The following is a 144,179-nucleotide window of genomic DNA, read 5'->3' on the forward strand; positions in this document are numbered from 1 at the left end:
CTGCAATGTAAAACGACTTGCTGTCCATATGTTCAGTCTTTGGAGTTTTTTTAAGCGCGTCAGGTTTCCTCAGACATGAAGCGGCTGACAGTGACCGGTCCATTATATGGCGCCTGCTGCTTGGATGCCGCTTACTAGTTGTGACCGGCCATTATATGGCGCCTGCTGCTTGGATGCCGCTTACTAGTTGTGACCGGCCATTATATGGCGCCTGCTGCTTGGATGCCGCTTACTAGTTGTGACCGGCCATTATATGGCGCCTGCTGCTTGGATGCCGCTTACTAGTTGTGACCGGTCCATTATATGGCGGCTGCTGCTTGGATGCCGCTTACTAGTTGTGACCGGTCCATTATATGGCGCCTGCTGCTTGGATGCCGCTTACTACTTCATTTAAAAAAATAAGTAAAATCCAGTAGCTAAAAGATGTTGGAAAAAACAACCAAAAAGCCACAGCAAAAAAAATAAATATTTGCTTCAGGATAAAATGATGACTGTCCTAAAGTGTTTTCTGTCTGAATAATTCCGGGGGTTCACAGACATCTACAAGACGTGTGCACATGCCCTGATAGAGCCCAGAGCCTTCAGATAGTAGTTAAGACCTCCATACACATTAACCTAAAGTTGTCTAAACCCGCCAATATCGACAGGTTCTGCTGATAGCCCAATGTGTATAGGGGCTCTCAATTCTGATTGTCAGGGGAATAAGGATCCAGCATGTCCAATTACGGAGTGTAGATCCTATTATCCTCTAAATGATAAGCTGCTGTCGGAGATGTCCAGCAGCGGCTCTAATAAAGAACACAGAAACAATTGGCAGAATGAGTGCTCCTGTATATGGGAGAGCCGAGCAAGATAGCTGCCGGCCTAAAAATCAGACTATAGTGTATGGGGGCTTTAGTCTATTACTTATTCGGCTGACAGACATGCAGATAGCTGTATTTTTAGTCCAGCACGCTGACCCTATGTTTTAGGATCAAGACTGATAAGGTAAAGATTACAACAGCCACATGACTATCACCAGAACCACCATCAGTACAGTAATACATAACTAAAACCACACTACATACTATAATACGTAACCAAAACCACAGTTAGTACAGTAATACATCAACAGAACTACTGTCAATACAGTAATATCATCAAAACCACCCTAAACACAATAACACATCACCAAACCCACCCTGAAGACAATACATCGCCAAAACCACCATCAGTACATGAATACAATGCCAAATTCACACAGCAATCAAGTGCAGTGTCAGGTTAGACCCATATACATCTATGTATTGCATTAACGTACAACTCTCAGTATGTCCTTAACAATGGTAAGGAGATGCTGGTAGTTGTTACCAGCCATCATTAGACTGTGGACCATATAAGAACCACAATACTGATTAGTCCCAGGCAGTAGACTTAACTTTTGGACGAGATCTTATAGGTTTAGGTCCATTAATTCTGAGGAGATTAGTAGGGCAGAGGTGGGCTCAGTAGGGAGAAGGGGCATCATGGGGTGGGACTTGAGACCCCCACCAATTGCTCAAAAGACCTCTTAAGTGCACAGCTCAGGAGACAGGACTATGAAATTTTACTCCCGGAATCCATTCTGTCTGCATGTTCTGGTTCTGGGAAACACTCGGGGCCACGGTAGTCGGACCCCCAGCGATTGGAAAGTTATTCCCCATCCCAAGGATAGGGGGCAAGTTCCCAATGTGAGAAAACCCCTTTAAAAGCAGCATTCACACTGCAGCCAAAGATGGGAACCTGATTTATCTAAACAGTGTCCATCACCCGATGCACGACAAAAAACTTTCATTCGTCAGGTGAGATGATTTTTAAGCTGACTTAAAGGGAATCTGTCACCCCAAAATGACACCTAGACTGCGGAAATATTTATATGGGGGACATGATCTGTGGAGAAATAATCCCACCCATATAGAGTTCAGCTTAAAAGGAACTGGTCACGACCTTTAATATTAAACTGCTCCATTGTCTTGTTAGTCAGAAAATGTGCATCACTTAACGTTGCGTCACTAACAAGAGGGGGGGCAGTTTAAAATTGAAAAAGGGTGTAACAGGTTCCCTTTAATGTTCACTGAAAAAGCCACATTTGATATGAAAATGAGGACATTTCTGCGCGGCCTAAGCCTGGGTGCACAATTACCACCTAATATAGGAAAATACTAGCCAGGCCTGTGTCTTGATTAATAGTGATCCATTGGTGAGAGTGAGCACCGTAACACCAGATCTCCTGTCTGCACCACACCCAACACTGCGGCACACTCCAAGCGTCAGTGCGGGTGTGCACACAACACAGGAGGAGCACAGCGGCACACACCAAGCGTCAGTGCATGTGTGCATCCAACACAGGAGGAGCACAGCGGCACACGCCAAGCGTCAGTGCATGTGTGCATCCAACACAGGAGGAGCACAGCGGCACACGCCAAGCGTCAGTGCATGTGTGCATCCAACACAGGAGGAGCACAGCGGCACACGCCAAGCGTCAGTGCATGTGTGCATCCAACACAGGAGGAGCACAGCGGCACACTCCAAGCGTCAGTGCATGTGTGCATCCAACACAGGAGGAGCACAGCGGCACACTCCAAGCGTCAGTGCATGTGTGCATCCAACACAGGAGGAGCACAGTGAGGAGGGGCACACGGCGCTGTGATGTGCTGTCTGCTCACTTCAACAACCTTCCTCATTGAATCGGCAGTCAAATACAGGCAGCAACCAGGTGTCAGAACGTACCTGCATCACATTGCATGCACACCCACGCGGACACTGGAGTCACATTGCAGGCGCACCCACGCAGACACTGCAGTCACATTGCAGGCGCACCCACTGCAGTCACATTGCAGGCGCACCCACGCGGACACTGGAGTCACATTGCAGGCGCACCCACGCGGACACTGGAGTCACATTGCAGGCGCACCCACGCGGACACTGGAGTCACATTGCAGGCGCACCCACGCGGACACTGCAGTCACATTGCAGGCGCACCCACGCGGACACTGCAGTCACATTGCAGGCGCACCCACGCGGACACTGCAGTCACATTGCAGGCGCACCCACGCGGACACTGCAGTCACATTGCAGGCGCACCCACGCGGACACTGCAGTCACATTGCAGGCGCACCCACGCGGACACTGCAGTCACATTGCAGGCGCACCCACGCGGACACTGCAGTCACATTGCAGGCGCACCCACGCGGACACTGCAGTCACATTGCGTGCGCACACACACTGACACTTGGAGTGCTACTCTGCTCCTCCAGTGTCAGGACACGTGCAGAAATGCTAAGTGATTTTAAACAGCACTGACTCTCACCTATGGGCGAGGGACTGTCTTTAATATGCAAATAGGACGGTGCACATCTGCACCAAGACATCGGCCGCACCAGGGGGGACAGAACAGTTTGCATATATATAATATTAAGGTAAAACTGTACATGCCAGAGTGACGTCCCCTGTATAAATGTGTCTGCAGATTAATTGCCATTTTGGGAGTAAAAGTAAAATGTCATCGCTCTTAGCAACACTTTGTCCAGCGTCTCCCAAGACTCCCCTCTTGTTTGGTTTGCTGCAGCACATACTGCAATGGTGCCCGTATAGGGAATCTGTCACCAGGTTTTGCTCCCCCATCTGAGAGCAGCATAATGTAGAGACAGAGCCCCTGATTCCAGCAATGTGTCACTTACTGAGCTGTTTGCTGTCGTTTTCTCTGCTGCAGATCTCGCAGTTATACAGAGCTCATGAATATGCTGGACTACCTGCAGCACACCAAGTAGTCCTGTAATGATAACTACTGCTGATTAAACAGTGATGTTATCAAAACTACACTAAGCAGCCCAGTAAGTGACAACACTGGAATCAGGATCTCTGCCCCTACATTATGCTGCTCTCAAATTAGGTGGCAAAAATCTGGTGACAGACTCATAATTCTCCTCACTAAAGAGTAACCACCCTAAGTAAGCCCAAGGCTGTGCCCAAGAATAAATAATTGCCCATCACTGAGCTCACAGCACAAAGAATGACCCCACACCGTGTCACTTACAGCATACAGCCTCCACATTCTCTCCTATAACATTCCCACTACACTGCCCCCTCACATGAAAACCCCACTGTCCTCCCCACTGAATTATACCCTCCAGACCTTCCTCACTTATGAACTATGACCTCCACTGTCCCCACCTCTCCATGCATCCCCCACTTCACTGCCCCCATCATGCTGTCCCCACTCTATAATGAGCCTTATGCTTCGCATTCTGTATACCCAGCCCTTCCAGGCTCCTAACTGAGCGCTCCCCATGCTGCCCCTTCTCCATATCAAGACCCCCCATACCAAGCCCACCATGGTTCCCCTTCCATACCGAGCCCCCCATGCTTTCCCATTCTCCATACCATGCCTCCCCCCGTGCTACCCCATTCTCCATACCATGCCCCCCCCCGTGCTACCCCATTCTCCATACCATGCCCCCCCCATGCTACCCCATTCTCCATACCATGCCCCCCCCATGCTACCCCATTCTCCATACCATGCCCCCCCCATGCTACCCCATTCTCCATACCATGCCCCCCCCATGCTACCCCATTCTCCATACCATGCCCCCCCCCCATGCTACCCCATTCTCCATACCATGCCCCCCCCATGCTACCCCATTCTCCATACCATGCCCCCCCCCATGCTACCCCATTCTCCATACCATGCCCCCCCCCATGCTACCCCATTCTCCATACCATGCCCCCCCCCATGCTACCCCATTCTCCATACCATGCCCCCCCCATGCTACCCCATTCTCCATACCATGCCCCCCCCCCATGCTACCCCATTCTCCATACCATGCCCCCCCCCCATGCTACCCCATTCTCCATACCATGCCTCTCATTCTCCATACTGTAACTCCCATTTGCTATACTGTCCACCACCCTCCCTCATTTTCCCATTCTCCTCCATCCCCCATGCTGCGCCCCCACATCATGCTCCATCCCCATGTTGCGCCCCCCCATCCTCCATGTTGCGCCCCCACATCATGCTTCATCCCCCCCATCCTCCATGCTGCGCCCCCACATCATGCTTCATCGCCCCCATCCTCCATGCTGCGCCCCCACATCATGCTTCATCCCCCCCATCCTCCATGCTGCGCCCCCACATCATGCTTCATCCCCCCCATCCTCCATGTTGCGCCCCACATCATGCTTCATCCCCCCCATCCTCCATGTTGCGCCCCCACATCCTCCATGTTGCGCCCCCACATCATGCGGCATCCCCCCCATCCTCCACGCTGCGCCCCCACATCATGTTCCATCCCCCATGTTGCGCCCCCATATCATGCGGCATCCCCCCCCAGCCTCCATGTTGCACCCCCACATCATGCTGCATCCCCCCCATCCTCCATGTTGCGCCCCCACATCATGTTCCATCCCCACATCCTCCATGTTGCGCCCCCACATCATGCTGCTTCCCCCCCCATCCTCCATGTTGCACCCCCACATCATGCTGCATCCCCCCCCCATCCTCCATGTTGCGCCCCCACATCATGCTGCATCCCCCCCCCCATCCTCCATGTTGCGCCCCCACATCATGTTCCATCCCCCCCATCCTCCATGTTGCGCCCCCATATCATGTTCCATTCCCCCATCCTCCATGTTGCGCCCCCACATCATGTTCCATCCCCACATCCTCCATGTTGCGCCCCCACATCATGCTGCTTCCCCCCCCATCCTCCATGTTGCACCCCCACATCATGCTGCATCCCCCCCCATCCTCCATGTTGCGCCCCCACATCATGCTGCATCCCCCCCCATCCTCCTTGTTGCGCCCCCACATCATGTTCCATCCCCCCCATCCTCCATGTTGCGCCCCCATATCATGTTCCATCCCCCCATCCTCCATGTTGCGCCCCCATATCATGTTCCATTCCCCCATCCTCCATGTTGCGCCCCCATATCATGTTCCATCCCCCATCCTCCATGTTGCGCCCCCATATCATGCGGCATCCCCCCCCAGCCTCCATGTTGCACCCCCACATCATGCTGCATCCCCTCCATCCTCCATGTTGCGCCCCCACATCATGCTGCATCCCCCCCATCCTCCATGTTGCGCCCCCATATCATGTTCCATCCCCCCATCCTCCATGTTGCGCCCCCATATGTTCCATCCCCCCATCCTCCATGTTGCGCCCCCATATCATGTTCCATCCCCCCATCCTCCATGTTGCGCCCCCATATCATGTTCCATCCCCCCATCCTCCATGTTGCGCCCCCATATCATGTTCCATCCCCCCATCCTTCATGTTGCGCCCCCATATCATGTTCCATCCCCCCATCCTCCATGTTGCGCCCCCATATCATGTTCCATCCCCCCATCCTCCATGTTGCGCCCCCATATCATGTTCCATCCCCCATCCTCCATGTTGCGCCCCCATATCGTGTGGCATCCCCCCCCAGCCTCCATGTTGCACCCCCACATCATGCTGCATCCCCCCCCATCCTCCATGTTGCGCCCCCACATCATGTTCCATCCCCACATCCTCCATGTTGCACCCCCACATCATGCTGCATCCCCCCCCATCCTCCATGTTGCACCCCCACATCATGCTGCATCCCATCCTCCATGTTGCGCCCCCATATCATGCTGCTTCCCCCCCCATCCTCCATGTTGCACCCCCACATCATGCTGCATCCCCCCCCATCCTCCATGTTGCGCCCCCACATCATGCTGCATCCCCCCCCATCCTCCATGTTGCGCCCCCACATCATGTTCCATCCCCCCATCCTCCATGTTGCGCCCCCATATCATGTTCCATCCCCCCATCCTCCATGTTGCGCCCCCATATCATGTTCCATTCCCCCATCCTCCATGTTGCGCCCCCACATCATGTTCCATCCCCACATCCTCCATGTTGCGCCCCCACATCATGCTGCTTCCCCCCCATCCTCCATGTTGCACCCCCACATCATGCTGCATCCCCCCCCATCCTCCATGTTGCGCCCCCACATCATGCTGCATCCCCCCCCATCCTCCATGTTGCGCCCCCACATCATGTTCCATCCCCCCCATCCTCCATGTTGCGCCCCCATATCATGTTCCATCCCCCCATCCTCCATGTTGCGCCCCCATATCATGTTCCATTCCCCCATCCTCCATGTTGCGCCCCCATATCATGTTCCATCCCCCATCCTCCATGTTGCGCCCCCATATCATGCGGCATCCCCCCCCCAGCCTCCATGTTGCACCCCCACATCATGCTGCATCCCCTCCATCCTCCATGTTGCGCCCCCACATCATGCTGCATCCCCCCCATCCTCCATGTTGCGCCCCCATATCATGTTCCATCCCCCCATCCTCCATGTTGCGCCCCCATATGTTCCATCCCCCCATCCTCCATGTTGCGCCCCCATATCATGTTCCATCCCCCCATCCTCCATGTTGCGCCCCCATATCATGTTCCATCCCCCCATCCTCCATGTTGCGCCCCCATATCATGTTCCATCCCCCCATCCTTCATGTTGCGCCCCCATATCATGTTCCATCCCCCCATCCTCCATGTTGCGCCCCCATATCATGTTCCATCCCCCCATCCTCCATGTTGCGCCCCCATATCATGTTCCATCCCCCATCCTCCATGTTGCGCCCCCATATCATGTGGCATCCCCCCCCAGCCTCCATGTTGCACCCCCACATCATGCTGCATCCCCCCCCATCCTCCATGTTGCGCCCCCACATCATGTTCCATCCCCACATCCTCCATGTTGCACCCCCACATCATGCTGCATCCCCCCCCATCCTCCATGTTGCACCCCCACATCATGCTGCATCCCATCCTCCATGTTGCGCCCCCATATCATGTTCCATCCCCTCATCCTCCATGTTGCGCCCCCATATCATGTTCCATCCCCCCATCCTCCATGTTGCGCCCCCATATCATGTTCCATCCCCCCCATCCTCCATGTTGCGCCCCCATATCATGTTCCATCCCCCCCATCCTCCATGTTGCGCCCCCATATCATGTTCCATCCCCCCCATCCTCCATGTTGCGCCCCCATATCATGTTCCATCCCCCCCATCCTCCATGTTGCGCCCCCATATCATGTTTCATCCTCCATGTTGCGCCCCCATATCATGTTCCATCCCCCCATCCTCCATGTTGCGCCCCCATATCATGTTCCATCCCCCCATCCTCCATGTTGCGCCCCCCCCGGGTTGCTTGTTCGGCGCTGTCTTCGGCTGTAAAGCGTTTACCTGCTCCAGGCTGCATCTCCCGTTCTCCACGGTGGCGGTGGCGGCGGCGGCATCTGACATCTTGCTCGGCGGCGGTTCCATCTCCGGCGGCGGCTCCATCTCCGGCGGCGGCTCCATCTCCGGCGGCGGCTCCATCTCCGGCGGCGGCTCCAGTCCTCCTCTGCGCGGCCTCACGCTCCTGTGACCTCTGCACAGTGAGCGCACGGCAGCATGTCGGGGCGGGGAGCTGATTACAGCTCCTCTGACCCCGGAAGTAAGTGCCGGCACGCTCACAGTGTCATTTATATTCGCGTGTTATAGACGCGACTATAAATGACTGTGCGCTCCCTCCCTCCTCCAAAAAGGCGCCGGATTTAATAAAGAGTTTGGAGGAGGGAGGAAGATTTAAAAAAATTTTTTTTTTTTTTTTTTTTAAAATTTTGTTTTGGGCGCCGCCCCCCTGGAAGGCGCCGCCCTAGGCACGTGCCCTCAAGTGCCTAATGGCAAATACGGCCCTGGCCACAGGGGCTCTCACAAAAACTAAAAACCACAAGTCAGCATTGGCACGAATGGATTTTGCTGGATGCACAGTGCCTAAAATCTAGTCTTCTTTCCATAGCACACATCAATCAGAAAAAAAAAGAGGCTGACCAGCATCCATGTGACCTTTCAACATAGATGTAGAGTTCTGCGGTCCGGAAACTGTGGGTGAGGGACTGAATCCGGATGCCCCGGCATGTTACATGAAATACCTGGTCCTGGCTGAGTGTGTGGACTTTCGCATTGTGGGCTGGGAACCCATGTAGGCCGCATACTGCTGCTGGTGTTGGCTAGCCAGGACTGGATGACGACTCACACTCGCAAGGAAATAAACAGATCACTGTAAACAACAACTCTTTACTGTACGGTTTCACTTTCTCCCACAACTTCACGTGCCAGATAGCGGGCACATATCTTCAAGCATGTTACAGTTTTGCACAACAATATCAGACACAGTTCAAATTGCCTCTGGGTTGCTTCAGATCTAACTGGTCCAGTATGTCCCAGCATAACCCAGTCCAGCGTTACAGTCTACACCGCGAAGGTCACCTTCTATTCCGTTGGTCACACATCCAGTCGCCTTAGGGGTTCCATCATGACCGGAGTAAAGCTTTGCACTCCCAGAAATTTAGCGGAAAACCACTCGGTTGGTTGACCACGTTCACATACTAGTTAAGGTTAACCCGGTGCCTTGATGGTTAAGGTGCCTTGCCACCAGAGTCCTGTGCCAGTAGGGATATCCCAGTACCTTGATAATTAAAGGAACCTGAGTGGTAGGATTATGTACTTATACCGCCCCGTGGCCTCGGCTGCGACCGCCGAGGCACTCGGGTCCGGGCTCGTGTGTGTCGGTGGCTCGACCGCCTCCGGACCCGGGGGTCACGTCGCTCTGGAAGGATGTTTGGCGCTATGCACGGGGGAATGCGGGTGTTTGGTTTTGGGACAATTGTTCGTGACGCCACCCACGGGTTGTGGTGATGGTGGACACCACTGCTGCGGTGAAGGTACGGGGACTCCCGGGAGCAGTGTAGTGGTGCAGCTAGATGTTCACCCCTCCGTGGGTAGGGGATATGGTCCCGGGGCCCGGTTGTGCGAGGGCCGGGATGCAGGGCGCAGGGCTGCATTACGGCGCGGTGTCGGATGGCACTGGTGTACTCACGATTAAACCACACAGAGTCACTGGTACACCAAACGGAGGTATGAACGGGGCCCGTAGCCGATTGCAGCTTCCTAGTCGGGTTAGCAATGTCCGCCTTTCTCCTGCACCTGTGTTTGTAGTGTGACCACTGTGCCTGGGCACTGGTAGTCCGCTCCCCGGCATGTATGTGTCGTAGGAGCCCCTTTTGCCCGCAGGCGCTGGCCCTTGGATCTCTGGCCTCTGACGGTGGCTACTATCCGGACGGGTTGGGCTGTTGCCTTCAATCGGGACTTTGGTGGGAATGAACCCCTGAGGTCCAGACCGCAATCAGTTAATTCGACTATGGTGGTGGCGTATAGCTTAGTTCGGGGTCTGAGTACTCTGCCTGGTGCTGCGGTATCCTGTTGGCTCACCGGTTCGGTTCCGGCGGGCCACTACACTGTCCCGGTCCCTTACGGTTCCACCGGTCGTAGTCCCGGTCTCCTGCAGGCGGTCACTGCCGTCTGCCTGCCTGATCTGTGGTCCTAGGCTCCAGCCCTGGCCCCAAGCAGAACTGTACTCCACTACTCTCCACTCCGCTGTACTGAACTGAACTCCTTTCTGTTTTCCTGCCTCAGGCCAGCAGACTCATCGGGGGCGTGTCTTTCCGCCTGACTCCGCCCACCTGGTGTGCCTGTCTGACTCTGAGGGAGGCAATCAGGTCTTTGTGGTTGACTCGTGGTACCTTTCTAGTGTGGGGGTGTATGTGGTGAGTGTAGTGACCTGTGACCCCTGGGGTCCAGGGCGTCACATACTCCCAATTCTTTTGTCTGAGGTTACTCCATTCGATGATCTGTCTATAGTTTCAACACTGTCCACACCCTGTGTCTCTAACAACACTCAAGATTCATGCTATCTTGCCTTCTGTCTCCTCCTTTCTCCTTTGTTGCCACAAACCACCCACTGTTTGCGACCTTCAAGACTGACTGACTACACATCCGTCACTTTCGCTCACTAGGTCTTCATTGACTCTTCTAGAATTAACCGTCACTTTCCCTTTCAGCTGACCCCTCCCAGGGTGGGCTAGTCCCAACAGTTAACTACTTCTGCCTCTGCTGTCTGTTGTATTGTAGAACTTCCTTACAAAACATCCCAAGTTAACATTACATTCCTACATATAACACTGTTATATATCATACCATATATCACATTACATTACAATTCACCTAACACAATATTTATAAAAGACCCAAGACATTATTCACATCACAATACAATGACGCGTTTGGTGTGTTCAGGGGTAGGAACGCAACAACCAAAGTACACCACTCTTAGGCTCCTTCACACGTCTGTATCTCCGGTACGTGTTTGCTCTGTTTCCTCAAGTGCCGGAGACATGGGCACACGTAGAGCCATTAAAATCAATGGGTATGCGCTCACGTGCGTGTTTTGCCATGGACCGTGTGGAGCATACGTGTGCCCGTGTGCTCCACACGCAGACATGTCCGTTTTTCTCCGCCATCACGGGCTTCACATGGACTGCACACGGACCGCACGGATGTGATCCTTGTGACACGCACCAGAGAAAACACACGTGTCTGTGAATTAAAAAGAATTTCTATACTCACTGCTGTCTCTGCCGCTGCTGGTGTGAAGGTCCAGGCTATGAATCAATTGTGCAAAATAATAAGATTTTCTGTCTCTGTATAACCATTGCGTAAATGCTATCATGTATACTAGGGTGCACATCTTCCGGAATGTATTATTGAAACTAATCATGCTAAGCTGAACAAAGCAGACATTCAGGAGGCTATCGTCAGTAAAGGCCGTCGTCTCACTAAGCGACATCGCTGCTGAGTCACAGTTTTTGTGACGCAACAGCGATCTTGCTAGCGATGTCGCTGTGTGTGACATCCAGCAACGACCTGGCCCCTGCTGTGAGGTCGCCGGTCATTGCTGAATGTCCTGGACCATTTTCTTCAAAGGCGATGTCCTGCTGGGCAGGACGCATCGCTATGTTTGACACTGTGTGACAGGGTCCCAATAACAGCAGAGATTGTAATACAGGTCGCTACTGCGACCTGTATCGTTACTGAGTCGTTGGTAAGATCTGACTGTGTGACATCTCACCAGCGACCTCCCAGCGACGTACCAGCGATCATTATAAGGTCGAATCATTTTCGAGATCGCTGGCAAGTCGATAAATGTGACGGGGGCTTAACAAGCTGCTGACATACGCATATAGACTTTGCTTATCTCCAGATGCTTTATCAAGGACAGTGTGGTCATGTAAGAAGCTGTAGCCAAATAAGGCTGGGTTCACACATAGCGACAGCGACATCGCTGTTACGTCACCATTTTCTGTGACGTAACAGCGACCTTGTAAGTCGCTGTTATGATCGCTGCTTAGCTGTCAAACACAGCAGACGCAGCAGCGATCATAACGTCGCTACATGTGCAGAGAGCAGGGAGCCGCGCACACTGCTTAGCGCTGGCTCCTTGCTCTCCTAGCTACAGTACACATCGGGTTAATTAACCCGATGTGTACTGCAGCTACATGTCACAGTGCAGAGAGCAGGGAGCCGCGCACACTGCTTAGCGCTGGCTCCTTGCTCTCCTAGCTACAGTACACATTGGGTTAATTACCCGATGTGTACTGCAGCTACATGTGCACAGAGCAGGAGCCGACACTAGCAGCAAGAGCGGCGGAGGCTGGTAACGAAGGTAAATATCGGGTAACCAGGGAAAGGTCTTCCCTTGGTTACCCGATGTTTACAGTGGTTACAGCTTTCCGCAGCTGCCAGACTCCGACTCCTGCTCCCTGCTCGCTTCATTTCGTCAAACTCTCTCTCTGTCACACACAGCGATGTGTGCTTCACAGCGGGAGAGCGACGACGAAAAAATGAAGCAGGACATTCAGCAACAAGCAACGACCTCACAGCAGGGGCCAGCTCGTTGCTGGATGTCACACACAGCGACAGCGATGGGACGTCGCTGCAACGTCACAGAAAATGGTGACGTAGCAGCGACGTCGTTGTCGTCGTCGCTGTGTGACACCACCTTAAGGGAGTAAGTGAATCAAGTTAGATAATTGGTCAACAGTTGTACATTCAGTACAGCTGTTGACCAATTATCTAACTTGAATTGTATAACTGTGATTGTTTTACAATATACAGGTTAGAAGACCATTGAGCTTCTCCCGGAAATACATACGTCTCTGTGTGGTCATTTTTCCTCATATATACATCTGCGCAGATCTAATCTGGAATCCTCCTCCGAGACCCTGAGAGACCCCCTAGAGGTCTCCCCCATCACTGGCACTTGCTTCCGACCCCCGCTTATTATGCTCATCGCATATTTACTCCACTGCAGGCTGGAAGCAGCAGCAGTGGGGAATCGGCAGGACCGGAGACCTTAGATCAGCACCACTGACAGCAACGCCAGGGACAGGTGAGCAGAAAGTTCCTGTTCTCCGTGTGTTATCATGGATAGCACATGGAGATCACGGATAGCACATGGAGAACACACGTGTGCCATAAACACGGCCCATGGAGGGCAATACACACCTTTGACATGTCCGTGAAAAACGTGCCTGATTTTCACGGACGTGTGAAAGAGGCCTTACACAGACAGGAGCTTCAGCAGCCACATGTTCTGGAATGTCACTGCAGGATTCCAGGCAACGAAACCACAGTGGAGGCAAAGGGTATATCACGACCCAATTACTTCAGGGTTTGATAAGTATTTTATCATGGATTACATGCATGAAATGTGCTAACATTTCATATTTCAAAAATGTGTACAGAGATGAGATTTGGTGTCCTGTTCATCTGCCCTGGAAAAAAATAAGAATTTCATCTTGCAGATTCCGCAATGAAGAATCGACAGATTAGCGCGCAGTGTTAAAATTAGACTAATTTTAGGACAGATTCATGGGCATATCTGAGGCATATCCACAACAGACTCAGATTTCTAAAGGGAAAACACCAAAGATTTTCCATAAAGGAAAACGGGGGGGGGAGGGAGAGACAACACAAAAATAAGAGAGAACAGTGCAAATACTGTTTGTGGCCATGGCCTAAAACCCTCTGTTTTAGGCCATGGCCACAAGAGCATATACAGTGCCTACAAGTAGTATTCAACCCCCTGCAGATTTAGCAGGTTTACACATTCGGAATTAACTTGGCATTGTGACATTGTACTGTAGATCAGCCTGGAAGTGTGAAATGCACTGCAACTAAAAAGAATGTTATTTCTTTTTTTTTTTTTTTTTTAAATTGTGAAAAGTTCATTCAGAGGGTCATTTATTATTCAACCCCTCAAACCACCAGAATTCTATTTGGTTCACCTAAAGTATTAAGAAGTATTTCAGGCACAAAGAACAATGAACTTCACATGTTTCGATTAATTATCTATTTTTCCAGCCTTTTATGACTAATTAAGACCCTCCCCAAACTTGTGAACAGCACTCAAACTTGGTCAACATGGAAAAGACAAAGAAGCATTCCAAGGCCATCAGAGACAAGATCGTGGAGGGTCACATGGCTGGCAAGGGGTATAAAACCCTTTCCAAGGAGTTGGGCCCACCTGTCTCCACTGTTGGGAGCATCATCCGGAAGTGGAAGGCTTATGGAACTACTGTTAGCCTTCCACAGCCTGGACAGCCTTTGAAAGTTTCCACCCGTGCCGAGGCCAGGCTTGTCCGAAGAGTCAAGGCTAACCCAAGGACAGCAAGGAAGGAGCTCCGGGAAGATCTCATGGCAGTGGGGACATTGGTTTCAGTCAATACCATAAGTAACGTACTCCACCGCAATGGTCTCCGTTCCAGACGAGCACTTAAGGTACCTTTACTTTCAAAGCGTCATGTCAAGGCTCGTCTACAGTTTGCTCATGATCACTTGGAGGACTCTGAGACAGACTGGTTCAAGGTTCTCTGGTCTGATGAGACCAAGATCGAGATCTTTGGTGCCAACCACACACATGACGTTTGGAGACTGGATGGCACTGCATACGACCCCAAGAATACTATCCCCACAGTCAAGCATGGTGGTGGCAGCATCATGCTGTGGGGCTGTTTCTCAGCCAAGGGGCCTGGTCATCTGGTCCGCATCCATGGGAAGATGGATAGCACGGCCTACCTGGAGATTTTGGCCAAGAACCTCCGCTCCTCCATCAAGGATCTTAAGATGGGTCGTCATTTCATCTTCCAACAAGACAACGACCCAAAGCACACAGCCAAGAAAACCAAGGCCTGGTTCAAGAGGGAAAAAATCAAGGTGTTGCAGTGGCCTAGCCAGTCTCCTGACCTTAACCCAATTGAAAACTTGTGGAAGGAGCTCAAGATTAAAGTCCACATGAGACACCCAAAGAACCTAGATAACTTGGAGAAGATCTGCATGGAGGAGTGGGCCAAGATAACTCCAGAGACCTGTGCCGGCCTGATCAGGTCTTATAAAAGACGATTATTAGCTGTAATTGCAAACAAGGGTTATTCCACAAAATATTAAACCTAGGGGTTGAATAATAATTGACCCACACTTTTATGTTGAAAATTTATTAAAATTTAACTGAGCAACATAACTTGTTGGTTTGTAAGATTTATGCATCTGTTAATAAATCCTTCTCTTGTTTGAAGTTTGCAGGCTCTAACTTATTTGCATCTTATCAAACCTGCTAAATCTGCAGGGGGTTGAATACTACTTGTAGGCACTGTAGCATCTAATGCATGAGAATAGGATGGATTATACTAATGAGCGTGAGCCGAGTGTCATTCACTGTAATTTGATTGTCAAGCAAGCGAAATTCGGAGCACAGGTGAGGAAAAGATGCAGTGCTTAATTTCTCCATCTTCTCTATTGCCTGTCTTGGCGTATATCACACTGCACTCAGATGACATCCAAGTGCAGTCTGAGGTTTCACACGCACCGAAACACTTGTATGAATGCGCGTGAACCGAGACATGCTGCTAATCATAGCATGCTTTTATTTTTTCCTCAGTCTGAATAGATATGAGGAAAAAATTGCAGATCTGACCTGCATCATTGACTAACATTGGTTGGAGTGCAATGCAGTATTTTCTTGCATTTGACTTGTCTGATTCATGTGCTCATGTGACCCCGGACTAAGGCGGGCTTTACACGTTGCGACATCGCTTCCGAACTATCGTCGGGGTCGCGTCGTTAGTGCCGCACATCCGGCACCGGCAGCGACATCGCAACGTGTAAATCCTAGGTGCAACAATAAACGATCGCGAAAGCGTCGAAAATCGGTGATCTGTGTAGCGTCGTTCATTTCTATAAAGTCGGTTCGACCGCAGGTACGATGTTGTTTGTTATTCCTGCAGCTCCACACATCGCTGTGTGTAAACCCGCAGGAGCGACAAACATCTCCTTACCTGCGTCCCGACGGCAATGCGAAAGGAAAGAGGTGGGCGGGATGTTATGTCCCGCTCATCTCTGCCCCTCCGCTTCTATTGGCCGGCTGATTAGTGACGTCGCTGTGATGCCGACCGCACCTCCCCCTTGAAGGAGGGATAGTTCGGAAGTCACAGCGACGTCCCAGGACAGGTGAGTCCATGTGAAGCTGCCGTAGTGATAATGTTTGCTACGGCAGCAATCACCACATATCGCATGTGCGACGGGGGCGGGTGCTATCGCGCTCGGCATCGCTAGCCGAAGCCAGCGATGTTGCAACGTGTAAAGTACCCCTAACAGTCAACACATCCCTAGCAGCAGGAATGTAATTTTTTATCAGACTTCACGTAGCAATCTAGCCAGGAGAGAAGGCTATTATCAGGAGAATATAAATAGATACAAAACTCTCATAAATAAAATCCTTTTGCGGGTATACAGTCTTAGTATTGTGTCAGAAAGAAGGGAATTTTGTTTACTTACCGTAAATTCCTTTTCTTCTAGCTCCAATTGGGAGACCCAGACAATGACGGTGTATAGCTACTGCCTCCGGAGGCCACACAAAGTATTACACTTAAAAGTGTAAGGCCCCTCCCCTTCTGGCTATACACCCCCCCGTGGGATCACGGGCTCCTCAGTTTTAGTGCAAAAGCAAGAAGGAGGAAAGCCAATAACTGTTTTAAATACAAATTCAACCCGAGAAACAGCCTCGGAGAACTGAACTGTTCAACATGAACAACATGTGCACCCGAAAAAAACGAACTTCCTAAGAAAACAGGGCGGGTGCTAGGTCTCCCAATTGGAGCTAGAAGAAAAGGAATTTACGGTAAGTAAACAAAATTCCCTTCTTCTTTGTCGCTCCTAATTGGGAGACCCAGACAATTGGGACGTCCAAAAGCAGTCCCTGGGTGGGTAAAAAAATACCTCGTGATAGGGCCGTCAAACAGCCCTTTCCTACAGGTGAGCCACCGCCGCCTGAAGGACTTGTCTACCTAGGCCGGCATCCGCGTAGGTATGCACCTGATAATGCCTGGTAAAAGTGTGCAGACTCGACCAGGTAGCCGCCTGGCACACCTGCTGAGCCGTAGCCTGGTGCCGTAATGCCCAGGACGCACCCACGGCTCTGATAGAATGGGCCTTCAGTCCTGATGGAATCGGAAGCCCAGCCGAACGGTAGGTGTGAAGAATTGGTTCCTTGATCCACCGCGCAAGGGTGGATTTGGAAGCTTGCGACCCTTTACGCTGACCAGCGACAAGGACAAAGAGTGCATCCGAGCGGCGCAGAGACGCTGTGCGGGAAATGTAGATCCTGAGTGCTCTCACCAGATCCAATAAATGCAAACCCTTTTCAAATTGGTGAACTGGATGCGGACACAAAGACGGTAAAGTGATATCTTGATTGAGATGAAAGGAAGATACCACCTTGGGAAGAAATTCTGGAATTGGACGCAGAACTACCTTGTCCTGGTGAAACACCAGGAATGGAGATCTGCATGATAACGCCGCCAGCTCGGACACTCTCCGAAGAGACGTGACCGCCACTAGAAAGGCCACTTTCTGTGAAAGACGAGAAAGGGAAACCTCCTTCATAGGCTCGAAAGGCGGCTTCTGGAGAGCAATTAGAACCTTGTTCAGGTCCCAGGACTCCAACGGCCGCTTGTAAGGGGGGACGATATGACAAACCCCTTGCAGGAACGTGCATACCTGAGGAAGTCGCGCCAGGCGTTTCTGAAAAAATACGGATAGCGCGGAGACTTGACCTTTAAGGGAGCCAAGCGACAAACCTTTTTCCAACCCAGACTGCAGGAAGGAAAGAAAAGTAGGCAATGCAAAAGGCCAGGGAGAAACTCCCTGAGCAGAGCACCAAGATAGGAATATCCTCCACGTCCTGTGGTAGATCTTGGCGGAGGATGGCTTCCTAGCCTGTCTCATGGTGGCAACCACTTCATGAGATAAACCTGAGGCCGCTAGGATCCAGGACTCAATGGCCACACAGTCAGGTTCAGGGCCGCAGAATTCAGATGGAAAAATGGCCCTTGAGACAGCAAGTCTGGACGGTCTGGTAGTGCCCACGGATGGCCTACCGTGAGGTGCCACAGATCCGGGTACCACGACCTCCTTGGCCAGTCTGGAGCGACGAGAATGGCGCGGCGGCAGTCGGACCTGATTTTGCGGAGCACTCTGGGCAACAATGCCAGAGGTGGGAACACATACGGTAGCCGGAACTGCGACCAATCTTGAACTATGGCGTCTGCCGCCAGAGCTCGGTGATCGTGAGACCGTGCCATGAAAACCGGGACTTTGTTGTTGTGCCGTGACGCCATCAGGTCGACGTCCGGCATCCCCCAGCGGCGACAGATCTCCTGAAACACGTCCGGGTGAAGGGACCATTCCCCTGCGTCCATGCCCTGGCGACTGAGAAAGTCTGCTTCCCAGTTTTCTACGCCTGGGATGTGAACTGCGGATATGGTGGATGCCGTGTCTTCCACCCACGTCAGAATCCGCCGGACTTCCTGGAAGGCTTGCCGACTGCGTGTTCCCCCTTGGTGGTTGATGTATGCCACCGCTGTGGAGTTGTCCGACTGAATTCGGATCTGCTTGCCTTCCAGCCACTGTTGGAAGGCTTGTAGGGCAAGATAGACTGCTCTGATTTCCAGAACATTGATCTGAAGGGTGGACTCTTTCCGAGTCCACGTACCTTGAGCCCTGTGGTGGAGAAACACTGCTCCCCACCCTGATAGACTTGCATCTGTCGTGACCACCGCCCAGGATGGGGGTAGGAACGACTTTCCTTTTGACAATGAGGTGGGAAGAAGCCACCACCGGAGAGATTCCTTGGCTGCCTGAGAGAGGGAGACCTCCCTGTCGAGGGACGTCGACTTCCCGTCCCATTGGCGGAGAATGTCCCATTGTAATGGACGCAGATGAAACTGCGCAAAAGGAACTGCTTCCATTGCTGCTACCATCTTCCTTAGGAAGTGCATGAGGCGCCTCAAGGGGTGCGACTGGCCCTGCAGGAGAGATTGCACCCCTGTCTGTAGCGAGCACTGTTTGTCCAGTGGAAGTTTCACTATCGCTGAGAGAGTATGAAACTCCATGCCAAGATATATTAGTGATTGGGTCGGGGTTAGATTTGACTTTGAAAAGTTGATGATCCACCCGAAACTCTGGAGAGTCTTCAGTGCCACGTTCAGGCTGTGTTGGCATGCCTCTTGATAGGGTGCCTTGATAAGTAGATCGTCTAAATACGGAATCACAGAGTGACCTTGCGAGTGCAGGACTGCTACTACTGCTGCCATGACCTTGGTGAAGACCCGAGGGGCTGTCGCCAGCCCGAAAGGTAGAGCTACGAACTGCAGGTGTTCGCTTCCTATAACGAAGCTTAGAAAACGCTGATGCTCTGGCGCAATCGGCACGTGGAGATAAGCATCCTTGATGTCTATTGATGCTAGGAAATCTCCTTGAGACATTGAGGCGATAACGGAGCGGAGAGATTCCATCCGGAACCTCCTGGTTTTTACGTGTTTGTTGAGCAGCTTTAGATCCAGGACGGGACGGAACGACCCGTCTTTCTTTGGCACCACAAACAAATTGGAGTAAAAACCGTGGCCTTGTTCCTGAAGAGGAACGGAAGTCACCACTCCTTCCGCCTTTAGAGCGGACACCGCTTGCAGCAGAGCATCGGCTCGGTCGGGCGGTGGAGAAGTTCTGAAGAAACGAGTTGGAGGACGAGAGCTGAACTCTATCCTGTACCCGTGAGACAGAATGTCTCTCACCCAACGGTCTTTGACCTGTGACAGCCAAATGTCGCCAAAGCGGGAGAGCCTGCCACCGACCGAGGATGCGGAGAGAGGAGACTGAAAGTCATGAGGAAGCCGTCTTGGTAACGGTTCTTCCGGCTGGCTTTTTTGGGCGTGATTGAGTCCGCCAAGAATCTGAGCTCCTCTGATCCTTTTGAGTCCTTTTGGACGAGTAGAATTGGGACCTGCCTGAGCCTCGAAAGGACCGAAAACCAGACTGTCCCCTCCTCTGTTGGGGTTTGTTTTGTCTGGGTTGCGGTAAGGATGAGTCCTTACCCTTGGAGTGTTTAATGATTTCATCCAAACGCTCACCAAACAATCGGTCACGAGAAAAAGGCAAACTGGTTAAGCACTTCTTGGAAGAAGAATCTGCCTTCCATTCTCTCAACCACAGGGCTCTGCGTAAAACCACGGAGTTGGCTGACGCCACCGCCGTACGGCTCGTAGAGTCTAGGACAGCATTAATCGCGTAAGACGCGAATGCAGACATTTGAGAGGTCAATGGTGCCACCTGCGGAGCAGATGTACGTGTGACCGTGTCGACCTGTGTAAGGCCAGCTGAAATAGCTTGGAGTGCCCATACGGCTACGAATGCTGGCGCCAACGACGCTCCAATAGCTTCATAGATGGATTTTAACCAGAGCTCCATCTGTCTGTCAGTGGCATCTTTAAGTGCCGCCCCATCTTCCACTGCAACTAGAGATCTGGCTGCAAGCCTGGAGATTGGAGGGTCCACCTTGGGACACTGTGTCCAGCCCTTGACCACGTCAGGGGGAAAAGGATAGCGCGTATCTTTAAGCCGTTTGGAGAAACGCTTATCTGGATAAGCGTGGTGTTTCTGGATTGCGTCTCTAAAGTCAGAGTGGTCCAGAAAAGTGCTTAATTTACGCTTGGGATACCTGAAATGGAATTTCTCCTGCTGTGAAGCTGCCTCCTCCGCAGGAGGAGCTGGTGGAGAAATATCTAACATCTTATTGATGGACGCTATAAGATCATTCACTATGGCGTCACCATCCGGGGTATCTAGATTGAGAGCGGCCCCAGTATCAGAATCCTGATCAGTTACATCCGCCTCATCACACAGAGAGTCGTCCCGCTGGGACCCTGACCAGTGTGATGAAGTTGAGGGTCGCTCATAGCGAGCCCGCTTAGGTTGTCTGGGACTGTCGTCCGAGTCAGAGCCGTCACCCTGGGGTGCATGTGACACCCCCGGAGCTAGGAAGTGTTCCAGCTGAGGGGGACCAGGGGGCAATGAATCAACAGTGCCCATGGTCTGAGTTACTGGTCTAGACTGCAATGTTTCAAGAATTTTAGACATAGTCATAGACAATCTGTCAGCAAAAGCTGCAAACTCCGTCCCTGTCACCTGGACAGCATTCACAGGTGGTTCTCCCTGGGTCACCTCTAGCAGAGGCCCCGGCTGAGCAATTGCCACAGGGGCCGAGCACTGCACACAATGGGGGTCAGTGGAACCTGCCGGTAGAGCAGCCCCACATGCGGTACAGGCAGCATATAAAGTCCGTGCCTTGGCACTTTTGCTTTTTGCGGACGACATGCTGTTGTCTCCTTGAGAAATCTAAGGAGGGTATATAGCAGAAATCACCAGCGACCGTACAGTGTAAAGTATTGCCAGCACAAAATACAAAGTACACTATGGCACAAGTGGGGGAGAGCCCTTGAGGGCTGCTTACCGCCCGCTGAAAAGCGGGTGTGAGGTCGTAGAATCCCTTGTCTGGGTCTCCCAGCCTCCCCTCTGCAGCTCAGCGTGCAGGCAGGAATGGCTGCCGGCGTCCTGTGAAGAGGGGCGGACCGTGGGCGTGCCACAAACAAAAGTGCGGGAAACTGCGTCCCACTGTGCCTAGTGTAAGGGCTGGAGTATGTAAAACAGACTCCAGCTCTTAGCGCTGCTGGTCTGTACAGCGTCCCGCCCTCCTCCTGACTGGCAGGTCTGGGGGCGGGAACGATACGAACTAGGCCGCAAAAGCCGGGGACTGTAGTAATCTAGCGCGGCCGTCATATATGCACGGCCAGCGCGGAAGTCCCCGGCGCACCACAAATCCCAGCCGCGACGCAGTAAACACTGACCCCAGCGGCCGGATCGGCCGATCGTACTAAGTCTCCTCACTCAGCAGAGCTGTAGTGAGTAACGGCACAAGCGCAACAGCGCTGTTTACCCCGGCGCACTAACACACCCAGCAATGCTGCAGTGTGCGTGCGGTAAGCACGGGGACACGGAGTACCTTAATGAAGCAGGGTCCTGTCCCTGAGGAAACTCCGCTCCGTATCCAGCAGGTCCTCCAGGGGCTGTGGATGGAGCACGGTCTCAGTGCCCGGAGACCGGTAAAGTCCCACTTCACCCAGAGCCCTAATGGGGATGGGGAAGGAATCAGCATGTGGGCTCCAGCCTCCGTACCCGCAATGGGTACCTCAACCTTAACAAACACCGCCGACCGCAAGTGGGGTGAGAAGGGAGCATGCTGGGGGCCCCCGTATGGGCCCTCTTTTCTTCCATCCGACATAGTCAGCAGCTGCTGCTGACTAAACAGTGGAGCTATGCGTGGATGTCTGACCTCCTTCGCACAAAGCATAAAACTGAGGAGCCCGTGATCCCACGGGGGGGTGTATAGCCAGAAGGGGAGGGGCCTTACACTTTTAAGTGTAATACTTTGTGTGGCCTCCGGAGGCAGTAGCTATACACCCAATTGTCTGGGTCTCCCAATTAGGAGCGACAAAGAAATACCTACTTCTTTTCAACAACATATTAAAATTTCTCTTTATTCATATCCATTAAAAAATTCCTCAAACCAAGACAAACAACAACAATACATATAAAGTGAACGTATAAGGGGGTGTCTAAATCACTTTACTTCAGACAGTTGAGAGGTGGAAGGTAGAGGAAATATAATACTCTTAGAAAAAGCATTAATACCCTGTTTTTCCAAAAATAAGCCCTCCCCTAAAAATAAGCCCTAACTTGATTTTTAGTGATTTTTGGAGTAGGTTTCAAATATAAGCCCTACTCCAAAAATAAGCCCTGGTTAGTCAGTGCCTTCAGCTCTATGTTATGTCACGTGATTCTAGGTTATGTCATTAACATCATGGAGACATAACCTAATGCTGGAGGCATTGGAATAGGCAGCATGTAGCTCCCAAATCATCATGCCACGTACTCCCACCATGGCAGGGTAAAATCTGCTCATCCGCTCCCGAGTGCCGCCTTCTAAGTTTTGTCACCTGATTCCCGCCTCCTGGCCGCTACTGCCCTATGATTTTTGCTTGGTTGCTGCTTCTGAGTTCTGCCTCCCAAATACTGCCTCCTGGGTCCCGCCTCTTGGCCGTTACTGCTCTATGGTTTGGGCTTTGCTACCAATCCAGGGTCTCACCTCCTGCTTTCCGAGTGCCGCATCTTGAATCCCGCCTCCCGGCCAGCCCTGCTCGCTCCCATAGCATCAGCCATGTGTGACTTCAACAACCACCATTGCAGAGTCCCGCTCAAGACTCCTGCATTCTGCCCCCTCCCGGCCGGATAGGGAAGAAAGGATCCACTGCCACACAAAGTGTTTTGAAAGTGCCAAAGAGTGTTACCATAAGAGACACTGACACTGCACAAGCAATTGTGAATGTAAGTTAGGGTTATGGTTACTAACCCTAAAGCTGGCCAACTTTCAAGGTAAATTGAAGGTGTATATCCAGTGTTACCTTGAAGGCGTTTGGCTGACAGGTACGGTATCTCGCCCATGCAACACACACACACACACACACACACGGTATGGCTGATCTTTTTTGTGTTCTCTATTGGGAGGGGAGGGATAAGCCACAGCTGTGGTGGCTTATCTCTCCCAAAACAAGGGAATCACTCATTCATGGAAATAATAAGCCCTCTCCCAAAAATAAGCCCTAGCCCTCTTTTGGAAATTAAAATAATATAAGACCCTGTCCTATTTTTGGAAAAACACGGTACTAGAGGGGGACAAATAGAAATGTGATCATGTCCTTAATCTCACCCTCACAAGGACTTCCCCTGCCTGTCAATGGAGTGCATCCTTACTTATCTGATGCCCCCATTCCTCGGCGGCTAGCCCTTGTGTATCCCTTCTCTTTCCCTCTCAGACAATAATCAAAAAAGTCTCTATAGTGAAAAGACCACCCAAATCTCTGGCACCTAGTACATATAGTACATACACATTAACAGTAATTCCCAGTGTGGGCTATCCCTCAATCATCTCACTCCTGCCTGGCAATGGAGTACACCCTTATTTTTCTGGTGCCCCCATTCCTCGGCGGCTGGCCCTAAACAAACCCTTATAGTCCTGGTTATAGAACACCAGAAAATGGTCAATAAGGATTATTTTTCAATTTTTTACAGTAAAGTTTTACACTTATCGGGAAATTCCGAGGTGCCTAGCGAATATTCAAATTTTCATACCATGTATTCCTTAAGGTCTGATCTCAACGCGTTTCACTCCATATAAATGACCAACAGAGCTCATCAGGAGATTTTTCCTTTTTCAAAATGGCATAATAGCCTTAGATGTTGTGGTCTCCAGATATCAGAGCGGTGTGTCACCAACATCTAAGGCTATTATGCCATTTTGAAAAAGGAAAATCTCCTTATGAGCTCCGTTGGTCATTTATATGGAGTGAAACGCGTTGAGATTAGACCTTAAGGTGAGATTAAGGACATGATCACATTTCTATTTGTCCCCCTCTAGTATTAATGCTTTTTCTAAGAGTATTATATTTCCTCTACCTTCTCACCTCTCAACTGTCTGAAGTAAAGTGATTTAGACACCCCCTTATACATTCCCATTATATGTATTGTTGTTGTTTGTCTTGGTTTGAGACATTTTTTAATGGATATGAATAAAGAGAAATTTTAAAATGTTATTGAAAAGAAGTAGGTATTTTCTGACACAATATAAATAGATACACCCAGGATGTGATATGACAGAGACAATGAGCAAGTGAGAACACCTGACAATCTGCAAACCAAAAATATAGAAGTGAAGGTAAAAGACCATCAGCACTCAGATATGGAATGGACTGACCAGCATGTGGCTCAGCAGGAAAGGAAACTGGCCATGCAGTACAAGATCAAGTCCCAAACATGAGGCACGACAGATCCAGACAACAGCGATGCGGCAGTGCTCATCTGGTGTTCTTGTGAGAAGCACAAAACTTTATAGTAACAAGATATAAATCCAGCTGCTGCTGCTCCACAGGCTGGAAGCCTAACTTAGAAATCGGTTGAAGTAGATGCCGGTGTGCTGCGCTGCTGGTCATTATGAAAAAAAGATATTCAAAGAATCCAGGGTATAGAGAACGATAGTGGTATAGTACCTATAACTTCTTCATCAGGAAAACCACAAAAAGTCACTTTCTGTGGTTTCTCCTGATGAAGAAGTTGTAGATACCTTGAAACGCGTTGAGAATAAAAACTATCATTTTTATACCCTGAATTCTTTGGATATCCTTTATTCTATAATGACCAGCAGCGCAGCACACCCGCATCTTCTATTCCTGAAAGATGTTGCATAGACAAATCTGTGAACTTTGCCCAATGTAGTTGTAAACATAATGGCCATATCAGGAAATAAATAATTTTCAATTGGCCATAAATTCTCTAAGAACAGATTAACTTTTTTCAGTGTACGCAAAAAATTGCTGTGTCCTAATTTATTTTTAAGCTGGAGGAGCTTGGACAGATTATTGTAATAATCATCTTCACTTCTCATAGTAAATCCTGCTGATGTGTCATCTTTATATTGAGCTATAGACATATATCACTTGCAACAAAGTAGATCAGCGCTTGCTAGCAATGGTGCAGCTATGTCCAAAACACATCCGTTTTTGTTTGTATGGCGTTACCTCCTGGCCTCTGAATGGCCGGCGGCTGCCATTGGGAAGGCTCTGCAGAGAGTTCCTGTGCTCAGCGAGGGAAATCAAAAATCTGAAAGAAAGCTTAGATGGCTGCGGCCTCTGGCATAGGGCTGCAATCGTCAGGGGGCCTGCGGGCCGCAAGAAGCAGGAAAGAGGACACCGAGGGAACGGAGGACAGGTGATAATAATCTTTTTTTTGTGTGTGTGTGTATATATATGTGCAAACAGAATAATGCGGCATAAATAGGGGACAATACTACAGGATGGGACATTGCTTAAAGACAAGGATAAGGATGGGCAAAAGAATGGGCACATTACTACAGAGGACAAGGATGAGCACATTACTACAGGATGGGGACAAGGATTGGTACATTACTACTGGATGGGATATTGCTAAAAGAAGGGGACAAGTATAGACACAACAATGGCACATTACTACCAAGGACAAGAATGGGCACATTACTATGGGGGACAATATGGACACATTACTACAGGGGACAAGGCTAGGCACATTACTACAGAGGACAAGAATGGACACAAGAATGGGCAGATTACTACAGGGGACAAGATGGGCACAATACTAGAGGGGACACAGATGGGCACATTACTATTGGGGACATGATGGGCCCATTACTACATGAAACAATAAGGCACATTACTACAGGGGACAAGGCTGGGCACATTACTACAGGGGACAAGAATGGACACAAGGATGGGCACATTACTACAGGGGACAAGATGGGCTCATTACAAAAAGAGACAAGGATGGGCACAATATTACAGGGGACAAGGATGGGCACATTACTACAGGGGACAAGGATGGGCACATTACTGACTGCTGGGGGGAGGGGGAGAGGAGATAATAAGTATCTTCTGAGTCCTGGTTAATATAATGCACCAGTTATCTTCTAGTGATAGGGTTTTATTTGTTATATAGCCTTGAGGATGGAGATAGTGACTCAAAACATTCCCACGTCTTGTAGTGTCAGGGTTCTTATCATTATATAGCCTTCAAAATAAAGGTGATAAATCAGACGCTGCAGCGTCTTGTAATAGCAAGGTTCTGATAGTTGTACAGCCTTGCAATTGGAGAAGGTTCACATAACGCACCGCATCTTGGAATGGCAGGGTTTTTTATATTTTTGTAGTGCCCCTGAGACTGGTCGCTACAGGGTATATCATTATATCCTTCCCGGGCAGGAAGAGGTTAACCCGGTAAATTTACACACCCCATATACAGTTAGGTCCAGAAATATTTGGACAGTGACACAATTTTCGCGAGTTGGGCTCTGCATGCCACCACATTGGATTTGAAATTAAACCTCTACAACAGAATTCAAGTGCAGATTGTAACGTTTAATTTGAAGGTTTGAACAAAAATATCTGATAGAAATTGTAGGAATTGTACACATTCCTTTACAAACACTCCACATTTTAGGAGGTCAAAAGTAATTGGACAAATAAACCAAACCCAAACAAAATATTTTTATTTTCAATATTTTGTTGCGAATCCTTTGGAGGCAATCACTGCCTTAAGTCTGGAACCCATGGACATCACCAAACGCTGGGTTTCCTCCTTCTTAATGCTTTGCCAGGAGTTTACATCCGCAGCCTTCAGGTCTTGCTTGTTTGTGGGTCTTTCCGTCTTAAGTCTGGATTTGAGCAAGTGAAATGCATGCTCAATTGGGTTAAGATCTGGTGATTGACTTGGCCATTGCAGAATGTTCCACTTTTTTGCACTCATGAACTCCTGGGTAGCTTTGGCTGTATGCTTGGGGTCATTGTCCATCTGTACTATGAAGCGCCGTCCGATCAACTTTGCGGCATTTGGCTGAATCTGGGCTGAAAGTATATCCCGGTACACTTCAGAATTCATCCGGCTACTCTTGTCTGCTGTTATGTCACCAATAAACACAAGTGACCCAGTGCCATTGAAAGCCATGCATGCCCATGCCATCACGTTGCCTCCACCATGTTTTACAGAGGATGTGGTGTGCCTTGGATCATGTGCCGTTCCCTTTCTTCTCCAAACTTTTTTCTTCCCATCATTCTGGTACAGGTTGATCTTTGTCTCATCTGTCCATAGAATACTTTTCCAGAACTGAGCTGGCTTCATGAGGTGTTTTTCAGCAAATTTAACTCTGGCCTGTCTATTTTTGGAATTGATGAATGGTTTGCATCTAGATGTGAACCCTTTGTATTTACTTTCATGGAGTCTTCTCTTTACTGTTGACTTAGAGACAGATACACCTACTTCACTGAGAGTGTTCTGGACTTCAGTTGATGTTGTGAACGGGTTCTTCTTCACCAAAGAAAGTATGCGGCGATCATCCACCACTGTTGTCATCCGTGGACGCCCAGGCCTTTTTGAGTTCTCAAGCTCACCAGTCAATTCCTTTTTTCTCAGAATGTACCCGACTGTTGATTTTGCTACTCCAAGCATGTCTGCTATCTCTCTGATGGATTTTTTCTTTTTTTTCAGCCTCAGGATGTTCTGCTTCACCTCAATTGAGAGTTCCTTAGACCGCATGTTGTCTGGTCACAGCAACAGCTTCCAAATGCAAAACCACACACCTGTAATCAACCCCAGACCTTTTAACTACTTCATTGATTACAGGTTAACGAGGGAGACGCCTTCAGAGTTAATTGCAGCCCTTAGAGTCTCTTGTCCAATTACTTTTGGTCCCTTGAAAAAGAGGAGGCTATGCATTACAGAGCTATGATTCCTAAACCCTTTCTCCGATTTGGATGTGAAAACTCTCATATTGCAGCTGGGAGTGTGCACTTTCAGCCCATATTATACATATAATTGTATTTCTGAACATGTTTTTGTAAACAGCTAAAATAACAAAACTTGTGTCACTGTCCAAATATTTCTGGACCTAACTGTAGCTCACCTAAACACAGTCAGGAAGTGACTCAGACAGTTCCTAGCAGACAAAGGCACTGGGGGAACTCCAGGTCACCATAACAATGATCTGAATCCTTGCAAAGGTCGGGGGGCTGGAGTAGGAGTAAGTTACAAAGCAGACAGGAAGTAGAAGTCATTTCCAGTCAGAGACAAAGCAGACACGCTGTGGAGCAGCTCCCTGAGGGGTTGCTGCCAGGCACCCCTTGGGGAGGCAGAACAGAACCGTATGGGATGTAACACCGCACCGACCTCTGCAGGAGTCTCCTTCAGAGAGGAGCCAGCCAGAATGGGGCTAGTAACACCTGGAGGGATGGGACCCAGTACCAGAAATCATGGGCTTAAAGGAGTACAGTCGCCAGAGAGAGTACGGTGTGAGTACTCACGGGACTGAGCACGGCGGGGTGCAAAACCCTAGGTTAGACTGCTGCTCCAGGCTCATCTGATAACTCTGCCAGGTGTGGGGATCTCCACGGTCCCTCACCAACCTAAAAGCCCGGAGCACAGCAGCAAAGGGAGTACCCAGGGAGCTGAGACAGGTCCAACCCAGACAAGGTTCAAGCTGCCTGCATACGGGCCAAGACTGAAAGACAAGGAGGGGACCCTAATACGCTTCAGGCTACAGGGACCCACCAAATACAGAGTAGCGCACAGAGAGAGCCCACCAATTACCGGATCGGAGTCTCTGACGGCAAGGACCAGCATCTGGGGTGCGATACCATCTTACCAGTGAATAAAAGCATCTGGGACCCGCACCCAGTGACTCTGTGAGTAAATGCTGCCACCCTGCGCTCCGGTGCTCCCGTGGACTGCCGCCCCGTTCTCACCAACCTCCTGGGGTAATCCCGCTCCGCCCGTGGGGAGTGATACCATCCTGGTGGCACCAAACACCTGCCCCGGAGAGAGACTCTGCAGTGGCGGCTTATCCCTGGCCGCGCACCACAGGTGGCGCTGCAAAGCATCCCCCATTCCCATCCAACACTGCCCTGGGAGAGGAACAGTTGCAGGGAGGGTCTGCGGCGGAGGAGGCCGAGACCCAGTCGCCATTGCAACCGGCGACATGCTTCCCAGGGATCCGTCGCCCTCCTTCATCCCCATTTACACTGGACACCTGTTTGTTTGTTGTTTTTTTTCATGTAGCCGACGGGGCCACAAGGCCGGGTCAGGCCAGTCACAGCAACCCCAAAAAACCACTGGCCCGGTGACGAGTAACCTAAGGCCCCGTGGGGCGCTACATTTACTTAGCCTTTAAGATGAATATGGTTGATCTGACGTCCAGAGCCTTGTAATGGCAGGGTACTGCCTTGAAGATCTGCGTTCCAGCACCTGAATCCTGGTAGCTGTGTTGCTTTGGTAGTGTCACAGCAACACCCTGCTATTCCAGGATGCTGGTGCGTTATGTGAACCTTCTCCAATTGCAAGGCTGTACAACTATCAGAACCCTGCTATTACAAGACGCTGCAGTGTCTGATTTATCACCTTTATTTTGAAGGCTATATAATGATAAGAACCCTGACACTACAAGACATGGGAACGTTTTGAGTCACTATCTCCATCCTCAAGGCTATATAACAAATCTGTGACTACAAGACGCTGATGCGTTATATTAACCAGGACTTAGAAGATACCTATTTTCTTATTACATCATTCAAGGTACCCACCATAGGTTACCACTACTGGATATAGGCACGGGAGCGCCTCTTGCATTATGTATGAATAAGACCCATGCAGGGTCGAAACGTTGTTTTAGTCGCTCATTTCCCGACACCAGCTACTGCCCTGTACCACATTTGTGCATAAACTTTGATCACTTTTTGCAAACTACTTCTGAGTGTGCGATGATAAGAACTATTGACTACGTGGGATTCTCATCCCCTCTACCAGCACCTCCATCCTGACTGAGTGCACGCCATACAGATCTTTAACCACAGATGGGGGGGTGGCCGGATCCAACTTTCTGCCAGCCCATGACAGTGACCTCCTCCTTTTCACATTCTGTTTTTCCTCCTCGCCTTTTAAGACCTATAACTTTTTTTCAGGTCAATAGAGTTGTATAGGGGCTTGTTTACTGCGTTGCGAGCCGTAGTTTATATTTCTAGCAGTTCGGGTCCATATGACATTCTGAGTCAATTGTTTGAGGAGCTGACGTGACTATTGCCATTTTTTTCTAAATATTCACCATATGGGTAAATATATTTTTCAAGTAAGGATGTATATATATACAGTGCCTACAAGTAGTATTCAACCCCCTGCAGATTTAGCAGGTTTGATAAGATGCAAATAAGTTAGAGCCTGCAATCATCAAACAAGAGCAGGATTTATTAACAGATGCATAAATCTTACAAACCAACAAGTTATGTTGCTCAGTTAAATTTTAATAAATTTTCAACATAAAAGTGTGGGTCAATTATTATTCAACCCCTAGGTTTAATATTTTGTGGAATAACCCTTGTTTGCAATTACAGCTAATAATCGTCTTTTATAAGACCTGATCAGGCCGGCACAGGTCTCTGGAGTTATCTTGGCCCACTCCTCCATGCAGATCTTCTCCAAGTTATCTAGGTTCTTTGGGTGTCTCATGTGGACTTTAATCTTGAGCTCCTTCCACAAGTTTTCAATTGGGTTAAGGTCAGGAGACTGACTAGGCCACTGCAACACCTTGATTTTTTCCCTCTTGAACCAGGCCTTGGTTTTCTTGGCTGTGTGCTTTGGGTCGTTGTCTTGTTGGAAGATGAAATGACGACCCATCTTAAGATCATTGATGGAGGATAGGAGGTTCTTGGCCAAAATCTCCAGGTAGGCCGTGCTATCCATCTTCCCATGGATGCGGACCACATGGCCAGGCCCCTTGGCTGAGAAACAGCCCCACAGCATGATGCTGCCACCACCATACTTGATGGTATTCTTGGGGTCGTATGCAGTGCCATCCAGTCTCCAAACGTCACGTGTGTGGTTGGCACCAAAGATCTCGATCTTGGTCTCATCAGACCAGAGAACCTTGAACCAGTCGGTCTCAGAGTCCTCCAAGTGATCATGAGCAAACTGTAGACGAGCACTGACATGACGCTTTGAAAGTAAAGGTACCTTAAGTGCTCGTCTGGAACGGAGACCATTGCGGTGGAGTACGTTACTTATGGTATTGACTGAAACCAATGTCCCCACTGCCATGAGATCTTGCCGGAGCTCCTTCCTTGTTGTCCTTGGGTTAGCCTTGACTCTTCGGACAAGCCTGGCCTCGGCACGGGTGGAAACTTTCAAAGGCTGTCCAGGCTGTGGAAGGCTAACAGTAGTTCCATAAGCCTTCCACTTCCGGATGATGCTCCCAACAGTGGAGACAGGTAGGCCCAACTCCTTGGAAAGGGTTTTGTACCCCTTGCCAGCCTTGTGACCCTCCACAATCTTGTCTCTGATGGCCTTGGAATGCTCCTTTGTCTTTCCCATGTTGACCAAGTTGGAGTGCTGTTCACAAGTTTGGGGAGGGTCTTAATTAGTCAGAAAAGGCTGGAAAAATATATAATTAATCCAAACATGTGAAGCTCATTGTTCTTTGTGCCTGAAATACTTCTTAATACTTTAGGGGAACCAAACAGAATTCTTGTGGTTTGAGGGGTTGAATAATAAATGACCCTCTGAATAAACTTTTCACAATTAAAAAAAAAAAATAAAAAAAGAAATAACATTCTTTTTTGCTGCAGTGCATTTCACACTTCCAGGCTGATCTACAGTCCAAATGTCACAATGCCAAGTTAATTCCGAATGTGTAAACCTGCTAAATCTGCAGGGGGTTGAATACTACTTGTAGGCACTGTATATATATATATATATATATATATATATATATATATATATACACAGTACAGACCAAAAGTTTGGACACACCACCTTATTCAAAGAGTTTTCTTTATTTTCATGACTCTAAAAAGTGTAGATTCACATTGAAGGCATGAAAACTATGAATTAAAACATGTGGAATGAAATACTTAAAAAAGTGTGAAACAACTGAAAATATGTCTTATATTCTAGGTTTTTCACAGTAGCCACCTTTTGCTTTGATTACTGCTTTGCACACCCTTGGCATTCTCTTGATGAGCTTCAAGAGGTAGTCACCGGAAATGGTTTTCCAACAGTCTTGAAGGAATTCCCAGAGATGCTTAGCACTTGTTGGTCCTTTTGCCTTCACTCTGCGGTCCAGCTCACCCCAAACCATCTCGATTGGGTTCAGGTCTGGTGACTGTGGAGACCAGGTCATCTGGCGTAGCTCCCCATCACTCTCCCTCTTAGTCAAATAGCCCTTACACAGCCTGAAGGTGTGTTTGGGGTCATTGTCCTGTTGAAAAATAAATGATGGTCCAACTAAACGCAAACCAGATGGAATAGCACGCCGCTGCAAGATGCTGTGGTAGACATGCTGGTTCAGTATGCCTTCAATTTTGAATAAATCCCCAACAGTGTCACCAGCAAAGCACCCCCACACCATCACACCTCCTCCTCCATGCTTCACGGTGGGAAGCAGCCATGTAGTCCATCCATTCACCTTTTCTACAAAGACATGGTGGTTGGATCCAAAGATCTCAAATTTGGACTCATCAGACCAAAGCACAGATTTCCACTGGTCTAATGTCCATTCCTTGTGTTCTTTAGCCCAAACAAGTCTCTTCTGCTTGTTGCCTGTCCTTAGCAGTGGTTTCCTAGCAGCTATTTTACCATGAAGGCCTGCTGCACAAAGTCTCCTCTTAACAGTTGTTCTAGAGATGAGAAGGTGTGTCCAAACTTTTGGTCTGTACTATATATATATACACATACAGTACATACCAAAAGTTTGGACACACCTTCACATTCAAAGAGTTTTCTTTATTTTCATGACTCTGAAAATTGTAGATTCACATTGAAGGCATCAAAACTATATATACACGTGGACATATGGGTATATATTATATGTGTACAGTATATATATATCTATATATGTGTTTTTGCTGGATATAATATGGATTCATAAATAAGTACATATAGTTTTATATATACTGTATATATATATATATATATATATATATATATATATATACATACAGTATATACTCCACATGTAAAGCGCCACAGAATAAATGGTGCTATAATAATATATAGACGTAATTACATATATTTATGCATATATGTGTGTATATATATGTCACGCTCCCCGGGTCCCCTGTCACGCTCCCCGGGTCCCCTGTCACGCTCTCCGGCTCCCCTGCCACGCTCCCCGGCTCCCCTGCCTCGCTCCCCGGCTCCTCTGCCAGGCATCCCCCGCTCCACAGCCTCCATGCCCCATCACCTGCGGTCCCCAGGCGGCCCGGTCCCCGCTCCCGGCGCCAGCTCTGCTTCAGCCCGGCTCTCCTGCCTCCTGTTCACCGCTCCCTGCTCTGGCTTCTGGCACCCGGGCCTCGCGCATGCGCATTAGGGCGCGCGCGCGGTGATTGACCCTCTCTTAAAGGGCCAGTGTCCTCCAAACAGGATATTGTAGAATCAGGTACAGAGTATATAGGGGGATCTTTTCCAAGTGGGCGGGGCCTGTTCTTCGTGTTTTGCTAAGCTAGTAGTCAGGTCTCCTTGTGTTTTGTGGGATACTTACCTATCTCTCTCCTAGAGCCGCTGCTGCCTCGCCAACCGGTTCTGACGATACCCGAACCCCGAACGGTGAAGGTCAGCCATCCCGTCAAGTTCATACCATCTCCGATCTCTGTGGTGACCCGTCTTCTCGCTCCGTCGGTTCCGGACTCTGCCTGACGTCATCCCGGCCTCCGAACCTGAGCTCCATCACCCGGACTACCTTCAGTGACTCCGTGGTCCCAGAGACTTCTACACTCCTCTGAACGGACTGTCCTGCTACCTGTAGTGCTCCGGCTACCGGGCACCTTGCCCTCGGTGAGGTGTTCAGCCCAGTGGATCCACCTCCTGGGTCTGCCCATCCACCTGGCCCTAACAGTGAGAACAGGCCATGGATCCCGCCGAAGCACTAGCGGCCCAGCTGGGCACCCTGCAGCAGGAACTCGTACGACAGCGCGAGACCCAGTCCCGCATGCTGGCCTTCATGTCCTCGGTGGATACCCGCCTGCACACGCTGCAAGCATCTGCCACGTCCCTGGCATCTCAGGTTACTACTGCACAGTCCACGGCCACGGTTCCCGTGGCGGCTACCTCGGAAGCTTCTAAACTCCGCCTGGCCTCTCCACCCCGATATGCCGGAGATCCCAAGACCTGCAGAGGATTCCTAAACCAGTGCTCCCTCCATTTCAAGCTGCTTCCGCACTTGTTTGCCTCCGACCAAGCCAAGGTGGCGTTTGTGATGTCCCATCTAGAGGGTGAGGCACTGGCCTGGATGAACCCCTTGTGGGAGAAGGAGGACCCTGTGACCACTAACATCCAGGACTTCCTGCAGGCATTTAGAAACACCTTTGATGAACCCGGACGTGCCGCCGCATCCGCCTCATCACTCCTCAGGCTACGTCAGGGGACCATGACGGTGGGGCAGTATGCCATCCGCTTCCGCACTTTGGCCTCAGAATTGGGGTGGAACAATGAAGCCCTCACCGCCGCCTTCTGGGAAGGACTCTCCAGCCGTATTAAGGACGAGCTGGCAGGCCGCGATGTTCCTTCCACCCTGGATGCCCTGATCGCACTAGCCATCCGCGTGGACCTCAGATTCCAGGAACGATCCAAAAAGGTGTCCCGTGAGAGACGTCCGATACGGCATTCCTCTCCTCCGCAGAAGCCCGCCGTACTTCAGTCAGCGTCGTCTGGTGTCTCTGTCCACGAGCCCATGCAGATTGACCGTTTGCGGCAGTCCGAACAACGCCAAGCAGAACGACTCGCCAAGGGCCTCTGCTTCTACTGCGGAGAGGGCACACACCTTCTACGCTCCTGTCCAGAGAGGCCGGGAAACTCCAAAGCCTAGGGTTGGTAGGAGAGGCCACCCTAGGTGCTGGGACTCTCTCAGACCCGGTTACGTGGACTGTTCAAGTGACAACGGGAGAGACGCGGTTCACGGCCGAGGCGTACCTCGATTCCGGGGCAGCAGGCAATTTCATCCAGCAGGCCACGGTGGACAAGTACCAGGTGCCTGTTACTCCACTCGACAAACCCCTCGTGATTGCCTCTGTAGATGGGAGACCCCTCTCTGACACCATCTCGTGGATCACCAAGCCGGTGGAACTGCGTATCGGTGCCCTGCACACCGAGAACATCGCTCTCTACGTCCTCCCACACATGTCTCATCAAATCCTGCTGGGACTCCCCTGGTTACGGACACACGAACCGTCAGTCAGCTGGGGTACTGGTGAAATCACCTGATGGGGCTCCTCTTGCCACGAGAACTGTCTGAAGACTATACAGCCCATCCGACGACCTCCGGTTCCGGAGTCCCTACCGGGACTGCCCTCGGCCTATTGGTCCTTCGCGGACGTCTTTGATAAAAAGGAGTCAGAGGTACTTCCGCCACATCGTCCTTATGACTGTGCCATCGACCTACTCCCGGGAACTACACCACCTCGAGGACGGATATATCCGCTGTCTCCTGCTGAAACAAGGGCCATGTCTGCCTACATCACGGAGAACCTGGCAAGGGGATTCATTCGGAGATCCTCCTCTCCTGCGGGAGCAGGCTTCTTCTTCGTTAAGAAGAAAGAGGGCGACCTACGCCCATGCATTGACTACCGGGGATTGAACCAAATCACCGTGAAAAATAAATACCCCCTGCCGCTCATCCCCGAATTGTTTGATCGGCTTAGAGGAGCTCGTGTGTTTACCAAGTTGGATCTTCGGGGTGCCTACAACCTGGTCCGCATCCGCTCTGGGGACGAATGGAAGACCGCATTCAATACTCGCGATGGGCACTATGAATACTGTGTGATGCCCTTCGACCTGTGTAACGCACCAGCAGTCTTTCAGGAATTGGTGAACGACGTGTTCCGGGACCTTCTCTACGTCTGTGTGGTGGTGTATCTTGATGAATGCCTGGTCTTCTCTCCGGACCTCCAGACCCACAGAGAGAACGTGCAGCTGGTACTACAAAGACTGAGAGAGAATCGGCTGTACGCCAAGTACGAGAAGTGTGTCTTCGAGCAGTCTTCTCTGCCCTTCCTGGGTTACGTAATCTCCGATACCGGCCTGCAGATGGACCCGGAGAAGGTCTCTTCCATTCTCAACTGGCCCCCTCCTTCCGGACTGAAGGCAATCCAACGCTTTCTTGGATTTGCAAACTATTACCGTCAGTTCATCCCTCACTTCTCTGCCCTGACTGCACCTCTCTCCGCCTTGACCAAGAAGGGGGCTAATCCAAAGGACTGGTCACCTGCGGCCGACGCCGCGTTTGGCTCCCTGAAACAGGCCTTTGCTTCCTCCCCTGTGCTCCACCGTCCTGAGTTAAACCGACAGTTCACCTTGGAGGTGGATGCCTCCTCCTCGGGAGCCGGAGCAGTGCTCATGCAGAAGTCCTCCTCCGGGAAGATGGTTACTTGCGGTTTCTACTCCAAGAGCTTCTCAGCGCCTGAACGCAACTACACCATCGGTGACCGAGATCTATTAGCAGTCAAACTGGCTCTGGAGGAATGGCGCTACCTTCTGGAGGGAGCAGTGTACCCCGTGATCATTTACACGGACCACAAGAACCTGGAATACCTGCGGTCCGCTCAGCGACTGAACCCACGGCAAGCCAGGTGGTCCTTGTTCTTTTCCAGGTTCGATTTTCAGCTCCATTTTCGACCCGCGGACAAGAATGTGCAAGCAGATGCCTTGTCCAGGTCATTCATGCCCATGGAACAGGAGGAGGAGACATCCCAGCCCATCATCTGCCCAAGTAAAATCATTCCGGTGGCCCCTGTCACCCTGGCCCAGATACCGCCTGGGAAGACCTATGTCTCTGAGACTGACAGGCAAAAAGTGTTGCACTGGGGCCATGCCTCGAAAATAGCCGGCCATGCTGGTCAGAAGAAAACATGGAGTACAATTGTACGTCACTACTGGTGGCCATCCCTTCGCACGGACGTCGCTTCTTTTGTCTCAGCCTGCTCCTCTTGTGCCAGGAACAAGACGCCCAAACACCTGCCATATGGTCGTCTTCTGCCTCTGCCTATACCCTCCGTTCCGTGGCAACACATTGCTATGGACTTTATCACAGACTTGCCCCTGTCCTCCGGACACACAGTCATATAGGTCGTGGTGGATCGGTTCTCCAAAATGGCTCATTTCGTCCCTATGGCTGGACTGCCCTCTGCCCAGGAACTCGCTGATGCCTACATACAGCACATCTTCCGCTTGCATGGCTTTCCATCACACATTGTGTCCGACAGAGGAACTCAGTTTACCTCCCGCGAGTGACTCTGGACTTTTCTTCAGCCTACCATCCTCAGTCGAATGGCCAAGTGGAACGAGTCAATCAGATCTTGACCTCCTTCTTACGTCACTACGTTAACGCCCATCACGACGACTGGTCCACGCTTCTTCCTTGGGCTGTATTCTCCCATAACCACCACGTCAGTGAGTCCTCCTCCAGCTCTCCCTTCCATGTCATTTACGGACTTCAGCCTTCCGTCCCATTACCTGTATCCTCTTCCTCGGATGTCCCTGCTGCTGATGCCGTAGTCTGTGAGTTTAGAACAATTTGGGACTCTGTCAAGACGTCCCTTGGACGTGCTTCCCTGCGGATGAAGAGACACGCAGACAAGAGGCGTCTGGATCCTCCGTGTTTCTCTCCAGGAGATCTGGTCTGGCTTGCTTCCAAGTACGTCCGATTGAAGCTACCATCATACAAGCTGGGTTCTCGCTACATCGGGCCGTTTAAAGTCCTCAGCAAGATAAATGAGGTCTCCTACAAGCTGGGGCTCCCGGCCACGATGAGAATACCCAACTCCTTCCACGTCTCCCTGCTCAAGCCGGTTGTCCTTGGTCCCTTCTCCGCTGCTGCCAGTTCTGCTCCTCCTCCTATTGCTGATGATGACATCTATGCGGTAAGGGATATCGTGGCCATGAAAACCGTACGGGGCCGACAGTTCTTCCTGGTGGACTGGGCAGGGTATGGTCCTGAGGATAGGTCCTGGGAACCCCGGGAGAATGTGGGTACTCCCCTGATACGTGCCTTCCTGTCCCGGTTGCGGGGAGGGGGGCGTGGGGGAGGGGGTACTGTCACGCTCCCCGGGTCCCCTGTCACGCTCCCCGGGTGCCCTGTCACGCTCTCCGGCTCCCCTGCCACGCTCCCCGGCTCCCCTGCCACGCTCCCCGGCTCCCCTGCCTCGCTCCCCGGCTCCTCTGCCAGGCGTCCCCCGCTCCACAGCCTCCATGCCCCATCACCTGCGGTCCCCAGGAGGCCCGGTACCCGCTCCCGGCGCCCGTCGGCAGCTCTGCTTCAGCCCGGCTCTCCTGCCTCCTGTTCACCGCTCCCTGCTCTGGCTTCTGCCACCCGGGCCTCGCGCATGCGCATTAGGGCGCGCGTGTGGTCATTGACCCTCTCTTAAAGGGCCAGTGTCCTCCAAACAGGATATTGTAGAATCAGGTACAGGGTATATAGGGGGATCTTTTCCAAGTGGGCGGGGCCTGTTCTTCGTGTTTTGCTAAGCTAGGAGTCAGGTCTCCTTGTGTTTTGTGGGATACTTACCTATCTCTCTCCTAGAGCCGCTCCTGCCTCGCCAACCGGTTCTGACGATACCCGAACCCCCGAACGGTGACGGTCTGCCATCCCGTCAAGTTCATACCATCTCCGATCCCTGTGGTGACCCGTCTTCTCGCTCCGTCGGTTCCGGACTCTGTCTAACGTCATCTCGGCCTCCGACCCTGAGCTCCGTCACCCGGACTACCTTCAGTGACTCCGTGGTCCCAGGGACTTCTACACTCCTCTGAACGGACTGTCCTGCTACCTGTAGTGCTCCGGCTACCGGGCACCTTGCCTTCGGTGAGGTGTTCAGCCCAGTGGATCCACCTCCTGGGTCTGCCCGTCCACCTGGCCCTAACAATATACATATACTAAATCCAACCACGTGATATATTATTATAGGACCATTTATTCTGTGGCGCTTTACATGTGGAAAACACACACTTATACACACACACACACATTTATACACACACACACACACTTATACACACACACTTATACACACACACACTTATACACACACACACTTATACACACACACACATTTATACACACACACTTATACACACACACACACTTATACACACACACACTTATACACACACACACACTTATACACACACACACTTATACACACACACACTTATACACACACACACATTTATACACACACACTTATACACACACACACACTTATACACACACACACTTATACACACACACACACTTATACACACACACACACACTTATACACACACACACACTTATACACACACACTTATACACACACACACACACACATTTATACACACACACTTATACACACACACACACTTATACACACACACACACACTTATACACACACACACACTTATACACACACACACACTTATACACACACACACTTATACACACACACACTTATACACACACACACTTATACACACACACTTATACACACACACACACTTATACACACACACACACACTTATACACACACACACACTTATACACACACACACTTATACACACACACTTATACACACACACACACTTATACACACACACACACACTTATACACACACACACACTTATACACACACACACACACACACTTATACACACACACTTATACACACACTTATACACACACACACACACACACACACTTATACACACACACTTATACACACACTTATACACACACTTATACACACACACTTATACACACACACTTATACACACACTTATACACACACACACACACACACACACTTATACACACACACTTATACACACACTTATACACACACTTATACACACACACTTATACACACACACTTATACACACACACACACACTTATACACACACACACTTTTCTGAATGTTTTTATGCTGAGCACTTTCACTTCCTCTAATACCTGAGCGCCGTCTTATCAGTGGCGACCATCTAATATCACCATGACAACTCCACGCTGGCCGAGCTATGCTAGTTCTTCTGACGTTCCAGTCAAATGCTGAAGCGCAACAGGCATCAATATCCAATCAGGTGTCTAGTCTGAGATCACGTGATGTGGAATGGCTGCGTATTCTGTTCTCTGATTGGTGGAGCTGCCACGTTTACACCACTGTAGGATGTCACCGCTCCAAGGGCGGGGCTTATGATGGCGGGAGCTTTGATCGACAGACAGGTGGCTTCCGGTGTCCGGTCAGTATTCTGTCACCTCACACACTCGTGTTTGTTTATCGGGACCGGAAGGCGTCCTACGGGGGTCGTGCAGTCCGGTGGTCGGTCGTGTTTAGGCCTCTCACGTACTTGTGGTGTGGCGGCTGCTGGAGACAACCCCATTAGGTTCTCATGTAAATTTAACCCCTTAAGTAGAAAGCCTTGTTTTTGGTGTGAGCTTTCACATTGCAGAGTTGTTAATTTTTGGGGCCGTTTTGTGCCTGTCATTGTTGTTATGTTGGGATTTGTACAATTTTGTCATCTTTTATTTTTTTTTCTTTGTTTGTTTGAAGGTGAGGGTAAACAGAAGACAAAAGCTCATGTTTTTTCTTTTGTAATTGCTATTTTAATTCATTGATATTTTTTTTTTTGCATAATAAAGTTTAAACAATTTTTTTTTGTACAGCATTAAAAAAGCTGAAAATAAAATATTCTTAAACATCTACGCCCCCTCTCTCGCCACTCCATTAGATGAGGAATTTGATTGCGGTGGTCCAGCTGACCATCCCTATGTGTCTGGTGCCCCCTGATGATTAAGTTGCACTTTAAGTGCCTGCTCCTTTTGTTTTTAGGGGGGATATACTTATGGTTAGAAGTGAAAGTCGAAGCTATAATTGCCCTCGCTGATCTCCTGCTGCTCCAGTGTTTGCCTGGTCCCTGCCGGTCTCTACTGCTTAGATCTTGCCCTGGCTGATCTTCTGCCGCTCCAGTGTTTGCCTGGTCCCTGCCGGTCTCTACTGCTTAGATGTTGCCCTGGCTGATCTCCTGCCGCTCCTGTGTTTGCCTGGTCCCTGCCGGTCTCTACTGCTTAGATCTTGCCCTGGCTGATCTCCTGCCGCTCCTGTGTTTGCCTGGTCCCTGCCGGTCTCTACTGCTTAGATCTTGCCCTGGCTGATCTCCTGGCGCTCCGGTGTTTGCCTTGTCCCTGCCGGTCTCTACTGCTTAGATCTTGCCCTTGCTAATCTCCTGACGCTCCGGTGTTTGGTCACCGCCGGTCTCTACTGCTCGGTTCTCTCTATTCACACTGAAAAACTGCCACGCAGCCAATCACTAGGCTGGTCACCACAGTGGCTAGTGATTGGTTAAAAGCAGAGACCAGCGAGGACGCGATGTAATCAACAATATGGTATGAGATCGGTGATGGATGAATATCCTGGTATTTTCTTGTTCCAGATCTGAACATTTTTAGGAATAATCTGGACAATTCCTTATATGTACAACATGCCAGTGATGGGGACGCAGCTCTGTTCTATGGTCCCTTCATATTCTCCCTTAGACGTGCTGCTCTAGATTAGGCTATGTTCACACACTGCATCTTTTACTGCGTGTTTGGTGCATTTTTGAGGTCACAAAGATGCACCCAAATGCATACATTTTGTTTTCCCAGCAAAGTCTGAGGTTTCAATTTTGCTGTCCACACAGTGTATCTTGGCTGCATTTTTGAAGATGCAGTATGTCCATTCTTTCTGCACTCTTGCCAGCGCTTTTGAGCCCTTCCAGTCAATAGATTTAATTTAAAAAAACCACATTGGGCAAAATGCGATAAAAACTCATGCGTATTTTTGATGCATTTTTACCGCAGGTGTGTTTTTTGAGGCCAAAAACGCTGCATCTTTGTGGTTACGAAGAGATGCAGTGTGTGAACATAGCCTTATGGTATCTGATACTGATCGTGGGGGTCCAACCTCTGGGTCCTGCACTAATCAGCAGTATAGGAAACTTTTATCGGTGACCCGCTGCTCCATTCATTCTCTATGGGGCTGTGCTCCACTTTCTCCTGCAGCTACATAGACAATGAATGGAGCGGTGCTCCGGCATCTGACCTGCCGCTCCATTTTGTAACTACGCTTCCCCCTTGAGGATAAAAATTTCCCCGATCTACTTAGCACTGTGGGGCCTGGTTGTCGGATTCCATGGATCGAGTTATCACTGGAAATCCCTTTTAAGGGCTATTGCTAAAATTGTAAGATATCTCCTGCCCATTGGATAGGGGATAACTTACTTTTTGCTGGGACTCCAGGAACCAGCCCTGTCTTGAATGTTCGACCTCCATTCATTGTTTATGGAATTGCTACACTAGCCCTCAGTCCTATAGACGATGAATGGAGTAGAAGCCTGCTGCATCTCTCTCCATTCAGGACTGAAGAACCTGATTCTAGTGATTAAAAGTAATCCCCTATCTCACGAATAAAGGATAACTTACTCTATTGGGAATAGCCCTTTAGGAATAAGGGTACTTTCACACTTGCGTTGTTTTCCTTCCGTCACAATCCGCCCTTTTGGAAAACAGCGGAATCCGTTAACGGATTCCGCTGTTTCCCATAGACTTGTATTGAGGACGGATTGTGCCAAAAGGACCTGCGTTGCTTCCGCTGGGCGGGAGGAACGCACCATGTAACGTTGTTTTGAGCAGCGGAATCCTCAGGATTTCACTGCGCATGCTCTTCTTTTTTTTTTTTTTTTTTTAATCAAAAACTTTATTTTGTCTCGCGGTGGCTGAGCGCTCGCCCGTCGGCATGCCCGGCCGCCGGCAAGTGACAGCGCTCAGCTGAGCGCTCGCCTGCCGGCATGCCCGGCCGCCGGCAAGTAACAGTGCTCAGCTGAGCGCTCGCCCGGCGGCATGCTCGGCCGCCGGCAAGTGACAGCGCTCAGCTGAGCCACCGGCCTCCGGCTATTGAGAGCAATCAGCTGATCGTTCACAATAGTCTGCTGCCGTTAAAACTAAAGAATAAAAAAAAAAAAAGCTTTCCGTTGTTTTGTACGATCCGTAGCATCCGTTGTGCCACTATATGCAACGCATCCGTAACAAAACGCAATGCTACGGAAGCCATCCAACGCAAGTGTGAAACTAGCCTTAGCCTCAATATGCCGGTAAAAATACGGTAACTCAGATTTCCCCCAGATCCACTTACTTCCCATAGATAAATGCCCCTTTGTGGGTCGGTACATTGCGTCTGTGTACTGGGCTCAAGAAAGCCGTGTTCCCAGGACACTGCCCAATTTCTTTGCTTACTTGGATCGCTGATAGTTCTGAGGGAAGACTGGATTTATCGACACAGAAGCCGGTGCTGCTCGCAACCTCAATCTTTCATCATAATTCACATCAATGGCGGTAACCGGTGATTGTCATTGTGCTTCTACGCTGTACAACCTGCCCCCTGTGTCTATCACGGAGGGGGAAGTTGGTGGCCATTTTGTTTAGCGATATGTGGGCCCATAATGTCCCTGTGTGCGGCTCTGATTCTGTAGGGTTCTGTGATAATCTGCAAAATAACTGGCGGCACAGAGTCCACTTTAGTGAGATGCCAAGTGATCATTGAGCCACCTCTACTGAGTGACCATGCGTTTTCAATGGGGAGCGGACTCCTGGCCGCCGCTTATCTCCCAGAGGATCAGGCGATAGCAAAGAGCGGGGTAGTCTATGTACACACCTCTCACGTATATACGCGCCATGGATCGGCACAGGAGCTGCGTCCTGTACACGTAGATTACAGACATGTATACTGATAGTTTGAATGTTTTCATGTCTGCTTTTTATATCGTGTTTTATTATTTTTTGTTACCTCTGTACCTAATATTTCTCCATTATTTTTCTTTCGGCAACAGGAACACTTGGACAATGGACAATCCTCTCTCATCTTCTCCATCCACAACGTACATGGGCTCATCGGATCCTGAGAACAACTTATCAGCTATAGAAGTAAGATGAAAAAGGAGGGACAAAACAGACGGAGACTCCCTGCAGATCAGAGACCTATAGAACAGTGATCCCCCCCACACCCGACCCCTACAGCTGTTGCAAATCTACCACTCTTAGGCCATGTGTGCACTAGAATGTGACTTTTTCTTTAGGAAAAACTGGACCCTCTGAAATCTCGCCCCCGCGGTAAAAATCCGCACCAAAACCACAACAAAATCTGCATGCGGTTTTACCGCGGTTTGCCGCAGGTTGGTCCCTGCAGATTTTTACCATTATCTATGGCAAAAACCGCAGGTACCTGCTGAAAAGAAGTGACATGCTCATTAATTCCGCAGCGGAAAATCTGCAGGTATAAAAGAAACGCAGTGTGCACACAGCATTTTTTAAAACCCATAGGTTTTGCTGGGGAATGACTGCTGCAATGTTAGACACATTTTCTTCAGTAAATCCGCAGCGTGCGCACATATCCTTCGGGGTACTTTGCACGTTGCGACATCGCAGCTGCGATGTCAGTGGGGTCAAATAGAAAGTGACGCACATCCGGCGTCGCTGTCGACATCGCAGTATGCGAATCCTTTACATACGATTAACGAGCGCAAAAGCGTCGTTATCGTATGATCGGTGTAGGGTCCGACATTTCCATAATTTTGCAGCAGAGACGATACGATGTTGTTCCTCGTTCCTGCGGCAGCACACATCGCTGTGTATGAAGCCACAGGAGCGAGGAACATCTCCTACCTGTGTCCCGACTGCAATGAGGAAGGAAAGAGGCGGGCGGGATGTTTACGTCCCGCTCATCTCCGCCCCCCGCTTCTATTGGCCGCCTGCCATGTGACGTCGCTGTGACGCCGCACGACCCGCCCCCTTAGGAAGGAGGCGGGTCGCTGGCCAAAGCGACGTCGCAGGGCAGGTGAGTCCATGTGAAGCTGCCGTAACGATAATGTTCGCTACGCCAGCAATCACAATATATCGCAGCTGCTATGGGGGCGGGGACTATCGCGCTCGGCATCGCAGCATCGACTTGCGATGTCGTAGTGTGCAAACTACCCCTTAGGCTATGTGCCCATGGGACTCTGTATCTGCGGATTTTTCTGCATCAAAATCCGCAGCTTTCCCCCGGAATCCGCACCTTTTCATAGGTGCGGATTTCTTTATCGTTCCTTTGGGAGACCCAGACCTTGGGTGTTTATCTTCTGCCTCCGGAGGACACACAAAGTACTACACCTAAAAGTGTAGCTCCTCCCTCTAAGCTTATACACCCCCTGGTGAGCCAGTCCCAGCCAGTTTATCGCTTTGTGTTCAGGAGGCATACATCCACACATGCATTCTCATATGATTTTTTTGCTTTTTGGAAAGATTTTGAAGAAGTGCAGGTCCACGTCTGGACTCCCGGCATGTCCCTTCTCACCCCACTGTGTCGGTGGTGTTGTAAGGTTGATTTTTAAGGCTGGAGCCTTACATGCCGTGCTCCTTCACCATCCCTCCTGGGCTCTGGCTTGAAGTCGGAGCCAGGGCGGTCTCCATGCCTGGCTGGACACCGGTCTCCGTCCACAGCCCTTCAGGACCCTGCTGGACCAGAGCACTCATCCCCAGGGACCTGGCCCTGCATCTCAGCAGCTAAGTACCTGAGACGTTCATATGTTGGGGGTCACTGTTCTTATTGTATGGGGGAGAGTGTGTTGCTGTGTTTATTTGACATTTCCGGCGGGTTCTCTGGCTTTCGCCCGATAACCGCGCTGATGGTGCCTGCGCGTCGGCCTCGCTGCTCAAATTTAGGCCCCGGCTTTGCCGGAGGCCTAGTTTCTGTTACCGGCGCCCATTCCCTCGCATGTCACTCATGCAGAGGGACAGGCACGGCTCCTCCCGGCGGCCGTCCTGTACAGGGGAGGGACACTCCCCACTGCTGTGCGTGACTCCTCCCCTGCAGGTTTCTATGGCCCTCCAGATCCCGCTCTTCCTACAGGAACGCCCCCGTCCCGCCCCCTCTCTTCGCTCCGGCGGCCATTTTCTGGACAGGGTTCACTCTGCGCTGGGCCTTCCTGCACTCTGCATCCATGCATTGCATTGCATTGGAGGTTTGGGCTTTGGGATCTGGAGGGCACACAACACCACTTCCAGCGGTCTGGTAAGCCACAGCCGGTCTCCGGTTGTGGACCTCTATATATACTCCCTGGGGTTCATTCTCTTGTAGAAGCTGTCCCCACTCCAGCAGCATGTCTCACACGAGGAGCAAGGCTCCAAAGCTTTATACTGTATGCGCTGAATGCAAGCTCATGCTGCCTGAACAGAGCACCTATCCCCATTGTGATGTCTGCTCTAACTTGGAGGTGCCACAGCCTGGAGTCTCACCCCCAGTGGTCCCTCAGGCTGCTTCTGCACCTGTGGCTGAACCCCCGGCCTGGGTAGAGTCCTTCTCTAGGTCTATCTCCCAGTCTTTTGCCGAGTCCATGTGACTTCTGTCCAGGACTTTGATGAATATGCATCAGCCCCTTCACGATCTGACCTCCGTCCATCGGAGCTCACAGAGGATTCATCATCAGGGCACAGACCCCGTCCTCCTAAGAGGAGCCGCAGGGTTTCTTCTCCCTCCTCATCCCACGGCTCTGATTCAAGAGCTGACTCGCATGATGAGGAGGATGCCTTTACAGGGGGCTCGGAAGCTAACTCCATGTGCCCCATTGATCTTTCCGAGGGTGACTCAGATCTTAGTGACTTGATTGCTTCCATTAATTCTGTACTGGATCTCAATCCGCCAGTATCAGAGGAGCAACCCTCTCTGGCAGAAAAGCACCAGTTTACCTCGCCCAAGAGAGTAAAGAGTGTGTTCTTTAACCACTCCAGTTTTCAGAACGCTGTGACCAAACCCAGGGCCTGTCCTGACAAACGCTTCCCAAAGCGTGGTTCTGATGACCGTTTTCCCTTTCCACCTGAGGTGGTCAAGGAGTGGGCTCACTCCCCAAAGGTAGACCCTCCAGTGTCTAGGCTCTCAGCCCGGACCGTTGTGTCGGTGGCTGATGGCACTCTCCTTAAGGATTCCACTGACCGTCAGATTGACCTTCTGGCCAAATCCGTGTATGAAGTGGCGGGGGCCGCGTTTTCCCCAACTTTTGCAGCAGTGTGGGCTCTCAAAGCCATCTCTGCTTCTCTAGAGGAGATGCATTCCCTCACCAGGGAATCTGTGCCCGAGATGGTTGCCTTAACTTCTCAAGCTTCAGCTTTTTCATCTTATGCCATGTCTGCCATGCTAGAGGCTTCTCACCGCACTGCGGTGGCTTCGGCTAATTCCCTCGTTATCCGCAGGGTCTTGTGGCTTCGAGAGTGGAAGGCAGATGCTTCTTCAAAGAAGTACCTTGCTGGGCTCCCTTTTGCTGGTTCCCGGCTGTTTGGGGAACAGCTGGATGAAATTATTAAAGAAGCTACTGGCGGGAACAGTACTTCCATGCCACAAACCAAGACCAGGAAACCTGCCCAGGGTAGGACTCAGTCGAGGTTTCGTTCCTTTCGTTCCTCCAACTGGTCGTCCTCTAAGCCCTCCGCCTCGTCCGCTAACTCAGCTAAGGACCAGAAATCCAACTGGCGCCCAAAAGCGCGTCCACAGAAGACCGCAGGAGGTTCTGCCACTAAGGCAGCCTCCTCGTGACTCTCTGCCCGCTCCAGCAACGTCCTTAGTCGGTGGCAGGCTCTCCCACTTTGGCGACGCTTGGTTTCAACAAGTCTCCGATCAGTGGGTAAGAGATATCATCTCTCACAGCTACAGGATAGAATTCTCTTCCAGCCCGCCGAACAGATTTTTTCTCTCAACTCCCCCTTGCTCCAAGGCCGCCGCCTTCTCACAGGCCGTGGCAGCCTTGCAGGCAAACGGAGTAATTGTACCAGTTCCCGCCCGGGAACGGTTCAGAGGTTTTTACTCAAACCTCTTCCTAGTTCCCAAAAAGGACGGTACCTTCCGGCCCATCCTGGATCTCAAGCTTCTCAACAAGCATGTTCGGGTGCGGCACTTTCGCATGGAGTCTCTGCGATCAGTCATTGCCTCAATGACCCAAGGGGATTTTCTGGCGTCCATCGACATCAGAGATGCCTATCTACATGTGCCAATTGCAGTGTCACACCAGCGTTGGCTACGTTTTGCAATAGGAGAAGATCATTTCCAATTCGTGGCTCTCCCCTTCGGGTTAGCCACAGCCCCTCGGGTATTCACCAAAGTCATGGCAGCAGTGATTGCGGTTCTGCACCTCCAGGGCTTGGCGGTGCTCCCTTACCTGGATGACCTTCTAGTCAAGGCTCCATCCAGCGCAGACTGTCAGCGGAGTGTCTCGCTCACTCTCACCACTCTAGCCCAATTCGGGTGGCTTGTCAATCTTCCCAAATCTACTCTGACTCCGACCCAGAGTCTCATGTACCTAGGGATGCAGTTCGAGACTTTGCCGGCACTTGTGAAGTTGCCCTTAGACAAACAGCTGTCACTCCAGTTGGAGGTGCGATCTCTCCTGAGGTCCCGCCGTTATACCCTCAGGCGTCTGATGCAGGTGCTGGGTCAGATGGTGGCGTCCATGGAGGCTGTTCCCTTTGCCCAGTTCCATCTGCGCCCCCTGCAGCTGGACATTCTCCGCTGTTGGGACAAGCGGCCTTCCTCCTTACACAAGTTAGTGACTCTGTCGCCACGGACCAGGAGCTCTCTTCAGTGGTGGCTTCGGCCCCTCTCCCTGTCCCAAGGGCGCTCCTTCCTGGCCCCGTCCTGGGTGATTCTCACCACGGATGCCAGTCTATCCTGCTGGGGAGCGGTATGTCTCCACCACAGAGCACAGGGCACTTGGACTCCGTCCGAGTCAGCCCTCTCAATCAATGTGCTGGAAACCAGAGCCGTGCTTCTAGCTCTCCTAGCATTTCACCGCCTACTGGCGGGCAGGCACATTCGAGTCCAGTCAGACAACGCGACAGCGGTTGCCTACATCAACCATCAAGGCGGGACACGCAGCCGACTGGCAATGATGGAGGTTCATCGCATTCTTCAATGGGCGGAGGACTCCAGGTCCACCATATCCGCAGTCCACTTCCCAGGCGTGGACAACTGGGAGGCAGATTATCTCAGCCGTCAAAGCGTGGACGCTGGCGAGTGGTCCCTGCATCCGGCAGTATTTCAGTCGATCTGCCGCAGATGGGGCACTCCGGACGTGGACCTCATGGCATCCCGTCACAACAACAAAGTCCCTGTTTACGTGGCTCGCTCCCACGATTCTCAGGCCTTCGCCGCGGACGCTCTGGTTCAGGACTGGTCCCAGTTTCGTCTGTCCTACGTGTTTCCCGCTCTAGCTCTCTTGCCCAGAGTCCTGCGCAAGATCAGAATGGAGGGTCGTCGAGTCATCCTCATTGCACCGGACTGGCCCAGGCGAGCTTGGTATCCGGATCTGCTCCAACTGTCCGTAGAAATGCCGTGGCATCTCCCGGACCGTCCAGACCTACTCTCGCAAGGTCCGATTTTCCGCCCAAATTCTGCGGCCCTCAAATTGACGGCGTGGCTCTTGAGTCCTGGATTTTGACGGCTTCTGGTATTCCCCCTGAAGTCATCTCCACTATGACTCGGGCCCGCAAGTCTTCCTCCGCTAAGATCTATCACAGGACTTGTAAAATTTCTTTGTCGCTCTATTGGGAGACCCAGACAATTGGGTGTATAGCTACTGCCTCCGGAGGCCACACAAAGTATTACACTTAAAAGTGTAAGGCCCCTCCCCTTCTGCCTATACACCCCCCGTGGGATCACGGGCTCCTCAGTTTTCATGCTTTGTGCGAAGGAGGTCAGACATCCACGCATAGCTCCACTGTTTAGTCAGCAGCAGCTGCTGACTATGTCGGATGGAAGAAAAGAGGGCCCATACTAGGGCCCCCAGCATGCTCCCTTCTCACCCCACTTTTGTCGGCGGTGTTTGTTAAGGTTGAGGTACCCATTGCGGGTACGGAGGCTGGAGCCCACATGCTGCTTTCCTTCCCCATCCCCTTAGGGCTCTGGGTGAAGTGGGATCTTATCGGTCTCCAGGCACTGAGGCCGTGCTCCATCCACAGCCCCTGGGAATCTGCTGGACATGGAGCTGAGTATCCTCAGGGACATGGCCCTGCTACGTTGAGGTACTCTGTGTCCCCATAAAGGGGACCGCGCACAGACACACGGCAGCACTGCTGGGTGTGTTAGTGCGCCAGGGATGGCGGCGCTGCCCACACTGGTGCCATCGCACACTACAGCGTGCTGGGTGTGTTAGAGTATTGGGGGACTGCCGCGCTAACCGCCGCTGCCATTTTTATCTCAGGCGCGGCTGGGACTTGTGGTGCGCCGGGGACTTCCGCGCCGACCAGGGCTTATATGCCGGGCCGCGCTTATCACTCTAGTCCCCGGCTTTTGCGGCCTACTCTCACTTCGTTACCGCCCACTGGCCTGCCAGTCAGGGTAAGGGCGTGACGCTGCACAGCACGGCAGCGCTGAGAGATGGAGCATGCTTTGCATACTCCACCCCTCTCACTGTACACAGTGTGAAACCGGATTCCCGCACTTTCTGGGGCACGCCCACGGCCTCCTCCTCTACACAGGACGCCGGCAGCCATTCATGTCAGTTTTTTCTGTGACTGAGAAAAGAGACAAGTTTGGGAAGACCCTGGCAGGGATTCTGGTGGTCACACAACCGCTGTGAGCGGGCGGTAAGCAGCACCTGTGGTGCTGACCCCACTAGTGCCGAAATGCACATATAGATATATGCTTGTACGCTATACATTGCACTGTTCGGTCGCACTTTTGTATTTTGGCTATATACCCTCCTTGATTGTTCGGGGGAGATAACAGCATATCGTCTGTGAAAAACAAGGGTGCAGAAGCACAGGTTTTCTATGCAGCCTGTACAGCATGTACGGCTATACTGCCGGCAGGTTCCACGGACCCCAATTGTATGCAATGCACGGCCCTTGTGGAACTTACTCAGCCGGAGTCTCTGCTAATGGTCCAGGTGATGGGGACGGAGTTTGCAGTATTTACTTCAGACTTTCTGAGACTATGGCTAAGATACTAGAAGCCTTGCAGTCCAGATTGGTCCCTCAGACCATGGGCTCTGTTGATTCATTGCCCCTGGTCCCCCCCCCCCCCCCAGTTGGTACAACAAGGTGCTCCTGGAGTGTCTCAGGGATCCCAGGGTGAGGGGTCTGACTCTGACCGCAGTCCCAGACCCCCTAAGCGACCTCGCTGGGAGCATCCCTCGACGTCACCGCATCATTCAGGGTCTCAGCATGGGGACTCTCTCTATGATAAGGCGGAGGTATCTGATCAGGATTCTGATCCTGAGAACGTTCTCTACCTGGATACACCTGATTGTGACACCGTAGTGAACGATCTTACGGCGTCCATCAATCATATGTTGGTTATTTCTCCCTCAGCTCCTACGCCTGAGGAGTCAGCTTCTCAGAAGGAGAAGTTCCGTTTCAGGTTCCCCAAGCGTACATTGAGTACGCTTTCTGGATCACTCTGACTTCAGGGAGGCAGTCCAGAACCACCAGGCTTGTCCAGATATCGTTTTTGCCAAACGCCTTAAGGATACACGTTATCTCTTCCCTTTTGACGTTGTCAAGGGCTGGGTTCAGTGTTCCAATGTGGACCTCCTATCTCCAGCGGCTAAATCCTTAGTTGCAGTGGAAGATATGGCTTCACTCAAAGATGCCACTGACAGACAGATGGAGCTCTGGTTGAAATCCATCTATGAAGCTATTGCCGTGTCTTTGCTCCAGCTTTCGCAGCCGTCTGGTCGCTCCAAGCGGTCTCAGCGGCTCAAGCGCAAATTGAGGCAGTCACACGTATGTCTGCGTCGCAGGCTGCGTCTTTAACATCTCAAACGTCAGCGTTTGCGTCATACGCCATTAATGCTGTCCTGGACTCGGCGAGCCGGAAGGCGGTTGCGTCCGACAATTCAGTGGTAATACGCAGAGCCTTGTGGTTGCGGGAATGGAAGGCAGATTCTGCTTCCAAAAAGTGCCTAACCAGTTTGCCATTCTCTGGCGACCGCTTGTTTGGTGAGCGACTGGATGAAATCATCAAACAATCCAAGGGAAAGGATACATCCTTTCCTCAGGCTAAACCGATCATACCCCAACAGAGGAGGGGACAGTCGAGGTTTCGGTCCTTGCGGGGCGCAGGCAGGTCCAATTCTCCTCGTCCAAAAGGCCTCAGAAGGATCAGAGGAACTTCGACGCGTGGCGGTCTAAATCACGCCCTAAAAAGACCGCCGGAGGCGCCGCTACCAAGGCGGCTTCCTCATGACTTACGGCCTCCTCACACCGCATCCTCGGTCGGTGGCAGGCTCTCCCGCTTTTGCGACACCTGGCTGCCACAAGTAAAAGACCGTTGGGTGAGAGACATTTTGTCTCACGGTTACAGGATAGAGTTCAGCTCTCGTCCTCCGACTCGATTCTTCAGAACATCTCCGCCTCCCGAGCGAGCCAAGGCTCTGCTGCAGGCGGTGGGCATTCTGAAGGCAGAAGGAGTGGTGGTCCCGGTTCCTCTTCAGCAACAGGGTCACGGTTTCTACTCCAACCTGTTTGTGGTTCCAAAGAAGGACGGGTCCTTCTGTCCTGTTTTGGACCTAAAACTGTTCAACAAACACGTAAGGACCAGGCGGTTCCGGATGGAATCCCTCCGCTCCGTCATCGCCTCAATGTCCCAAGGAGATTTCCTAGCATCGATCGATATCAGGATGCTTATCTCCACGTACCAATTGCTCCAGAGCATCAGCGCTTCTTGCGCTTCGCCATAGGAGACGAACACCTTCAGTTCGCGGCACTGCCGTTCGGCCTGGCGACAGCCCCAAGGGTTTTCACCAAGGTCATGGCTACAGTAGTTGCGGTCCTCCACTCTCAGGGTCACTCAGTGATACCCTACTTAGACGATCTGCTGGTCAAGGCACCCTCTCAAGAGGCATGCCAACACAGCCTCAACGTTACTCTGGAGATTCTCCAGAGTTTCGGGTGGATCATCAATTTTCCAAAGTCAAATCTGACACCGGTCCAATCGCTGACATATCTTGGCATGGAGTTTCTTACTCTTCCAGCGATAGTGAAGCTTCCGCTGGACAAACAGCGGTCACTACAGACAGGGGTACAATCACTCCTTCAAGGTCGGTCACACCCCTTGAGGCGCCTCATGCACTTCCTGGGGAAGATGGTGGCAGCAATGGAAGCAGTCCCTTTCGCGCAGTTTCACCTGCGTCCTCTTCAATGGGACATCCTACGCAAGTGGGACAGGATGCCGACGTCCATAGACAGGAACGTCTCCCTCTCTCAAGCAACCAAAGCTTCCCTTCGGTGGTGGCTTTTTCCCACCTCATTATCGAAAGGGAAATCTTGCCTAACCCCATCCTGGGCGGTGATCACGACGGACGCGAGTCTGTCAGGGTGGGGAGCGATCTTTCTCCACCACAGGGCTCAGGGTACGTGGACTCAGCAAGAGTCCTCACTTCAGATCAATGTTCTGGAGATCAGGGCAGTGTATCTTGCCCTAAAAGCGTTCCAACAGTGGCTGGAAGGCAGGCAGATCCGAATTCAGTCGGACAACTCCACAGCGGTGGCTTACATCAACCACCAAGGTGGGACACGCAGTCGGCAAGCCTTCTAGGAAGTCCGGCGGATTCTGCTGTGGGTGGAAGCCACAGCACCCACCATATCCGCAGTTCACATCCCGAGCGTAGAAAACTGGGAAGCAGACTTTCTCAGTCGCCAGGGCATGGATGCAGGGGAATGGTCCCTTCACCCGGACGTGTTTCAGGAGATCTGTTGCCGCTGGGGGATGCCGGACGTCGACCTAATGGCGTCTCAGCACAACAACAAGGTCCCGGCATTCATGGCGCGGTCTCACGATCACAGAGCTCTGGCGGCAGACGCCTTCGTTCAGGATTGGTCGCAGTTTCAACTCCCTTATGCGTTCCCACCTCTGGCACTGTTGCCCAGAGTGTTACGCAAGATCAGGTCCGACTGCCGCCGCGCCATCCTCGTCGCTCCAAAATGGCCAACGAGGTCGTGGTACCCGGATCTGTGGCATCTCACGGTAGGCCAACCGGGGGAACTATCAGACCGACCAGACTTGCTGTCTCAAGGGTCGTTTTTTCCTTCAGAATTCTGCGACCCTCAACCTGATGGAGTGGCCATTGAGTCCTGGATCCTAGCATCTGCAGGGTTATCTCAAGGGGTCATTACCACTATGAGACAGGCCAGAAAACACACATCTGCCAAGATCTACCACAGAACGTGGAAGATATTCTTATCTTGGTCCTCTGCTCAGGGAGTTTCTCCCTGGCCAATTGCCTTGCCTACTTTCTTTCCTTCCTGCAATTCGGTTGGAAAAAGGTTTGTCGCTCGGTTCCCTTAACGGACAAATCTCAGCGCTCTCTGTATTTTTTTTCAGAAGCGACTAGCAAGACTACCTCAGGTACGCACGTTCCTGCAGGGGGTTTGCCGCTTAGTCCTTCCTTACAAACGACTGTTAGAACCCTGTCATTTGAACAGGGTGCTGATGGTTCTGCAGAAACCACCATTCGAGCCTATGAGGGATTTTTCTCTCTCACGCCTTTCACAGAAAGTGGTTTTCCTAGGGGCAGTCACTTCACTTCGGAGAGTGTCTGTCGGGGCAGCATTGTCGTGCAAAGTCCCCTTCCCGGTGTCTCACCAGGTCAAGGGGTTCTGCGTCCGGTTCCGGAATTTCTCCCTAAGGTGGAATCCCCCCTTTCATCTCAATCAGGGTATCCGTACCCTCTATTTGTCTTCATCCAGTTCACCAATGTGAAAAGGATTTGCACTTGATTAGATCTGGTGAGAGCACTCAGACTCTTCATCGATCGTACGGCGTCCCTGCGCCGCTCGGAAGCACTCTTGTCCTTGTCGCTAGCCAGCGTAAAGGGTTACAGGCTTCCAAATCAAGACTGGCTCGGTGGTTCAAGGAACCAATTCTCTAGCTTATCGTTCTGCTGGGCTTACGGTTCCCTCAGGGCTGAAGGTCCATTCTACCAGAGCGGTGGATGCGTCCTGGGCTTGAGGCACCAGGCTACGGCTCAGCTTGTGTGTCAGGCGGCTACCTGGTCCAGCCTCCACACTTTCATGAAACACCGTCAGGTGCATACCTATGCTTCGGCGGATGCCAGCATAGGCAGACGAGTCCTTCAGGCGGCGGTTGCCCACCTGTAGAAAGGGGCCGTTTTACGGCTCTATTACGAGGTATTATTTTACCCACCCAGGGATTGCTTTTGGACATCCCAATTGTCTGGGTCTCCCAATAGAGCGACAAAGAAGAAGGGAATTTTGTTTACTTACCGTAAATTCCTTTTCTTCTAGCTCTAATTGGGAGACCCAGCACCCGCCCCTGTTTTTTTGTATACACATGTTGTTCATGTTGAATGGTTTCAGTTCTCCGATATTCCTTCGGATTGAATTTGCTTAAACCAGTTTATTGGCTTTCCTCCTTCTTGCTTTTGCACTAAAACTGAGGAGCCCGTGATCCCACGGGGGGTGTATAGGCAGAAGGGGAGGGGCCTTACACTTTTAAGTGTAATACTTTGTGTGGCCTCCGGAGGCAGTAGCTATACACCCAATTGTCTGGGTCTCCCAATTAGAGCTAGAAGAAAAGGAATTTACGGTAAGTAAACAAAATTCCCTTCTTTCCTGTCCTGGTGTCGCTCTAACGGCCATCCTCCTTGGCCATTCTCCTTGCTGACCCTTCTGTCTTTTCTACAGTCCGGTCTGCAGCTAGGACTGTCCCTCAACTCTCTCAAGGGACAAGTTTCAGCTCTGTCAGTTTTATTCCAGCGGCGTCTCGCTCGGCTGTCTCAGGTCCGCACCTTCATGCAAGGCGCGTCTCACATCATTCCGCCTTACCGGCGGCCCTTGGATCCCTGGGACCTTAACTTGGTTCTCACGGTCTTGCAGAAGCCCCCCTTCGAGCCTCTTAGGGATGTTTCTTTGTATCGGCTTTCACACAAAGTGGCCTTTCTGGTTGCCATAACTTCTCACAGGAGAGTCTCTGATTTGGCTGCGCTCTCCTCGGAGTCACCTTTTTTAGTTTTTCATCAAGACAAGGTGGTTCTCCGTCCGACTCTGGACTTTCTTCCTAAGGTGGTCTCTCCCTTCCACCTTAACCAGGACATTACCTTACCTTCCTTCTGTCCGGCCCCTGTTCATCGCTTTGAAAAAGCGCTGCATACTCTAGATCTGGTGCTTGCTCTCCGGATCTATGTGTCTCGCACCGCTGCGCTTAGGCGGTGCACCTCTCTTTTTGTGCTAACCACAGGTCGGCGCAAAGGCCTTCCTGCTTCTAAGCCGACCTTAGCCCGTTGGATTAGGTCGACCATTTCGGACGCCTACCAGAGTACTCAGGTGCCTCCCCCGCCGGGGATCAAAGCACACTCGACCAGAGCTGTCGGTGCCTCTTGGGCTTTTAGGCACCAGGCTACGGCTCAACAAGTCTGTCAGGCTGCCACTTGGACTAACCTGCATACCTTCCCGAAGCACTACCAAGTGCATGCTCATGCTTCGGCAGATGCGAGCTTGGGCAGACGCATCCTTCAGGCGGCGGTCGCCCATTTGTGAAGTTAGGTTCTGCCTACTTCTTAGTTTTTCTGTTTATTCCCACCCAAGGACTGCTTTGGAACGTCCCATGGTCTGGGTCTCCCAAAGGAATGATAAAGAAAAAGAGAATTTTGTTTACTTACCGTAAATTCTTTTTCTTATAGTTCCGTATTGGGAGACCCAGCACCCTCCCTGTTGCCTGTTGGCAATTTCCTTGTTCCGCGTGTTTTCACCGGCTGTTGTCGTGGACAGAGTCTCCGGTTGTTCCGGTTCTTGCTCTGTTCTACTTGTGGGCGGCTATTCTCCTTCAGATTTTGCACTAAACTGGCTGTGACTGGCTCACCAGGGGGTGTATAAGCTCAGAGGGAGGAGCTATACTTTTAGGTGTAGTACTTTGTGTGTCCTCCGGAGGCAGAAGCTAAACACCCAAACAAGGTCTGGGTCTCCCATGTCGGAACTATAAGAAAAAGAATTTACGGTAAGTAAACAAAATTCTCTTTTCTTTGTCGCTCCATTGGGAGACCCAGACAATTGGGTGTATAGCTTCTGCCTCCGGAGGCCACACAAAGTATTACACTGAAAAAGTGTAACCCCTCCCCTCTGCCTATACACCCTCCCGTGCATCACGGGCTCCTCAGTTTTATGCTTTGTGTGGAAGGAGGCACACATCCACTCATGCATCCCATTTTAGTCAGCAGCAGCTGCTGATTTTATCGGTTGGAAGAAAAGAGGGCCCCCACAGGGCCCCCGGCATGCTCCCTTCTCACCCCACTAAGTCGGCGGTGCTGTTAAGGTTGAGGTACCCATTGCGGGTACAGAGGCTGGAGCCACATGCCGTTTTCCTTCACCATCCCTTAGAGGCTCTGGGAGAAGTGGGATCCTGACCGGTCATCCATTCACTGGGACCGGGCTCCCTCCGCAGCCCCTGTGGGAATCTGCCGGACCGGAGTCTATGTATCCTCAGGGACAGGGCCCTGCATCTAAAGGTACTCTGTGTCCCCATGGGGACGGTGCATGGAGCGCTTGTTTCACAGACGCTGCAGCAGCTGCTGGTTTGTGAAGACCGGGACTTCCGCGCCGACCGAGCCTGTTTGTCGGCCGCGGTATTAAATTTAGTCCCCGGCTTCATTGCGGCCTAGTACCATAACTCCCGCCCCCGGGCCTGCCAGTCAGGGGTAAGGGCGGGACGGTCGACCTGATGTCGGCAGTGAGGGCTGGAGCATACTTTAGGTTTTCTCCCCCCCCCCTCACTGATCACTGTGGGGCCCCAGATTCCCGCACTTTACTAGTCGCCGCCCACGGCTCCCTTCTCCCCTGAGAGCTCCGGCAGCCATTTTTACACACAGTCTGCCGGTGGAGGATTTCAGGAACGAGCTCTGCAGCTCTGGGAGACCTAAGGTAGGGAATCTGGTGGACACACACCGCTTTGGGCGGTCGGTTAGCCACACCGGTCACCCGGTGCTGGTCCCCCTAGGGTGCCAGAGTATATATATATATATTTGTATATATTTTCTCTGTTTGGCCGGGTTGTTTTGCTTTTGGCTATATACCCTCAGTGATCACTCTCCTAGGAGACAACAGCATGTTGTCCACAGGGAGCAAGGGCGCTAAGGCAAAGGGTTTTTTTGCAACCTGTACCTCTTGTGGGGCTATGTTACCTGTGGGTTCCACCTACCCTCACTGTGAGCAATGCTCGACCCCTGTTGCACTTGCTCAGCCGGAGCCTCGGTCACTAGTGGGCCCCTCGGCTCAGGCAGACCCTCCTGCTTCCCCTGTCCAGGCGGCAGGGACAGAGTTTGCAGTTTTTGCTGAGAAACTCTCTGAGTCGCTTTCACAATCCATGGCTCAGTCTATGGACAAATGGTCTGCCAGCCAAGCTACTAGAAGCCTTGCAGCCCAGACCGGTCCTTACACAGGCCCCGGGCACTGTCGGATCATCGCCTCCAGGCCCCTCTCGGTCTGCGCCGCAGCGTGCTCCCGGGGTGGCCCCTAGGTCTCACGTGGAGGACTCCGGCACGGACCACAGTCCCAGACCGGCTAAGCGGGCTCGCTGGGAATCTTCCCCGACTTCCTCACGCTGCTCGGGGTCTCAGCTTGAGGACTCTCTGGAGGATGAGGCGGACGTCGCAGCTCAGGGCTCTGACCCTGACGTTGCTCTCAATCTTGATACACCTGAAGGGGACGCCATAGTAAATGACCTTATAGCGTCCATCAACCAGGTGCTAGATCTTTCTCCCCCAACTCCACCTATAGAGGAGTCGGCTTCGCAGCAGGAGAAACACCAGTTTAGGTTTCCCAAACGTACACGGAGTGCGTTTTTCGATCACTCTAACTTCAGAGATGCTGTCCAGAAGCACAGAGCATTTCCGGACAAGCGCTTTACTAAGCGCCTTAATGACACATGTTACCCCTTCCCCTCTGACGTAGTTAAGGGTTGGGCTCAATGTCCCAAGGTGGATCCTCCAGTCTCTAGACTGGCGGCTAGATCTGTAGTATCAGTTGCAGATGGCTCATCGCTCAAGGATGCCACTGACAGGCAGATAGAGCTCCTGGTGAAATCCATCTATGAAGCCACAGGCGCGTCTTTTGCCCCGGCCTTTGCAGCCGTGTGGGCACTCCAAGCTATCTCAGCTTGTCTGTCTGATATTAATGTGGTCACACGTACCTCTGCTCCGCAAGTTGCGTCTTTGACTTCTCAGGCGTCGGCTTTTTCGTCCTACGCCATGAACGCCGTCCTGGACTCTGCTAGCCGTACAGCGGTAGCATCCGCTAATTCGGTGGCAGTCCGCAGAGCCATGTGGCTACGCGAATGGAAGGCAGACTCTGCTTCCAAGAAGTTCTTAACCGGTTTGCCGTTTTCTGGCGACCGATTGTTTGGCGAACGATTGGATGAAATTATTAAGGAATCCAAGGGAAAGGACTCGTCCTTACCCCAGTCCAAACCGAAGAGACCTCAGCAACGGAAAATACAACCGAGGTTTCGGTCCTTTCGGCCCTCAGCCAAGTCCCAATCCTCCTCGTCCAACAGGCCAGAGAAGGGCCAGAGGAACTCTTATGCGTGGCGGTCTAAGTCACGCCCCCAAAAAACCGCCGGAGGCACTGCCTCCAAGGCGGCATCCTCATGACTTTCGGCCTCCCCGAACCGCATCCTCGGTCGGTGGCAGGCTCTCCCGCTTTTGCGACGCCTGGTGGCCACATGTCCAAGACCGATGGGTGAGAGACATTCTGTCTCACGGTTACAGGATAGAGTTCAGCTCTCGTCCTCCGACTCGTTTCTTCAGAACATCTCCACCCCCATCTCGGGCCGGAGCACTTTTTCAGGCTGTGGGCGTTCTGAAGTCAGAAGGAGTGGTGATTCCCGTTCCCCCTCAGGAACATGGTCACGGCTTCTACTCCAACTTGTTCGTGGTGCCAAAGAAAGACGGATCATTCCGTCCCGTTCTGGACCTCAAACTGCTCAACAGGCATGTGAGCACCAGAAGGTTTCGGATGGAATCTCTCCGCTCGGTCATCGCTTCGATGTCACAAGAAGACTTATTAGCATCGATCGACATCAAGGATGCTTATCTCCATGTGCCGATCGCACCCGAGCATCAACGCTTCCTGCGTTTCGCCATCGGGGACGAACACCTTCAGTTCGTGGCACTGCCTTTCGGCCTGGCGACAGCCCCACGGGTCTTCACAAGGTCATGGCATCCGTTGTGGCGATCCTACACTCTCAGGGCCACTCGGTGATCCCTTACTTAGACGATCTCCTAGTCAGGGCTCCCTCCCGGGTGGCGTGTCAACACAGCCTGACCGTCGCTCTGGAGACTCTCCAGCAGTTCGGGTGGATCATCAACTTCCCAAAGTCCAAGTTGACACCGACCCAATCACTGACTTACCTCGGGATGGAGTTTCATACTCACTCAGCGGTAGTCAAGCTACCGCTGGACAAACAGCTTTCGCTGCAGACAGGGGTGCAATCTCTTCTTCGGGGTCAGTCACACCCCTTGAGGCGCCTCATGCACTTCCTGGGGAAGATGGTGGCAGCAATGGAGGCAGTGCCCTTCGCGCAGTTCCAGCTGCGCCCACTCCAATGGGACATTCTCCGCAAATGGGACAGGAGGTCGACGTCCCTCGACAGGAACGTCTCTCTTTCCCTTGCAGCCAAAACCTCTCTTCAGTGGTGGCTTCTTCCCACTTCTCTATCGCAGGGAAAATCCTTCCTGCCCCCATCCTGGGCTGTGGTCACGACGGACGCGAGCCTGTCAGGGTGGGGAGCGGTTTTTCTCCACCACAGGGCTCAGGGGACCTGGACTCCGATAGAGTCTTCCCTTCAGATCAATGTTCTGGAGATAAGGGCAGTGTATCTAGCCCTAAAGGCGTTCCATTGGTGGCTGGAGGGCAGGCAGATCCGCATACAGTCGGACAACGCCACGGCGGTCGCGTACATCAACCACCAGGGCGGCACGCGCAGCCGTCAAGCCTTCCAGGAACTCCGGCGGATTCTGCTGTGGGCGGAGGCCACAGCCTCCACCATCTCCGCAGTTCACATCCCGGGCGTAGAAAACTGGGAAGCAGACTTTCTCAGTCGTCAGGGCATGGATGCGGGGGAATGGTCTCTTCACCCAGACGTGTTTCGAGAGATCTGTCGCCGCTGGGGAACGCCGGACGTCGATCTCATGGCGTCACGGCACAACAACAAGGTCCCGGCCTTCATGGCACGGTCTCAAGATCATAGAGCTCTGGCGGCGGACGCGTTAGTTCAGGATTGGTCGCAGTTTCGACTCCCTTATGTGTTTCCTCCTCTGGCGATGTTGCCCAGAGTGTTACGCAAGATCAGATCCGACTGTCGTCGCGCCATTCTCGTCGCTCCAGATTGGCCGAGGCGGTCGTGGTACCCGGATCTGTGGCATCTCACGGTGGGTCAGCCGTGGGCGCTTCCAGACCGCACAGACCTGCTGTCACAAGGGCCGTTTTTCCATCTGAATTCTGCGGCCCTCAACCTGACTGTGTGGCCATTGAGTCCTGGCTCCTAGCGTCGTCGGGTTTATCTCAGGATGTCATTGCCACTATGAGACAGGCCAGGAAACCAACTTCCGCCAAGATCTATTACAGGTCGTGGCGGATCTTCTTGTCCTGGTGCTCTGATAAGGGTTTTACTCCCTGGCCTTTTGCCTTACCCATTTTTCTTTCATTCCTTCAATCCGGAATGGACAAGGGTTTGTCACTCGGCTCTCTCTAGGGACAAGTATCGGCGCTCTCAGTATTTTTTCAAAAGCACCTGGCAAGGCTTCCGCAGGTCCGCACGTTCCTGCAGGGAGTTTGCCACATAGTTCCACCCTACAAGCGTCCACTGGAACCCTGGGACCTTAACAGGGTGTTAAGGGCTACGGCTCAGCAGGTGTGTCAGGCAGCTACCTGGTGTAGTCTGCACACCTTCACAAAACACTATCAAGTGCATACCTATGCTTCGGCAGATGCCAGTCTAGGTAGGCGAGTCCTTCAGGCGGCGGTTGCCCACCTGTAGGAAGGGGTCGTTTTTCGGCTCTCTGTTATTGAGGTATTCTTTTACCCACCCAGGGACTGCTTTTGGACGTCCCAATTGTCTGGGTCTCCCAATGGAGCGACAAAGAAGAAGGGAATTTTGTTTACTTACCGTAAATTCCTTTTCTTCTAGCTCCTATTGGGAGACCCAGCACCCGCCCCTGTTTCCTTCGGGCTGTTTGTTCTTTTGTGTACACATGTTGTTCATGTTGAATTGTTCTTTTGGTTCATGGTTTTCAGTTCTCCGAACATCCTTCGGATTGAATGTACCTTAGACCAATTTATAAGTTTCCTCCTTCCTGCTTTTGCACCAAAACTGAGGAGCCCGTGATGCACGGGAGGGTGTATAGGCAGAGGGGAGGGGTTACGCTTTTTAAAGTGTAATACTTTGTGTGGCCTCCGGAGGCAGAAGCTATACACCCAATTGTCTGGGTCTCCCAATAGGAGCTAGAAGAAAAGGAATTTACGGTAAGTAAACAAAATTCCCTTCTTTTTACTGTTAAAAAGAGGGTTGGTCTTATAATCCTAGTGTGTCTTATATTAGCGCACCAGGAGGGTGCGGCAGTGGTGGAGCGGCTCAGGAAGGTCTCAGGAGGCAGGGTCGGTGATGCTGCGGGCTCAGAGGACGGGGGTGTCCTGGCTCAGGAGGGTCAGTGGATGGTGCGCCGGCGATACTGCAGGCTCGTGGGATGTTGCGTGGGTGCCATTGAATCGCCAGTGGTTACCACAATGGACTTCAACAAAAAGGTTGCGTAGGCGGTGCATGCGCAGATTGCGTGGCTATTTTCTTGAAGTCCATCGCGTCAACCGCTAGCGATTCAATGCAGCAGATCAATGGCGCCTGCCGCTGCAACACCCCATGAGCCCTCAGTATCGCCGACCCTCAGTCCTGTGACCCTCCTGAGCTGCTGCACTTCAGGGATATCCTCCGTCCTCTGAACCCTCGGTATCGCTGACCCTGCGCCGCCACTTCGATAAGCCATATCCAGATTATAATACTGGGGAAAAAGTGTGTCTTCTAAACTGTAAAATAAAGTAGTGAGTTGTCCGTGGTCGTAACCATGGATACCTAAGCTGCAATGCCCTGCACATGAGGTAAGAGACATGACTATATCAGGAGAACTATACTACATTTTTATATTTCATATTGGGATAGGATCCTGGAGATAGGAATAACCCTTTAAGTTAAAAAATGTTCAATTATTGGAAAGCTTCTTTATAACCACGTTTTAATGATCAGTCATTGATGAGAAGTAACAGAGCTCAAAGCCCCACACACATCTGTCACTTACTGTTTTACTACTGTATGTGTAAAACTCAATACTTTTTTTGTATTTTTATTAGTTACCTACAGTCAGCACATTTTTAGAGAAGAAGCGATCTCACCAGGACCTAGAGGTAAGATTTTATTTAAGTAGATTGTCAAGATATACAGTACAGACCAGAAGTTTGGACACACCTTCTCATTCAAAGAGTTTTCTTTATTTTCATGACTCTGAAAACTGTAGATTCACATTGAAGGCATCAAAACTATGAATTAACACATGTGGAATGAAATACTTAAAAAAGTGTGAAACAACTGAAAATATGTCTTATATTCTAGGTTCTTCAAAGTAGCCACCTTTTGCTTTGATTACTGCTTTGCACACTCTTGGCATTCTCTTGATGAGCTTCAAGAGTTATTCACCGGAAATGGTCTTCCAACAGTCTTGAAGGAGTTCCCAGAGATGCTTGGCACTTGTTGGCCCTTTTGCCTTCACTCCGCGGTCCAGCTCACCCCAAACCATCTCGATTGGGTTCAGGTCTGGTGACTGTGGAGACCAGGTCATCTGGCGTAGCACCTCATCACTCGCCTTCTTAGTCAAATAGCCCTTACACAGCCTGGAGGTGTGTTTGGGGTCTTTGTCCTGTTGAAAAATAAATGATGGTCCAACTAAACGCAAACCGGATGGAATAGCACGCCGCTGCAAGATGCTGTGGTAGCCATGCTGGTTCTGTATGCCTTCAGTTTTGAATAAATCCCCAACAGTGTCACCAGCAAAGCACCCCCACACCATCACACCTCCTCCTCCATGCTTCACGGTGGGAACTAGGCATGTAGAGTCCATCCATTCACCTTTTCTGCGTCACACAAAGACACGGTGATTGGATCCAAAGATCTCAAATTTGGACTCATCATACCAAAGCACAGATTTCCACTGGTCTAATGTCCATTCTTTTCGTTCTTTAGCCCAAACAAGTCTCTTCTGCTTGTCTGTCCTTAGCAGTGGTTTCCTAGCAGCTATTTCTTTGTCGCTCCATTGGGAGACCCAGACAATTGGGTGTATAGCTTCTGCCTCTGGAGGCCACACAAAGTATTACACTTTAAAAAGTGTACCCCTCCCCTCTGCCTATACACCCTCCCGTGGACCACGGGCTCCTCATTTTTATGCTTTGTGTGGAAGGAGGCACACATCCACTCATGCATTCTCATAACATAGTTATGTCGGATGGAAGAAAAGAGGACCCCGATGGGGCCCCCGGCATGTTCCCTTCTCACCCCACTATGTCGGCGGTGCTGTTAAGGTTGAGGTACCCATTGCGGGTACAGAGGCTGGAGCCACATGCCGTCTCCTTCACCATCCCTTATGCGGCTCTGGGAGAAGTGGGATCCTGAGCGGTCATCCATTTGCTGGGACCGTGCTCCATCCGCAGCCCCTGGTGGAACCTGTCGGACCGGAGCCTCTTTCAACCCCAGGGACCGGGCCCTGCAACGTGAAGGTACTCTGTGTCCCCATGGGGGGGACTGTACAGGGAGGGTCGCACCTTCTTCCCGGAAGCCGCGGTAGTTCAATCTGTTGTCTTTTCGGCGGACTTCCGCGCCGACCGTGCCTGCTTGTCGGGCGCGGTCTCAAATTTAGTCCCCGGCTTCGCCGCGGCCTAGTTGTGAAAAATCCCGCCCCCGGGCCTGCCTGTCAGGGGGAAGGGCGGGATTACCGACATGACGTCGGATGTGAGGGCTGGAGCATCTTGCATGTCTCCCTTCCCCCTCATTGACCACTGTGGGGACCCCAGATTCCCGCTCTTTCCTGGCGCCGCCCTCGGCCCCACTCCTCCCCTGAGAGCTCCGGCGCCCATTTTTGGCATTCTGCCGGTGGATGCTTCTCAGTGACAAAGCTCTGCAGCTCCGGGGGATCCAGGACAGGGAATCTGGAGGACACACTCCGCTCGTTAGCGGTCGGTAAGCCACACCGGTCACCCGGTGCTGGTCCCCCTAGGGTGCCGGAATAGATACATATATATATAATAGATATATATATATATCTGTTCGGACAGGCTGTATACCCTTTTCCCATATACCCTCAGTGGTCACTCTCCTAAGAGACAACAGCATGTCGTCCACAAGGAGCAAAGCTACTAAGGCACAGATTTTTTTCGCAGCCTGTACCTCTTGTGGGGCTATGTTGCCTGCGGGGTCCATCTACCCTCACTGTGATCAATGCTCGACTCCTGCCACGCTTGCTCAGCCGGAGCCTAGGGCACTTGTGGGCCCCTCGGCTCATGTAGATCCCCCTGCTCCCCCTGAGCAGGCTGCAGGGACAGAGTCACCGGCCTTGACCTCTTTCGCTGAGAAACTCTCAGTCACTTTCTCAATCCATTGCACAGTCTATGGACAAATGGTAATCTAAGCTCCTTGAGGCATTGCAGTCCAGACCGGGCCCTTCACAGGCTCCGGCCCCTGTTAGCTTGTCTCCTCCAGGCCCTTCTCGGTCCGCGCCGCAGCGCGCTCCAAGGTTAGCCCCTAGGTCCCAGGCGGAGGACTCCTGCCCGGACCGCAGTCCCAGACCGGCTAAGCGGCCTCGCTGGGACTCTTCCCCGGCCTCCTCACGCTTCTCTGGATCTCAGCTTGAGGACTCTCAGGAAGACGAGGCGGACGTGGGAGCTCAGGGCTCTGACCCTGACTTCGCCCTTAACCTTGATGCACCTGAGGGGGACGCCTTAGTAAATGATCTTATCTCGTCCATCAACCAGGTGTTGGATCTCTCACCCCCGCCTCCTCCTGTAGAAGAGTAGGCTTCTCAGCAGGAGAAACACCAATTTCGTTTCCCCAAACGTACGCGCAATACGTTTTTTGATCACTCTAACTTCAAGGACGCTGTCCAGAAGCCCAGAGCGGTCCCGGACAAGCGCTTTGCTAAACGGCACACTGACACGCGTTATCCCTTTCTACCTGAAGTCGTTAAGGGCTGGGCACACTCTCCCAAGGTGGATCCTCCAGTCTCTAGATTGGCTGCTAGGTCCGTTGTGTCTGTTGCTGATGGCTCATCCCTGAAAGATGCCACTGACAGACAGAGCTCTTGGTGAAGTCTATCTATGAGGCCATGGGCGCGTCTTTCGCCCCGGCCTTTGCGGCTGTGTGGGCTCTCCAAGCAATCTCGGCTTGTCTGACTGAGATTAATGCTGTCACACGGAATTCTGCTCCGCATGTTTCTTCCTTGACCTCTCAGGCATCAGCTTTTTCGTCCTACACCATGAACGCCGTCCTGGACTCCACTAGCCGTACGGCTGTAGCATCTGCTAACTCCGTGGCAGTCCGCAGGGCCATGTGGCTGCGCGAATGGAAAGCAAACTCTGCTTCCAAAAGGTTCTTAACTGGTTTGCCTTTTTCTGGCGACCGTTTATTTGGCGAACGATTGGATGAGATTATTAAGGAATCCTGGGGTAAGGACTCCTCCTTACCCCAATCCAAACCTAAGAGACCTCAGCAGAGAAAAATCCAATCGAGGTTTCGGTCCTTTCGTCCCTCCGCCAAGCCCCAATCCTCTTCGTCCAACCGGCCGGAGAAAGGCCAGAGGATCTCCTATGCGTGGCGGTCCAAGTCACGCCCCCAAAAGGCCGCAGGAGGCACTGCCTCCAAGACGGCCTCCTCATGACTCTCGGCCTCATCTAGCCACATCCTCGGTCGGTGGCAGGCTCTCCCGCTTTGGCGACGCCTGGTGGCCACATGTTCAAGACCGATGGGTGAGAGACATTTTGTCTCATGGTTACAGGATAGAGTTCAGCTCCCGACTTACGGCTCGTTTCTTCAGAACCTCCCCACCCCCCGCACAGGCCGACGCACTTTTTCAGGCAGTGGACGCTCTAAAGATCGAAGGAGTTGTGATTCCCGTTCCCCTTCAGGAACGTGGTCGCGGATTTTACTCCAACTTGTTCGTGGTGCCAAAAAAGGACGGGTCATTCCGTCCCGTTCTGGACCTCAAGTTACTCAACAGACATGTGAGAACCAGACGGTTTCGGATGGAATTTCTCCGCTCGGTCATCGCCTCGATGTCACAAGGAGACTTCCTAGCATCGATCGACATCAAGGATGCTTATCTCCATGTGCCGATCGCACCCGAACATCAACGTTTCCTGCGTTTCGCCATCGGGGACGAACACCTCCAGTTCGTGGCATTTCCTTTCGGCCTGGCGACAGCCCCACGGGTTTTCACCAAAGTCATGGCATCCGTCCTGCACTCTCAGGGCCACTCGGTGATCCCCTACTTAGACGATCTCCTAGTCAGGGCCCCTTCTCGGGTGGCGTGTCAACAAAGCCTTACCGTCACTCTGGCGACTCTCCAGCAGTTTGGGTGGATCATCAATTTCCCGAAATCCAAGTTGACACCGACCCAATCACTGACTTACCTCGGGATGGAGTTTCATACCCAGCCAGCGTTAGTCAAGCTACCGCGGGACAAACAGCTTTCTCTGCAGGCGGGGGTGCAATCCCTTCTTCGGAGTCAGTCACACCCCTTAAGGCTCCTCATGCACTTCCTGGGGAAGATGGTTGCAGCTATGGAGGCAGTGCCGTTCGCGCAATTCCATCTACGACCACTCCAATGGGACATTCTTCGCAAATGGGACAAGAGTGTGGCTTCCCTCGACAAGGACTTCTCTTTCCCTTGCAACCAAAACATCACTTCGGTGGTGGCTCCTCCCCACGTCTCTGTCTCGAGGAAAATCCTTTCTACCTCCAACCTGGGCCGTGGTCACCACGGACGCGAGCCTGTCAGGTTGGGGAGCGGTTTTTCTCCACCACAGGGCTCAAGGAACCTGGACTCCGATAGAATCGTCCCTTCAGATCAATCTCCTGGAGATAAGGGCAGTATATCTAGCCCTATTGGCTTTCCATCGGTGGCTGGAGGGCTGTCAGATCCGAATTCAGTCGGACAACGCCACTGCCGTCGCCTACATCAACCACCAAGGCGGCACTCGCAGTCGTCAAGCCTTCCAGGAAGTCCGGTGGATTCTGCTGTGGGTGGAAGCCACAGGCTCCACCATCTCCGCAGTTCACATCCCGGGCGTAGAAAACTGGGAAGCAGATTTTCTCAGTCGTCAGGGCATGGACGCGGGGGAATGGTCTCTACACCCAGACGTGTTTCGAGAGATCTGTCGCCGCTGGGGAACGCCGGATGTCGATCTCATGGCGTCACGACACAACAACAAGGTCCCGGCCTTCATGGCACGGTCTCAGGATCACAGAGCTCTGGCAGCGGACGCTTTAGTCCAGGATTGGTCGCAGTTTCGACTGCCTTATGTGTTTCCCCCTCTGGCGATGCTGCCCAGGGTACTTCGCAAGATCAGGTCCGACTGCCGTCACGCCATTCTCGTCGCTCCAGACTGGCCGAGGCGGTCGTGGTATCCGGATCTGTGGCATCTCACGGTGGGTCAACCGTGGGCACTTCCAGACCGCCCAGACTTGCTGTCCCAAGGCCCGTTTTTCCATCTGAATTCTGTGGCCCTCAACCTGACTGTGTGGCCATTGAGTCCTGGCTCCAAGCGTCTTCAGGGTTATCTCAGGATGTCATTGCCACCATGAGACAAGCCAGGAAGCCAACGTCCGCCAAGATCTATTACAGGTCTTGGCAAATCTTCCTATCCTGGTGCGCGGATAACGGTTTTCCTCCATGGCCGTTTGCCTTACCCACATTCCTTTCATTCCTACAATCTGGAATGGACAAGGGTTTGTCCCTCGGCTCTCTCAAGGGCCAAGTATCGGCGCTCTCCGTTTTTTTTCAAAAGCGTCTAGCCAGGCTTCCGCAGGTCCACACGTTCCTGCAGGGGGTCTGCCACATGGTCCCACCTTACAAACGTCCGTTGGAACCTTGGGATCTTAACAGGGTTCTGACGGCTCTTCAAAAGCCGCCTTTTGAGCCGCTGCGGGATATCTCTCTCTCCCGTCTTTCGCAGAAGGTGGCCTTCCTGGTGGCAGTCACATCACTTCGGAGAGTGTCTGAGCTTGCAGCGCTGTCATGCAAAGCCCCCTTCCTGGTTTTCCACCAGGATAAGGTGGTTCTGCGTCCTGTCCCGGAATTTCTCCCTAAGGTGGTATCCCCTTTTCATCTAAGTCAGGATATCTCCTTGCCTTCCTTTTGCCCTAATCAAATTCACCAGTGTGAAAAGGATTTGCACTCTTTGGATCTAGTGAGAGCACTCCGGTTCTACGTGTCTCGCACCGCACCCCTGCGCTGTTCAGATGCGCTCTTTGTCCTTGTCGCTGGCCAGTGTAAGGGCTCTCAGGCCTCCAAGTCAACCTTGGTTCGGTGGATCAAGGAACCGATTCTCGAGGCCTACCGTTCTTCTGGGCTTCCGCTCCCTTCAGGGCTGAAAGCCCATTCTACCAGAGCCGTAGGTGCGTCCTGGGCATTGCGGCACCGGGCGACGGCTCAGCAGGTGTGTCAGGCAGCTACGTGGTCTAGTCTGCACACTTTCACGAAGCACTATCAAGTGCATGCCTATGCTTCGGCAGACGCCAGTCTAGGTAGGCGAGTCCTTCAGGCGGCGGTTGCCCACCTGTAAGAGGGGGCCGTTTTCGGCTCTTTTTCTTGAGGTATTCTTTTACCCACCCATGGACTGCTCTTGGACGTCCCAATTGTCCGGGTTCTCCCAATGGAGCGACAAAGAAAAAGGGAATTTTGTTTACTTACCGTAAATTCCTTTTCTTCTAGCTCCTATTGGGAGACCCAGCACTTGCCCCTGTGCCCTTTGGGCTGGTTGTTTTTTTGTGTACACATGTTGTTGATGTTGAATTGTTCTTTTGGTTCATGGTCTTCAGTTCTCCGAACATCCTTCGGATTGAATTTACCCTAGACCAATTTATAAGTTTTCTCCTTCCTGCTTTTGCACCAAAACTGAGGAGCCCGTGATGCACGGGAGGGTGTATAGGCAGAGGGGAGGGGTTACACTTTTTAAAGTGTAATACTTTGTGTGGCCTCCAGAGGCAGAAGCTATACACCCAATTGTCTGGGTCTCCCAATAGGAGCTAGAAGAAAAGGAATTTACGGTAAGTAAACAAAGTTCCCTTTTTTACCATGAAGGCCTGCTGCACAAAGTCTCCCCTTAACAGTTCTAGAGATGTGTCTGCTGCTAGAACTCTATGTGGCATTGACCTGGTCTCTAATCTGAGCTGCTGTTAACCTGCGATTTCTGAGGCTGGTGACTCGGATAAACTTATCCTCCGCAGCAGAGGTGACTCTTGGTCTTCCTTTCCTGGGGCGGTCCTCATGTGAGCCAGTTTCTTTGTAGCGCTTGATGGGTTTTGCCACTGCACTTGGGGACACTTTCAAAGTTTTCCCAATTTTTCAGACTGACTGACCTTCATTTCTTAAAGTAAGGATGGCCACTCATTTTTCTTTACTTAGCTGCTTTTTTCTTGTAATAATACAAATTCTAATAGTCTATTCAGTAGGACTATCAGCTGTGTATCCACCAGACTTCTGCACAACACAACTGATGGTCCCAACCCCATTTATAAGGCAAGAAATCCCACTTATTAAGCCTGACAGGGCACACCTGTGAAGTGAAAACCATTTCTGGTGACTACCTCTTGAAGCTCATCAAGAGAATGCCAAGAATGTGCAAAGCAGTAATCAAAGCAAAAGGTGGCTACTTTGAAGAACCTAGAATATAAGACATATTTTCAGTTGTTTCACACTTTTTTGTTAAGTATTTCATTCCACATGTGTTAGTTCATAGTTTTGATGCCTTCAACGTGAATCTACAATTTTCAGACTCATGAAAATAAAGAAAACACTTTGCATGAGGTGTATCTAACCTTGTGTGTCCTACCTGCAGGAGAAGGATCTGGCTGTCTTGCAGTGACCCCACCATTGCGTTTGGTTTTGGATGCCATTTACCAATATTAACATTGTCAAACTGTATCCCCGAAAACCCAGCACCTCTCCTGTCTCCTCTAATCTCTCCGCTTGATCATAAACACATTTTTTCTGTTTATCGCTCATAAAAACATGTTGAAAGTAAAATCTGTTCCTGATCCCTCGGGGGAGGACAGGGGCAGAGATGATTGCCCCACTCTGATAAACGACATTGACTAAACACCTCAGTATCTGAGCCGCTTTCTTACATCTCTATACAAGTTCTTTATTTCATGTCGCTGAGAATTTCCCCGATGAGTCACATTTACTGCGTGATTCTGTACAGGCATAATCATCTTGTTTTTTATTTCTTGGGGGCCCTAAGGCATCTCTGTCACATGACGCCTTAGGCAAAATTTAAGGTAAGAAGACATTTTTTTAATACCAACTTGTAAGGAATCGCAGATGTCATCCCTGTCTGCGAAACATTACAACATACTGCTTATACAGCAGGTGAAATGCATCCAACTCCAGAAACTTCTAACCTCTTAACTTAAGGCCCCGTCACACACAGAGATAAATCTTTGGCAGATCTGTGGTTGCAGTGAAATCATGGACATATTGTGCCATTTGTACACAGCCACAAACCTGGCACCGATTGTCCACAATTTCACTGCAACCACAGATCTGCCGCAGATTTGGCTCTGTGTGTGACAGGGCCTTTACACTTTAGGTGAAAAAAAGAAATACTATAGACCTTGGAAGCCAAATAAACTGTTCCTGAAGAGATTACAAGGCTTGGGCCACACTGTGACTTTGCCGACCAACGTTCCCTCGTTGCTGCTGCTACATCGTGGCGCTATAGAAATGAATGAGGTTGGATTGTGGCACCTACACCGTCGCGACTGGGACAGAAAGTCATAAAAAGGCAGACCCCGATGGATCAGGTTGTTGAACCCTGAAACATCAGAAATGTTTTAAATTTTTGTCTTCCGCAACCCAAAAAGTTTCCACAGCACCGGAAGTAATCAACAATGTGTCTTTCCAAAATAAAATTTTTGTAAAAAAAAACAAAGCCGTACCGTCCGTTTAATATACAGATAAAAAAGAACATGCCAAAGCTTGTTACTAAAAAAAAACAAAAAGCAAAAAATTATAGATATTTTTTGAGGTGTTTACCATATCAGAATGGCCATTCTCATACCTGCTCAGTAGCCACGTCATAGCTACTTGCAGACCGCAGGCACACAGACCCCTCCATGATCGCATCCGGTGAACGGGGCTGCCGCCTGCCATCATCGCTTTACTGCAGTTGAATGCTTTGCGGCCGCAAAGCATTTAACGGTAGTATAGCGACGACTGCAGCGGAATCCCGTTCACCAGACGCGTGCGGCCCGCAAGAAGCAGGTAGGAGGACACCGCAGGAACGGAGGACAGGTGAGAATAATTTTTTTGTGGGACCCTCAAGTATAAGCCAAGGGCGGCGTTTTCAGCATAGAAAAAATAAAAAATGGGCTGAAAAACTCGTCTTATACTCGAGTATATTCCAAACACCCCCCTTTTTACAGATTAAAAATAAAAACTTTAAAAGATATAAATTGGGCAGTATCGACAGGTCATTTTTATCTCGCCATCAACACTATAAGCACAAAAACAAAGCATATTGGCCACATTTATCTATTTATTTTTTTTTTAACTATTTCAATGCACTTGGACTTTTTTCACATTTTTCAGTACATTACATGGCAAAATGAATAGTGTCAATCAAAACTACAACTCGTCCTCCAAAAAACAGGCCCTCACGCGACAGAGACGGAAAAGAAACAAAAAAGCTATGGCTCTTGGAAAAAGATGAAAGAAGAAAAAAACTAAGGCATAAGAAGGAAAACTGGATGTGTCAGAAGGGGTGAAAAGTGTTTACATTTCCGTACGTACGCACCATCTTCGGGCGCCATTTCTTTGAAGCCCACATCGCCGACAGAGCATCTGGGACACCCGCCGCGCCGCCCTGCTCCACACAGCCAGCACAGCGCCCACAGCCAGTACAACCCCCACTGCAGCATCGCCATAATCCAGGACCGCCCATCCCCCCCCTCCTCTGGTAAGCCAGTAAGACACCACTGGAGTATAAGATGGACACCCCCCCCTTATTTTTTTTTTTGTCTCTAAATTTGGGGTGCGTTTTATAATCCTGTGCATCGTATAAAGCAAAACATACGGTAAGGCTACTTTCACACTTGCGTTGGACGGCTTCCGTTGCTATCCGCCGCCTTGAAGAATTACGGTAACCATCGCAGCAAACCGTTTTATTCCTCATAGACTTCCATTAGCTACGGATAGCAATAAATGGCCTTGCGTTGCAGCCGTCAGGCGATGCTGCGTTGCATACGCCTGGCGAATGGAACGCTGCATGTAGCATTTTTTTGCGCTTGGCGGAGTGTCAAAAAAATGCAACCTGCAGGAATCCGTTGGCGTCTGTTTTTATAATGGACGCCTATGGTGGCGGATTCCGTTTAGAATCCGTCATTTGACGGATTCCATTATCTCATCCGTCTTTACACAACTGCGCATGCCCAGATATGTAAAGTCAAGGAAAAAAAACCTATAACGGATTGCGTTATTTTGTACGATCCGTAGCATCCGTTGTGCCACTATATGCAACGCATCAGTTACATCCATCACACAACGCAATGCTATGGATCCCGTCCAACGCAAGTGTGAAAGTACCCTAACAAAAAAGAAGAGTTGCAAAACTACATTTAAAACTCCTGAAGATGTCAACTTAAGGGTGAAACTGAAAATGCAACCTTAGCAAGCGTAACATACAATTTAACACATCATGTTCCATGAGCAAAGCTGCAAATATTGTGCCAGTGTTTATTAAAGTAAGTATACGTCACAAAAAAGGCATGTTTGCATTTTTTTTACAGCGTTTTTTTTTCTCTCTCATTGGTTTCTATGGGTGAAAAAAAACCCAAAACAGATTCCATTGTTCATTATGTGCATTGGCAACATGTAGCATAGACACGAGCATGTTGTGGATTTTTATTCCTTAGTGTACGAATTCTGTTTACTGCTTTTTTCACCCCTTCAATGTACAGGTGTGCCTCTGCAGCAAACTCTGCATGTAACACATAGGGATTTTGCTGTGGAATCACCCAAAAATTCCTGCAAAAGAAAATTCAATTTTCTCTATCGCTTTCATTGGGGGACACAGGACCATGGGTGTATGCAGCTGTGACTAGGAGGCTGACACTAAGTAGACATAAAAAAAAAGTTAGCTCCTCCCTAGCAGTGTACACCCTGAGCCGGAGGCGGATCCCTGCCAGTTTTTTGCTTAGTGTCGTAGGAGGCTGAAGTGGGCCCATATCTCTGTGGGCCAACCTCAGCCTAGGCTATTGCTTTTTTTCCGTTTTTTTCGTGCTATACGGCGCCGCTCAGCCTTCTCATCTCTTCTAGGTTTTTTGTCTCTTCTGCAGGGTTAAAGTCCCTGCATCAGAGAGAACCCTCGCCTTCTCCCCCCCCCCCCATGGGGTACCGGCCCCAGGCTTGTCTGAGGGCTCGAGACACCATGCCCTATCCCCCTCCTGCCCCATGGTACCACCCCAGGGGCTGATTGGGGACCGACATTGTAAATTGTTTAAGGGCACATACTCCCCGTCGACCCCTATGGTACCGTCCCAAGGGGTGCTTCTGGTTGAGGCGACGAGGGATCTCTGGATCCGATGTCAATCGCAGGCTGCAGCGCAGGAGCGCTCACAGCACCAGGCCTCCCCCAGCGTTCTTCCTCCTACCCTGGGCCCAGGCAGTGGATGTCTTCAGGCAGCGCAGGAGCGCTCTGCACAGCTCCCCAGCGCCTCCCCCTGGTGGCTTCCAGGGGCAGACTAGACTCACCGGCAGCTGCAGCATCAGAGGACGGGGCCGTGGAAGAGCGACGCCGCCAGGACGCAGGTAGGATCTTCTCCAGAAGCGCTGTGCTCCCGGCGGCCGTTAACTAATTTAGTTCCCGACTTCGGGCCTACCTCGGGCCGGTGCGCTCTGCCCCCCTGTTTGCGCGCGGCGTTTTTTCCGGCCACGCCCCCTTCGACTTTTGCCCGGAGACAGCCAGCCCAGTGCTGCAGCACGCCCCCCTTCCTCCCAGCATCCCCTACGTGACAGGATCCAGGGAGAGGATCACAGTGGCAGCGCAGGAGCGCTCATCAGCGCCAGGCCTCCCCAGCGTTCACAGGGGTTCGTGGCTTCACAGGGCAGCAGCGCTCAGCAGGTCGGCAACTCTCCAACAGGCAGGCAGGATGGGACCGAGGACCACAGCCTCGCCGGCAGAACGCAGATAAGACTTCGCTGCGCGCCCGGCGGGCCGGCCTCTAATCTAGTCCCCTGCTTCGACCTACCTCAAACCATCAGGCCTCCGTCTCCCAGTGTTGCGCGCGCGTTTTTTTCTTCCCATGCATAACCGCTGCAGGTTCTGCCCGGTCCCAAACCAGCCAGCCCCCTACTGCAAGAAAAAAAAAAAAAGGGCTGCCTTTTTCCTCTTCAGCAATGCGCCCCCCACGTTTTCTGAGACCCCTGCGGACCTGGGTGGGACACAGGACCCGGGTGAGTGCTGCTCCTGCTTAGGAACAGACGATATCTCTTTAATTTGTTCCCCTTTTTTCTCCTGTCTCCCCCCCCCCTAGCGTCACTAGTGTTTTTTCTTTGCCGCTCCATTGGGAGACCCAGACAATTGGGTGTATAGCTTCTGCCTCTGGAGGCCACACAAAGTATTACACTTTTAAAAAAGTGTAACCCCTCCCCTCTGCCTATACACCCTCCCGGGCTCCTCAGTTTTATGCTTTGTGTGGAAGGAGGCACACATCCCCACTCATGCATTCTCATACTTAGTTATGACGGATGGAAGAAAAGAGGACCTCCATGGGGTCCCCGGCATGTTCCCTTCTCACCCCACTATGTCGGCGGTGTTGTTAAGGTTGAGGTACCCATTGCGGGTACAGAGGCTGGAGCCACATGCCGTCTCCTTCACCATCCCTTATGCGGCTCTGGGAGAAGTGAGATCCTAAAAGGTCATCCACGTACTGGGACCGTGCTCCATCCGCAGCCCCTGGTGGAACCTGCCAGACCGGAGCTTCTTCACCCCCAGGGACCGGGCCCTGCAACTTTAAGGTACTCTGTATTTCCATGTGGGGACTGTCCAGGGAGGGTGGTCGCACCTTCTCCCCGGAAGTCCCGCGGTAGTTCCGTCCGTTGTTTTTTTCGGCGGACTTCCGCGCTCACCGTGCCTGCTTGTCGGGCACGGTCTTAAATTTAGTCCCCGGCTTAGCCGCGGCCTAGTCGCGAAAAATCCCGCCCCCGGGCCTGCCTGTCAGGGGTAAGGGCGGGATTACCGACATGACGTCGGATTTGAGGGCTGGAGCATCTTTGCATGTCTCCTCCCCCCTCATTGACCACTGTGGGGCATCCAGATTCCTGCTTTTTGTCGGCGCCGCCCGCGGCTCCACGCCCCCCCTGAGAGCTCCGGCGGCCATTTCTGGCATTCTGCCGGTGTATGTTATCAGCTGCACAGCTCTACAGCTCCGGGGGATCCACGACCGGGAATTTGGAGGACACACCGCTCGTTAGCGGTTGGTAATCCACACCGGTCGCCCGGTGCTGGTTCCCCTAGGGTGCCGGGATCCACCTACCCTCACTGTGAGCAATGCACGACTCCTGCCACGCTTGCTCAGCCGGAGCCTCGGGCACTTGTGGGCCCCTCGGCTCATGTAGATCCTCCTGCTCCCCCTGAGCAGGCTGCAGGGACAGAGTCACCGGCCTTGGCCTCTTTCGCTGAGACGCTCTCCCAGTCACTTTCTCAATCCATTGCACAGTCTATGGACAAATGGTCATCTAAGCTCCTTGAGACATTGCAGTCCAGACCGGGCCCTTCACAGGCCCCGGCCCCTGTTCGTTTGTCTCCTCCAGGCCCTTCTCGGTCCGCGCCGCATCGCGCTCCCAGGATAGCCACTAGGTCCCAGACGGAGGACTCCTGCCCGGATCGCAGCCCCAGGCCGGCTAAGCGGTCTCGCTGGGACTCTTCCCCGGCCTCCTCACACTGCTCTGGATCCCAGCTGGAGGACTCTCAGGAAGACGAGGCGGACGTGGGAGCTCAGGGCTCTGACCCTGACTTCACCCTTAACCTTGATGCCCCTGAAGGGGACGCCTTAGTAAATGATCTTATCTCGTCCATCAACGAGGTGTTGGATCTCTCACCCCCACCTCCTCCTGCAGAGGAGCCGGCTTCTCGACAGGAGAAACACCAATTTAGATTTCCCAAACGTACTCGCAATACGTTTTTTGATCACTCTAACTTCAGGGACGCTGTCCAGAAGCCCAGAGCAGTTCCGGACAAGCGCTTTGCTAAACGGCACACTGACACGCGTTATCCCTTTCCACCTGAAGTCGTTAAGGACTGGGCACACTCCCACAAGGTGGATCCTCCAGTCTCTAGATTGGCCGCTAGGTCCGTTGTGTCTGTTGCCGATGGCTCATCACTGAAGGATGCCACTGACAGACAGATAGAGCTCTTGGTGAAGTCTATTTATGAGGCTACGGGCGCGTCTTTCGCCCCGGCCTTTGCAGCAGTGTGGGCTCTCCAAGCAATCTCGGCATGTCTGACTGAGATTAATGCCGTCACGCGGAATTCTGCTCCGCATGTTTCAATCTTGACCTCTCAGGCATCAGCATTTTCGTCCTACGCCATGAACGCCGTCCTGGACTCCGCTAGCCGTACGGCCGTGGCATCCGCTAACTCCGTGGCAGTCCGTAGGGCCATGTGGCTGCGCGAATGGAAAGCAGACTCTGCTTCCAAAAGGTTCTTAACCGGTTTGCCTTTTTCTGGCGACCGTTTGTTTGGCGAACGGTTGGATGAGATTATTAAGGAATCCTCGGGAAAGGACTCCTCCTTACCCCAGTCCAAGTCTAAGAAACCTCAGGAGAGGAAAATCCAATCGAGGTTTCGGTCCTTTCGTCCCTACGCCAAGAACCAATCCTCTTCGTCCAACCGGCCGGAGAAAGGCCAGAGGAACTCCTATGCGTGGCGGTCCAAGTCACGCCCCCAAAAGGCCGCGGGAGGCACTGCCTCCAAGACGGCCTCCTCATGACTCTCGTCCTCATCCAGCCACATCCTCGGTCGGTGGCAGGCTCTCCCGCTTTGGCGACGCCTGGTGGCCACACGTTCAAGACCGTTGGGTGAGAGACATTCTGTCTCATGGTTACAGGATAGAGTTCAGCTCTCGACCTGCGGCTCGTTTCTTCAGAACCTCCCCACCCCCCGCACAGGCCGACGCATTTTTTCAGGCAGTGGGCGCTCTGAAGATGGAAGGAGTTGTGATTCCCGTTCCCCTTCAGGAACGTGGTCGCGGATTTTACTCCAACTTGTTCGTGGTGCCAAAAAAGGACGGGTCATTCCGTCCCGTTCTGGACCTCAAGCTGCTCAACAGACATGTGAGAACCAGACGATTTCGGATGGAATCTCTCCGCTCGGTCATCGCCTCAATGTCACAAGGAGACTTCCTAGCATCGATCGACATCAAAGATGCTTATCTCCATGTGCCGATCGCACCCGAACACCAACGTTTCCTGCGTTTCGCCATCGGGGACGAACACCTCCAGTTCGTGGCACTGCCTTTCGGCCTGGCGACAGCCCCACAGGTTTTCACCAAAGTCATGGCTTCCGTCGTGGCGGTCCTGCACTCTCAGGGCCACTCGGTGATTCCTTACTTGGACGATCTCCTAGTCAGGGCTCCTTCTCTGGTGGCGTGTCAACGGAGTCTTACCGTCACTCTGGCGACTCTCCAACAGTTCGGGTGGATCATCAACTTCCCGAAATCCAAGTTGACGCCGACCCAATCACTGACTTACCTCGGGATGGAGTTCCATACCCAGCCAGCGTTAGTCAAGCTACCGCGGGACAAACAGCTTTCTCTGCAGACGGGGGTGCAGTCCCTTCTTCGGGGTCAGTCACACTCCTTAAGGCGCCTCATGCACTTCCTGGGGAAGATGGTTGCAGCTATGGAGGCAGTGCCGTTTACGCAATTCCATCTACGGCCACTCCAATGGGACATTCTTCGCAAATGGGACAAGAGTTCGGCTTCCCTCGACAAGAACATCTCTCTTTCCCTCGCAACCAAAACATCACTTCGGTGGTGGCTCCTCCCCACATCTCTGTCCCGGGGAAAATCCTTCCTACCCCCAACCTGGGCCGTGGTCACCACGGACGCGAGTCTGTCAGGTTGGGGAGTGGTCTTTCTCCACCACAGGGCTCAAGGAACCTGGACTCCATTAGAATCATCCCTTCAGATCAATATCCTGGAGATAAGGGCAGTATATCTAGCCCTATTGGCTTTCCATCGGTGGCTGGAGGGCAGGCAGATACGAATCCAGTCGGACAACGCCACTGCCGTCGCCTACATCAACCACCAAGGCGGCACTCGCAGTCGTCAAGCCTTCCAGGAAGTCCGGCGGATTCTGCTGTGGGTGGAAAACACAGACTCCACCATCTCCGCAGTTCACATCCCGGGCTTAGAAAACTGGGGAGCAGATTTTCTCAGTCGTCAGGGCATGGACGCGGGGGAATGGTCTCTTCACCCAGACGTGTTTCGAGAGATCTGCCGCCGCTGGGGAACGCCGGACGTCGATCTCATGGCGTCACGACACAACAACAAGGTCCCGGCCTTCATGGCACGGTCTCAGGATCACAGAGCTCTGGCCGCGGACGCTTTGGTCCAGGATTGGTCGCAGTTTCGACTGCCATATGTGTTTCCCCCTCTGGCGATGCTGCCCAGGGTACTACGAAAAATCCGGTCCGACTGCCGTCGCGCCATTCTCGTCGCTCCAGACTGGCCGAGGCGGTCGCGGTATCCGGATCTGTGGCATCTCACGGTGGGTCAACCGTGGGCACTTCCAGACCGCCCAGACTTGCTGTCCCAAGGCCCGTTTTTCCATCTGAATTCTGTGGCCCTCAACCTGACTGTGTGGCCATTGAGTCCTGGCTCCTAGCGTCTTCAGGGTTGTCTCAGGATGTAATTGCCACCATGAGACAAGTCAGGAAACCAACGTCCGCCAAGATCTATCACAGGACTTGGCAAATCTTCTTATCCTGGTGCTCTGATAACCGTTTTTCTCTATGGCCGTTTGCCTTACCCACTTTTCTTTCATTCCTACAATTTGGAATGGATAAGGGTTTGTCCCTCGGCTCTCTCAAGGGCCAAGTGTCAGCACTCTCCGTGTTTTTTCAAACGCGACTACCAGACTTCCGCAGGTCCGCACGTTCCTGCAGGGGGTTTGCCACATGGTCCCACCTTACAAACGTCCGTTGGAACCTTGGGATCTTAACAGGGTCCTGACGGCTCTTCAAAAGCCGCCTTTTGAGCCGTTGCGGGATGTCCCTCTCTCCCGTCTTTCTCAGAAGGTGGCCTTCCTGGTTGCAGTCACATCACTTCGGAGAGTGTCTGAGCTTGCAGCGCTGTCATGCAAATCTCCTTTCCTGGTCTTCTACCAGGATAAGGTGGTTCTGCGTTCTGTCCCGGAATTCCTCCCTAAGGTGGTATCCCCTTTTCATCTGAATCAGGATATCTCCTTGCCTTCCTTTTGTCCTAATCCAATTCACCAGTGTGAGAAGGATTTGCACTCTTTGGATCTAGTGAGAGCACTCCGGGTCTACGTGTCTCGCACGGCGCCCCTGCGCCGTTCAGACGCGCTCTTTGTCCTTGTTGCTGGCCAGCGTAAGGGCTCCCAGGCCTCCAAGTCCACCTTGGCTAGGTGGATCAAGGAACCGATTCTCGAGGCCTACCGTACTTCTGGGCTTCCGCCCCCTTCAGGGTTGAAGGCCCATTCTACCAGAGCCGTAGGTGCGTCCTGGGCATTGCGGCACCGGGCGACGGCTCAGCAGGTGTGTCAGGCGGCTACGTGGTCTAGCCTGCACACTTTCACGAAGCACTATCAAGTGCATACCCATGCCTCGGCAGACGCCAGTCTAGGTAAGCGAGTCCTCCAGGCGGCTGTTGCCCACCTGTAAGAGGGGGCCGTTTTCGGCCTTTTTTCTATTGAGGTATTGGTTTACCCACCCAGGGACTGCTCTTGGACGTCCCAATTGTCTGGGTCTCCCAATGGAGCGACAAAGAAAAGGGGAATTTTGTTTACTTACCGTAAATTCCTTTTCTTCTAGCTCCTATTGGGAGACCCAACACCCGCCCCTGTGCCCTTCGGGCTGGTTGTTCTTTTGTGTACACATGTTGTTGATGTTGATTTTATCTTTTGGTTCATGGTCTTCAGTTCTCCGAACATCCTTCGGATTGAATTTGCTCTAGACCATTTATAAGTTTTCTCTTTCCTGCTTTTGCACCAAACTGAGGAGCCCGTGGTCCACGGGAGGGTGTATAGGCAGAGGGGAGGGGTTACACTTTTTAAAAGTGTAATACTTTGTGTGGCCTCCAGAGGCAGAAGCTATACACCCAATTGTCTGGGTCTCCCAATAGGAGCTAGAAGAAAAGGAATTTACGGTAAGTAAACAAAATTCCCCTTTTTTCTAAGTACCTCATAGCTTTGTATGCATGCACAGCCTGCTAGATAAAATCCTCCCATCCAGGCTACGCCCCCCGCTCGGCTTGCGCCCCATGTCACCACCAGCACCCGAGCTCCGCGGCACGCTCTTATACGGAGGGGTAGACCCTCTATCCCAGTCTGTGGACTCTCTCTCAAGGGCGTCTAGGACCATCGTGCAGGCGTTGCAGTCGCTTCCTACGCCCGGCCATGCTCCCCCGGTCCAGCTGGCTCTGGACAAGAGTCGGTCTGATCCAGACCCGATCACTAGAGCACAGAAGGGGACCTGCTAGGCCTCCTTTCAAAGCCTCCCGGAGATCTCATCACCTCCAGTCCCCGAGTGTTCCTCGTCCCCGAGGTCGGCCGACCCTTTATTCAGGAGAAGAGTCGGATGCAGCCTCGATACTGATTCCAGATCAGAGGACTGAGGTCGGAGGTAAAGTGGATAGTCCGGCTAAAGCGGTAAGTCATACGCTAGAGCTCCAGACGGACTAGGTGGATACCCAGTGCTTGCATGTCTCCTTAAAACAGGTTTAGCGGGCACACAGGCAATTCGGTGACCATCCAGTCTTTGCTGAAAGTCTGTGCAAGCACTGACTGCAACCGGTCAAGATATTCAACAAGGGTAAGTCGTTTGTTTTTCTTGTTCCCTCTTCCCGAGGCTCTCAAGAAGGTCTGGGCAGGCTCGCCTATGGTCTCCCCGCTGTTTTTTTCCGGCGGTCACCTCCCAGCACTATCTCTCCCGCACATGGCATCGCCCTGAGACGCCACAGTACTCCTACTGCCCTCGCCGCCATCTAGCTGGCAGCATCCATGATGGCCGGGTCCGATAACCTCCACAACGTTTTTTTTTCGCGCGGGATCGAGCAATCCGGAGTTTCACAATCTGGCACACAGTTTGCTCTAGCGGGTGAGTACATACTCATCGCATCTCTTCAGCAGCTTACTGCCCAGTGAAAGCGGCTGGCAGCACGGGGACCATCTGTCGGGCGATCTGGCTCAGAGCCTAGTATGCGGACGCGCCTTTTAGGATATCACTTACAGCCCTCTCCTTTACAAGAGGTCGTTTGTTTGGGGGACTGGCTGGATCAGGTTATAGACGAGATCAAGGGAGCTTCGGTTCCACACGCACGAGAAAACCAGGTCCTCGCAGAGGAACAGGAAGATTCCGTACCTCTACGCACGCCCTCTCTGGCTTTTCTCAGCCACGCCAGCCATCGACGACGACGTCCAGATCACAGTGCTACCCCGCAAGATAACTCTCGGTCGTCGCGCGCGGGACGCAGACCAGGTGGAGGGGGGGACGCCTGTCTCATCCCAATCACGTGTGGCGGACTTAGATCACGGATGCCTGGGTCGGAGAGATGCTGGTCTCAGGGTACATAACAGAGTTTTCAGCAGGTCTATCGTCGGACATATAGGTCGCACCTATTTTGCCAACAGTACAGATGTTCCTGCGTCTCGCAATAGCAGACGATCATTTCTGGTGATTCCGTACCTGGTCGTCTTGTTGATCAGGGGTTCTTCTTCTTTTTGACGACTGTCGCCTAAGTGCTCAGGTCACCATCGATATCCTGTCCCGACTCGGCTAGCTCATCAATCGGAAGAAGCCCTCTCTGGCCCCGGCCAGCAGTATTACCTGTCTAGGCATGGAGTTCGATACCATCCAAGGACGTGTGTCCCTCCAAAGGGACCTCCAGATCCTCTGTCACTCCAAGCCGAAGAATCATCAGTCGGATGGTGGCGGCAATAGAGGGGTTCCGTTTGCCGCGTCCACCTTCGTCTCCTTCACCTGACTTGGCCGAACAGATGGGCAATTCTCTATTCACCTTGACTCGCAGGATCCTATTGACTCCGGCAACCCGCCACTCGTTTTTTATGGTGGACCAGCGGCTCTCATCGGTCCAGTGGAATGTTTTTTCATACCAATACACTGGCAGGCTGTCAACACTGATACCAGTCCTCTGACTGGAGAGCGGTGTTCCGAAACACGCGGCTCACGGTCGTTGTTTTTATCCCAGGAGAGCCGTCTGCCTATCAATTTTTTTTTTAGGGATCGGAGTTTTTTCTCCGACCCCCTACAGAATTTTTTCTTTGCAGCTTTTCATACAAGAATCGCCATCCAGTATTCACTCGGACATCACCTGGGCGGAACAAGGAGCGTCATGGCGATGACATAGGTGAAGAAGATTTTATAGTGGGCATAGCCTCACCACTCCAGAATTTGTCCGCAATCATTTTCCCCGCCGTGGAGAATTGGGCAGCAGACTATATCAGCAAGGTCTGGCGGCAGGCGAATGATCCTTCAACAGAGAGGTTTTTCAAATGGATCTGCCTTAGATGAGATATTCTGAATGTGGACCGGTTGGCTTCTCGATTCATCAATCAAGTCACAAGAGTCCTCAAGAAATTCAGAGCAGGGGGCATCCCAGTGACTCTCATTGCCGTGGATTGATCCAGGCAAGCGTTGTTCGCAGAGCTCGCGCAGTTCATCAGACACCCATGGTGGCGTCCAGATCGTCTGAACCTCCTGTCGCAAGTCCTCTTTGCCATCAATATTCAGGGGTTCTCAATTTGACTGCATGGCTGTGGAACCATGGCTATTAGCCCAGGCAGGCTTTATTCCACAGGTGTTACAGACCATGGTCAGAACTCAGAAGCCTCCGTCTCCAAACATCTACTACCGCACCGGAAAGGTCTCCTTTCAAGAGTGTGAGGTCAACGTCAACTCAGCTCCACTGGATCTGTCACTCCCAGAGTTACTGGCCTTCCTACAGTCCGGCTTACAGGCGGGTCTCTCGCCAGCAACCTTCAAAGGGCAGGTGTCGGCTCTATCTCTTTATTCCAGAGAATTTCTTGCATCTCGGCCTCAGGTCAGGACGTTCTTCCAAGGAGTCTTTCATCTGACACCGCTGGATCTTTCCCCGCTAGAACCATGGAACCTCCAGCTGGCTCTAGGTTCTCGTCAATTAGCCCCGTTCGATCATAAATTTCACGCCTATCCGAGAAGGAAGCTTTGTTGAGGACAGTCACCTCAATCAGGGGAAGGTCTGCCCTGTCAACCCTCTCATGCGGGTCACGTTTTTGTCTCGTTCTTTCCCAAGACGAGATTGTTTGGCACCCGTCTTAGGTTTTTGTCCTACCGGATGTAGTATCTGAACGAGGGATGGTGGCTCCATCCTTCGGCCCAGCCTCCATTCGATCCTTGGAGAGGTCACGACTTACACCGGATCTAGTGCGAGCTCGGAGGAGTTACGTTTCGAGATCCGCGCCCTTCTGCAGCTTGGACGGCTTTTTCGTCCTCTCTACTGGACCCAGGAGGGGTATGCCGGCGTCCAAGGCTATCACTGCGAATTGGATCAGGCCGACCGTTTCCGAGACCTACAGGATTAGAGTCAGGTTTTCTCCGAGGGGTGTAAAAGCCTTTCCACCTGTGCAATTAAGGCGTCTGGGACAATCGGACGCCAGGCGTCAGCCGAGCAAAATCTACAGAGCCGCCGCGTAGTCAAGTTTTTCTTACTTTTTCCAGGTGTTCAAAAATACAGCAAGGGGCTGTCGCACCTATGATAAGCCGTTTTACTTTTGCACCGAGCATTCTTACACAGTCTTTGGATATGTTTTGAATCTGTATGATTACTTCTGTACCCACCCAGGGACTGCTTTTGGACGTCCCATGGTCCTGTGTCCCCCAATGAAAGCGATAGAGAAAAGAAGGATTTTTGTGTACTCACCGTAAAATCTCTTTCTCTGAGTCTTCATTGGGGGACACAGGACCATGGGTGTATGCTGCTGTGACTAGGAGGCTGACACTAAGTAGACATAAAAAAAAAGTTAGCTCCTCCCTAGCAGTGTACACCCTGAGCCGGAGGCGGATCCCTGCCAGTTTAGTGTACAAGCAGTAGTAGGAGAAACCTGAACAACCATAACTAATCAAGGTAATAACAAGAAACACACAGTATCTTATCTAAACCTATACTGTATATAAAAACATAAATAAGCCGGGAACAGAAGATTGTGTTTCCATAAAGAACCAGTAACATCCGGCGACTAAGAGCAACCCAATATCCAAACAGGGTGGGTGCTGTGTCCCCCAATGAAGACTCAGAGAAAGAGATTTTACGGTGAGTACACAAAAATCCTTCTTTTTCTGTATCGGGCCTAATACATAATGCAGTTTACAAATGTAGAAACTTAAACCACTCCACACCAATAATGTTTTTTTTTTTATTTCTGTAGCTCAGGACTGCGAGACTTCAAGAACGTCTGAAGAAATGTCGAAGATCTCTTAATTCATTGTCTTCTGTGGCAAAACGGCTGAAAGTAGACGGCGATGAGAGTGCCGATACTGCACAATGCTCCAGCGAGTCTTCTCTTTCCAAAGTCTCAGATCATAGCTCTACCGGTGTCCCCATCCCTGGACCGAGCGGTGTGTCAGAAGACGGAGCGCCATCCAAAGCTTCTCCATCCAAGCCGGATATCTCTGCTTGTAAAAAACACCAAGAAATGCTGCAAGATATAAAGAGATTCCAGAAGCAAATAAAGGAGAAGGAAGAACATCTGAGAAGACTGAAGATGGTCAAATTGTACAGATCGAAGGTACAATCTGTATAACTGATTATAGTCTATGGGTGTTAGGATGTCCCAGCAGTCAGTGTTATTATTATAGGGAGCATCCAGTATCAAGTGTTCAATCCCATCCTTACCTCCCAAACCAGCACCACTCCCGTGTTCCCTCTGGACTCCAAAAATAATGTTATGTGACCGCTGCAGCCAATCAGTGATGTGATCGTTGACAACCTCTTTAATCGCAAATCTGTGATCATAGAAGGTGTAAATTTCATTCTGATTTTAGAGTAGTCAAAAATTAACCACATTTATTTAAAGGGAACCTGTCAGGTGCAATATGCACCCAGAACCACGAGCAGTTCTGGGTGCATATTTGTGATTCCTGCCTAACCGTCCCTGTATCTAGTATCATAGATAAAGAGATCTTTAGAGAAAGTATTTCTAAAGATCGTTTATCATATGCTTATGAGGCCAGCGACTAGTCGCAAGGGCGTTAGTTCCTTTGGCTAGTCAGCCCACATAGCATGTTGGCACGGCCCTGTAGACGTACTAACATGCTAATGAACGCGCAGTGGCGCTGCACATACCTCACTCTCGATGGGATGGATGTATACTTCGCATGTTCCGGAGTCCCCAGGACTTCCGATCATGAGCACAAAACTGATGTCGGGTGTAAGCTTCCCAGCTTCAGTGAGGTATAGTGTGCATGACCAGAAGTGCTGAAGACTCCGGATCATCTGGAGTATGCATCCATCCTCCGCCAGCTGCCATTGAGAGTGAGGTATGTGCGGTGTCACTGCGCGTTCATTGGCATGTTAGTATGTCCACAGGGGTGTGCTAACATGCTATGTGGGCTGACTAGCCAAGGGAACTAACGCCCCTGTGACTAGTCCCTGCACTCATTAGCATATCATAAAGGAGATTTAGAAATACTTTTCTAAAGATCTCTTTATCTATGCTAGTTTATACAGGGACAGTTAGGCAGGGATTTGCAATATGCACCCAGAACTGCTTGTGGTTCGGGGGGCATATTGCACCTGACAGGTTCCCTTTAACTAACGTGCACCTTTTAATAGATTTAGTAACATTTTACTCCAATGTCACCTTCCCGCTGGACCCGCTTCTGACTTAGGCTCAAAAAAACTACATAAAAAAATCTGTTGTGGTGTTAAAAAAAAAAAAAAAAAAAAAATGCTGATTGTCAAACGACCTTTCTAACAACTGGGAGGAAGATGTTTTATGCCAGAGTATTTCCCTGAAGAGCATTTCTAGATAAAGGTTATAGATTGTCTTAAGCCCATAAATCAGAATAGATAATGGCATAAACATCTGCATATCGTTCAATTTATATATAGCAATGCACATGTGCATACATATTCATCATATATGGCGCAGAAGGAACTATAATACCTGAACCAAATCGCTGGGGAACAAACCAAAAAAACACAGAGAGGCGATCAGCGGTTCAACATTTTTTATTACATTATGATCAATACCTACACTGGTTGCGGTGATGTATACCGTTTTTCCTTCCCATCACCTGTCAACTTGTTCTAAATCCCATAAATCAGGTAGAGCTATAGCCAAGGTTTCTGAGAAATAATGTATGGCAATGTCTTTAAAGGGGAAATCCCTATAGGATAGGGGATAACTTGCTGGTTGCTGTTGGGGGATCTGCACGCTACGACCCCCAGAGATTGGGTCTGGTAGAGTTGAGTGAGTTTCGAAATATTTGCGATACTCGTAACAAGTACTGTGTAATACTCACATATTCATTCCAAATAGTACAATAGGATAAGCGAGTAATTGTCTGTGGATTGGGAAATGCTAGTAATTTTCTGCTGGATTCCAACAGAAAATTACTCGCATTTCCCATTGACTTGCATTGCACACGCTATTCGGAGCGAATATGCGAGTATTACACAGTACTCGCTATGAGTATTGCGAACACGAATATTTCGAAACTAGCTCAACTCTAGTCTCTAGAACTCCAAGAATGTGACTGCAGCCCCGTCCTGAATGCAGAGGAGGTGCACATCCTTTTTATTCATTGTCCATGTGTCTGCTAATTACAGCGCTCTGCTTTCTCTGGCAGTCCCATAGAGAATGAATGGAGAATCTGCACCTCCTCTTAATGCAGTACAGGGCTGCGGAGCCCGATCCTCTGGGATCCTTAGCCCCGTTCTTGGGATTGCTGGGGGGTTGCATTAGTCATACCCCCCAGCGATCAGCAAGTCATCCCCTATCCTATGGATATTTGATGAGGGTTTTTGTTTTTTTTGCAATATCCATTGAGTGATTTTTCTTTCCAATAAAATGATAAATTAATCGATTGATTGCGGTAAATAAAATGGCATAAAAGCTGCAAAGTCAGACCACAGCTTCTTATTCTTATACCCCTGTGGTTTCCCTATGAGCTTCACTACACTTTTCTTTGTCGCTCCATTGGGAGACCCAGACAATTGGGTGTATAGCTTCTGCCTCCGGAGGCCACACAAAGTATTACACTTAAAAGTGTAAACCCCTCCCCTCTGCCTATACACCCCCCGTGCATCACGGGCTCCTCAGTTTTTATGCTTTGTGTTGAAGGAGGCACACATGCACGCAAGCTCCACAATTTAGTCAGCAGCAGCTGCTGACTATATCGGATGGAAGAAAAGAGGGCCCATAACAGGGCCCCCGGCATGCTCCCTTCTCACCCCACTCTGGTCGGCGGTGCTGTTAAGGTTGAGGTACCCATTGCGGGTACAAAGGCTGGAGCCACATGCTGTTTTTCTTCCCCATCCCTTAGGGGCTCTGGGTGAAGTGGGATCCTAACCGGTCACCAGGCACTGGGACCGTGCTCCCTCCGCAGCCCCTGGGGGAATCTGCTGGACAGGAGACCGGGTATCGTCAGGGACAGGCCCTGCTCCTCTGAGGTACTCTGTGTCCCCTTGGGGACGGCGCATAGAGCGCCTGTCCAATGGACGCTGCAGCAGCTGCTGGTTGTGTTTGTGCGCCGGGACTACCGCGCTGACCGCGCTTGTTTGCCGGCCGCGCTTATAACTTTAGTCCCCGGCTTTTGCGGCCTAGTACCGCATATTCCCGCCCCCGGGCCTGCCAGTCTGGGGTAAGGGCGGGACGCTGCACTGGACGTCAGCGCTGAGGGCTGGAGCATACTTAGTATCCTCCTCCCCCCTCACTGAGCACCGTGGGGCACCAGATTCCCGCACTTTCTAAGGCACGCCCACGGCTCCCTCCTCCTCCTCTCAGAACGCTGGCAGCCATTCCTATCAGCACTTCTGACGCTGGAGAACTTCAGAGACGAGCTCCACAGCTCTGGGAGGCCCAGGCAGGGAATCTGGTGGTCACACAAACGCTGAGGGCGGTCGGTAAGCCGCACCTGTTACTAGGTGCTTGCCCCCCTGGGTGCCGAAGTGTATATTTATATGCTTATATTGTATACATTTACTCTGTACGGCCGCACTATTGCTTTGGCTATATACCCTCTCTGATTGCTCTAAGAGGAGACAACAGCATGTCGTCCGCAAAAAGCAAGGGTGCCAAGGCACAGGCTTACTTTGCAACCTGTACCTCATGTGCGGCTATGCTACCTGCAGGTTCCACCTACCCTCATTGTGTGCAATGCTCGGCCCCTGTGACACTCACTCAGCCGGAGCCTCTGCCACTGGTGGGACCCTCGGCCCAGGTGGAACCACCTGCTGCCACTGTCCAGGTGACAGGGACAGAGTTTGCAGTATTCGCTGACAAACTTTCTGAGTCTATGGATAAATGGTCTGCTAAGATACTAGAAGCTTTGCAGTCCAGACCTGTAACACAGGCCCCGGGCACTGTTGAACCTTTTCACTCAGACCCCCCTCGGTCGGCGCAGCAAAGTGCTCCTGGGGCGACTCATAGGTCCCACGGTGAGGACTCTGACACGGACCGCAGTCCCAGACCGGCTAAGCGGGCTCGCCGGGAGCTTCCCTCGACTTCATCACAGTGTTCAGGGTCTCAGCATGAGGACTCTCTGGAGGATGAAGCGGAGGTGGCAGATCAGGGCTCTGATTCTGACGCCGCTCTCAACCTTGATACACCTGAAGGGGACGCCATAGTAAACGACCTTATAGCGTCCATCAATCAGGTGTTGGATCTTTCTCCTCCAACTCCTCAGATTGAGGAGTCAGCTTCTCAGCAGGAGAAATTCCATTTTAGGTTTCCCAAACGTACACAGAGTGCGTTTCTTGATCACTCCGACTTCAGAGATACAGTCCAGAAACACCGAGCTTTTCCAGATAAGCGCTTTACTAAGCGCCTTAATGTTACACATTATCCCTTCCCCCCTGACGTAGTCAAGGGTTGGGCTCAGTGTCCCAAGGTGGATCCTCCAATCTCTAGACTGGCGGCTAGATCCATAGTTGCAGTGGCAGACGGTGCATCACTCAAGGATGCCACTGACAGGCAGATAGAGCTCCTGATGAAATCCATCTATGAAGCTATCGGCGCGTCCTTTGCTCCGGCATTCACAGCCGTATGGGCACTCCAAGCTATCTCAGCTTGTCAGTCTGAGATTAATGCAGTCACACGTGCCTCTACTCCGCAGGTTGTGTCCTTAACCTCTCAGGCGTCGGCGTTTGCGTCCTACGCCATGAATGCTGTCCTGGACTCTGCGAGCCGTACGGCGGTAGCATCCGCCAATTCGGTGGCAGTCCGCAGGGCCATGTGGCTACGTGAATGGAAGGCAGACTCTGCTTCCAAAAAGTTCTTAACCGGTTTGCCATTTTCTGGCGACCGCCTGTTTGGCGAGCAATTGGATGAAATCATTAAACAATCCAAGGGAAAGGACTCGTCCATACCCCAGTCCAAACCAAACAGACCTCAACAACGGAAGGTACAATCGAGGTTTCGGTCCTTTCGGCCCTCAGCCAAGTCTCAATTCTCCTCGTCCAACAGGCCACAGAAGGGTCAGAGGAACTCTGATTCATGGCGGTCTAAGTCACGTCCTAAAAAGACCGCCGGAGGAACCGCTCCCAAAGCGGCCTCCTCATGACTTTCGGCCTCCCCAAACCGCATCCTCGGTCGGTGGCAGGCTCTCCCGCTTTTGCGACGCCTGGTTGCCACATGTCCAAGACCGATGGGTGAGAGACATTCTGTCTCACGGTTACAGGATAGAGTTCCGCTCTCGTCCTCCGACTCGTTTCTTCAGAACATCTCCGCCCCCCGAGCGAGCCGACGCTCTTCTTCAGGCGGTGAGCACTCTGAAGGCAGAAGGATTGGTGATCCCTGTTCCCCTTCAGCAATGGGGTCACGGTTTTTACTCCAACTTGTTTGTGGTGCCAAAAAAGGACGGATCTTTCCGTCCCGTTCTGGACCTCAAACTGCTCAACAAACACGTGAAAACCAGGCGGTTCCGGATGGAATCTCTCCGCTCCGTCATCGCCTCGATGTCCCAAGGAGACTTCCTAGCATCAATCGACATCAGGGATGCTTATCTCCACGTGCCGATTGCACCAGATCATCAGCGCTTCCTGCGTTTCGCCATCGGGGACGAACACCTTCAGTTCGTGGCGCTGCCTTTCGGCCTGGCGACAGCCCCTCGGGTCTTCACCAAGGTCATGGCAACAGTGGTAGCAGTCCTACACTCTCAGGGACACTCGGTGATCCCTTACTTAGACGATCTCCTTGTCAAGGCCCCCTCTCGGGTGGCATGCCAACACAGCCTGAACATTGCTCTGGAGACTCTCCAGAGATTCGGGTGGATCATCAATTTCCCAAAGTCAAAATTGACACCGACCCAATCGCTGACATATCTCGGGATGGAGTTTCATACTCTCTCAGCGATAGTGAAACTTCCGCTGGACAAACAGCGTTCACTACGGACAGGGGTGCAATCTCTCCTTCGAGCCCAGTCGCACCCCTTGAGGCGCCTCATGCACTTCCTAGGGAAGATGGTGGCAGCAATGGAGGCAGTTCCATTTGCGCAGTTTCATCTGCGTCCACTTCAATGGGACATTCTCCGCAAATGGGACAGGAAGTCGACGTCCCTCGACAGGAACGTCTCCCTTTCTCGGGCAGCCAAGGCCTCCCTTCAGTGGTGGCTTCTTCCCACTTCTTTGTCGAAGGGGAAATCATTCCTACCCCCATCCTGGGCTGTGGTCACGACGGACGCGAGTCTGTCAGGGTAGGGAGCGGTCTTCCTCCACCACAGGGCTCAGGGTACCTGGACTCAGCCAGAGTCCTCCCTTCAGATCAATGTTCTGGAGATAAGGGCAGTGTATCTAGCCCTAAAGGCGTTCCAGCCGTGGCTGGAAGGCAGGCAGATCCGAATTCAGTCGGACAACACCACGGCGGTGGCATACATCAACCACCAAGGCGGCACACGCAGTCGGCAAGCCTTCCAGGAAGTTCGGCGGATTCTGCTGTGGGTGGAAGCCACAGCCTCCACCATCTCCGCAGTTCACATCCCGGGCGTAGAAAACTGGGAAGCAGACTTTCTCAGTCGCCAGGGCATGGACGCAGGGGAATGGTCTCTTCACCCGGACGTGTTTCAAGAGATCTGTTGCCGCTGGGGGAAGCCGGACGTCGACCTAATGGCGTCCCGGCACAACAACAAGGTCCCGGCATTCATGGCACGGTCTCAAGATCACAAAGCTCTGGCGGCAGACGCATTAGTTCAGGATTGGTCGCAGTTTCGGCTGCCTTATGTATTTCCTCCTCTGGCACTACTGCCCAGAGTATTACGCAAGATCAGGTCCGACTGCCGCCGCGCCATCCTCATCGCCCCAGACTGGCCGAGGAGGTCGTGGTACCCGGATCTGTGGCATCTCACGGTGGGTCAACCGTGGGCACTACCAGACCGTCCAGACTTACTGTCTCAAGGGCCATTTTTCCATCTGAATTCTGCGGCCCTGAACCTGACTGTGTGGCCATTGAGTCCTGGATCCTAGCGTCTTCAGGGTTATCTCAAGAGGTCATTGCCACTATGAGACAGGCCAGGAAACCAACGTCCGCCAAGATCTACCACAGGACGTGGAAGATCTTCTTATCCTGGTGCTCTGATCAGGGTTTTACTCCCTGGCCATTTGCCTTGCCCACTTTTCTGTCCTTCCTTCAATCCGGAATGGAAAAGGGTTTGTCTCTCGGCTCTATTAAGGGACAAGTCTCGGCGCTCTCTGTGTTTTTTCAAAAGCGTCTAGCCAGGCTTCCGCAGGTCCGCACGTTCCTGCAGGGAGTTTGCCACATAGTCCCTCCTTACAAGCGTCCGCTAGAACCCTGGGATCTGAACAGGGTGCTAACGGCTCTTCAGAAACCACCTTTCGAGCCAATGAGAGATATTTCTCTTTCACGCCTTTCGCAGAAGGTGGTCTTCCTAGTGGCAGTCACATCACTTCGGAGAGTGTCTGAGCTAGCTGCACTGTCATGCAAAGCCCCCTTCCTGGTGTTTCACCAGGACAAGGTGGTTCTGCGTCCGGTTCCGGAATTTCTCCCTAAGGTGGTATCCCCTTTTCATCTCAATCAGGATATCTCCTTACCTTCTTTTTGCCCTCATCCAGTTCACCAATGTGAAAAGGATTTGCACTTGTTAGATCTTGTGAGAGCACTTAGACTCTACATTTCTCGTACGGCGCCCCTGCGCCGCTCGGATGCGCTCTTTGTCCTTGTCGCTGGCCAGCGTAAAGGGTCGCAGGCTTCCAAGTCAACCTTGGCTCGGTGGATCAAGGAACCAATTCTTGAAGCCTACCGTTCTTCTGGGCTTCCGGTTCCTTCAGGGCTGAAAGCCCATTCTACCAGAGCCGTGGGTGCGTCCTGGGCATTGCGGCACCAGGCTACGGCTCAGCAGGTGTGTCAGGCGGCTACCTGGTCGAGTCTGCACACTTTCACGAAACACTATCAGGTGCATACCTACGCTTCGGCAGATGCCAGCCTAGGTAGGCGAGTCCTTCAGGCGGCGGTTGCCCACCTGTAGGAAGGGGCCGTTTCACGGCTCTATTACCGAGGTATTCTTTTACCCACCCAGGGACTGCTTTTGGACGTCCCAATTGTCTGGGTCTCCCAATGGAGCGACAAAGAAGAAGGGAATTTTGTTTACTTACCGTAAATTCCTTTTCTTCTAGCTCCTATTGGGAGACCCAGCACCCGCCCCTGTTCCCTTCGGGCTGTTGTTCTTTTGTGTACACATGTTGTTCATGTTGAATTGTTCTGGGTTCATGGTTTTCAGTTCTCCGAACATCCTTCGGATTGAATTTACCTTAGACCAATTTATAAGTTTCCTCCTTCCTGCTTTTGCACCAAAACTGAGGAGCCCGTGATGCACGGGGGGGTGTATAGGCAGAGGGGAGGGGTTTACACTTTTAAGTGTAATACTTTGTGTGGCCTCCGGAGGCAGAAGCTATACACCCAATTGTCTGGGTCTCCCAATAGGAGCTAGAAGAAAAGGAATTTACGGTAAGTAAACAAAATTCCCTTCTTTTAGTGGTTTTTCGGTACAAATGTGATAATAGGCTTATAAGGGTGAGTGTGAAAATAACATACAAACAATAGGAAGTTGTCAGCCAATGCTTGGGGCTACTCAAGGCCCCTTTACACACTGAGACTTTCTAGCAATCCCACCAGCAATCCCGACCTGGCCAGGATCGCTGGAAAGTCTCTAACAGTCGCTTGTAAGCTGTCAAACAGGCAAACCTGGGCAATGACGCAGCAGCGATCCGGACCTGCAGAACGACCTAGCTAGTCATTGGGGACGTGTCAAAGCAGCTATTTCGAAGTCGCTAAGGCTGCTTTCACACTACTTTTTTTTTAGCACGCGTCATGAACGTTTTTTTTGCTGTAAATGCGGATCCTGTATTTGCAAAGAAAAACGCATTAAACGCATGTGTTTTCTTTGTCGCTCCATTGGGAGACCCTGACAATTGGGTGTATAGCTTCTGCCTCTGGAGGCCACACAAAGTATTACACTTTGAAAAAGTGTAACCCCTCCCCTCTGCCTATACACCCTCCCGTGGACCACGGGCTCCTCAGTTTTATGCTTTGTGTGGAAGGAGGCACATCCACTCATAAAGAAAAAAAAAAAAAAGATTTCTCATACACAGTATGACGGAAGAAAAGAGGTCCCCTATGGGGTCCCCGGCATGCTCCCTTCTCACACCACTATGTCGGCGGTGTTGTTAAGGTTGAGGTACCCATTGCGGATACAGAGGCTGGAGCCACATGCCGTCTCCTTCACCATCCCTTATGCGGCTCTGGGAGAAGTGGGAGCCTCATCGGTCATTCACCTGCTGAGACCGTGCTCCATCCGCAGCCCCTGGTGGAACCTGCCGGACCGGAGCGTCTTCACCCCCAGGGACCGGGCCCTGCACCTTGAAGGTACTCTGTGTCCCCATGGGGGGACTGTACAGGGAGAGAGGTCGCCCTTCTCCCCGGAAGCGCCGTCCGTTGTTTTTTCATCGGACGTCCGCGCCGACCGTGCTTGCTTGTCGGGCACGGCCTTAAATTTAGTCCCCGGCTTCACCGCGGCCTAGTCGCGAAAAATCCCACCCCCGGGCCTGCCTGTCAGGGGTAAGGGCGGGATTACCGACAGAGGGCTGGAGCATTTTTGCACGTCTCCCCTCCCCTCTCATTGACCACTATGGGGCCTCCAGATTCCCGCCTTTTGCCAGCACCGCCCATGGCTCCACACCCCCATTGAGAGCTCCGGCGGCCATGTTTGGCATTTTACCGGTGTATGCTGCAGCTGCACAGCTCTACAGCTCCGGGGGACCCACGACAGGGAATCTGGAGGACACAAGCGGTTGGTAAGCCACACCGGTCACCCGGTGCTGGTTCCCCTAGGGTGCCAGAGAATATATATATATATATATATATATATATATATATATATATATATATATATACTAGAAGGTGGCCCGATTCTACGCATCGGGTATTCTAGAATTTACGTATTGTGTAGTTAATGTATGATTTTTGTAATATATATATATATATATATATATATATATATAGATGTTGTTGTGTGTAGTTACCAAGTGTTTGTGTAGGGGCTGTACATGTTCTGGGTGTTGTCTGGGTGTAGCGGGGGGTGAGAGCGGTGTTGTTTGTGTGTTGCGTTGTGTGTCGTTATTTGTGGAGCGCTGTGTGTCTGTATCGTTGTGTATGTGTGTTGCGCGGTTTGTGTGGGTGTGTGTGTGTGTTTTGGGGGGAGGTATGTTTTGTGCAATGTGTGTGTTGTGCGGTATGTGCGTATATTTGTGTGTGCCGCGGTGTTTGTGTGTTGGGTGTTGTGTGTCTGCTGCGTTGAGTGTGCGTGTGAGTCTGAGTGTGCGAGTGAGTCTGAGTCTGAGTCTGAGTGTGCGTGTGAGTGTGCATGTGAGTCTGAGTGTGAGTGTGAGTCTGAGTGTGAGTGTGCGTGTGAGTCTGAGTGTGAGTGTGCGTTTGAGTCTGAGTGTGAGTGTGCGTTTGAGTCTGAGTGTGTGTTTGTGTGAGTCTGAGTGTAAGTCTGAGTCTGAGTGTGAGTGTGCGTCTGAGTGTGAGTGTGCGTGTGAGTCTGAGTGTGAGTGTGCGTGTGAGTCTGAGTGTGAGTGAGTGTGAGTGTGCGTGTAAGTCTGAGTGTGAGTGTGCATTTGAGTCTGAGTGTGAGTGTGCGTTTGAGTCTGAGTGTGAGTGTTTGTGTGAGTCTGAGTGTAAGTCTGAGTGTGCGTGTGAGTCTGAGTGTGAGTGTGCGTGTGAGTCTGAGTGTGAGTGTGCATGTGAGTCTGAGTGTGAGTGTGCGTGTGAGTCTGAGTGTGAGTGTGCGTGTGAGTCTGAGTGTGAGTGTGCGTTTGAGTCTGAGTGTGAGTGTGCGTTTGAGTCTGAGTGTGAGTGTTTGTGTGAGTCTGAGTGTAAGTCTGAGTCTGAGTGTGAGTGTGCGTCTGAGTGTGAGTGTGCGTGTGAGTCTGAGTGTGAGTGTGCGTGTGAGTCTGAGTGTGAGTGAGTGTGAGTGTGCGTGTAAGTCTGAGTGTGAGTGTGCATTTGAGTCTGAGTGTGAGTGTGCGTTTGAGTCTGAGTGTGAGTGTTTGTGTGAGTCTGAGTGTAAGTCTGAGTCTGAGTGTGCGTGTGAGTCTGAGTGTGAGTGTGCGTGTGAGTCTGAGTGTCAGTGTGCGTGTGAGTCTGAGTGTGCATGTGAGTCTGAGTGTGCGTGTGAGTCTGAGTGTGCGTGCGAGTCTGAGTGTGCTTGTGAGTCTGAGTCTGAGTGTGCTTGTGAGTCTGAGTGTGAGTCTGAGTGTGAGTCTGAGTGTGAGTGAGTCTGTGTCTGAGTGTGAGTCTGTGTGCGTGTGCGTCTGAGTGTGCGTCTGAGTGTGCGTCTGAGTCTGCGTCTGAGTGTGCGTCTGAGTGTGCGTCTGAGTGCGAGTCTGAGTGTGAGTGTGTCTGAGTGTGAGTGTGAGTCTGAGTGAGTCTGAGTGTGAGTGTGAGTCTGCGTCTGAGTCTGCGTCTGAGTGTGAGTGTGAGTGTACGTGTGAGTCTGAGTGTGAGTGTGAGTGTGCGCGTAAGTCTGAGTGTGAGTGTGCGTTTGAGTCTGAGTGTGAGTGTGCGTTTGAGTCTGAGTGTGAGTGTTTGTGTGAGTCTGAGTGTAAGTCTGAGTCTGAGTGTGAGTGTGAGTCTGAGTGTGAGTGTGCGTGTGAGTCTGAGTGTGCGTGCGAGTGTGAGTGTGCGTGTGAGTGTGCGTGTGAGTCTGAGTGTCAGTGTGCGTGTGAGTCTGAGTGTGAGTCTGAGTGTGCGTGCGAGTGTGCGTGTGAGTGTGAGTGTAAGTGTGAGTGTGAGTCTGAGTCTGAGTGTGCTTGTGAGTTTGAGTGTGAGTCTGAGTGTGAGTTTGAGTGTGAGTCTGAGTGTGAGTCTGAGTGTGAGTCTGAGTGTGAGTCTGAGTGTGAGTCTGAGTGAGTCTGAGTCTGAGTGTGAGTGTGAGTCTGCGTCTGAGTGTGAGTCTGAGTGTGAGTCTGAGTGTGAGTCTGAGTGTGAGTCTGAGTGTGAGTCTGAGTGTGAGTCTGAGTGTGAGTCTGTGTCTGAGTGAGTGAGTCTGTGTCTGAGTGTGAGTCTGTGTGCGTGTGCGTCTGAGTGTGCGTCTGAGTGTGCGTCTGAGTCTGAGTCTGCGTCTGAGTGTGCGTCTGAGTGTGCGTCTGAGTGTGAGTGTGAGTCTGAGTCTGAGTGTGAGTGAGTCTGTGTCTGAGTGTGAGTCTGTGTGCGTGTGAGTCTGAGTCTGTGTCTGAGTGTGCGTCTGAGTCTGTCTGAGTCTGCGTCTGAGTGTGCGTCTGAGTGTGCGTGTGAGTCTGAGTGTGAGTGAGTCTGAGTGTGAGTCTGAGTGTGAGTCTGAGTGTGAGTCTGAGTGTGAGTCTGAGTCTGCGTCTGCGTCTGAGTCTGCGTCTGAGTGTGAGTGTGAGTCTGAGTGTGAGTCTGAGTGTGAGTCTGAGTGTGAGTCTGAGTGTGAGTCTGAGTGTGAGTCTGAGTGTGAGTCTGAGTGTGAGTCTGAGTCTGAGTGAGTGTGAGTCTGAGTCTGAGTGAGTGTGAGTCTGAGTGTGAGTCTGAGTCTGAGTGTGAGTCTGAGTGTGCGTGAGTCTGAGTCTGAGTCTGAGTGAGTGTGAGTCTGAGTGTGAGTCTGAGTCTGAGTGTGAGTCTGAGTGTGCGTGAGTCTGAGTCTGAGTGTGAGTGTGCGTGTAAGTGAGTGTGAGTGTGAGTGTTTGTGTGAGTCTGAGTGTAAGTCTGAGTCTGAGTGTGAGTGTGCGTCTGAGTGTGAGTCTGAGTGTAAGTCTGAGTCTGAGTCTGAGTGTGCGTGTGAGTGTGCGTGTGAGTGTGAGTGTGAGTCTGAGTCTGAGTGTGCTTATGAGTTTGAGTCTGAGTGTGAGTGTGAGTCTGAGTGTGAGTCTGAGTGTGAGTCTGAGTGTGAGTGTGAGTGTGAGTCTGTGTCTGAGTGTGAGTCTGAGTGTGCGTCTGAGTCTGTGTCTGAGTGTGCGTCTGAGTCTGTGTCTGAGTGTGCGTCTGAGTCTGTGTCTGAGTGTGCGTCTGAGTCTGTGTCTGCGTCTGAGTGTGCGTCTGAGTCTGTGTCTGAGTGTGCGTCTGAGTCTGTGTCTGAGTGTGCGTCTGAGTCTGTGTCTGCGTCTGAGTGTGCGTCTGAGTCTGTGTCTGAGTGTGCGTCTGAGTCTGTGTCTGCGTCTGAGTGTGCGTCTGAGTCTGTGTCTGAGTGTGCGTCTGAGTCTGTGTCTGCGTCTGAGTCTGCGTCTGAGTCTGCGTCTGAGTGTGCGTCTGAGTGTGCGTCTGAGTCTGCGTCTGAGTGTGAGTGTGCGTTTGAGTCTGAGTGTGAGTGTGCGTTTGAGTCTGAGTGTGAGTGTTTGTGTGAGTCTGAGTGTAAGTCTGAGTCTGAGTGTGAGTGTGCGTCTGAGTGTGAGTGTGAGTCTGAGTGTAAGTCTGAGTCTGAGTGAGTGTGCGTGTGAGTGTGCGTGTGAGTGTGAGTGTGAGTCTGAGTGTGCTTGTGAGTTTGAGTCTGAGTGTGAGTCTGAGTGTGAGTCTGAGTGTGAGTCTGAGTGTGAGTGTGAGTCTGTGTCTGAGTGTGCGTCTGAGTCTGTGTCTGAGTCTGAGTCTGAGTGTGAGTGTGCGTCTGAGTGTGCGTGTGAGTCTGAGTGTGAGTCTGAGTGTGAGTGAGTCTGAGTGTGAGTGTGAGTGTGAGTGTGAGTGTGAGTCTGCGTCTGAGTCTGCGTCTGAGTCTGCGTCTGAGTGTGAGTGTGAGTCTGAGTCTGAGTGTGAGTCTGAGTGTGAGTCTGAGTGTGAGTCTGAGTGTGAGTCTGAGTGTGAGTCTGAGTGTGAGTCTGAGTGTGAGTCTGAGTGTGAGTGTGAGTCTGAGTCTGCGTCTGAGTCTGCGTCTGAGTGTGAGTGTGAGTGTGAGTGTGAGTCTGAGTGTGAGTCTGAGTGTGAGTCTGAGTGTGAGTCTGAGTGTGAGTGTGCGTGAGTCTGAGTCTGAGTGTGAGTGTGAGTGTGCGTGTAAGTGAGTGTGAGTGTGAGTGTGCGTTTGAGTCTGAGTGTGAGTGTTTGTGTGAGTCTGAGTGTAAGTCTGAGTGTGAGTCTGAGTGTGAGTCTGAGTGTGAGTCTGAGTGTGAGTCTGAGTGTGAGTCTGAGTGTGAGTCTGAGTGTGAGTCTGAGTGTGAGTCTGAGTGTGAGTCTGAGTGTAAGTCTGAGTCTGAGTGTGCGTGTGAGTGTGAGTGTGAGTCTGAGTCTGAGTGTGCTTATGAGTTTGAGTCTGAGTGTGAGTGTGAGTGTAAGTCTGAGTGTGAGTCTGAGTGTGAGTCTGAGTGTGAGTCTGAGTGTGAGTCTGAGTGTGAGTCTGAGTGTGAGTCTGAGTGTGAGTCTGAGTGTGAGTGTGAGTCTGTGTCTGAGTGTGCGTCTGAGTCTGTGTCTGAGTCTGCGTCTGAGTGTGCGTCTGAGTGTGCGTGTGAGTCTGAGTGTGAGTCTGAGTGTGAGTGAGTCTGAGTGTGAGTGTGAGTGTGAGTCTGCGTCTGAGTCTGCGTCTGAGTCTGCGTCTGAGTCTGCGTCTGAGTGTGAGTGTGAGTCTGAGTCTGAGTGTGAGTCTGAGTGTGAGTCTGAGTGTGAGTCTGAGTGTGAGTCTGAGTGTGAGTCTGAGTCTGCGTCTGAGTCTGCGTCTGAGTGTGTGTGAGTGTGAGTGTGAGTGTGAGTCTGAGTGTGAGTCTGAGTGTGAGTCTGAGTGTGAGTGTGCGTGAGTCTGAGTCTGAGTCTGAGTGTGAGTGTGCGTGTAAGTGAGTGTGAGTGTGAGTGTGCGTTTGAGTCTGAGTGTGAGTGTTTGTGTGAGTCTGAGTGTAAGTCTGAGTGTGAGTCTGAGTGTGAGTCTGAGTGTGAGTCTGAGTGTGAGTCTGAGTGTGAGTCTGAGTGTGAGTCTGAGTGTGAGTCTGAGTGTAAGTCTGAGTCTGAGTCTGAGTGTGCGTGTGCGTGTGAGTGTGAGTGTGAGTGTGAGTCTGAGTCTGAGTGTGCTTATGAGTTTGAGTCTGAGTGTGAGTGTGAGTGTAAGTCTGAGTGTGAGTCTGAGTGTGAGTCTGAGTGTGAGTCTGAGTGTGAGTCTGAGTGTGAGTGTGAGTGTGAGTGTGAGTGTGAGTCTGTGTCTGAGTGTGAGTCTGAGTGTGCGTCTGAGTCTGTGTCTGAGTGTGCGTCTGAGTCTGTGTCTGAGTGTGCGTCTGAGTCTGTGTCTGCGTCTGAGTGTGAGTCTGAATCTGCGTCTGAGTGTGCGTCTGAGTCTGCGTCTGCGTCTGAGTGTGCGAGTCTGAGTGTGAGTCTGAGTGTGCGTCTGAGTCTGTGTCTGAGTGTGCGTCTGAGTCTGTGTCTGCGTCTGAGTGTGCGTCTGAGTCTGCGTCTGAGTGTGCGTCTGAGTGTGCGTCTGAGTCTGCGTCTGAGTGTGAGTGTGCGTTTGAGTCTGAGTGTGAGTGTGCGTTTGAGTCTGAGTGTGAGTGTTTGTGTGAGTCTGAGTGTAAGTCTGAGTCTGAGTCTGAGTGTGCGTGTGAGTGTGCGTGTGAGTGTGAGTCTGAGTGTGCTTGTGAGTTTGAGTCTGAGTGTGAGTGTGAGTGTGAGTGTGAGTCTGAGTGTGAGTCTGAGTGTGAGTCTGAGTGTGAGTCTGAGTGTGAGTGTGAGTGTGAGTGTGAGTCTGTGTCTGAGTGTGAGTCTGAGTGTGCGTCTGAGTCTGTGTCTGAGTGTGCGTCTGAGTCTGTGTCTGAGTGTGCGTCTGAGTCTGTGTCTGAGTGTGAGTCTGAGTGTGAGTCTGAGTGTGAGTCTGAGTGTGAGTCTGAGTGTGAGTGTGAGTCTGTGTCTGAGTGTGAGTCTGAGTGTGCGTCTGAGTCTGTGTCTGAGTGTGCGTCTGAGTCTGTGTCTGAGTGTGCGTCTGAGTCTGTGTCTGAGTGTGCGTCTGAGTCTGTGTCTGCGTCTGAGTGTGCGTCTGAGTCTGTGTCTGAGTGTGCGTCTGAGTCTGTGTCTGCGTCTGAGTGTGCGTCTGAGTCTGTGTCTGAGTGTGCGTCTGAGTCTGTGTCTGCGTCTGAGTGTGCGTCTGAGTCTGCGTCTGAGTGTGCGTCTGAGTGTGCGTCTGAGTCTGCGTCTGCGTCTGAGTGTGCGAGTCTGAGTGTGAGTCTGAGTGTGAGTCTGAGTGTGCGTCTGAGTGTGCGTCTGAGTGTGCGTCTGAGTCTGTGTCTGCGTCTGTGTCTGCGTCTGAGTGTGCGTCTGAGTCTGCGTCTGAGTGTGCGTCTGAGTCTGCGTCTGAGTGTGAGTCTGAGTGTGAGTCTGAGTGTGAGTGTGAGTGTGAGTCTGTGTCTGAGTGTGCGTCTGAGTGTGCGTCTGAGTCTGCGTCTGCGTCTGAGTGTGCGAGTCTGAGTGTGAGTCTGAGTGTGCGAGTCTGAGTGTGAGTCTGAGTGTGCGTCTGAGTCTGTGTCTGAGTGTGCGTCTGAGTCTGTGTCTGAGTGTGCGTCTGAGTCTGTGTCTGCGTCTGAGTGTGCGTCTGAGTCTGCGTCTGTGTGCGTCTGAGTGTGCGTCTGAGTCTGCGTCTGAGTGTGAGTCTGAGTGTGAGTCTGAGTGTGAGTCTGAGTGTGAGTCTGAGTGTGAGTCTGAGTGTGAGTCTGAGTGTGAGTCTGAGTGTGAGTCTGAGTGTGAGTGTGAGTGTGAGTCTGTGTCTGAGTGTGAGTCTGAGTGTGAGTGTGTGAGTCTGAGTGTGAGTCTGAGTGTGAGTCTGAGTGTGAGTCTGAGTGTGAGTCTGAGTGTGAGTCTGAGTGTGAGTCTGAGTGTGAGTCTGAGTGTGTGTCTGAGTCTGTGTCTGAGTGTGCGTCTGCGTCTGAGTGTGCGTCTGAGTGTGCGTCTGAGTCTGCGTCTGAGTGTGCGAGTCTGAGTGTGAGTCTGAGTGTGCGTCTGAGTCTGTGTCTGAGTGTGCGTCTGAGTCTGTGTCTGAGTGTGCGTCTGAGTCTGAGTGTGCGTCTGAGTCTGAGTGTGCGTCTGAGTCTGCGTCTGAGTCTGCGTCTGAGTGTGCGTCTGAGTGTGCGTCTGAGTGTGCGTCTGAGTCTGCGTCTGCGTCTGAGTGTGCGAGTCTGAGTGTGCGAGTCTGAGTGTGCGTCTGAGTCTGTGTCTGAGTGTGCGTCTGAGTCTGTGTCTGAGTGTGCGTCTGAGTCTGTGTCTGCGTCTGAGTGTGCGTCTGAGTCTGCGTCTGAGTGTGCGTCTGAGTGTGCGTCTGAGTCTGCGTCTGCGTCTGAGTTTGCGAGTCTGAGTGTGAGTCTGAGTGTGCGTCTGAGTCTGTGTCTGAGTGTGCGTCTGAGTCTGTGTCTGAGTGTGCGTCTGAGTCTGTGTCTGCGTCTGAGTGTGCGTCTGAGTCTGCGTCTGAGTCTGCGTCTGAGTCTGCGTCTGAGTGTGCGTCTGAGTGTGCGTCTGAGTGTGCGTCTGAGTCTGCGTCTGCGTCTGAGTGTGCGAGTCTGAGTGTGAGTCTGAGTGTGCGTCTGAGTCTGTGTCTGAGTGTGCGTCTGAGTCTGTGTCTGAGTATGCGTCTGAGTCTGTGTCTGCGTATGAGTGTGCGTCTGAGTCTGTGTCTGAGTGTGCGTCTGAGTCTGTGTCTGCGTCTGAGGGTGCGTCTGAGTCTGCGTCTGAGTGTGCGTCTGAGTGTGCGTCTGAGTCTGCGTCTGCGTCTGAGTGTGCGAGTCTGAGTGTGAGTCTGAGTGTGCGTCTGAGTCTGTGTCTGAGTGTGCGTCTGAGTCTGTGTCTGAGTGTGCGTCTGAGTCTGTGTCTGCGTCTGAGTGTGCGTCTGAGTCTGCTTCTGAGTCTGCGTCTGAGTGTGCGTCTGAGTCTGCGTCTGCGTCTGAGTGTGCGTCTGAGTGTGAGTGGCGGCCAATCCGTGCGGGGGGGTCGGATCCGAGGCGAGGCGAGCGGCCAATCCATGTGGGGGAGGAGCCGAGGCAAGGCGAGCGGCCAATCCGTGCGGGGGGGCGGGGCCATGGCGAGCCCAGTGGCCAATCAGCTTTGTGTCACCGTAAGGACACTTAGTGTCACCGTAAGGACACAATTTTGGAGCATGACAGACAGACAGACAGACAGACAGACAGACAGACAGACAGACAGAATAAGGCAATTATATATATAGATATATATATATATATATATAATATATATATATAATATATATATTCGATCCGGCTGTATACCCTTTTCCCCATATACCCTCAGTGGTCACTCTCCTAAGAGACGCCGATTGCTTACAGCATGTCGTCCACAAGGAGCAAAGCCCCTAAGGCACAGATTTTTTTTTCTCGGACTGTACCTCTTGTAGGGCTATGTTGCCTGCGGGATCCACCTACCCTCACTGTGATCGATGCACGACCCCTGCCACGCTTGCTCAGCTGGAGCCTCGGACACTTGCTGACCCCTCGGCTCATGTAGATCCCCCTGCTCTCCCTGAGCAGTCAGCAGGGACAGAGACACCGTCGTTGGCCTCTTTCGCTGAGACACTCTCTGTCGCTTTCTCAATCCATTGCACAGTCTATGGACAAATGGTCAGCTAAACTCCTTGAGGCATTGCAGTCCAGACCAGGTCCTTCACAGGCCCCGGCCCCTGTTCGTGTGTCTCCCCCAGGCCTTTCTCGGTCCGCGCCGCATCGCGCTCCCAGGAGAGCCACTAGGTCCCAGACAGAGGACTCCTGCCCGGATCGCAGCCCCAGGCCGGCTAAGCAACCTCGCTGGGACTCTTCCCCGACCTCCTCACGCTGCTCTGCATCCCAGCCCGAGGACTCTCAGGAAGACGAGGCGGACGTGGGAGCTCAGTGCTCTGACCACGACTTCGCCCTTAACCTCGATGCCCCTGAAGGGGACGCCTTAGTAAATGACCTTATCTCGTCCATCAACGAGGTGTTGGATCTCTCACCCCCACCTCCTGCAGAGGAGCCGGCTTCTCGGCAGGAGAAGTATCAATTTCGGTTTCCCAAACGTACTCGCAATACGTTTTTTGATCACTCTAACTTCAGGGACGCTGTCCAGAAGCCCAGAGCGGTTCCGGAAAAGCGCTTTGCTAAACGGCACACTGACACGCGTTATCCCTTTCCGCCTGAAGTCGTTAAGGGCTGGGCACACTCCCCCAAGGTGGATCCTCCGGTCTCCAGATTGGCCGCTAGGTCAGTTGTGTCTGTTGCCGATGGATCATCCCTGAAGGATGCCACTGACAGGCAGATAGAGCTCTTGGTGAAGTCTATTTATGAGGCTACGGGCGCGTCTTTCGCCCCGGCCTTTGCTGCCATGTGGGCTCTCCAAGCAATCTCGGCATGTCTGGCTGAGATTAATACCGTCACGCGGAATTCTGCTCCGCATGTTTCAATCTTGACCTCTCAGGCATCAGCATTTTCGTCCTACGCCATGAACGCCGTCCTGGACTCCGCTAGCCGTACGGCCGTGGCATCTGCTAACTCCGTGGCAGTCCGCAGGGCCATGTGGCTGCGCGAATGGAAAGTAGACTCTACCTCCAAAAGGTTCTTAACTGGTTTGCCTTTTTCTGGCGACCGTTTGTTTGGCGAAAGGTTGGATGAGATTATTAAAGAATCCTCGGGAAAGGACTCCTCCTTACCCCAGTCCAAGCCTAAGAAACCTCAGCAGAGGAAGTTCCAATCGAGGTTTCGGTCCTTTCGTCCCCTTGCCAAGACACAATCCTCTTCGTCAAACCGGCCGGAGAAAGGCCAGAAGAACTCCTATGCGTGGCGGTCCAAGTCACGCCCCCAAAAGGCCGCGGGAGGCACTTCCTCCAAGACGGCCTCCTCATGACTCTTGTCCTCATCCAGCCACATCCTCGGTCGGTGGCAGGCTCTCCCACTTTGGCGACGCCTGGTGGCCACACGTTCAAGACCGTTGGGTGAGAGACATTCTGTCTCATGGTTACAGGATAGAGTTCAGCTCTCGACCTGCGGCTCGTTTCTTCAGAACCTCCCCACCTCCCGCACAGGCCGACGCATTTTTTCAGGCAGTGGACGCTCTGAAGATGGGAGGAGTTGTGATTCCCGTTCTCCTCCAGGAACGTGGTCGCGGATTTTACTCCAACTTGTTCGTGGTGCCAAAAAAGGACGGGTCATTCCGTCCCGTTCTGGACCTCAAGCTGCTCAACAGACATGTGAGAATCAGACGGTTTCGGATGTAATCTCTCCGCTCGGTCATCGCCTCGATGTCACAAGGAGACTTCCTAGCATCGATCGACATCAAAGATGCTTATCTCCATGTGCCGATCGCACCCGAACACCAACGTTTCCTGCGGTTCGCCATCGGGGACGAACATCTCCAGTTCGTGGCACTGCCCTTCGGCCTGGCGACAGCCCCATGGGTTTTTACCAAAGTCATGGCATCCGTCGTGGCGGTCCTGCACTCTCAGGGCCACTCGGTGATCCCTTACTTGGACGATCTCTTAGTCAGGGCTCCTTCTCTGGTGGCGTGTCAACGGAGTCTTACCGTCGCTCTGGCGACTCTCCAATAGTTCGGGTGGATCATCAATTTCCCGAAATCCAAGTTGACGCCGACCCAATCACTGACTTGCCTCGGGATAGAATTCCATACCCAGCCAGCGTTAGTCAAGCTACCGCAGGACAAACAGCTTTCTCTGCAGGCGGGGGTGCAGTCCCTTCTTCGGGGTCAGTCACACTCCTTAAGGCGCCTCATGCACTTCCTGGGGAAGATGGTTGCAGCTATGGAGGCAGTGCCGTTTGCGCAATTCCATCTACGGCCACTCCAATGGGAAATTCTTCGCAAATGGGACAAGAGTTCGGCTTCCCTCGACAAGAACATCTCTCTCTCCCGCGCAACCAAAACAGCACTTCGGTGGTGGCTCCTCCCCACATCTCTGTCCCGGGGAAAATCCTTCCTGCCCCCAACCTGGGCCGTGGTCACCACGGACGCGAGCCTGTCAGGTTGGGGAGCGGTCTTTCTCCATCACAAGGCTCAAGGAACCTGGACTCCAGTAGAATCATCCCTTCAGATCAATATCCTGGAGATAAGGGCAGTATATCTAGCACTATTGGCTTTCCATCGGTGGTTGGAGGGCAGGCAGATCCGAATCCAGTCGGACAACGCAACTGCCGTCGCCTACATCAATCACCAAGGCGGCAGTCGTCAAGCCTTCCAGGAAGTCCAGCGGATTCTGCAGTGGGTGGAAAACACAAACTCCACCATCTCCGCAGTTCACATCCCGGGCGTAGAAAACTGGGAAGCAGATTTTCTCAGTCGTCAGGGCATGAACGCGGGGGAATGGTCCTTCACCCAGACGTGTTTTAAGAGATCTGCCGCCGCTGGGGAACGCCGGACGTCGATCTCATTGCGTCGCGACACAACCACAAGGTCCCGACCTTCATGGCACGGTCTCAGGATCACAGAGCTCTGGCCACGGACGCTTTGGTCCAGGATTGGTCGCAGTTTCGACTGCCATATGTGTTTCCCTCTCTGGCAATGTTGCCCAGGGTACTACGCAAAATCCGGTCCGACTGCCGTCGCGCCAATTCTCGTCGCTCCAGACTGGCCGAGGCGGTCGTGGTATCCGGATCTGTGGCATCTCACGGTGGGTCAACCGTGGGCACTTCCAGACCGCCCAGACTTGTTGTCCCAAGGCCCGTTTTTCCATCTGAATTCTGTGGCCCTAAACCTGACTGTGTGGCCATTGAGTCCTGGCTCCTAGCGTCTTCAGGGTTGTCTCAGGATGTAATTGCCACCATGAGACAAGCCAGGAAACCAACGTCCGCCAAGATCTATCACTGGACTTGGCAAATCTTCTTATCCTGGTGCTCTGATAACGGTTTTTCTCCATGGCCGTTTGCCTTACCCACATTACTTTCATTCCTACAATTTGGAATGGATATGGGTTTGTCTCTTGGCTCTCTCAAGGGCCAAGTGTCGGCGCTCTCGGTGTTTTTTCAAACGCGACTAGCCAGACTTCCGCAGGTCCGCACGTTCCTGCAGGGGGTTTGCCACATAGTCCCACCTTACAAACGTCCGTTGGAACCTTGGGATCTTAACAGGGTCCTGACGGCTCTTCAAAAGCCGCCTTTTGAGCCGTTGCGGGATGTATCTCTCTCCCGTCTTTCTCAGAAGGTGGTCTTCCTGGTTGCAGTCACATCACTTCGGAGAGTGTCTGAACTTGCAGCACTGTCATGCAAATCTCCTTTCCTGGTTTTCCACCAGGATAAGGTGGTTCTGCGTCCGGTCCCGGAATTCCTCCAGGTGGTATCCCCTTTTCATCTCAATCAGGATATCTCATTGCCTTCCTTTTGCCCTAATCCAAGTCACCAGTGTGAGAAAGATTTACATTCTTTGGATCTAGTGAGAGCACTCCGGATCTACGTGTCTCGCACGGCGCCCCTGCGTCGTTCAGACGCGCTCTTTGTCCTTGTCGCTGGCCAGTGTAAGGGCTCTCAGGCCTCCAAGTCCACCTTGGCTAGGTGGATCAAGGAACCGATTCTCGAGGCCTACCGTTCTTCTGGGCTTCCGCTCCCTTCAGGGTTGAAAGCCCATTCTACCAGAGCCGTAGGTGCGTCCTGGGCATTGCGGCACCGGGCGACGGCTCAGCAGGTGTCAGGCAGCTACGTGGTCTAGCCTGCACACTTTCACGAAGCACTATCAAGTGCATGCCTATGCGTCGGCAGACGCCAGTCTAGGTAGGCGAGTCCTCCAGGCGGCGGTTGCCCACCTGTAAGAGGGGGTCGTTTCCGGCTCTTTCTATTGGGGTATTGGTTTACCCACCCAGGGACTGCTCTTGGACGTCCCAATTGTCTGGGTCTCCCAATGGAGCGACAAAGAAAAGAGGAATTTTGTTTACTTACCGTAAATTCCTTTTCTTATAGCTCCTATTGGGAGACCCAGCACCCGCCCCTGTGCCCTTCGGGCTGGTTGTTCTTTTGTGTACACATGTTGTTAATGTTGATTTTTTGGTTCATGGTCTTCAGTTCTACGAACATCCTTCGGACTGGATTGGTTATAGACCATTTATAAGTTTTCTCCTTCCTGCTTTTGCACCAAACTGAGGAGCCCGTGGTCCACGGGAGGGTGTATAGGCAGAGGGGAGGGGTTGCACTTTTTCAAAGTGTAATACTTTGTGTGGCCTCCAGAGGCAGAAGCTATACACCCAATTGTCTGGGTCTCCCAATAGGAGCTAGAAGAAAAGGAATTTACAGTAAGTAAACAAAATTCCTCTTATTTTGCAGGATCTTGTCACTTAAGTTTATGGGCGGGCATTGGAGTCATGTGATCGGGAGTGAGGGGAACTGAACGTGAAAGACTGGGAGCCGGCATCTGACAGCTGCGGAGGCTCGTAACCAAGGTAAACATCGGGTAACTTGCTTGGATACCCGATATTTACATTGGTTACGAGCGTCTGCAGCTGCTAGGAGCCGGGCTGCCTGCTCCCTGCACACGTAACCAAGATAAACATCGGGTAACTAAGCCCGTGTTTATCCGATATTTACCTTGGTTACGAGCGTCCTCCACTCTCGGGCGGGGGAGAGAGGGAGGGGGAGAGAGAGACTGATCCCGCCAGGCTGGTTTCTGGGCATGCTCAGTAGAGCAAGCAGGATCCTGTCTATCAGCATGCCAGCGTTCACATGCGTTTGCATGCAGTATAGTGAGGATCCAGCAATTTGCAGTATTTGGACGCAGCTCAAAAACGCTACAAGTAGCGTTTTTGAAAAAAGTTAAAAAACTGCAACTCGCTGGATCCTCACTATAACACATGTGAACGCATGTTGACGCGACTGCATTCAAATGCATTGAAATAAAAACGCATTTGCACTGGATCCTTTTTTGCGTTAAAAAAACGTTCATGACGCATGTTAAAAAACCGTAGTGTGAAAGCAGCCTAACGAAGTTGTTGTAACGGTGTTAAACACAACAATGCTTGCTGCGCAGCGGGAAACAAAGGACCAAAAAAATGTTCCTGAGAGATGTGTAGCGATCAGCGACCTCACAGCGGGGGCCAGGTCACTGATGTGTGTCACACGCTGCAATGTCGCTGGGGAGGTCGCTATTACGTCTCAAAACCGGTGACGTTACAGTGATATCACTAGCGATGTTGCAGTGTGTAAGGCTATGTGTCCACGCTGCGGATTTCTCGCGGATTTTGCCGCGGATTTATCGCGGATTTACCGCAGATTTCCTGAAAATCTGCAGCAGCGGCACTTCCCAGCCATTTCAATGGCATTTTGGAAATGCTGTGTCCATGCTGCGGATTTTTCCGCGGCGGATTTGCCGCGGATTTTGATCCGGAAAAATCTGCAGCATGTCAATTATTGTTGCGGATTTTGGCTTTAGAATTGGGGAAAAAAAAAAATCCGCACCGAAATCCGCAGCAAAAAAAAGGTGCGGATTTGCCGCGAAAGTCGCGGATTTTCATGCAGAAAAATCCGCAGGTACATTCTACCGTGGACACATAGCCTAAAAGGGCCTTAAGCTCACTACAGCCTTTTGAGCCCTACAACAATGGCAATAGAGTTCTTATCTCTCTAACTGCATCCCTGTGTGTTTGATCCATCTCACTACGTGGACTAGAAAATGTAATATGGTGCTGATGTGCTCCCCTGTAATGTACAGCTCAACTTGGAAAAGATGGTTGTTGCTTTTTATGTAACTAATTTTTTTTTATTTTTTTACTCATTCAGAACAATCTGACGGAGCTGCAATCTCTAATAGACAAGTGGCGAGAATGTAGCCAACTCTTACTGTACGGGATCCAGAAGTCATTGTCTGCAGAGAACAAGCAGATTGATCTGACACAACTGATGGAAAACTTTGGACTGGATGAGAAGTTACTGCGCTACAACAGAGCCGAGGAGGACTTTGATCCATAATGCGCAGAGAGGACCATGAATTGTGTCCAGAATTCTGAAATAAACATACAGTTGAAACCAGAGGTTTCCCTCTGTTCTCTATACAGACACATCTTCAGGTTTTTCCTTCCGCTCTCTATACAGACACCTCTGCAGGTTTTTCCTTCCGCTCTCTATACAGACCCATCTGCAGGTTTTTCCTTCCGCTCTCTATACAGACCCATCTGCAGGTTTTTCCTTCCGCTCTCTATAAAGACACATCTGCAGGTTTTTCCTTCCGCGCTCTATACAGACACATCTGCGGGTTTTTCCTTCCGCGCTCTATACAGACACACCTGCAGGTTTTTCCTTCCGCGCTCTATACAGACACATCTGCAAGGTTTTTCCTTCTGCTCTCTATACAGACACATCTGCATAATTTTCTCACTGACATGAAATCAGAATAAACCTTTCCTTCCTTTATCGTTCCTATGGGAGACCCAGACATTGGGTGTATAGCTTCTGCCTCCGGAGGACACACAAAGTACTACACTAAAAAGTGTAGCTCCTCCCTCTGAGCATATACACCCCCTGGATAACCAAATCTAGCCAGTTCATTGCTTTGTGTTCAGGAGGCATACATCCACACATGCATCTCATCTGATTTTTCATTTTGGAAAGAGTTTGAAGAAAAGCGGGTCCAAGCCTGGACCCCCGGCATGTCCCTTCTCACCCCACTGTGTCGGCGGTGCTGTTAAGGTTGATTTACAAGGCTGGAGCCTTACATGCCGCGCTCCTTCACCATCCCTCGGGCTCTGGCTTGAAGTGGGAGCCAGCACGGTTCTCCCTGCTTTGCAGGAGGCCGGTCTCCATCCGCAGCCCTTCAGGATCCTGCTGGACGGAGCACTCATCCCCAGGGACTGGAAACCCTGCGTCTCACAAGCTAAGTATCTGAGACGTTTATATTCGGGGGTCCCTTGTACTTTATTGTTGGGGAGAGTGTGCTATGTAACTGTCTTTACATTTCCGGCCGGTTCTCTGGTTGTCACCTGAGAACCGCGCCGATGGGGCCTGCGCGCCGGCTGCATCGCTTAAATTTAGGCCCCGGCTTCGCCGGAGGCCTAGTTTCGTTTTCACTGCCCTTGCATGTCAATCATGTAGAGGGACAGTGCGGCTCCGCCCAACGGCCGTTCGGCACGGGGGAGGGACACTCCTCTCTGAGCAAATGTTCCCTCCCCTGTAAATCTCCTTGGCCCTCCAGATCCCCCTCTCAGAGCTGGTCCCGCCCCCTTTCCTCGCTCCGGCGCCATTTTTTCAGCGTTCTCACAGCGATCAGCGCTGGCTGCAGCATCCCTGCTAATCTGTCTGGGGGTCCGGGCTGTGGGATCTGGAGGGCACACAAACGGTCTGGTAAGCCACAACCTCCGGTTGTGGACCTGCTTATATACTCTCTGGGGGTCATTCTGGCTCAGAGCCCCCACTTCAGCAGCATGTCTCACACAAGGAGCAAGGCTGCAAGGCTGTACGCAATATGCACTGCATGTAAGCTCGTGCTGCGCGAACCGAGCACATATCCACATTGTGATGCCTGCTCTAACCTGACAATGCCTCAGCCTGTAATCGCACAGTGGTCCCTCCGGCGGCTCCGGTGGCTGAACCCCCGGCTTGGGTGGAAGCCTTCTCTAGGTCAATCTCCCAGTCTTTTGCCGACTCCATGGGACAGCTATTCCGGACTTTGCTGAACATGCATCAGCTCCCTTCTCAGGGTGCCTCTGCTGCTAGGGCTCTCTCAGCGGAGCTCACAGGATTCTCCCCGTCCTCCCAAGAGGAGACGCAGAGATCCCTCTCCTTCCTCGTCCCATGGCTCTGATTCACGAGCTGATTCGCAGGACGAGGAGGATGCCTTTACTGGGGGCTCGGACGCTACCTCCATGTGCCCCATTGATCTGTCCGAAAGTGACGCAGATGTTAGTGATTTGATTGCGTCCATTAATTCTGTACTGGATCTCAATCCGCCAGTATCAGAGGAGCAACCCTCTCTGGCAGAAAAGCACCAGTTTACCTTGCCTAAGAAGACAAGGAGTGTGTTCTTTAACCACTCCAGTTTTCAGGCCACTGTGACAAAGCCTAGGGCCTGTCCTGACAAGCGATTCCCAAAGCGTGGTTCTGATGACCGGTTTCCCTTTCCACCTGAGGTGGTCAAGGAGTGGGCTCAATCACCTAAGGTAGATCCTCCGGTGTCTAGACTCTCAGCCCGGACGGTGGTATCAGTGGCTGATGGCACCTCTCTTAAAGATTCCACTGACCGCCAGGTTGACCTTCTGGCCAAATCTGTATATGAGGCGGCAGGGGCCTCGTTCTCCCCATCATTTGCAGCAGTGTGGGCTCTCAAAGCCATCTCTGCTTCTCTAGAGGAGATGCATTCCCTCACCAGGGACTCCATGCCCGAAATGGTTGCCTTAACTTCCCAAGCTTCGGCTTTTTCATCCTATGCCATGTCTGCCATGCTGGAGGCTTCTCACCGCACTGCGGTGGCTTCGGCTAATTCTCTCGCTATCCGCAGGATCTTGTGGCTTCGAGAATGGAAGGCAGATGCTTCTTCAAAGAAGTACCTTGCTGGGCTCCCTTTTGCTGGATCCAGGCTATTCGGTGAACAACTGGATGAAATTATTAAGGAAGCTACTGGCGGGAAGAGCACTTCCATGCCACAAACTAAATCCAGGAAACCTGCTCAGGGTAGGAACCAGTCGAGGTTTTGTTCCTTTCGTTCCTCCAACTGGTCATCCTCTAAGCCCTCGGCCTCGTCCACTAACTCAGCCAAGGACCAAAAACCCAACTGGCGCACGAAGCCGCGTCCTCAGAAGTCCGCAGGAGCTGCTTCCACTAAGGCAGCCTCCTCTTGACTATCTAGCCGCGCCAGCAACGTCCTTGGTCGGTGGCAGGCTCTCCCACTTTGGAGACGTGTGGTTTCAACACGTCTCCGACCAGTGGGTGCGGGATATCATCTCCCACGGCTACAGGATAGAATTCTCTTCCAGCCCGCCAAACAGATTTTTTCTGTCAACTCCCCCCTGCTCCAAGGCCGCCGCCTTCTCTCAGGTCGTGGCATCCTTGCAGGCCAACGGAGTAATTGTACCGGTTCCCGCCCGGGAACGGTTCAGAGGTTTCTACTCAAATCTCTTCCTAGTCCCCAAAAAGGACGGTTCCTTCCGGCCCATCCTGGATCTCAAGCTTCTCAACAAGCATGTTCAGGTGCGGCATTTTCGCATGGAGTCTCTGCGATCAGTCATTGCCTCAATGACCCAAGGACATTTCCTGGCATCCATCGACATCAGAGATGCCTATCTGCATGTGCCAATTGCAGTTTCACACCAGCGTTGGCTACGTTTTGCAATCGGAGAGGAACATTTACAATTCGTGGCTCTCCCCTTCGGGTTAGCCACGGCCCCTCGAGTATTCACCAAGGTCATGGCAGCAGTGGTTGCGGTTCTGCACCTACAGGGGTTGGTAGTGATTCCTTACCTGGATGACCTTCTAGTCAAGGCTTCATCCATCGCAGACTGTCAGCGGAGTGTCTCGCTCACTCTCGCCACTCTAGTCCAATTTGGGTGGCTTGTCAATCTGCCCAAATCCACTCTGACTCCGACCCAGAGGCTCACGTACCTAGGGATGCAATTCGAGACTCTTCCGGCACTTGTGAAGCTGCCCTTAGTCAAACAGCAGTCCCTCCGTCTGGCAGTGCGCTCTTTGCTGAGGCCCCGCTGTCATTCCATCAGGCACCTAATGCAGGTGCTCGGTCAGATGGTGGCGTCAGTGGAGGCGGTTCCCTTTGCCCAGTTCCATCTGCGTCCTCTACAGCTGGACATTCTCCGCTGTTGGGACAAGCGGACTTCCTCCTTGCACAGGTTAGTGGCTCTGTCGCCACAGACCAGGGGCTCCTTTCAGTGGTGGCTTCGGCCTCTCTCTCTGTCTCAGGGACGCTCCTTCCTGGCCCCGTCCTGGGTGATCCTCACCACGGATGCCAGTCTATCCGGCTGGGGGGCGGTATATCTCCACCACAGAGCGCAGGGCACTTGGACTCCGTCCGAATCAGCCCTCTCAATCAATGTGCTGGAAACCAGAGCTGTGCTTCTAGCTCTCCTAGCCTTTCACCATCTGTTGGCGGGCAAGCACATCCGAGTCCAGTCAGACAACGCGACAGCGGTTGCCTACATAAATCACCAAGGCGGGACACGCAGCCGCCTGGCAATGTTGGAGGTTCAACGCATCCTTCAGTGGACGGAGGACTCCAAGTCCACCATCTCCGCAGTCCACATCCCAGGTGTGGAAAACTGGGAAGCAGATTATCTCAGCCGCCAAACCGTGGACAGCGGCGAGTGGTCCCTGCATCCGGCAGTGTTTCGGTCAATCTGCCGCAAATGGGGCACTTCGGACGTAGATCTAATGGCATCCCGGCTCAACAACAAGGTTCCGGTTTACGTGGCTCGCTCCCACGATCCTCAGGCCTTTGCAGCGGACGATCTGGTTCAAGATTGGTCCCAGTTTCGTCTGTCCTACGTGTTTCCCCCTCTAGCTCTCTTGCCCAGAGTCCTGCGCAAAATCAGAATGGAGGGCCGTCGGGTCATCCACATTGCTCCGGACTGGCCCAGGCGAGCTTGGTACCCAGACCTGCTCCATCTGTCCGTAGAGGTGCCGTGGCATCTCCCGGACCGTCCAGACCTTCTCTCACAAGGTCCGTTTTTCCGCCAGAATTCTGCGGCCCTCAGGTTGACGGCGTGGCTCTTGAGTCCTGGATCTTGACGACTTCTGGTATTCTTCCTGAAGTCATCTCCACTATGACTCGGGCTCGGAAGTCTTCCTCGGCCAAAATCTATCACAGGACCTGGAGAATTTTCCTGTCCTGGTGTCGCTCTTCCGGCCATGCTCCTTGGCCTTTTTCCTTGACGACCCTTCTGTCCTTTCTACAGTCCAGTCTGCAGCTAGGACTATCCCTCAATTCCCTCAAGGGACAGGTCTCGGCTCTGTCAGTTTTGTTCCAGCGGCGTATCGCCCGGCTGGCTCAGGTGCGCACCTTCATGCAGGGCGCGTCTCACATTATTCCTCCTTACCGGCGGCCCTTGGATCACTGGGACCTCAATCTGGTCCTCTCGGCCTTGCAGAAACCCACCTTTGAGCCTCTTAGGGATGTTTCTTTGTCTCGTCTTTCACAGAAGGTGGTCTTTCTAGTGGCCATAACTTCCCTCAGGAGAGTCTCTGATTTGGCTGCGCTCTCTTCGGAGTCCCCTTTTTTGGTTTTTCATCAAGACAAGGTGGTTCTCCGTCCGACTCCGGACTTTCTCCCTAAGGTGGTTTCTCCTTTCCACCTTAACCAGGACATTTCCCTGCCTTCCTTTTGTCCGGCTCCTGTTCATCGCTTTGAAAAAGCGTTGCATACTCTGGATCTGGTGCGGGCGCTCCGGATCTATGTGTCTCGCACCGCTGTTCTTAGGCGGTGCACCTCTCTTTTTGTGCTGACCACAGGTCGGCGTAAGGGCCTCTCGGCTTCTAAGCCGACCTTAGCTCGTTGGATTAGGTCGGCCATTTCCGATGCCTACCAGTGTACTCAGCTCCCTCCCCCGCCGGGGATCAAGGCACACTCGACCAGAGCTGTCGGTGCCTCTTGGGCTTTCAGGCATCAGGCTACGGCTCAGCAGGTCTGTCAGGCTGCCACTTGGACTAGCCTGCATACCTTTTCAAAGCACTACCAAGTGCATGCTCATGCTTCGGCAGATGCGGGCTTGGGCAGACGCATCCTTCAGGCGGCTGTCGCCCATTTGTGAAGTTAGGTTCCGCCTACTTCTCAGTTTTCTGTTTATTCCCACCCATGGACTGCTTTGAGACGTCCCAATGTCTGGGTCTCCCATAGGCACGATAAAGAAAACGAGAATTTTGTTTACTTACCGTAAATTCTTTTTCTTATAGTTCCGTATTAGGAGACCCAGCACCCTCCCTGTTGCCTGTTGGCAGTTTCTTGTTCCGCGTGTTATCACCGGCTGTTGTTGTAGACAGAGGCTCCAGTTGTTCCGGTTCTTGCTCTATCTCTACTTGTGGGTGGCTATTCTCCTTCAGCTTTTGCACTAAACTGGCTAGATTTGGTTATCCAGGGGGTGTATATGCTCAGAGGGAGGAGCTACACTTTTTAGTGTAGTACTTTGTGTGTCCTCCGGAGGGAGAAGCTTTACACCCAATGTCTGGGTCTCCCAATACGGAACTATAAGAAAAAGAATTTACGGTAAGTAAACAAAATTCTCTTTTTTTAGGTCAATTAGAAACCAAAATTATTTATTTTTGCCAAATGCCAAAATAATGAGAGAGAGAAAAAATGTTTTAAGGCATTTTTATTACTTTCTGCAAAGTCAAACATTTACATACATTCCATTAGTATTTGGTACCATTTGCCTTACACTGTATGACTTGGGTGAAATGTTTTGGATCTCCTTTCAAAAGCTTCTCACAATAGTTGGTAGGAATTTGGGCCCATTCCTCTTGACATAACTGGTGTAACTGAGTCATGTTTGTAGGTCGTCTTGCTCACTCCGGCCTTTTCAGCTTTGCCCACAAAATTTCAATAGGATTGAGATCAGGGTTTTGTGATAGCCACTCCAAAACATTGACTTTATCTTTAAACCACTTTGTAACCAGTTTGGCAGTAGCTTCGGGTCATTGTCCATTTGGAAGACCCATTTTCGCCCAAGCTTTAAGTTTCTGGCTGATGTCTTGAGATGTTGCTTCAGTATTGACACATAATCTTCTTTCCTCATGATCCCATCTATTTTGTGAAGTGCACCACTGCTTCCTGCAGCAAAATGCCCCAACATGATGCTGCCACCCCCGTGTTTCACAGTTTAGATGGTGTTCATTGGCTTCAAAGCTTCTCCCTTTTTCCTCCAAACGTAATAATGGTCATTATGGCCAAACAGTTCAATTTTAGTTTTGTCTGACCACAGGACATGTCTCCAAAATGAAGGTCTTTGTTCCTGTGTGCATTTACAAACATTAATCTGTCTTATTTTATGTTTCTTTTGGAGTAATGGCTTCTTCCTGTCAGTGGCCTTTCAGCTTATGTTGATACAGTACTTGTTTCACTGTGGATAATGACACAATCTTACCAGCTTCCGCCGGGATCTTCACGAGGTCTTTTGCTTTTGTTCTTGGGTTGATATGCACATGTCTGATCAAAGCACGCTCATCTCTGGTACACAGAACCCATCTCCTTCCTGAGTGGTATAATGGCTGGACTTTCCCATCTTGTTTGTACTTGCATATAGTTGTTTGTACAGATGATCGAGGCATCTTCAGGTATCTGGAAATTGCAGCTGAGGTTGAATCAGACTTGTGCAAGTCCACAATTCTCTTCCTGAGATCTTGGCTGATTTGTTTTTACTCTCCCATGATGCTACACAAATAAGCAGTGTGTTTCAGGTGTGCATTAAAATACATCCACAGGGTGTAAACCTATCAGAAGCTTCCAAAGACATATCATCATATGGGCTGTACCATATTGTTTAAAGGCATAGTACTCCGTGTATGTAAACTTTTGACTTTGCAGAATGTAATCAAGAAATACCTTAAAACATTCCCTCTCTCATTATTCTGGCATTTGGCAAATATACGGTAAATCATTTTGGTTCCTAATTGACCTAAAACAGGAAAGGTTTATTCTGATTTCGTGTCAGATAGTGAGAAAAACCATGCAGATGTGGCTATTTAGATAGTGGATGTAAACTGATTTCAAGTGTGTGTGTGTGTGTGTGTGTGTGTGTGTGTGTGTGTGTGTGTGTGTGTGTGTGTGTAATTAATAAATATATATATATTATAATATAATATAAAATATATATATATATTATAATATATATATATTATATAATATATATATATATATATATATATATATAATATATATATAATATAATACATATATATATATATATATTAGTGTGAGCTGGGTCCTACTTCTCTGCTAGTAATAAACATCTAAATGAGCATAGAAAACAAAAAAAGAAAAGTAAGCATGGATCTCAGCTATATAAGAGCAGATCGCTGCTTGTAACCATACTCCAGGTTTGTGCTCTCTGGATCCTAAGCTCGTATTATTATTTTCTATACTGGCATGTCATCACAAGTACGCGCCCAGTTGACATCAAACCAGGCTGGTGAATTTATCACCCCTCTTAGAAACCCAGAAGGACAATAAATTTGCACAGGTCCTGTACAGCTATTGTAGCACTGCTCACTTTTGCATCAGGCCAAAGAGTGGCAAGTATTATCCATATTCTGATAGGACAGGACTGTACAACCCTTTTTAACCCCTTCAGCCCCGGGGCACTTTCCGTTTTTGTGTTTTTGTTTTTTGCTCCCCTTTTCTGAGAGCCGTAACTTTTTTATTTTTCCGTCAATCTTGCCATATGAGGGCTTGTTTTTTGCGGGACAAGTTGTACTTTTAAATGAAACCATAAGTTTTACCATATGGTGTACTGGAAAGCAGCAAAAAAATTCCAAGTGTGGAAAAATTGCAAAAAAAGTGTGATGGCACAATAGTTTTTGGGATGTTTTATTCACGGTGTTCACTATATGGTAAAACTGATGTGTGGGTATGATGCCTGAGGTCGGTGCGAGTTTGTAGACACCAAACATGTATAGGTTTACTTGTATCTAAGGGGTTAAAAAAATTCACAAGCTTGTCCAATAAAAGTGGCGTACGTTTTGCGCCATTTTCCGAAACCCGTAGAGTTCTCATTTTTTGGGATCTATGGCTCAGTGACGGCTTATATTTTGCATTAAGGAATAACGTTTGGAACTCCATTCTATGTCTGAACTGGGTGCAAAAAACCTAAAAAACATCACTATGGGGAGATAAGGTATGCACACCAGTGACTATGGAAGGGGAATACATGGAATAGCAGAAACTGCTGTGTGAATACTGACATGAAAAATTCAATAGCTATTTGGAAGAATGAAATGTGAAAAATGGAACCTGCATTACTGCCATGAATATATGAATAAAGAGAAATTTAGCTACTGAATTGATCAATGCAGAAGAGCCCCAACACTACGCCAAAGTATTTCTCTACGTTGGGGTCCCTAGCTTGTGTGTGTCCTCTCATGCAGTTAAAAAACTTACCGTGTATGGGACGCTGAGACCCAGGCTATATATACGATGTGGATTGGCAATAGGTGTGTATGGGGAGGGTTCACAAACGAAAAACTACTAACATTAAGGAATAACGTTTGGAACTCCATTCTATGTCTGAACTGGGTGCAAAAAACCTAAAAAACATCACTATGGGGAGATAAGGTATGCACACCAGTGACTATGGAAGGGGAATACATGGAATAGCAGAAACTGCTGTGTGAATACTGACATGAAAAATTCAATAGCTATTTGTAAGAATGAAATGTGAAAAATGGAACCTGCATTACTGCCATGAATATATGAATAAAGAGAAATTTAGCTACTGAATTGATCAATGCAGAAGAGCCCCAACACTACGCCAAAGTATTTCTCTACGTTGGGGTCCCTAGCTTGTGTGTGTCCTCTCATGCAGTTAAAAAACTTACCGTGTATGGGACGCTGAGACCCAGGCTATATATACGATGTGGATTGGCAATAGGTGTGTATGGGGAGGGTTCACAAACGAAAAACTACTAACATTAAGGAATAACGTTTGGAACTCCATTCTATGTCTGAACTGGGTGCAAAAAACCTGATGTTTTTTAGGTTTTTTGCACCCAGTTCAGACATAGAATGGAGTTCCAAACGTTATTCCTTAATGTTAGTAGTTTTTCGTTTGTGAACCCTCCCCATACACACCTATTGCCAATCCACATCGTATATATAGCCTGGGTCTCAGCGTCCCATACACAGTAAGTTTTTTAACTGCATGAGAGGACACACACAAGCTAGGGACCTCAACGTAGAGAAATACTTTGGCGTAGTGTTGGGGCTCTTCTGCATTGATCAATTCAGTAGCTAAATTTCTCTTTATTCATATGTTCATGGCAGTAATGCAGGTTCCATTTTTCACATTTCATTCTTACAAATAGCTATTGAATTTTTCATGTCAGTATTCACACAGCAGTTTCTGCTATTCCATGTATTCCCCTTCCATAGTCACTGGTGTGCATACCTTATCTCCCCATAGGCTTATATTTTGCGTCTCGAGCTGATGTTTCTAATGGTAGCATTTTTGCGCAGATGCTACGTTTTGATCGCCTGTTATTGCATTTTGCGTAAAACTTGCGGCGACCAAAAAACGTAATTTTGGCGTTTGGAATTTTTTTGCCACTACGCCATTTACCAATCAGATTAATTGATTTTATATTTTGATAGATCGGGCATTTCTGAATGCGGCGATACCAAATATGTGTATATTTATTTTTTTTTAAACCTTTCATTTTCAATGGGGGGAAAGGGGGGTGATTTGAACTTTTAGGTTTTTTGTTTTTTTTTTTAATTTTTTAAAACTTTTTTTTAACTTTTTTTATTTTATTTTACTAGTCCCCCTAGGGGGCTATAGCGATCAGCAATCCGATTGCTGATCGCTATCTGCTGATCACAGCTATACCGCTGTAAACAGCAGAAATAGTCACAGCAGGGGGCGGGGCTTACCGGGAAAGATCCGTCCATGGTCGTGAAGGGGTTAAAGCTTTGCTCAAATATTACAAAATTCAGCTTTTTTTTAAAATAAATATAGTTATTGGTTTTCACATTCATCAAAAAGTAGCATCAAATATATATATATATATATATATATATATATATATATATATTATATTACAGCCAGTGTTGCAGTTATTTTACAATTCCTAGAATCTATCCCATAAAGGAGAAAAAAATAAATTATTTCTTCCTCTAACATGCCACCTGTCATATATTTATTAAACCACGGAACATTAAATTCACATTAATAGGGGTCACACATGATTGCATAACATGGACGAGTGGTATGTGATGTTTTTATCGGATAGCCCTCGCTCCAGTATTATACCTGCGCTTTTTTTTCTCTTGCCGATTCGGCCTGCTGAGAATGGCAATGTATCTCTGATCACGCGCACCCATACAAGTCCATGGGTATCTGGAAATTGTCGGACTGCACTCAGATGTCATCAGAGTGCAGTGCGATATACACTGACACAGACAAAGGGGAAGATTGAAGAAATAATTTCTCCATATTCTCCTCACCTGTGAATTGGATCACAGTAAATTGACACTTGGCTCAAACTCCTTACTCTGTTAATTTGCTCACTCAGTTGTATACTATTTTTCATCAATTATAAGATTAGTATATTAGTTTTGTAACTTTGTGTTTTCTTGCATTACTGGTTTACAGATCTCTGCTTGCTGTTAGTGTTTGAAACTTTTTTTGATATTCAGAGGCTAAAAACCTGCACAGGCCATACTCTGCTATTGCAGGCAGCAGGGTAACTACAACAGGTACAGGGGATGCAGGGGCACCTGAGCATGGAGCCTAGGAGGTCCCTTTGGCCCATATGAGAAGGCATTGCTATTAGTGATGAGCGGGCACTACCATGCTCGGGTGCTAAGTACTCGTAACTAATGATGAGCGAGCACTACCATGCTCGGGTGCTCTGTACTCGTAACTAGTGATGAGCGAGCACTACCATGCTCGGGTGCTCTGTACTCGTAACTAGTGATGAGCGAGCACTACCGTCCTCAGGTGCTGAGTACTAGTAACGAGTGAGTGAGCATTACCATGCTCGGTACTCAAAACTAGTGATGAGCGGGCACTAACATGCTCAGGTACTCGTAACTAGTGATGAGCGGGTACTACCATGCTCAGGTGCTCTATACTCGTAACTAGTGATGAGCGAGCACTACCGTCCTCAGGTGCTGAGTACTAGTAACGAGTGAGTGAGCATTACCATGCTCGGTACTCAAAACTAGTGATGAGCGGGCACTAACATGCTCAGGTACTCGTAACTAGTGATGAGTGGGCACTACCATGCTCAGGTACTCGTAACTAGTAATGAGTGAGCACTACCATGCTCGGGTGCTCTGTACTCGTAACTAGTGATGAGCGAGCACTACCGTCCTCAGGTGCTCAGTACTAGTAACGAGTGAGTGAGCATTACCATGCTCGGTACTCCATAACTAGTGATGAGTGAGCACTACCATGCTCGGGTGCTAAGTACTTGTAACTAGTGATGAGCGGGCACTACCATGCTCGGGTGCTCAGTACTTGTAACTAGTGATGAGCGGGCACTACCATGCTCGGGTGCTAAGTACTTGTAACTAGTGATGAGCGGGCACTACCATGCTTGGGTGCTCTGTACTTGTAACTAGTGATGAGCGAGCACTACCATGCTTGGGTGCTCTGTACTTGTAACTAGTGATGAGCGGGCACTAACATGCTCAGGTACTCGTAACTAGTGATGAGTGGGCACTACCATGCTCGGGTGCTCTATACTCGTAACTAGTGATGAGTGGGCACTACCATGCTCGTGTGCTCGTTACTCGTAACTAGTGATGAGCGGGGACTAACATGCTCAGGTACTCGTAACTAGTGATGAGCGGGCACTAACATGCTCAGGTACTCGTAACTAGTGATGAGTGGGCACTAACATGCTCAGGTACTCGTAACTAGTGATGAGCGGGCACTAACATGCTCAGGTACTCGTAACTAGTGATGAGTGGGCACTAACATGCTCAGGTACTCGTAACTAGTGATGAGCGGGCACTAACATGCTCAGGTACTCGTAACTAGTGATGAGCGGGCACTAACATGCTCAGGTACTCGTAACTAGTGATGAGTGGGCACTACCATGCTCGGGTGCTCGGTACTCGTGATGAGCAGTTGGATGCTCGGCCGATTGAGACTCCAGTACCCGAATATAATGGAAGTCAAAGGGGAATTTGACCCTATTTCTAGGAATTTTTCAAGGAAAAATGCTCGAGTTTTCCCTTGACTTCCATTATCATTATACGCGAGTCACACACATTCTCGAGTGCTCGCTCATCACTAATTACTATTAAAGACCCATGATAGTTGGGGGCTCTGTTGGAAATTTTGTATTGAGGCTCTTGAGTTTTAAGCATCTGGTTCTATCCTACAAAGAAGGCATGGAATACTTCAATATGGCCGTATTCACATTGGGCTATTTTCGCATACCTCTCATAGTTATATCAAGGCAGAGCGCATGCTAGGTCATCTTTATATACATAACCTCACCACTGAGGTTTAATACTTCACCAATTAAGATGTCACCTATTCACCGTGTAGAGGAAAAATGGAGTATCCAATGCCTGGCGCTCACCATAGTGCAACTTTAAGCACTAGTGTCTTGAAAGTTCTCAAAGTCGCACAAGAACTGGAGAAATTTTGGAAATCTATTAATCTGTAATCTGAGTGTTTATGGCCTTCACAGTCTAAGCAAATGTAACAACTACTTAAAACTGGTGAAATAAATTACAATATCTGTTCCAATAGTTTGTCTTCATGTTGTGTTATTCGCGGCATCTGCAGTCGTATCCGTCAGACTCTCGGGACACTGATCCAGTCTTCGTATACGGGGAGCGCTCAGACAATGTGGCCGGGGATGGAAGTTGTCATACAATACAGATCACTGATGTTTTTCTTTGAATGTAGAGGGTCGGGTTCAAGAATGGACAAAAAGCAGTGGGAATTCTGAAATGTATTAATCATAAAAAGCAGCCCCCGAGCACATAGTTTCCCATAGACCTTTAAGAAAAAAGAGTCAAGTTTAAACCGGAGCTTTGCATTCTGACTTTAGGCGAATACTTTCAATGTGTAATCACATTTTTTGCAGCATAATAAAGTAATATTTTACATTTTTGTGATTACTGTTGGTTTTAAGAAATACATTTTTTATTATTTCAAATGTAAATAATCTGTACATAGTTGTTTTTTATGTAAGTTGATTTCTTTGCTCTCTCATTGATCATGTAACAGTTTAGGCTTTGTTCACTATTGCGTCCGAAGCACCATCCAGAGCTTTTCTTGCTTCCTTCATCCCCCACAAGATAAAACTACTTTTGATGCATATACCAGTTTAATATGTCTTCGAATTGGCCCGATTTTCATTCTCTCTTGACATTCTCTCCTACTTGTAAATGGGCTGTTCCTCTGCATTCTGCCAGCACTATAGGATCTGGAATTTTCTTTCCTTCACTTTTCACCATGCTCTGCTCCAATGACTTCCCCGCCCTGAACGGACAGTTATCCTCTTTTAGGCCTGTTTCAGATGTCAGTGATTCTGATACGCATGTGCTAGTTTTTATACGTACCAGAATCACTGACATGCGCAGACCCATTATAATCAATGGATCTACGCACACATCAGTGATTTTTCACTGACCGTGTCTCCATGGGTTGTACATGCGTGTCCGTGATTGCCACAAGGAGACATGTCCGTTTTTCTTTGTCGCTCCATTGGGAGACCCAGACAATTGGGTGTATAGCTTCTGCCTCCGGAGGCCACACAAAGTATTACACTTTAAAAAGTGTAACCCCTCCCCTCTGCCTATGCACCCTCCCGTGCATCACGGGCTCCTCAGTTTTATGCTTTGTGTTGAAGGAGGCACACATTCACTCAAGCTCCCATTTTAGTCAGCAGCAGCTGCTGATTGTATCGGATGGAAGAAAAGAGGGCCCTAACAGGGCCCCCGGCATGCTCCCTTCTCACCCCACTAAGTCGGCGGTGCTGTTAAGGTTGAGGTACCCATTGCGGGTACAAAGGCTGGAGCCACATGCCGTTTTTCCTTCCCCATCCCTTAGAGGCTCTGGGAGAAGTGGGATCCTAACCGGTCACCATTCACTGGGACCGGGCTACCTCCACAGCCCCTGGGGGAATCTGACGGACAGGAGACTGAGTATCATCAGGGACAGGCCCTGTATCTATAAGGTACTCTGTGTCCCCTTGGGGACGGTGCATGGAGCGCCTGTGTTACAGACGCTGCAGCGGCTGCTGTTTTTTTGTGACGACCGGGACTACCGCGCCGACCGCGCCTGTTTGCCGGCCGCGTTATTAAATTTAGTCCCCGGCTTCTGCGGCCTAGTACCATAACTCCCGCCCCCGGGCCTGCCAGTCAGGGGTAAGGGCGGGACGGTCGACTGGACGTCGGCAGTGAGGGCTGGAGCATACTTAGGTGTTCTCCTCCCCCCTCACTGAGCACTGTGGGGCACCAGATTCCCGCACTTTATTAGTCACGCCCACGGCTCCCTCCTCTCCTGAGAGCTCTGGCAGCCATATTTACAATCACTTCTGCCGGTGGAGGATTTCAGAACGAGCTCTACAGCTCTGGGAGGCCCAGGCAGGGAATCTGGTGGACACACAACTGCTTTGGGCGGTCGGTAAGCCACACCGGTTACCCGGTGCTGGCCCCCCTTGGGTGCCGAAGTGTGTATATATATATATATATATATATATATATATATATATATATATTTGTATACATTTTCTCTGTTCGGCCGCATTGTTTTGCTTTTGGCTATATACCCTCAGTGATCACTCTCAGAGGAGACTACAGCATGTCGTCCGCAAAGAGCAAGGGTGCCAAGGCACAGGCTTATTTTGCAACCTGTACCTCTTGTGCGGCTATGTTACCTGCAGGTTCTACCTACCCTCACTGTGTGCAATGCTCGGCCCCTGTGGCACTCACTCAGCCGGAGCCTCGGGCACTGGTGGGGCCCTCGGCTCAGGTAGAACCGCCGGCTTCCACTGTCCAGGTGGCAGGGACAGAGTTTGCAGTTTTGACTGAGAAACTCTCTGAGTCGCTTTCACAATCCATGGCTCAGTCTATGGACAGATGGTCTGCTAAGATACTAGAAGCCTTGCAGTCCAGATCGGTCACACAGGCCCCGGGCACTGTGAGTTCATCGCCCCCAGGCCCCTCTCGGTCGGTGCAGCAGAGTGCTCCTGGGGTGACACCTAGGTCCCACGGGGAGGACTCCGACACGGACCGCAGTCCCAGACCGGCTAAGCGGGCTCGCTGGGAACCTTCCCCGGCTTCATCACGCTGTTCGGGGTCTCAGCTTGAGGACTCTCTGGAGGATGAGGCGGAGGTCGCAGCTCAGGGCTCTGATCCTGACGTTGCTCTCAATCTTGATACACCTGAAGGGGACGCCATAGTAAATGACCTTATAGCGTCCATCAACCAGGTGCTAGATCTTTCTCCCCCAACTCCACCTATAGAGGAGTCGGCTTCACAGCAGGAGAAACTCCAGTTTAGGTTTCCCAAACGTACACGGAGTGCGTTTTTCGATCACTCTAACTTCAGAGATGCTGTCCAGAAGCACAGAGCATTTCCGGACAAGCGCTTTACTAAGCGCCTTAATGACACACGTTACCCCTTCCCCCCTGACGTAGTTAAGGGTTGGGCTCAGTGTCCCAAGGTGGATCCTCCAGTCTCTAGACTGGCGGCTAGATCCGTAGTATCAGTGGCAGATGGTTCATCGCTCAAGGATGCCACTGACAGGCAAATAGAGCTCCTGATGAAATCCATCTATGAAGCCATAGGCGCGTCTTTTGCTCCGGCCTTTGCAGCCGTGTGGGCACTCCAAGCTATCTCAGCTTGTCTGTCTGAGATTAATGCAGTCACACGTACCTCTGCTCCGCAAGTTGTGTCTTTGACTTCTCAGGCATCGGCCTTTTCGTCCTACGCCATGAACGCCGTCCTGGACTCAGCGAGCCGTACAGCGGTAGCGTCCGCCAATTCGGTGGCAGTCCGCAGGGCCATGTGGCTACGCGAATGGAATGCAGACTCTGCTTCCAAGAAGTTCTTAACCGGTTTGCCATTTTCTGGCGACCGTTTGTTTGGCGAGCAATTGGATGAAATTATTAAACAATCCAAGTGAAAGGACTCGTCCTTACCCCAGTCCAAACCAAACAGACCTCAGAAACGAAAAATTCAATCGAGGTTTCGGTCCTTTCGGCCCTCAGCCAGGTCCCAATCCTCCACGTCCAACAGGTCAGAGAAGGGCCAGAGGAACTCTTCTGCATGGCGGTCTAAGTCACGTCCTCCAAAGACCGCCGGAGGAACCGCCTCCAAGGCGGCCTCCTCATGACTTTCGGCCTCCCCAAACCGCATCCTCGGTCGGTGGCAGGCTCTCCCGCTTTTGCGACGCCTGGTGGCCACATGTCCAAGACCGATGGGTGACAGACATTCTGTCGCACGGTTACAGGATAGAGCTCAGCTCTCGTCCTCCGACTCGTTTCTTCAGAACATCTCCGCCCCCCGAGCGAGCCGATGCACTTTTTCAGGCGGTGAACACTCTGAAGGCAGAAGGAGTTGTGATTCCCGTTCCCATTCAAGAACGTGGTCGCGGTTTTTACTCCAACTTGTTCGTGGTGCCAAAAAAGGACGGATCATTCCGCCCCGTTCTGGACCTCAAACTGCTCAACAGACACGTGAGAACCAGACGGTTCCGGATGGAATCTCTCCGTTCTGTCATCGCCTCGATGTCCCAAGGAGACTTCCTAGCCTCAATCGACATCAGGGATGCTTATCTCCATGTGCCGATTGCACCAGAGCATCAACGCTTCCTGCGTTTCGCCATCGGGGACGAACACCTTCAGTTTGTGGCACTGCCTTTCGGCCTGGCGACAGCCCCACGGGTCTTCACCAAGGTCATGGCATCCGTGGTGGCGGTCCTACACTCTCAGGGCCACTCGGTGATCCCTTACTTAGACGATCTCCTAGTCAAGGCACCCTCCCGGGTGGCATGTCAACACAGCCTGACCATTGCTCTGGAGACTCTCCAGAGGTTCGGGTGGATCATCAATTTCCCAAAGTCAAAATTGACACCGACCCAATCACTGACTTACCTCGGGATGGAGTTTCATACTCTCTCAGCGATAGTGAAGCTTCCGCTGGACAAACAGCGTTCGCTGCAGACAGGGGTGCACTCTCTCCTTCGGACCCAGTCACACCCCTTGAGGCGCCTCATGCACTTCCTAGGGAAGATGGTGGCAGCAATGGAGGCAGTTCCCTTTTGCGCAGTTTCATCTGCGTCCACTTCAATGGGGCATTCTCCGCAAATGGGACAGGAGGTCGACGTCCCTAGACAGGAACGTCTCTCTTTCACTGGCAGCCAAAACCTCTCTTCAGTGGTGGCTTCTTCCCACTTCCTTGTCGAAGGGAAAATCATTCCTGCCCCCATCCTGGGCTGTGGTCACGACGGACGCGAGTCTGTCAGGGTGGGGAGCGGTCTTCCTCCACCACAGGGCTCAGGGAACCTGGACTCCGACAGAGTCCTCCCTTCAGATCAATGTTCTGGAGATAAGGGCAGTGTATCTAGCCCTAAAGGCGTTCCATCGGTGGCTGGAGGGCAGACAGATCCGCATACAGTCGGACAACGCCACGGCGGTCGCGTACATCAACCACCAGGGCGGCACACGCAGTCGTCAGGCCTTCCAAGAAGTTCGGCGGATTCTGCTGTGGGCGGAAGCCACAGCCTCCACCATCTCCGCAGTTCACATCCCGGGCGTAGAAAACTGGGAAGCAGACTTTCTCAGTCGCCAGGGCATGGACGCAGGGGAATGGTCTCTTCACCCGGACGTGTTTCAAGAGATCTGTTGCCGCTGGGGAACGCCGGACGTCGACCTCATGGCGTCTCGGCACAACAACAAAGTCCCGGCATTCATGGCACGGTCTCAAGATCACAGAGCTCTGGCGGCGGACGCATTAGTTCAGGATTGGTCGCAGTTTCGACTGCCTTATGTATTTCCTCCTCTGGCACTGCTGCCCAGAGTGTTGCGCAAGATCAGGTCCGACTGCCGCCGCGCCATCCTCGTCGCTCCAGACTGGCCGAGGAGGTCGTGGTACCCGGATCTGTGGCACCTCACGGTGGGTCAACCGTGGGCACTCCCAGACCGACCAGACTTGCTGTCTCAAGGGCCATTTTTCCATCTGAATTCTGCGGCCCTCAACCTGACTGTGTGGCCATTGAGTCCTGGCTCCTAGCGTCCTCAGGGTTATCTCAAGATGTCATTGCCACTATGAGACAAGCCAGGAAACCAACGTCCGCCAAGATCTATCACAGGGCTTGGAGGATCTTCTTATCCTGGTGCTCTGATCGGGGTTTTACCCCCTGGCCGTTTGCCTTACCCACTTTTCTTTCTTTCCTTCAATCCGGAATGGACAAGGGTTTGTCTCTCGGCTCTCTCAAGGGACAAGTATCGGCGCTTTCCGTGTTTTTTCAAAAGCGTCTAGCCAGGCTTCCGCAGGTCCGCACGTTCCTGCAGGGAGTTTGCCACATAGTCCCACCTTACAAGCGTCCGCTGGAACCCTGGGATCTTAACAGGGTGCTAACGGCTCTTCAGAAACCACCTTTCGAGCCGATGCGGGATGTCTCTCTATCACGCCTTTCGCAGAAGGTGGCCTTCCTAGTGGCAGTCACATCACTTCGGAGAGTGTCTGAGCTAGCAGCGCTGTCATGCAAAGCCCCCTTCCTGGTGTTTCACCAGGATAAGGTGGTTCTGCGTCCGGTCCCGGATTTTCTCCCTAAGGTGGTATCCCCTTTTCATCTCAATCAGGATATCTCCTTACCTTCCTTTTGCCCTCATCCAGTTCACCAATGTGAAAAGGATTTGCACTTGTTAGATCTCGTGAGAGCACTCCGGCTCTACATTTCTCGCACAGCGCCCCTGCGCCGTTCGGATGCGCTCTTTGTCCTTGTCGCTGGCCAGCGTAAGGGGTCGCAGGCTTCCAAGTCAACCGTGGCTCGGTGGATCAAGGAACCGATTCTTGAAGCCTACCGTTCTTCTGGGCTTCCGATTCCTTCAGGGCTGAAGGCCCATTCTACCAGAGCCGTGGGTGCATCCTGGGCATTGCGGCACCAGGCTACGGCTCAGCAGGTGTGTCAGGCGGCTACCTGGTCGAGTCTGCACACTTTCACGAAACACTATCAGGTGCATGCCTATGCTTCGGCAGATGCCAGCCTAGGTAGGCGAGCCCTTCAGGCGGCGGTCGCCCACCTGTAAGAGGGGGCCGTTTTTCGGCTCTTTTTATCGAGGTATTCTTTTACCCACCCAGGGACTGCTTTTGGACGTCCCAATTTTCTGGGTCTCCCAATGGAGCGACAAAGAAGAAGGGAATTTTGTTTACTTACCGTAAATTCCTTTTCTTCTAGCTCCTATTGGGAGACCCAGCACCCGCCCCTGTTCCCTTCGGGCTGTTGTTCTTTTGTGTACACATGTTGTTCATGTTGAATTGTTCTTTTGGTTCATGGTTTCAGTTCTCCGAACATCCTTCGGATTGAATTTACCTTAGACCAATTTATAAGTTTCCTCCTTCCTGCTTTTGCACCAAAACTGAGAAGCCCGTGATGCACGGGAGGGTGTATAGGCAGAGGGGAGGGGTTACACTTTTTAAAGTGTAATACTTTGTGTGGCCTCCGGAGGCAGAAGCTATACACCCAATTGTCTGGGTCTCCCAATAGGAGCTAGAAGAAAAGGAATTTACGGTAAGTAAACAAAATTCCCTTCTTTTCTGGCATCAATGATGACCCACGGACCACACTATGGTGTGATCCATGAAATATGTACCAGTAAAACAGGTACATTGAAAATTAAAAGCATTTTTAACTCACTTTCTCCAGTAACGCTGTCTCCGGCCTCTGCTCTCTGCTGCTTCAGAGCCGGCTAATTACTGGCATGCATATTCATGTATACAGCCACAGCCGATCTGGAAGTAGCTGCAGCCCGGTGAACGGCGACAGGAAACAGCAGAGCCGAAGAGTTCAGCACCACGGATAGCAGGAGCGGGGACAGGTGAGTTAGGCTGGTTTCACACTACGTTTATTTAACATCCGTCCATAACGTTTTTTTAGCGGAAAAACGGATCCAGTGCAAATGCGTTTTCACTTCAATGCATTTGCAATGGACTCGCGTTAACATGCGTTCACCTGCGTCTGCGTGCGTTATAGTGAGGATCCAGCGACTTGCAGTTTTTTAACATCTTTCAAAAACGCTACTTGTAGCGTTTTTGAGCTGCGTCCAAATACTGCATGTCACCGGATCCTGACTAAACAGCACGCAAACGCAGGTGAACGCTGGCGTGCTGATAGACAGGATCCTGCTTGCTCTACTGAGCATGCCCAGAACCAGTCTCGCGTGATCTGTCTCTCTCTCCTCCTCCCTCCCTCACCCTCTCTCTCTATCTCTGTCTTTCCCCCTTCCTCTCCTCCCTCTCTCTCCCACCTGAGAGCTGCGGACACTCGTAACCAAGGTAAATATCGGGTAACCACTTCTCTTAGTTACCCGATGTTTACGTTGGTTACGTGTGCAGGCAGCCCTGCTCCTAGCAGCTGCAGACACTCGTAACCAAGATAAATATCGGGTATCCAAGCCCGATGTTTACCTTGGTTACGAGCGTCTGCAGCTGTCAGAAGCCGGCTCCCAGTCTAGTTCCCCTCACTCCCGATCACATGACTCCAATGCCCGCCCCTAAACATCCAGTGACAGGATCCTGCAAAATAACAGATGCGTTTGCATGCGTCTTTTGCTGTAAAAGCAGGATCCGCTTTTGCAGCAAAAAAACGTTATGGACGGATGTTAAATAAACGTAGTGTGAAACCAGCCTTAATCGCAATGTGCAATCACGGATGGAGGATCACATCTCACGGATTGCACATGGAAAACCCACATGTGAATCACGGCACACGGAGGGACTTAGGAGTTTTTAACACGTCGGTGAAAAACGTCTGTGTTTTTCACTGACGTGTGAAACAGGCTTTATGGAGAGTAGGGACAGATATAGAAGTTCTTCCTTCTCGGATGCCCTATTTATCATCTCGTCTACCAACTGAGGTCAAGTTGTTCTGTTACTACAGAAACAGTTTAAGGACTCTTCTCCACTTGCGATTTCTATGTGCGAGTGCGATCAGATAGAAAATCGGATCTCGCACCAGTGTTAATCAATGAGGCCGTGTCCTCTTGCTAAATGTTTTACGGCACGTCTCGTGCTCTCGGTGAAATCGCAACATGCTGCAATTTCACCGAGTCTCAGCTCTCGCACCCCCATGCAATCCTATGGGAGCGAGAAAAAAATCAGAATCCGGGTGGCATGCGCATGTCATACAGATGGCATACGCATGTCACACGGATCCTTGACACTTGCATACCACGTCAGACTGGCTACCGGAGGAATCTTCAGTAATACCAGGCCTGGCCGTGGTTACATGCACTGAACTCCGGAGCTGTCACCTGAGCTCCAGAGTGCAGCCTGAACAGCGAGCGCCGAGTGATTGATTCCCCGGCAATTGCGGTTCAGTTCAGCACAGCTGCAGACAGACCGGGCTGATTTCTGGAGCTCAGGTGACAGCTCCGGGGTTCAGTGCAGGTGACCGCGGCCAGGCCTGGTATTACTGGAGATTCCTCCGGTAGCCAGTCTGACGCGGAATGCATAAACACTCACATAGCACTCGTATGATGCTTGCATGTCATATGGATGCTATGTGAGGAAAAAAACACACCGTACGCAGACCACTCGCAGGACACTCGACTCACATTTGTAGCTGAGTGTCGCTGTGAATTTGTAAACGCAAGTGGAGAAGAGCCCTAATCCTAAAAATGTAAAGAGATTTGGTGCGCGCTCAGTGTAGTAAGGAGGTGATGGATGAACTGGGTGACTCAAGTAGCGATCTATCCCGAAATCAACCGCACTCACAAGAAGGTCTTGGAGATGTCTAAAATGCTGTCTTTTTTATTAGTGCAAAACAAATTAGCGTGGTGCTGGGTATAGGGACGAAAGCCACAGGCAACTTGACATTTCGATCCATCACGTCTCTTTTTCAAATAGTCACCGAGGAAAAAGTGAAAAGCCTTTTTCCTATGGTTTTCTAGGTACACAGAATTTCTCTTCTATGCCCATAGTTTAGAGCAGGATAATGTAGAGACAGAGACCCTGATTCCAGCGATGTATCACTTACTGAGCTGTTTGCTGTCATCAATGTTTTCTCTGCTGCAGATATACATCACTCATGAATATGCTGGACTACCTGGTAGTCCTGTAATGATAATCTACTGTTGATTAAACACTGATTTTATCAAAACTACCCTAAGCAGCCCAGTAAGAGTCACATCGCTGGAATCAGGATCTCTGTCGCTACGTTATTCTGCTCTCAGATTAGGTGGTAAAAGGCATCCTGCCTTGTTCACCAAATTGCTGACATTGCTGCCTAGAATGCTAATCTTATACCCCACTCATATACCTGGTAACCCAGATAATACTTCCTAATTGTGCAAAAACAACTTTATTGCCGTCCTCAGCATATATAATTTACCCTGACAAGTATTGCAGGGCAATTCAGTCTTACCTGCTGTTTTCAGGCTCCCTAGGCTTGAGTTGCTTCCTCATATTATTTGCGCAGGAAATTTTGCGCATGTGCACAACATCCTTCCTGAGCATGCGCAGTGATCCTGGGTGTACTTATCTCTCCTAAATTTTCATACTACCCAATAAGAAAGGACACAGCCATGAGGTTGTCAGTCATGTCCTTGAGGGAACGATTACAGCTTGTAACACCAAACTTCTCTGGGATGAAGAAACACCCTGCTGGACTATTTAGGATAATTTATGTAAGTCAAGGACGCCAATAAAAGTTAGACATGGGAAATGGTATTTATTAATTATTTTGTATGACATAACTCTCTGGTTTAGGCCCCCTTCACACGCCAGTGATTCTGGTACGTATGTTACTGTTTTTATACGTACTAGAATCATGGACATACGCAGACCCTTTAAAATAAATTTGTCTGTGCACACATCAGTGATTTCTCACTGACATGCTTTCGTGCAGCGTACACGCGTGTTCATGTGTTGCGCATAGAAACAAGTCCGTTTTTTGTGGCATCACTGATGTCCCACGAACCACACTGTGGTGTGATCCATGAAACATGTACCAGGAAACACATACATCTAAATTAAATGGCTTTTTAAACTCACCCGTCTACAGTGATGATGTCTTCAGCCGCTGCTGCCTCCTGCTTCCTGGCCAGCTAATTATGCTCATACATATTCACTACACAGCAGTAGCTGCAAAGGGGAGATAGCGGCGACCAGAAAAAGCAAAGTGTGAGACTTCAGGACCACGGACAGCAGGAGCGGGGACAGGTGAGTATAAGTGCCTGATCTCCATGTATGATCACAGATAGCACACGGAGATCACACGTTTGCCAAAATCACGGCACACGGAGGGACATACGTACCTTTAACACATCAGTGAAAAACGTGCAGTTTTCACTGACGTGTGAAAGAGGCCTTAAGGGCATAAAAATTCAGTTTGAGAATGGTAAACATTTTTGCCAAATTTCTGATATTTTTTGCCTTTATTTGTGAAAATATCGTCCTAAATTTACTACTCCCATGAAATACAACATATGACGGAAAAAAAACAATCTCAGAATCCAATTAAGTGGTCCAGAGTTATAACCTGTGAAAGTGACTCTGGTCAGAATTGCAAAAAATAGCCCAGTCATTAAGGTGAAAACAGGCTTGGGAAGGAAGGAGTTAAAGGGTTTCTCCCACAAACATAATTCATTTTAATCTATAGATCTTGGAATAATAATAATTTCCACAATTGGATGAGTCTAAAAGAAGTGTTCCTGTGCTGAGATAATCTTATATATGTGTCCATGCTATGTACTGTGTAATGGCTGTGTCTGACCGTACAGGGACATGGTCTGATCCCACCACATCTCCTGGGCTGGGGCAGAAGTATAACGGTATACAGACATTACAACACAGGATCACAAATAATTATTTCTTTGAGGTAAAACATTTTTTTAAAAGCAGGCTGGGAAATGTTTTACTTCACAGCAAGAATCATCTATGATCCCATGTTTTATCTGTATACTATCTTTTGCATCCTCCCCAGCCCAGTAGATGTGGTATGATTGGACCATATCCCTGTATAGTCAGCCACATCCATTACACAGTACACAGCAGGGACACATATACAGTATAAGATCTCAGCACAGGAACATTTTGTTTTTAAAAAAACATCCAATTGTTGAAATTATTATTATTCCAAAATCTAGTGATTAAAATGAACATTAAAATGAACTTTGTTCTTGGGAAAACTCCTTGCAATTACATCGCGGGGGTATCAATCGGAGGGGAGAGGGAGCGTGATCCCTTTCCCAATCCCCTAAGTGACGCGATTAATATCGATCGTGACATTCAGGTGGTTAAACCCTGAGCAGGGCAGATCTAAGTATTGTAGTGCGCCTGCGCAGGTTCTAAATGCCGGCGCGCGTGCATGACGTAGGATGCATCATGCACCCCGGCTTCAGAAGAAGGAGGACAAAGATGGCCGAAAGAGGAGTCGCTGGTACCGGAGAACGGAGACCAGTCTGCACCGAACCGACCGTTTAGGTGAGTATTATAAAGTGATTTTTATATTCTACACAGCGGCCTGAGCTCTTATATACAGCATGTTAGAATGCTGTATATAAGAGCCCACTGGTGGTGGCCGCAGTTTATAGGACCCAAATCTGGTGACAGGTTCCCTTTAAGCTAATTTCACATGTCCTGTAGTCATCCATTGGAACAGATCCGTTGGGAAACTGATTTCTGCTGGAACTGTTTTGTTTTTTTTTTAACATGGGAGTCTATGGAGGATGGATCCATTAACGGATTGCTATTTAGCCATCTGTAGTACTTGCATTTGTAACGGATCTGTTGTTTTCTTAAAGAATCTGTTAAAGATGAACAATAAATAGCAATCCGTTAACTGATCCATTGTTCATAGATTCCACATGTTAAAAACGGATCTGTTAATTTACAACGGACAAAAAAGTTGTGTTTGCAAAACCTTTTTGCAAACAGATCTCTAACAGATCTGTGATGACGGATGACTACAGGACATGTGAACCCAACCTAAGGCTCCCTTCATATGTCCGTGCAAAAACCGAACGTTTTGCACAGTCTGTGGTGTAGGTACGTATGTCTGTCCACGTGTGTGCACTGCGTGTGCTATCCATGTGACATTTCCCACGGGATCAATAAAGTGTATCGTATCGTATCGTATACGGACAGCACAAACTTGTATACTTACCTGTCTCTGGTGCTGCTGTCACACTTGCTTCCGGATCCACAGTCAGTGCAGTGAATATTCATGAGCATAATAAGCGAGACCCGGAAGCAACAGCAGCGCAGGAGACAGGTAAGTGTAAAAATACATTTATTTCTCAGTGACATGTGTTATCTTCTGTACATGTCACAGTAATGTCACACAGATCACATCAGTCTATGTGACATCCGCTCCAGCAGCAGAAAACGGATTTATCGTCGTATAGAGCAAATGGACATGTGACGCCCTGGGCAAGCCAGGGGTCACAGGTCACAACACCACCACACCCTACATCCCAGTTAGGAACACCAAGGCTACTAAAATCCTTGTTGCCTTCCTCCAGGGGCTGATGTTCACACCAGGGGGTGGGCCAGGCGGTTGGCTCCGCCTACCGAGGAGTGCACAGCCCTGGAGACGGGAGGAACCAGGCAGTTTAGCTCAGGGGGAGCTTGAGTGAGGAGCTAAGTGGAGGAGTTAAGAGAGAAGAGTAGAGGAGTTAAGAGAGAAGAGTAGAGGAGTTGAGAGAGTCGAGTGGAGAGGAGAGAAGCTAAGTGAAAGTGAAGTAGTAGTGGAGCAAAGAAGAAAAGAGTAAAAGTGAGCGTAGAAAGACCTGAAGTTGGTCCGGCTAAGTGCAGGACAGTGTCAGCAAGGTCAGTAACAGCGGTGATTGTCTGGAGGGGGACTGCTCGGAGGTTGCTGGAAGGACTGCGGACGGGTAGTGGCCCGGCGGTCTGGAGCAGTATACGAAGGACAGTCAGCACCAGGGCAGGGGCCTCTCGGACCCCGGCAAGGCTAGGAGTCGCCATAATTTGCCAAATCCGTCAGTGAAGGGGACATCTGTCTCCCAACAACCAAGTCCCGATTGAAGACAACCGTCCAACCATTAAGGGGGAACACCGCCAGGGCTCCAGTTCCTCGGGGCCAGCGTCTGCGGGCAAAGTAGGGCTCCTCCGGCCCATATCCAAGCCGGGGAGCGGGTTACCGGTGGGAACCCATCGCTACCAACACAAGAACATTAGGTGCAGGACAAAGGGACATCACCGTTACCTACTGGGAGAGCAAGTGCAGCCGTCCGTGGGAACCGTCTTTCCAGCCGTGTGTTTTACCGAGAACTGTGTCACCGTCTCAGGCTGAGTGAGTACCACAGTGCCGGAAGGCACAGCGCTGCCCCCCCCCCCCTGCGTCCCTGCGCCCACCAGGCCCTGCATCTCCCACCTTCCCCCTGAGCCCCGGGATCACCAACCCCTACCCACGGAGGGGCAACACAACAACTGGCTGCTCCACATCATCACTCCCGGGATCCCCATATCGAGCAGCGGTGGTGCTAACAAATCACCACAACCGTGGGTGGCGTCACGGACAATAAACTCAATCCCCACACCCAAAAAACCCCCTTTCACTCACGGGCGAGGAGCGCCGCTAGAGTCCCCGGGATCCGGCCCAACGCTCGAGCCACCGAGCAGCAACAGGCCGCAGCAGCCACGGCAGCCGGACCCGAGCAGTGGGAGAGCGCGGCGTCCCCTCCTCCACCCGCGACAACTTGGCGTCACGAACAGGATCTTACCGCTCTGCCGTTGGGTAGAGGTGCGCCTTGCGACCGCCGGAGGTATCCGGCTGAAAATTTCCAGAAGTCGCCATCTTTGGCGCGAAAAGTTCCCGCTCGAGCGTCTTCTCGAGTAGCAGAGGCGCGAAGGACAAAACTCCGCCCCAATAGAGGAGTGGCCGAAAAGAAGCTAAGGGGGACGCGATGGCGGCTGGCTGCATGTAACCGCAGCTATAAAAGCAGGGACGCCAGGACCCTGTGGCCATCTTGTTGCCAGTTCCTGGAAAGCCCGACTACCAAGATGTCCGCTCCAGCCAACAACAGCGAGACCCCCGCGCCCGGCACAGCGGCGTGGATAGAGAACCGGACTACCCCGCTGTGTTATTGTCTGCAGGCCCGGATGCAGCTCCTCCTGGAGGAGTGGGAGGCCGACATGGCGGACGTGGTGACTGCTATGCGGAGATGCGAGGTGGAGGAAGATTTGGAGGAGTGGGTAAGAGACCCACGTCCCTGTATTCCGGAGGGATCGGCCATCGTGGCTGAGGGGCCCGGCCTACACCCGCTCACCCTGCTGCCTCCCCCGCTACCCGCGTTAGTTGCTGCCGCCCCGCCACTAGGCCCGCTACCTGCCCAACCGGTAGCGGTACCCTGCCCGTCCACCCAAGCAGACCGCCCAGCTGCAGACGCCTGGGGCAGCCCTGAACTGTTTTCCCCAGAAGCCCCCGGAGCCGAGCCCCCTTGATGAAGATGTGTTGGAGGCTCCGGTGGTGATCGTGCCAGACCCCGAGCCCGGGGCCGTGGCCTGGATGAAAGCCTGGGTGATTCAATTCCACCAACGACAGCAGGCTCAGATCTTCAGGATGATAGCGCAGTGGACCAACGAGGTGGAGATGCTGATTGCCACTGCCCCAGTTTACGGAGGGGGAACAGATGTAGCAGAACCGACTGGTGACCCACGTCCCTATGTCCCACCAAGACCGGCCGCTGCGGCTGAGGGGCCCGGCCTAGTTTCGACCTATGCATCATCCTTGCCGTTACTCCTGGGGCGCCTCGGTGTAAACTCGCTTGACCTGCTGCCCCGGGCTGTGGCAGAGGGATCTGAGGTGCTGGATGCTGGAGGCCAGGAGGCTGCGACAGCTGGCGGTAACCCGCCTGACGCAGGAATAAGAGATGACAACTCCTGCCCCAGCCCCGGGTCTACTGCTGAGTTTGAGGAGGCAAGTGAGCGTTCCCGCTATGTAGGAGACCCCATGGTTGTTCATACCCCGCGTACCGGTGGAAATGGGTACCGGGTATCCCTGTCATAGCAGGCATGTCAGTGCATGTTTGAGATGCTGGTGGCAGAGGATGGGTCTGCCGCGGCAGAAGGCCCGGAGTAGGGCAGCGGATGCCCGCTGCAGCAGTCCCCTTTGGGACCACCTTCGTGTTTGTTGAAAAAGTTTGAAAATAATGAAAAATGATAATAACCGTGAAAAGTAACCTGATTATCTACCGTGATTTGCAACCGGCCGGAGCCGGCACCGTTGTCCCCGTGGGGACCGTTAAAAAAGTTGGCAAGCCCGTGAACTTGCAGGGCAACCACAAACGTTAGTGGCATGTAAATAGTTGGTTTACCGTACCGTTTCCGTTGTTGCCGCCTCCGGAGAGGCAGGTTGGAGGGAGGGCCCTCAGCAGAGCAGGCTACCCTCTGGAGGGGAAGGACAGATCCCGCTCGGGTAACTTGTGCTGGACTGGGGTCAAGGGGTGCTGCCTGGATTTTAGGGGCAGCATCAGGGCCAGGTTGCTTGGGTGGGAGAGAGCGGAAACCGTACCCGTAAAACCGTTAGTAACGTTTAAGAAATGTACCTCCCGTTGTGGGATGATGTTATGTTACGGACAATAAACTCAATCCCCACACCCAAAAAACCCCCTTTCACTCACGGGCGAGGAGCGCCGCTAGAGTCCCCGGGATCCGGCCCAACGCTCGAGCCACCGAGCAGCAGAAAGCCGCAGCAGCCGCGGCAGCCGGACCCGAGCAGTGTGAGAGCGCGGCGTCCCCTCCTCCGCCCGCGACAGACACAGTCCATGTCAAAACAAGGATGTGTGCGCAAGCCCATTGATTTTAATGGGTCTACGTGTGTCCGTGTCTCCGGTACGTGTGAAAACGGACGGCACACGTACCGGAGACATGGATGTATGGCGCCCCTGAAGCCATCAGGGTGCTACAAGGTCCTGCATCCCCACAAGGATGCAGGGCCTACCCCCTTAGAGACCCAGAACCCCAGTGTCGGTAACACCAACAACCCAGGTAATCCCAGTTTCCCCAACAAATCCACCATACAATGGTACCTTGCTAGGGTGGGACCAATGGAGCCACTCCAGTCAACTAGTTGACCAGGTGGGAGGGGAAGACTGTGGAGAGTAGTCGGGAAGACAGTAGTCAGAACGAGAGTGACTGTTGAAAGTGTCGGACAGCAGGAGTGTGAAGATGGAAGTGAAGTGACACCCTGACTCGGGTTAACGGTGACCTTGTACCCAGGAGAAGTGGTTGCCGGTGGAGTATGGTGGACTACTCCCGGAACTACGCACCAACAAGGTACAGGACCCAAGGCATGAAAGAGCTTCAAGCCAACCTGTTAACACCTGCACAGCCTACAGGGTTCACGCTACCATCAGGCGAAAAGAAGTGGGAGCCCCAGTGTTCTATACCATGGGGACCTACTTACCAGAGACAGGTGCAGGGGAACAAGGTACCAGAGAAACCAGACTGGCACTGGAACGAAGGGAACCTGGAGGCAAAACCAGCCGGCCTCGGGCCACCAGTTACCATCTCAAGAAAGTGAGTAAACCTGTTGCACTGAATACCTGTCTGGACTCCTTCTTCCGACGCCCCCTGCACCATACACCCGCTGGGGCAAATCCCTACTTGCGGAGGGACTACCATACTGTCTGCCAATACCACCAGCCCCACTAGAGACATTCTGCAGCGGCGGCTCCCTACACTTAGACGCATCACGTATAAACTTCATTCAACAATCCCCTGTAAATATCCCCATTATAAAAAGGGCCCAGGCACAGAACCGGGTAACGGCCACCATCGTGACATTCCCAATAGAGACTCTGCCCGGAACCGAGTACCCCATATCCCTGGTTCTACAGATGTGTGAAGGAGGCCTAAAGCAGCATAAATAGCTGACTCTGCAGATTGTGCATCTTATCGTATGATCATTCACCACTCACATGATGTGACTGTTGAAATAGTGTAATCTCAAGCCTACGGTTACATTGTGTGTAGGAGGTGATTAATCAGCTTCACGTGGAACTGACGGTGAGCTCTACTGTAGACGGAGACAGTGACGGCCATCTCTGTGCTGCACGGTGGAATATTTTGGCACTGCATGAGCAGCAGGAAGCATTGTTGGTAGTTTCTAAGCTCATGGTGTAGGATATTATTTGCTAGATGTAGATATCTGCCAGATTTCAGTTGTTTCCATCAACGCTCAGTTGAGTACATGCCGCCCCGGGCCGAGGTTAGATGGAAATACTTTTGTAAGGAGTTGAGATGAAAGATCAGCTACAGTTCAATGTCACGTTCTGCTACGTTCCCCGAGGCTGTACCTCACGCTGGACAGTGACGGCCTGGTATACAGATGTCGTGTGTTAACTTGTACATCTACATGGTGTTTTTCCTGTGGATCTTTAACACTTTGTTCACATGAAGTTTTTTGAGGCTTTAAAAAACAACTAATTTTTCAAATGGAAACGCTCCTCTTTTAGAGATGTTTTTCATTTCCTGAATTGATTTCAAAAGTTTTTTTGCCCCTGAAGTTTTTTTTAATCCTTTTGATCTAACATTCTAATTTGGAACGGATTAGCAATATCAGGAGCGCAATAGGGCCTTACCCGGAAAACCGGATAAAATAACTAATGCAGAAGGCTCACCTTGTAAGGCCGCCTTCACAAATCAAGATTCTGTAACGTCCTGGATGTGGATTCTCTGGGCCGTGCACCAGACTCCCCCAGAGAGGCAACCCGGAGCTAACCCCTATACAGGGACTGACCAGTCACCCCGCCAGAGGGCCTTGATGCACGGTAGCCAGAACACTAGGGGTACGAGTCCTTCAGGGATCTGTAGGGAATGTCTCTGAGTCCAAGGGTACCGTAGGCAGGACGGATGACTGTGACCGGGTTCAGGTACCGGGTAGGAACAGCAGACGGGGTCCGGGTCCAACGAGACGTGCTGGCTGATGTACCAGGTAGAGTCGGGGATCGGTGACGGGTACAGGCTGACGGAAGATGGTGGGATCCTCAGCAGACGGTCACCGGGACATCTCCTGGAGAACCAATAGTCAGGACCAACGGACGGACTCTGCAGATGAGACAGTGTTAATAGGGAGACAAAGCACAAAGGGACCTGAGCACCTAGCTATGGGAACAAGTTGAACAGGCAACGCGCACCTGGAAGAGGAAGTCTTATTTACCCTGTACAAGTATCAGCCATATC

The 144,179-nt window shown here is 51.2% G+C and overlaps 1 protein-coding gene across 2 annotated transcripts; it reads left to right on the top strand.

Annotated features, from left to right (window-relative positions):
* Nucleotides 1-41,144: 41,144 nt before the first annotated feature.
* On the top strand, nt 41,145-112,150 carry SFR1 (SWI5 dependent homologous recombination repair protein 1). Of its 2 annotated transcripts, none has more exons than XM_075352274.1 (5): nt 41,145-41,210; nt 44,835-44,928; nt 64,378-64,431; nt 86,955-87,314; nt 111,914-112,150. In XM_075352274.1, the coding sequence occupies exons 1-5, from the start codon at nt 41,164-41,166 to the stop codon at nt 112,100-112,102; spliced, it is 744 nt and encodes a 247-aa protein (XP_075208389.1). In that variant the 5' UTR covers nt 41,145-41,163; the 3' UTR covers nt 112,103-112,150. The 2 variants fall into 2 exon arrangements, with proteins under 2 accessions (XP_075208389.1, XP_075208390.1); XM_075352275.1 differs by lacking the exon at nt 41,145-41,210 and adding an exon at nt 41,245-41,354.
* The last annotated feature ends 32,029 nt before the right edge of the window (nt 112,151-144,179 follow it).

Source organism: Anomaloglossus baeobatrachus, chromosome 5, assembly GCF_048569485.1.
Source record: "Anomaloglossus baeobatrachus isolate aAnoBae1 chromosome 5, aAnoBae1.hap1, whole genome shotgun sequence".
Taxonomy (NCBI): Eukaryota; Metazoa; Chordata; class Amphibia; order Anura; family Aromobatidae; genus Anomaloglossus; species Anomaloglossus baeobatrachus.

What these genes read in the sequence shown, in the direction of transcription:
- SFR1 (XM_075352274.1), top strand. Translation starts at nt 41,164, where the DNA reads ATGATGGCGGGAGCTTTGATCGACAGACAGGTGGCTTCCGGTGTCCG. An exon ending in CAGGTGGCTTCCGGTGTCCG is followed by an intron (nt 41,211 to 44,834) that starts GTCAGTATTCTG and finishes TTTCGGCAACAG; the next exon opens with GAACACTTGGACAATGGACA. An exon ending in GATCTCACCAGGACCTAGAG is followed by an intron (nt 64,432 to 86,954) that starts GTAAGATTTTAT and finishes TTATTTCTGTAG; the next exon opens with CTCAGGACTGCGAGACTTCA.